The sequence below is a fragment of the Squalius cephalus genome (assembly GCF_949319135.1).
Source record: "Squalius cephalus genome assembly, chromosome: 25".
Classification (NCBI taxonomy): domain Eukaryota; kingdom Metazoa; phylum Chordata; class Actinopteri; order Cypriniformes; family Leuciscidae; genus Squalius; species Squalius cephalus.
The window spans coordinates 12240169-12384347 of NC_137146.1; the positions used below are offsets into that span (position 1 = coordinate 12240169).

At 36.6% G+C, this 144179-nt stretch overlaps 6 protein-coding genes across 8 annotated transcripts in view; 3 read left to right on the top strand and 3 right to left on the bottom strand.

Annotated features, from left to right (window-relative positions):
* Positions 1–683: 683 nt before the first annotated feature.
* On the top strand, positions 684–69645 carry vipr1b (vasoactive intestinal peptide receptor 1b). Its single transcript, XM_079862899.1, has 13 exons — positions 684–1062; positions 18581–18671; positions 26129–26239; positions 43478–43578; positions 45428–45525; positions 51047–51182; positions 59341–59494; positions 59631–59691; positions 59806–59878; positions 61182–61273; positions 62336–62465; positions 63545–63586; positions 67493–69645. The coding sequence occupies exons 1-13, from the start codon at positions 1006–1008 to the stop codon at positions 67685–67687; spliced, it is 1341 nt and encodes a 446-aa protein (XP_079719025.1). The 5' UTR covers positions 684–1005; the 3' UTR covers positions 67688–69645.
* Positions 69646–88135: 18490 nt separating this feature from the next.
* Positions 88136–95064, bottom strand: sec22c (SEC22 homolog C, vesicle trafficking protein). The gene is made up of 7 exons (XM_079862884.1): positions 94877–95064; positions 93711–93922; positions 91188–91351; positions 90862–91041; positions 90643–90761; positions 89605–89670; positions 88136–89508 (listed from the first exon to the last, which is right to left on the bottom strand). Exons 2-7 carry the CDS (start codon positions 93890–93892, stop codon positions 89308–89310), a joined length of 912 nt encoding a protein of 303 aa, XP_079719010.1. The 5' UTR covers positions 93893–93922; positions 94877–95064; the 3' UTR covers positions 88136–89307.
* A 635-nt stretch (positions 95065–95699) lies between these two features.
* Positions 95700–108599, top strand: nktr (natural killer cell triggering receptor). 2 transcript variants are annotated; one of them, XM_079862886.1, is made up of 17 exons: positions 95700–95765; positions 97327–97403; positions 98265–98339; positions 99024–99131; positions 99237–99281; positions 100598–100685; positions 101940–101969; positions 102184–102329; positions 102821–103031; positions 103114–103272; positions 103553–103640; positions 103886–104034; positions 104612–107353; positions 107444–107527; positions 107642–107698; positions 107790–107882; positions 107984–108599. In XM_079862886.1, the coding sequence occupies exons 2-17, from the start codon at positions 97346–97348 to the stop codon at positions 108051–108053; spliced, it is 4203 nt and encodes a 1400-aa protein (XP_079719012.1). In that variant the 5' UTR covers positions 95700–95765; positions 97327–97345; the 3' UTR covers positions 108054–108599. The 2 variants fall into 2 exon arrangements, with proteins under 2 accessions (XP_079719012.1, XP_079719013.1); XM_079862887.1 differs by lacking the exons at positions 95700–95765; positions 97327–97403; positions 98265–98339; positions 99024–99131 and adding an exon at positions 99575–99602.
* A 959-nt stretch (positions 108600–109558) lies between these two features.
* On the top strand, positions 109559–130995 carry zbtb47b (zinc finger and BTB domain containing 47b). Its single transcript, XM_079862895.1, has 7 exons — positions 109559–109759; positions 113499–113601; positions 124345–125619; positions 126812–126959; positions 129227–129342; positions 130137–130281; positions 130448–130995. Exons 3-7 carry the CDS (start codon positions 124414–124416, stop codon positions 130849–130851), a joined length of 2019 nt encoding a protein of 672 aa, XP_079719021.1. The 5' UTR covers positions 109559–109759; positions 113499–113601; positions 124345–124413; the 3' UTR covers positions 130852–130995.
* Positions 130996–134674: 3679 nt separating this feature from the next.
* klhl40b (kelch-like family member 40b) lies at positions 134675–140171 on the bottom strand. Its single transcript, XM_079862896.1, has 6 exons — positions 138946–140171; positions 138226–138386; positions 138004–138111; positions 137467–137652; positions 137189–137338; positions 134675–136244 (listed from the first exon to the last, which is right to left on the bottom strand). Exons 1-6 carry the CDS (start codon positions 140074–140076, stop codon positions 136109–136111), a joined length of 1872 nt encoding a protein of 623 aa, XP_079719022.1. The 5' UTR covers positions 140077–140171; the 3' UTR covers positions 134675–136108.
* A 1840-nt stretch (positions 140172–142011) lies between these two features.
* Positions 142012–144179, bottom strand: part of hhatlb (hedgehog acyltransferase like, b) — a 6988-nt gene continuing 4820 nt past the window's right edge. For both annotated transcript variants that reach the window (XM_079863903.1, XM_079863902.1), the window contains exons 10-12: positions 143603–143804; positions 143243–143384; positions 142012–143160 (exon numbers count right to left, since the gene is read on the bottom strand). In XM_079863903.1, coding sequence (XP_079720029.1) covers positions 142940–143160; positions 143243–143384; positions 143603–143804 — 565 coding nt within the window. In that variant the 3' untranslated portion in view covers positions 142012–142939. The remainder of the gene's footprint in view (positions 143161–143242; positions 143385–143602; positions 143805–144179) is intronic.

Here is a 144179-nt window from a genome sequence, read left to right on the forward strand (position 1 = left end):
CTTCAAAAGGGTTCTAATATGTACCATTTAGGTACTAATATGTACACGTTTGGTACCAATATGTATCTTTAAGGGACTTAAATGCACTCTTTAGGTACAAAGGTGTACCTTTTGAAAAGGTACCGCCACAGTGACAGCTTTTGTACCTTTTTTTCTGAGAGTGCAGGACCTCATACATGGGCAAAACACAGCGCAAACCATAAGATAACAGCTAATTTTGGAATTGTCTTAGGCCTAGTTTTTTTAACCTAAAAATATATATTTTCTCCGTAGCCTACACAGTATTTGCTCCTTTAAAGTTGTGCGTCAGGCCTGCGCCTGTTATATTGTTGTGAAAATAAACAATTTCATTACATGACATCCTGCATGTAGAAGATAATCCCTGACATAACAGAACGTTGCTGTCCAGCAAAATATGGAAAACAGCAGCAAAAGGAACTGTGCAGTGATATTCTGAACAGGTTTCATCGACCAATCGACGTTTCCACAGTTCAGGCAACACGCAGTTCAATTTTTTAGTGTATTTTTTTTAAGCGTATTTAAAAGCAACCAAACAAGCGCACACATGAATCATTTTCTGCAGCCAGGTGTTCACAAAGAGCATAGACCTTGACATTTCATCTATTGCTTTCGCACTAACGCAACAAAGACAGTCGTAAGCTGATGACGAACAAGAGTGATGCAGTCTTGAGTGTGTTGTCAATAGATCTCGCATGTGAAGCTGTGGAGCTCCTCTCGTGCTCTGATTGTGATTCCCTCATTGGTCGCTGAACTGTCAGCAGCTCGTGCGGCGAAATGAGCCACTCACCCGGAGGACTGCTCACTCAGGGCACTTATGATGATGTCCCCTCAAATGAACTTATGCTTTACTCATCTGCCAACACCGTGTCCGATGTGATAGCGTTTGATTTACTTTATTTTTAAAAGCAGGATAAACTTTACGGATTCAAGTTTTTGTTTTCAATTCACGGTAATCGAACATTCACAGAAGAAAAAGCATCTGCGATGGACTCCTCAAAGTTGGTTTTATTGGCTTTAAAGCTGAGCTGCGTGTTTTCTTCGGTAAGTATTTGTTTTTGTGCTTTTGTTGTATTTTAAATAGCATACAGTTGGTTGTTTCATTACAGTCAGTATACCGTTGGCATGTTAACATATTTTTTTAAATGATTTTAAATCCATTAGGTATAACGTTATGTAGGCTACCTCGCATATTTAATAAAAACCATGATACATCTGACAGCCACCGAGAAGTTGGATCCTTGATTAAAAAGACTGCAGTAGCGCTGTGGGACGAGTGAAGGAGACGTGTATCTTTTACTTTATAAAGGCATGATAATGTTGACTTAAGCAAATATGTAGCCGTCTATAGCATGTCAGATGCACGTGCTGATTTGTTTTTGTTTTTAAGACAATGCATCTTAAAATAGCCTAGCCTAGGCTACTACTTTTCTTTTCGTTGTTTTTTTTTTTTTTTTTTTTTTACCTCGAAGAAGGGGTGAACGCACCTGTCCAGAAAGCGAGGAATCAACCAGAAAATTACTTATTAAAATCATTATGGCTTTAATCATGAACATTTTTGAGGCACGCGAGCCGAGGTCATGGTTTTAGTTTCCCACCTTGTAGGCTACTCGTCTATTTTATTGGTTTTTACGCATTCACTAACACCAATCTCCATAATCTCTGCGAATACTTGCACATCGTCTGTATAAAATGTCCCCTTTTTACTGTGAATCTTAATTGGAAATAGCTTTAATTGTGTTAATTAGTTTATTATTGTTCTCGCTATAGCTATAATAGGCTATAGGATTCTATAGAAGTAGGATCTATCTATCTATCTATCTATCTATCTATCTATCTATCTATCTATCTATCTATCTATCTATCTATTTCCATATTAAGGGAAAAATTAGGCACTTAGCAAAACCAGGGGGAAAACAAAATGAAAAATGAAAATGTGCAAAACCAAAATGTTGCACAGTTTTGGTTCATCTATGATACACATGTCAATTGTAACCGGAGCATTCACTAACAGTGTAAATCATACACTTCAGTGTTCATAAAAGCCTCTTACCGGCACTTTTAGCACACTTCACCCTCTTGAATCTCTGATAAAGGCAGTGGTCTCTGCCGCTCTCACCATGTCAGACGTTGAATGAAAAGACATTTTGGTACTGACTCTGGAATAAAATGTACCAAACATCAGCTAAAAGCATCCTTTAGAAGACATTCCTGCTGCTATTTCTTTCAGCAAACATGGGAATTCAGGTTGACTTGCATGTTGGTGGATGTTTCACAGTTGATGGAAAGCAGCTGGTTGCAATGGAAAAGATGTGTTAGTTGTTTAAGTGTTGTTTTAAATGTATTTGTTTCACTTGAGTCACATTATCAGCATGTAATTGAGCTGTATAAGAAGCTGTGGATTTTCTGATCCAAGTTTAAACATATTGTTACCTTTTGGAGGACTGTGATAGATTCAGCTTTGTTGCTGGCATGCTATTTGTTTTATCTTGGATAGATAGTTGGCATCACCTCAGCTTCCTGCTCTTATCAGCTGTTTCCCAAATGATGTATGTAACATCTTTAACATTTGAACTGAAACTTCACTTCTAAAAATGAAGGTTCCTAAAGAGGGTTTTCACAGCGATGCCTTAGAAGAACCATTTTTGGTTCCCCAAAGAACCTTTCAGTGAACAGTTAAAAAAATTATCTTTTTTTTTTCTAAGTGTGAAGAACATTTTAATAATGTAAAGATCCTTTTCCCACTTTAAAAGTATTTTTGTGCAATGGAAATCATGTAATCATGTCAATGAAAAACCGTGTTAGTAAGTTGTATTTGTGGATGGTGGCTACATACACCGCCTTCTTCACTAATTTACTTTATTCTAAGGTCAACAAGCTTTCAACTGAGCTGGTTTTCAAACTGATATACTCTTGACACTTCAGGGAAGACAAATTAATGTGTGCTTTACACTTACTGTGAATTCTAATGATCCTGAGGGAAACTTTTAAAGACAAATAAATGAATCATTATGTAAAACAATTTATTTAGATATCTGCAGCAATACAATTTGAGTCCCGTAAATACAGTTCAACAAAGTTTGATTGTTTCATTTTATTTCCATTATTCCATAAGTTTTTTACTGTACATTTTATTCTCGCAGGATAATCTATGAAGTTAAGTCATTCAAAGAGTAAGGCTTAAAGAACATATCATTAAAATTGTGCCTAGGAACACATTATAACACAATTAATTTGAAGTACAAAACAAATTGTTATGACTTTCAATTGTTTTTGCTCATCTGTGTCAAGAAAAGAGTCTTTAGGAAACAAATGAGGTGTTTCACAGCTGGAGATGTGTATGAATCATGATAATGAGGTTTTGTTGCAGCACACAAGATTCCTGATGCAAAACTATGCCTTCAGTAAAAGGCTTGTTTACTGCAAAAAAAAAAGAAGAAGAATATTTTGGTTCCTTTGTTTCTTATGCATTGTCTCTTGGAGCTGTTTTGATATAATCAAAAGAACTAGATTTATATTTCGATAAAAGTATTCTCTTAAGTTTTTCTCTTTAAGTTCGCTTTTTTTTGCACTTGAATTCAGGCATTCCTTCACAATTCTAACCGCAGGAAACGAACGCTTAAGGCAGCAGACTGTGTGCGTGGAGAAAGTTTTCCAGACAGATGATAAGAGCTACTCACTCTGTGAAGAGCTAGTGCTAGAACTGGAGAGAAATTAGCTTTAGATTTCCTCAAGTCTTCTGACTGCATCATCAATGCAAGAACACTCCCACCCGACACCCAAACCTCATAATGCTCTTCTGTCCGGTCTGTCTGCCCACCTCACTTACTCATGAAGAATAGATGTGAGACACCTATTGCTTAAGCACCATGACAACGTCCTTCGTCTGTACTCTATACCAACTATATTTATAGCACTGTTCAGGTGTGAAATAAGAAAGCTCAGTGCTTTTCACTCACTTAGAGTTCCGTCTTTCTCAGGTTGTCCTCTTGCTCTATCTATCTGGGAGACCCATATGTGCCACGCAATAATCATTTGATAAATGAACTGAGAAATCGATAAATCAGATGAGAAAATGGTAGATCAAGTGAGCAATCAATTACAAGTGGATAAATAGAAGAATCAAGAATTTGATAATCAAATTTTTTTTTTACAAAAACATAAACAATATTTATCATATATTTAAAAAACGATATTCAGTTTATAGCAATAAGTAATGTACAGTAGATGTTTTGATGAAAAATGAATGAAATATTATGTGATTACATTTTATATTAATTGATTACTTTTTGATTATCCAATGATTAATTTCACAGGTTTGTAAATTGTAATTGATTGATTGCTCAAATATCTATCTATCTATCTATCTATCTATCTATCTATCTATCTATCTATCTATCTATCTGGCTGTCTGTCTATCCATTTACCATCCATCCATCCCCGTCTCTATCTATCTATCTATCTATCTATCTATCTATCTATCTATCTATCTATCTGGCTGTCTGTCTATCTATCTATTTACCATCCATCCATCCATCCATCCCCATCTCTATCTATCTATCTATCTATCTATCTATCTATCTATCTATCTATCTATCTATCTATCTATCTATCTATCTATCTATCTATCTATCTGTCTTTCTATCTGGCTGTCTGTCTATCTATTTACCATCCATCCATCCATCCATCCATCCATCCATCCATCCCCGTCTCTATCTATCTATCTATCTATCTATCTATCTATCTATCTATCTATCTATCTATCTATCTATCTATCTATCTATCTATCTATCTATCTATCTATCCAACCGTTGTTCATTCATTCATTCGTCATTTGTTTGTTCACTCATTCATTCGTTTGTTTTTACATTTGTTGGTTTATTAATTTATTCCTATGTGATTCTGCCAGTCAGTCTCATCTAGGCTGCTTTGTTGACATATTTTCTTTGACTATAAAGGTTTTGTTGGTGTGAAATCGTTTTAACAGCTGCTGGAAACTCCCCCGAACATTGGTGTCATGCTTCAGTCGTATACAAAAGTTTTATAATAACAAAAACTGACATGTTTTAGTGAACGAGGGTCCTCAGTTTTATTGAGCGGCAGAAAAATCCCTAAAATCTTCTCTTATCTAAATTCTTGGTGTGACACAGAGCAGATGTGTTTGCAGGAAGTTTATGGTTGTCTCTGGGGTGGTCATTTATGACTCTGCTCTGCATAGTCTGCTGAGTGATTAACTTGGGGTTTTCACTTACAGCAGTAGTGTGAGTGTGCAACAGATGTATTTCCTTTTTATTCAGGTTTATATTGCTTTTCCTCTTCTCCTTTTTGCTCATAAATAGTACAGTTCTGAACTTCTTGACAGCAACGATATTTTTGTTGCATGACACACTAGCAGCACTTGCTTGAGTTTAAACTCATGAAGACCCTAACAGAGGGAATCTCAGCATGGAGCGAGTGTGCAGAATTAGGAAAACTGCAGTGGTTTAGGTTGGCTTTTGAATTTTTTTTTTATGCTGTGACCACTTACAAGATGGGCTAATCAGTGTTTCATCCACTGATGTGTGTGTACCAGTGATTGATTGTAGGCCTACCTGTTGATTTCATTGTGCTGGTTCATTGTGTTGGTCTTGTTGGCTTCCCTTGTGGCTTTTGAGTTATGGTGACATCATCTGACGAGATTTATAAGGATCATTCCGGTTAATCATTCAGCATAAATCAAGTGCTGTTTTAGACAAAATGTACATTTGGCAGATCATCTAAGAAATTAAAGGAAAAAACATGAACTATAATGATCTCAAGGATCGGTTTCGGGCCGATTTTTTAACTGATCGATATCGGCTATCCTAAACCCTATCCATTATTTTATGTCACGCAGGTGTCGTGCAGTAGGTGGCGATATGCACCTTCAAGCAGGTTCGCCATTAAAAGGAAAAGAAGTAGCTTAAATGTGTGTGTGATGATCGAGAACCAATGATGTCTGAACGCGTCACATACGGACGTTCAAGTTTCCGTGATTAGCGTATTTGATGCACACTTTTGTAAGGAATCACGGTACTATACGGTTATCTGTACCACATGTGATGACCTACCCCAACCCCGCCCCTAAACCTACCCGTCACTGGGGTTACGACCAACCAAGAGCGGTTGTGGTCATGTGTGGTCAGGTGTGGTCCGGATAACCGTATAGTACCGGAATCACTCAAAAGAAATTTTTTTTGCTGTTTATTTTTTATCTTCTGTCAAACTATCTGAGACATTGTTGCCTTAACGCATTGCTATGAGTTGCATCTTGCTTCGGACTTGACTGACAGACTGGCATTCTTATACCTTGAGCTTTATGCTTTCTAACCTTATCTTATTTTTGTAGCAATTATTCTGTTTACTGTACACATCATATAAGAGAAGTTTATATCAGTAGTCCCATATTCATAATTGTGACCACACAGTCTGTTAAACATATCTACCATTGTAACAGATGTTTACATTTACCAATGTCTTCATGTATTGGAATTACTCCATTGTGATAGAAAGATACTCCTTTTTTTTACATTTGAGCCCCTGACCCTGCACAAAAAAAAAACCTGACTGGGACATCCCTATTTCAGGCTTCTTTAAGATTTTGAAACTATCATAAAGAATATCACAGCTTTTTCATTACTTCATTACAATGATCTGGACAATGAAAAAGTTCATCCTGTAAACTAATAAGAACTAAGAGGAAGTAGTCTTATATGAAAAACAATATGTGAGAAGAATTTTCCAAACCTGTTGCGTACCTTACTGATCAATAATGCAGTCATCTACTTTTACTGACACCTAGTGGTGTGGATGCAGATTTATTATTATTATTATTAAAGTTATAAAACAGTTACAGATTTTCATCTGTTGTTCATTGTTAATCATACATTTATGGAGCCGTTTCCTGCGGATTATGTTCTGACTAATAGAGACTGTAAAATGAATTGTAGGTAAGAAGACCCTTCGTATTTGACTTTAGGAATATTTGACACCTCATTTTTTGCAATTTGTTTAATGGCTACTGAGAATGCTTTGCCAAAAAGTTTTAAATGATCTTGACAACAAATTATTTTCATGTAGTTTCTATATACACACAATATTTATTTCAACATAACAGTTTTTCCTCAAAGGATTTGACACATTTCTCCAAACTAAGATTACTGCTCTCAATTAACACAGTGATCTGAACACTTTGTAATTGTCCTAAACAGATTGTGCATTTTCATTCATTTTATACAGACTACAAATCATATGCACAATCTTCTCATAACATTGTGTACAAAATTCTCAAATGTGTTCACAACAGTTCACACGGCCAACTAAAATGTGAATATATCAGTAAAAACATTTGCAGCTCTTTTACAGTTTTTCTCAATTGCTAAAACACAATTTCTAAAACCTTGCTCTATTTTCTGAAAACATTAAACACAAAACCTCATCTTCAAGCACTATTCACAAAACCTCTGACTCCTCTTGCAAAAATGAAATTTTCGCCTCAAAACAGTTTTACCTGTGTTCAAAATCAAACACTGCTCTCAAATCATAAACAAAGTGATCAAAATGATATACACTATCAAGCAGTCACTAAACAATACACCAAAAAACAGAAAACACATTGTTCGAAACATATAGTTCTCGAAAGATATCTATGGACTGCTATTCTGTTTAGACTTACAGGTGCACCTTACTGTACCATCAAAAAGTTCAAGGAGAAGTACATTTTTTAATCTCAAAACAAATTTCATATGTTTCCGTCATTGTCTTTTGATGAGCGAAAACATTCTATCATAGTTGCTCAAAACTGATCTGAAATTACTACTCTGCTTTGCTCTTTGCAATTTTTTTGTGTTCTTCCTCCTCCTTGTACCCCTATTTTTACAGTACTGTACCCTGCATCTCACAAACTTGTCCTTTGTCTCTGTGATACTGTAATAGGGTATATGTCGAACGTCGCATTACGAAACCGGAAAACAGAACGCATCGCTTCCGGTTCAGGTCTTTTGTATGTGCTTCTTGCATTTTTTTACTGTTTTACTCAAGATAACTTAAAAGGAGCGAGCAAAGATGATCATAATCAATGTCCCTCGCATGTGAAGATCGATATTTAAAAGTAAAAAAAAAAAAAAATCTTCACACTAACGTTTAGATATTTAAATAGAATAAAACGCTAATAACAAAGTGAGATAGGTAGGTTAGCTGATTACCTTAAAATTCCATAGATATCGGCGTCAGTTCATACGGCTGTTAACACTTTCTATGACAAGCGGATGCAATGAGACCAGGTTTCCGGTTTCGTCATGCGACGTTCGACATATACCCTATTCTTGTTCTTTGTTGATATGAACCTGCAACCAGTCAAAATCTATTGAGCAGTCAGTGCTGCTACAGTTTTTCTCGATTGCTTACAGTTTTTTACAATCGCTATGACAGTTTTTTCAATACATTTAACAAATTTCCTAAACTCTTAACGCACCAACACACCTAAAACACACAATTGGCAAAACGGTTAATTTCATGCTCAAAATCACACATTGTAAACTAAACTCCAAAACTAATTTTCAAAATACAATAATACACTAACACAATACACTATGTCCAACAAAACACTGCAAACATGTTTCAAAATCAAATAATTATTCAAAACACTAACACATGTTCTCTTCCAACAGGAACATTTAGTCAATCATAACACAATGAGAAAAAAAAACACTAACATCAGATGGAATTACAGAAACTACATTATTTTATATGTGTCAGGTAGGCCCTTATACAGACAGTATATTGTATTGATCATAGATTTTGTTTTGCACTGCAGGTTTTTTTTGTTTTTTTTTTGAAGTCTCTCTACATTTTTGTTTTGTTTGTAATGTAAATGCATGCATTTTGTTGTTGTTTTTTTGTTTTTTGCAGCAGCAGAAATTCAATACAACAAAATAAATGACCCTTCTTAGAGTAGCTTTATAGAATGTATGGTTTATGAAAAAAGAAGACAGAGACAGAATTGCTGCAGTAACGGCTTTATTTGCAACAGGACATTTCTGCAAGATAACAAAAATATGCATATAGCTGCCATTTACAGTATTACTGTATGTGAAAATACAAAATATACAAACAGAAAAAGCCATCTTCTAATCTGCCCGGTCTTCTGCATTTGTCCACGTTCTCATCCACATCACACCTGATATCTTCCCTGGCAAGGCATCTTGGGAAGAATCTTTTGGCTTGCCTTACTGTATCCTGGCAGTGTTCAGCTGTGATGTCTTGGTATGCAGCATCTTTTGCATACAGGAGGGACATTTGGTCCTGTGGACTATGGTCAAAAACCTTTCATCTCCAGGCTGAGAAAACTCCTCAATGGGGTTGAGGAAAGGGAAGTAAGGGGCAAGGAAAATGGACATTATCCTCTGATGGGCGTCAAACCAGGCTGTGACTAGACGGGAATGGTGGAATGCCACATTGTCCCATATTTGCATAACTTTATCAGCTGTTTCTCACTAGCAATGGAATAATGTGAAAATACAAAATATACGAACAGAAAAAGCACCAGAAGAATAAAAAAAGAAATAAAAAAATAGTCATCTTCTAATTATTTGCATAATTCAATCAGCTGTTTCTCAGTAAGAATAGAATAAAATACAGGGGATATATTTGTGTTTCAGTTCACAATATAAACAGCTGTTTACCTTGACTTTACTGTAAGGTTAGGTTTAGAACATGGTGTTATCTGTTCTGACATACAGTGTTAAAGCATTGGTAAATTTGGCAGTAAAAATCCATTGTTTTGGTCTTGTTTGAGCTTGTGTGTAAAAGAAGTTCAAGCATTTTAAATTTGTGTTAACTGTATGCATTTTGTGTTAAAGCAACAAGAAATGTGTTAATAGTATAGCTTACACAGACGGATGTAGTGCTAACTGTGTTAAGAGTTTTGGAAAATTGTTAAATGTATTGAAAAATCTGTCATAGCAATCGTAAAAAACTGTAAACACATTTCTTGAAACTATGCCTCGTATTCTCAAAACTGTAAACACAAATCCATAACGTCTCACCCAATTTCCCAAACATCCTATTTTCAGGTCAAAATGAAGCTCTACACTCAAAACCATTCACTCTTGCTGAAAAACCAAACTTTGCCCTCAGGGGCTTTGCCTGGGGGTCCCGGGGGGTCCCAGGAATCCATTGTTCAAAACAGATCATCTGACCTTTGACCTATTTTGGCCTATACTACAGTAAAGCAGTGATTGGTTAGTGATCAGTTAAGCAATTAGTGTTTGCACATGTGAGGAGTGTGTCTGTGTAGCCTGGTGAATAAGTGTAGCATTTTGATTGGTTGTGTTTGGAAAAGGAAAGCAAGTCACTTCCTGATAGATCTTTGTGTTTTAGGTAGAGGATTGTGTGTAGTGTTTTGCAAAAAGTGTTTTATGCAATTGAAAACTGAGTCAAAGGCTGAGAAATAGCTTATGGTTTTGAAGATTTGGCATGTAGTTTTGCACTTTGAGTGAGAGGTTTCAAAAATCGTGTGACATGAAAAGATTTTGTGTGTAAGCAGTTGGTAAAAACTGTATTCCTCCTCGATCTCTTCCTTCATGTCTTTATGGATCCATTGTTCCAAAACTCAATAAACTGATTTGGGCCCTTTTATCTATCTATCGAAGGATCTGATTGATGTGTGTTCAATTTTGACTCTTAGTGTTTCCACCTGGGTAATTGTGTGCTAACTGAGCTGAAGCTGTGCTGACTTGAGTGAACAATATTGAATGCTAGTGCTTTCTAAATGACAACATGGTCTAGTCAATGAGAAATGAAGGGATTTGTGTGTAGAGTTTTGCAGTGACAGTTCAACAAATCTGACTCATGTGTCAAAACAGGGAATAGTGTTTAGGCCTATAGTTTAGTGAAATGGGTGTGCTTTTTGATAAATGGCATTATGGTTTTGAAATTTTAGTTCAAAAGCCTGGTTATAGTGTTTAAGCAATCGAGAAAAACTGTAACAAATGGAAAGCACAATGTTCAAGTGAGATCTGCAAATTGTGTTTTACCATGTGAAATGGTTAAAGGTATATTGACAACAGACAGCACAATTAGCTAAATGAGTTCAGGCAACTGAGAAATTTGTTCAGCCAATAGGTTTTAGTGTTTTAGCAATTGAGAAAAACTGTAATTGATTTTACAAAAATATTATTTACCATTTTTCCAAACACAACAAACAAAACTCAATTTTTCTAATTGTTTACACAGCTATCACAAATGCATGAACTATTACATCTATTTTCAAAAGTAACAAACATTGTTATACAAAAAAGAGAGAGTTAAGGAATGGGTGTAATGAGAGGAAGAGAAAGAGAAAGAGTGGATCAAGTAGAAAGAGGTGAGGGGAGAGGAGGAGGGGGATTAAGAGAAGGAGAGGGCATATGAAGAGTAGACTATAGGGATAAAGGTGAAGGAGAAGAGATGGGAAAATGTGATGTAGGTGTTGATGTGGTGGAAAGAATAAGAGGAGAAATTGTAATAAGACATGAACAGAAAGAAAGGGGACAGCAGGATAATAGAGGAGTGAAGAGACGTAGAAGGTACAGACTTTCAAATGAAAGTGGAATCACCCTAAGTGACCATGTAATAATAACTCGTGGCCTCTCCTTGAGCGAAGCTAGGAAACAGAACCAGAGTGTTACTATGGCATTCAACTTCTATATTTTTGAGTATTGAGTATTTATGAACTTTATTATGATTGCTGATGTACATTTGAGTTTTGAGACAGCCTCAGACTCAGGATGACCAAGTTTGTTTTCAACGGAATAAGAGCATGTCATTGTTAAACAATGAACCAAACACAATGGAAGAGGCCTGTGGAGATGTTATGGCAGAAGTACCATTTTTTTCCCCCATGATGCCTGATAAGAATATAATCTGTGATGTTGATGAATTGCTCTGGCCTGATGTGAATTAGAGGCGTGATCAATAAAGTTCAGTGATTGCAGAACTGTACAAGAGTACATTTGCTGCATGTTTGTGTTTGTAATTGGGGAAAAAACGTATATAACAAAACTCCTCATTGAATAACTTAACCGTAACCGTAAATAACCGTATTGTTTTTGTGTGTTGCTGAATCTGTTATAAAATCAATATAGAACACACCTGTTTTGATGATAGTAATAAATGCATTTCCAGTAAAAATTCAGTTATTTATTTTGCAGTAAAGTTGAACTGTTTGGCTAAGGTAAGAGTGTTTTATTTGGCTGTGTTCATTGTTTTGAGAGCAGGGACCTGAGTTTGGAGAAATATGTCAAATTGATTGAGAAAAACTGCACCACTGTACCAGGCCAGTTACCACTTATACTTGATATTGCTCAAAAATTAAAACACAATTCGAGCAAATAAATGTACGACCATCGCTGTTGACAAAATCAGTGTTCATCGAAATGTAGAAAATATAAGAAAAGAGATTGGACAGTAAAATTACATGCTATGACAACTGTCCAACTGCACTTAGCTTGAAAGGCAATGAAACAAAAGTGCATGTCCCAATGTTACCTGATACTTCTGTTCTCATGGTAATACAAATAAATAGTTCACTGACAGCACATTATAACTGCCAAAATACTGTTAAGCATTCCCAAATAGTCATGATTTTGAAATAACACAGTGTGCCGTGGCTTCTATGCCGTAAGCAAAGTGATAAACTGAATTGTCAGTGAATGCATAAAACTGGAGTTTATAAATACTGCAGATCACCCATATGGATGGCATATGGCCTGTTTGTACTTGAGCTCACCAAAAGTGAAGCATCAATCCAGACAGTATATTCAAAACAATTACACACATCACCTTTAAATTTGCAAAAGAATCTGTGTTCCTCAGCCAGCTCTGTAACACTACAATAGACGGTTTTACAGAACATCTGCTCGCCAAGTTGTCGTTTGTTACTTCCTCACTCTGTGCAAAATCTGCTGCTGTCTGCATTTACACTAACAGGCTTGAGCAGAGCGGCACTATTATCTGTCTCAGGAACGAGTGTAGCAGGTTCATCCCAGAGGTCAGCAGATGTTCTGATAAGTCATCTGAGGCACAGGACTTCATTATTCAGCTCAGCTGTGTGTGTGTGTGTGTGTAACAACCCTGCATGCTGTGTTTAGTGGTATTAGTTGCGGATTTGAGCTGGATCGTATTATGTTGATACGACAAACTAAACCGTTAATATGTAAGGGATAACGTGCATCCAGCTGAAATAAACTGATCAGGTCTTGTACCAGCCTGAAGGGGGTTATTTTGCAATAATGACCTGCTGATCTTTTATCTTGCTTATTTTTCATCTACTTTCTAGATAAATGAAGAAATGGGCATGTTAATATGAGATTCATTATTTTATTATGCGATAAGAAATAAATGATGACAGAATGATACGAGAGGCATGAAACTACACAGCTATGATGAAAATTCGTCAGTTATGCTGTTTAGTTATCATTATATTAAACCGCAGAATGCCACGTTTGAACAATCAGAACTTTTTTAATTGCTAAAACTAATGTAATGATGACTGATTAGTGATTACATAATTAATGAACTAAAAAGTACTATCTAAAAAAATAATTAAATAAACTTTTTTAATTGTAAACGTACATATTTTCCATTAAAACAGCATGTAATTTCTTATATTAAATCAACCTTACTTTGTGAAATTAATAGAATTGAATGCATATAGACAGTCCTGTGACCATCCATTCAGTCATGTATGTATAGTATGTATGTATGTATGTATGTTTATTTATTTACAACAAAGAAATAATACATAAATGGAAAATAAATACTTAAGATTAGTACTATAGGTCACAAATCAAACTTCATACGTCATACAAATATTAACCAGATCATCCTGACATACAGTACATTTCCTACATTAAAGGGGTGGTTGATTATGATTTCACTTTTTTAACTTTAGTTAGTGTGTAATGTTGCTGTTTGAGCATAAACAACATCTGCAAAGTTACAACAAGACATTCCTCCCGGTTTAATGACATTACTAACCCTAGAATTTACATAAACCCCTCCCCCGGGAACGCGATTTATAGATCATCATGACAGAATATGCTAATCAATGACTAGAAGATAACTACACATAAGCTACATAAATTCATCAACTAACCATTCAGAAATGTCCTGTTGCATTCTACATGTTGCCACTTCTTCTTGAGTCTGTCCATCATTGTCTGACTCCAGTTTGAACATAAAAGGCTAAACGTTTTTGAAATTTTCAGTGCATGTCTGTGTGAGGTAAAAGGACACGAGCTGTTGTACACTCTCAGAAAAAAAGGTACAAAAGCTGTCACTGTGGCGGTACCTTTTCAAAAGGTACACCTTTGTACCTAAATAGTGCATATTAGTCCCTCAAAGGTACATATTGGTACCAAAAGTGTACATATTAGTACCTAAATGGTACATATTAGAACCCTTTTGAAAGGTACTGTCCCAGTGACAGCTTTTGTACCTTTTTTTCTGAGAGTATAGCTCCGCCCTCTGTGCTGGGAACAGTAGCTCATTTGCATTTAAAGGGATAGACACAAAAACGGTGTGTTTTTGCTCACCCTCAAAAACTGACAATTTTAACATGCTATATAAAATATCTGTCGGGTATTTTGAGCTAAAACTTCACATACACATTATGAGGACATCAAATACTTATTTGACATCTTGTGAAAAGGGCGTTATACCACCCCTTTAAATATCTTGTTAACTTTACTTTGTAAAACGAATAAAATATTTTATTTGCAGGGATTTAATGCATATAGACAGACCTGAGACCATTAAAGGAATTTTATAGGGTATATTTGGAGAAGAACGATTCTGTACTACAGGCCACATATCAAACTATTGACTTTTGGACCCCTTGGTACATGTGAACCATCGTTTGTTTAAAAAATCCAATGCAAATTGTTTGAGCGATAAGACAATCTAATCTCATATAATGCAACACTATTTTTCTGGTGAGCTTCTCATTTGGCGTGTCATTGAGAAGCTCTGTGGTTGATGTACTGTTGCCAAGGTCTTGGTCTGAGTCATTGCATGGTCATTGTTTAGGGGACAATCCCCTGGCCTTCTGTCCCTTTCTCTCAAATGCCACTGAAAAGGAAGGCTGGCATTAAGCAAATAGATCAATACTGCCCTTAAAGACTGTTTAAAGGAAGAATATACTCTTTTAACTACTCATCGTGGTTTTCTGGTCTCCAAAGATGGTTTTGTTTGCTGGTTTTACAGGGCTTTTGGTCTCTGCCCAAAAAACTATAGCTGAATGCTTGTTTGGCCAGGCTGGGAGACCAGCTAGATCATCTTTAACCAGCATGGTTTAAAGGTTATTTTTTTTAGCAGGATCCTAGACTTATTCAGTGAGAGATGGATTATGTGCTGATATTTTTGGAAATGAGCTGTTTGAGGAAAAAAAGATGTGTAAAAACACAAGGCATGGACCAGCTAATAACCAGCTTAGACCTGCTATCATGTTCCAAAACACAGCAATCCAGCCTAAGCTGGATTTTCCAGCAGGGAATCCACTTACATAGCTGAACTCTCGCAAATAATTTGAGCATAAACACAAATATATGAGCTGAGTGTGTGCGGTTCGCCAGGAATGCATCAGAGATCGGCCCGATGCCTGACCCTCCGCTTTATTGGGTCGCTTTCACACGCAATGGACCCTGCACCTGATGAATGCGCCAACGCATAAGGAAGAATGCGCATCCGTTATCTGATGTAACTCTGAGAGGAAATATTTGAGGGAATCTGGGAGATTTATTATCAGACGAATAGCAGACTGTTATTGTAATTTAGGCAAATCACTGTAAACAACCTCTAAATGGCTCCTTTGTCCTCAGTTTTATGGAGAAGCAAATAATCGGCTCCATAGTAACTTCTCTAATCCAAACCTGCAGTTTATTATTTGTTTCCATGAAGCAAATGATGTTACCAACCTTGACTAGCACACAGGATACAACCTTTTATACTTCAGACTGAGAAGGCAATTATTAACTGAAGATAGCTGCATTTTCAGTGTTTTTTCAAGGTTTTTTTTTTTTTGTGTACTCTTCCCTTCCACTTCTACTTTTACAGTGTCTTAAGAGCTACACAAGGTCAGATGATGCAATAAAAAGTATGATGGAATCTTCTGCTGGTGGGGATTATAGGTGCACGCATGGCTGATGATGGCAGTGAAGCAGCCTCTCACTTGAGCTGACCCTATTATCCATGCACCAAAGTACCGGAGAGTGACAGCTGAAACCCAGCAAAAATAGCACCTATATTTTCAGCATCATTTCTGCTGCTCTCCTTCTAAACATTTATCTCGAAATGCAGATCCATCATTTAGATGTTATTGGCAGTGTCATAGAGCAGGTAAACTTCATTACAGGGCTCCTCTTCAAGATATTTTGAAACAGCTGTGTGCTTCTCGATGATTTTCACTTTTTCTGTTTGTAGTATGGTCAGTTGAGTTCTCAACTCTGGCCCTCGAGGTTCACTTTCCTTCAGATTTTAACTCCAACCTTGTACTCACCTGCCTGTAACTTTCTAATCCTGAAGATCTATATTGGCTTGTTCAAGTTTTTCATTAGGGTTGGAGCGAAACTGGACCTCGAGGGCCAAAGATGAGAATCCATGAGCTTAAAGACTCGACTTGTTTTTTCCCTTTCCTTTCAGTTTTTTTCTTAAAGATTTTTGTTGGACTTTCACCATGACTTCATTTACTTTTGCTACTTTTCAAATGCCTTTTATGTAGAGATTTTTTTTGTTTTGTTTTATCCTTGTCACTGACCCAGGCTATGAAAACCCTTGTAAACTATGAAAATCAATTACACAAATATGAAAATATTAGAAAAAGAATGTGTGAAATATACAATATGTATTTTTTATAATTATATAAGTGATTTATTTAGTTGCAATATTTATTGCGTGAAATGTATTTGTTACGACTGTCCTACAGAATCTTTTATTTGATTGTGTATTTAGGATACATAAAGAATGAAATTTGCTTCTGCAAGATGAAGGATCTGGCCCATTTATTCCAAAAATGTCATTTCCATCACTGTCATTTTTGTATCTGATTGCTGTTAAAAACAATAAATCATTTAAGATATGGTGAAAATGACAGCAGTGAAATTTTTCACGACATTTAAAAAGAATTGTATACTTGTATACAGAATTCTGTTATACAGAAAGAAAATAATACTTTTATTCAGCATGGATACCTTTAATTGATTAGAAGTGACAGTAGAGGCATTTATTAATCAGCACAACTGCTTTCAACATTAATAATAATAATAAATGTTACTTAAGCACCAAATCAGCATATTAGAATGATTTCTGGAAGATCATGTGACACTGAAGACTGGAGTAATGATGCTGAAAATGTAGCTTTGCCATCACAAGAATACATTTTAAAGCATATTATAGTAGAAAACAGTTATTATAAATGGTAATAATATTTCACAATATTACTGTTTTACTGTATTTTTGACCTTGGTGAGCATAAGAGACTAAGAAAAAAATCTTATCTACACCTTTTCCCAACCATCAATTGTTTATAAAGGCAGTGGATGAGATTTACTGTAGATGTTTTCAATGCTTATGTCCTTGGTTAAGTGTGATTTGGCACAAAGAGGTCCATAATACATTGAGAATCTATCGTTAGCAAAGCAGACTTAAAATCGAACTTTTTTCATTTCCCAGTAACCTTATCTTGTTCTAGATCACGGATCTCTAGACTATGCCCACTCTCACATTGAAATGCACAGACACACCTGTACCCACCATACACACACACTCAAATGCAGGCCCACGCACACATAATACCAAAATAGAAGCACGCATAGATGCTAACTCAAGACAATACGCAAAGCATCACAAACACCCACACACATATACGATTATTATCACTATTGGGATTCAGTCCTCCCTGTCCATTACACCCCTCTTCCCCGGCACCGTGTCTTCATTGACCTTCTCAAGCTGTTCGTTGGACTTTCACGTTCTTATTGACCGCAGGCTGTCTGCCACTGACTGTCAGCATGAATTTGTCATCAGCAGTGGACATCAGTGAGCAATCTGACTATTACTCACTGGCCCCACGCGCCTTTTCTCCCTTACAGGCATGATATCATCTCCACAGTGCAACGGCGCTCTTTTGTCTGTGTGCCGCTAGCGTACGGGCGAGCAACGGTCTGTCATTTTGTCAGTAGGAATGGTGTATGGCAAACTGTATGGTGTAATGACAAAAAAGGAGTTTTTAAGATTGTGGATTTTTCAAGCAGTGGAATCTAATTCCTAGTTGGCATTTGCTGTAAATATTTAGCCACAATAATCCCCCATGAGACTTCACAGCAATCCATAAATATGCATATAAAATGAAAGCCTTACAAGATGAAAGCTGACACCTTAAAGTAATAGACTATCCTGAGAAGAATGTTGTGGTGAATCACTGAATTACTTTGAAGGCTGTGATGTGGTTAAACAACTGAAATGTTCTCTCTCTCTCTCTCTCTCTCTCTCACTGTCTCTTTTGCAGGTTTGTGCTGTTCAGATGTGTGACGTGGTAAATGAGATTGACCTGGCAAGAGCGAGGTGCGAGAATAAAACAGCAGGAAACGTCACATCAGGTGATATTTACAGTATAATGTCACCTTTTTGCCATTTTCACAGTCAATAAACAATTGATGAGGGAAAATAGGTGTAACAGGAGATCACAGAGATATAATGTTTGGTGCTGAAATAGAACAAAAACAAAATAATTTACAATCTATTCTGTAAAAAAATTATTTTCATGATTTATCACAACTTTTTATCTTTTGTCAAATCAACTTAGATAATTAATGTGGTTCAGAGAACATAATATTTAGAGGTTCTGTTTATTAAACCAATCTCCTTCATTGTGTTAACTGAAAATTTTAATTTCAGTGAACTCAAATTTTAAGGCAAACAGGTAACTTACTTTTTTAAGTTAATCCAACAATAATATTTTACAGTTTAGAACTGATATTTAGAATCTATTCAATTGGAAAATATAACAAAAAGTAAATAAGAAATAAGAATTATATATATATATATATATATATATATATATATATATATATATATATATATATATATATATACACACACACACATTCTTTTAAGCCTTTTAAAGGGATAGTTCACTTTGAAATTAAATTTTGGTATGTTTTAGCTTACCTCAAGGGCATCCAAGATGTAGGTGTCTTTTTTTCCGCAGTAGTTTCAATTTTGATATTTTTAGGTCAAACCTTGTCTGACAGTCATATCATGCAGGTCTATGGTCACCCCCTCAAAGAGCATGCACAGAGTCCAAATTAAAACAATTACCCATCGTCCAAATTAAACAATTCCCCATCGTAAGTACACATTGATGGCCTAAGACACGAAACGAGCGGTTTGTGTGAGAAAACGAACAGTATTTATATCGTTTTTACCTTTTGTAGACAGCCACGTCCGAGTGATCTGAAGGCGCGGGCGCTTCCTATTGTGTGACGTGTGCGCAGACTGGTGCATAGATATATACAATAGACCCTTTTACAGTTGGTAAACATGGTGACGTATTTGTGTGGGCGGGGCTTAGCTGGAGGCAGAAAGATCCCTCTGGCCGCTTCACTAACGCTAGTTTGCCAGTTTGTTAGCTTGTTTTTTTAACAATGACTGGAGAAAATCCAGTTTTATCTTAATGTGCAAGGTCACTCACTGTCCAGGACCGCGATTGTTATTTGCAAAAGTTAATTTTAACGGAAGGAACCAGACTGGCCGACCCGTACACGTTCAGTCAATGGATGGACGATCTGACAGGATTAACGTTAACGCTACCAACAGTTGAGTGGCCTGACTTCTACACCTGCCCGATAGAGATACTGAGGACATATAAATCTTTAGATGCCTATAACTATGTGCTGAATGGTCATGTAAAGATTTGTGTGTACGATCCGCAGTTCTGCCTAACCAGCGCCAAGAAGACGACAATGTAAAGAGTGACATATTACGGTGCAATTTTAAAGATGTGGATATTTTCTAGAAATAAAAATTCCAGATACAGCATACTCATTTTTCATCGATTCTTGCACCCAATAACACAACAAGATGACATTTAATAATAAAAATAATAATTTAAGCTCCTTATTATGTAGCCGAATCTGTGCTGGTTTGTATTGGCCGCCTCCAGTTTTCCGTTTGTTTTGCCTCCAGCTAGCGCCGTGACTAACTGTGACGTCGGCGCAAAAGGGGTCTATAGATGCCGCCTTGGCTACGGCAGTTCATTGGAACGAGGCGACATCTAGTGTATATATATCTATGCACCAGTCTTAGGCCATCAATGTGTACTTACGATGGGGAATTGTTTAATTTGGACGATGGGGAATTGTTTTAATTTGGACTCTGTGCATGCTCTTTGAGACCGTGACCATAGACCTGCATGATATGACTGTCAGACAAGAACGGTTTGACCTAAAAATATCAAAATTGAAACTACTGCGGAAAAAAAGACACCTACATCTTGGATGCCCTTGAGGTAAGCTAAAACATACCAAAATTTAATTTCAAAGTGAACTATCCCTTTAAGGAAACTGAGATGCTAATTAGCTTGTTGTGTGATGCTTGTTTTTGTACTGGTCCTATTGACCTTATGTAGCCCCGCCCCTTTTCAGCACTGCACTTGTTGTGTTTTGTCTACTGGTTTGCATTTCCACAGCATGACAGTAAGATCTTATGGATTTGTGAATGAACCACTAATTTTAAAATCTTCCTGACATTTGGTATGACATCCGTTTCAAACATTACAATGCTCGTGATAACTCACGCTAACTCTACAATAAGTAAATCGACTTCACCAGCTAATTACTCTTCAACAGTGATGCCATAGAAATATACAGAGCAACCGCAAAAACGGAAGTTCAAACACAAAATTCTAAAATTCTGTGCACTTGTTTCTCTGACAAATAAGGTCTGTGTAATTAAACTCTTTAATACATTTACAAGCAGATTTATTATGGAAAATAAATAAATAAATAAAACCAACAATGCAAAATGCTTCATCCAGTAGAAGTACAGTTTGAAAAGTCAAAAAATGAACTGTTGTCAAAGGCTGATTACCAACATCCTCATCTATGAGATGCATCATGCCACCAGCGTTCTGACAAAATACTGGTTCAGTATTTCATATTCAGCAAAAGGTCCGGGGACCAGTGCTTCGCACATAGATATCACAATTATACGGAAGCTCCTTTGAGGTACGAAGTGGCTTATCCTCCACTGACTCATTTTTAGGTTGACGAGATGAACTGGCAATCAGGCATGAAAGACAATTTTTTTTGAAGTGGAAGAAAAGTCAGACCCCCATCATGGATAGAAAGTGGAATGAATGAAAGGATCTGTTGTGCCCAAAAGCATTTCATGTAACTGTTTGAAGTGAAAGCCCTGTAGTGTGTATTGTGCATTGTTCTAAGATAGACTTGAGGGTTGGAGATTTATATTTTTTTCTCAGATAAAGATCATTTCAGCATTACCAGCTAATTGATTGATTGATTGATTGATTGGGTTCTTTAGGTTCAAGGATGATCAGCTTGGTAGCTAATGTTATCTTGAGGGAATTTCTAAACAATCCATGTAAATCTTTAAAGGTCTGCGGTGACGTTTGGTAGTTATTATTGTGGTTAGATATGGATTCTCAGATATAGATGTGCAGTTTTGAATAACATGAAAGTAACAATGACATGAATTAATTTGGTGTAATGCGGGTGTGCTTGACATGGTACAAAAAATACTATTGATTTGCATCAGAAGTTTCATCTAAAGCTTGTACATTGTGATCTCTGGAAAACTGGAATTTATAGTAGGTGTCATTCAGTAACCACTTATTTGCAAAGCAAAGAGACATACTGTAAACTGGTACAAGATCTACACCTGAATGAGTTTATGAGTTGATCCATCTGTAGATAACTGTAACACACTAATAGATGAGCTATAGTGATATTGGCAGCCGTCTTTTGGTAGACATTAAGTGTGATGATTCTTCTGTTGGGTTGTATATTAGTCACATCCTATAGGTTAGCGGTTCCCAAACGTTTTAGAGTGTCGTACCCCCTGAGGCCTTTTCCATTAAAGGAGAACTCCGGTCAATTTGAACATTGAGCTCATTTTTTTGTACATTTGGAGTGCTGTCAATACAGAGAACAACGACAAAAATCGGTGTTGCCTACACCGTGTTATCCTCTTTTTAAAATTTGTTTAAAAAAAATGTTTATTCAGCCAGCGCACATACCTGTATTTACATCCTGTTTTCGGTCGAAGTCCATAGTAATCGATTGTCGAGTTCACGCGCATGATCATAGGTACTAAACCAATGCGCGTGAACTCGACAATCGATTACTATGGACTTTGACAGAAAACAGGATGTAAATACAGGTATGTGCGCTGGCTAAATAAATATCATTTTTATTCATATCTTTCACATCTACTGCAATCAGATTGACCCGCGTTCACTCTGAAGGAATCACTCACATGACCTGTGCACTTGTAATGACACATCAAGGATGTTAAGAGGCTAAAAGCAGGTTTAAAACTTGCCCCACTGAAGTCAACAGGGTGCAAATTTTAAAAAGAGGATAACACAGTGTAGGCAACACCGATTTTTGTCGTTGTTCTCTGTATTGACAGCACTCCAAATGTACAAAAAAATTAGCTCAATGTTAAAATTGACCGGAGTTCTCCTTTAAGGGACAATTTTTGGCCCCTTAAATTGATTTTCCAGTACATTTTTTTTTTTTTTACTTTATAAATACCTTCATAAAATAAGTAATGTTTTAAATAAAAAAACATGTCAATAGAGAAATATGTAATGATGGTAATAATGAATTGATACTTTTAAATATTAAACTAAAACCTTCAGTAGTTGGTGGTAAGTTACTGTCTTAATGAGTGAGTCATTCATTCATTCATTCATTCATTCATTCATTCATTCATTCATTCATTCATTCATTCATTCATTCATCCAGTAGCGAAGCAAGTGGCTATATTTATGAATGAGTCATTGAATCATTGACTCTCACGATTCGTTCAAAGCCGCTGTGTGCTGCAGTTCTGCTGTGGCTTATGTTGGAACTATTATTTCGCTGGAAAATAGAACAAACATTACTGTGTTTAAAATGAACATCACTTAATATTACCCTTTTGTTTGTTGAACTGTTGTATAAAATTAATGTCACATTTGCAGTCGTGTGGACATTTGGGAAAAATTGCATTCTTGCTCCTATAATATATGATCAACATTAAAAACAAGAACTCATACTGGGTATGTTTTTGTATGGAAGAGAGTTTGAGTCTTAAATTGATCTCTATGAACAGTCCGTGTCTACGTATTGGCTATTTGTTCATCATGCTAGTAAGTGCTAAATCCTCATTTTAACAAAGGTACATTGTCAAGAATGGCAGTAATGTAGCACGATTTGCTAAGGCTGCACGTAACCTATCATATGCACACTGACTATTACTGCATTTTGCTTGCCCTGTTAGAAATACATGCTCGATTTTTAATGTTATTTTAAGGTGGGATAGAATTTTTGAATTAATGAATGAATAAATGAATGGCAAAACTCAGCATTTTGTTCGCGTATCCCCTCTGTCACCTCACGTACCCCCAGTTTAGGAACAACTGCTATAGTGCAAACACTGTTCCCTCCCCCCAAATTTTAGGTGAAAATGCCTCCATACATTCTGTTGAACACATCCAAGATTGGTTTCATGAACATCAGGATGCAATCACATGCCTTCCATGAAATTCACCTATCACTTGATCTAAACACTAGGGATGTCCCGATCCGATCATGTGATCGGAAATCGGGCCCGATCACGTGGTTTCAGACTCGATCGGAATCGGACGTTACCTCCCGATCAGGACTCGGATATATATGTATATATTATATATTCTCATTATTTTTTAACACATACGCCGGTTTCACACTGCACGCGTTAGCAGAGCGTAAGCAGCGCAGGAGCAGTGCGTATGGTGAGCAGGAGCAGGACACGCGCGTTTTTCTTTCACACTGGCAGCGTTTATCACGCGCGGCTGAACCGCGGGTTGTGTACAGACAGAGTACTCTATAATGGATAAGTTTGGCATTGCTTTATTTCTTTTTCAAATACATTTAAGAGAAAAGACTTGTCAAGAAGCTTATTTTATTAATAATTTCATTTATATAACTTTTGGTTTATCTTTGTTTTTATTGTAAACACTGTGGCACTTTTTTATTTTATTTGTTTACATGCCTGCTGGGTATTTTAAGTTGAGGTGCTATTTGTTTATATATTAGACTTTTTTTATATTTACTGTTGCACTAAGTCCAAAAGTGAAGAATTTATGTTATTTATTACTTGATTGTTCAAGCTACCTCACAGAAGTGCTCTGTTTGTTTACAGAGTTGTTGAATGTTAAAATAAGGTGAATTAAATAAAAAATAAGGAACATCCTGGATCTGTTTTTCGCTCTTCTTTATTCTTTTTTTATGTATTATAGAAGTATCGGATCGGGACTCGGTATCGGTAGATACTCAAAATCAAATGACTCGGACTCGAGGGCAAAAAAACCTGATCGGGACATCCCTACTAAACACTGAGTTTTTGTGATGATTTTTTTTTTTACAAGAGGTTTATTCAACAACAGTATCTGAAATTGAGCTAAACCTATAGAGCTAACAATTTTTTTTGTATTAGTGGTCAAAGCATCTACTTTTTCCTTTCAAAGTTATCTAGTCTGTGTGTTTAACCATATTACTTTGGATAGATTCACACATTTATCAGATTTCAATTTAAACTGAAATCCTGAGAGGATTGCATTTACATGTCTACAATCTGACCCGCCTGCACATCCATATACCTAGTGCCTGAATGAGGTGGATTTTTAAACAGGCCGCTTGACTCTGGAACATTCCGCTGTAGCTTGGAGAGGATGAATAAGATAAACTAGCTGTCAGTTTTCCACATTTACAGTCACGAACCAACTCACCTCGCCTCATGAATCAAAAGGATGCATTCTGGGGGCATGAGGAACATCGTAAATATTCAAAATATTACGGGTAAAGCAATAAGCTGATACCATATCTCAGTTTATTGTGCTCACAGGTGTCCAACTGAGGGATTAGGGAAGTGTGAGTTTAAGAGTCTTCATGTTACTTTTAAATAAATGGTTTATTCTGCATTTATTCTCTTTAGCATTCAGTATTGCACTTAGTTCCCTGATCATTCCAATTCAATTTCAGCAAGTGAAGAACAAATTTATACACAAATTATGTCGCCTATTATGCATGTTGTATTATGCCGCTCAGGCTGCCATTTTTTCCCACTACTCGGAAAGTGATGAAATGGTAAAAAAAATCTAGTACCGTGGATTTTTCAGGAAATTTGTGTACTCCCTGGACCTCTGCTTCTCGTAAATACTACCGTGTATTGTGCACGTTATTTTTTGACAGACATGATATTCGTGATATTCGGGAATTTGTAAACAGATGTATCGAAAGATACTGTAATAATTATTTCTTTCTTAGCCGGCAAGTATTCAGTGAAGTGACTAATGCCCATGAATGTGTTATGTTGATGATTTTAGTTCTAATATTGATAGCCAGCCTAACTTTTTGACGGACGTGATAACTTGCGTAAATGGTGAACTATGTTTGATTTTTGAGTAATTTGGGTAAAATTTTTGGGTAAAACGATACATACAACATGCCTTTTGCGTAATTCGTTATACTTATTTTACGGATTGAAGTTTATTTCGTGGCTTAAATAATTGCATTACTCAGAGACTTTTGTTCTCCGCCATTAACGCTTTCTGGGAGAAATGCTGTGTGTCTATGCACAGAGACACGCGTAGTAATACAAACGGTGAACAGTCCCCATGCTGATACTGGTGAAATATCAGCACTTCTGGAAGGCGTCTCAGCCAATCAGATTGAAGGACCAAAACGAACTTACGTATATAAGATATAAACTTAAAACCTAATTGTGTTTTTTGCCTTTATACAACAGGGTTATACTGAGTTAATGCTGTACTTTATTCTTTTGCCAGGCTGCAAAGGAATGTGGGATATTATTGCTTGCTGGCCATCAGCCAAAGTTGGGGAACACGTGGTTATTCCTTGTCCAAATTACTTCAGACACTTCTCTGATCATCATGAGGGTAAGTTGAAATCATCATCAAAACCTTTGATGAACTTCAAGGCATTAAGTAACAGTAACTCCTAAAGAAAAGTGTAAAGTGTCTTTTGTTATCTTGTCAGTCGCTGTCATGGGCTGTCATATCGCTGTAAAAGTTAAAGGCACTTCAGTTCAGTACTCCCACACACTAACTGGAGTAGTTTCTTTGATATCAGACTTCTCAAGGAAAACTGGTGTGCTTGGGAAAATGGTAACTCTAAAACGATCACTTCCTTGTCACAACGTAAAAAAACAACCCCAAAACAAAAACAAAAACTCTAGCAAACAGGATTTTAGTGGTATGTTGTCATGAATGTAAGTGGTTGACAATTAATAGCAAGTTTGTAGAATTCATAGAATTATGAAAAGAATTTTGTTATTTCAGACATTAAACTATTTATAGACAATGGAATCTGTATACTATGTAAATGCAGATATTACAACTGGAGGTTACATTTTACATGCAGAACCGCTGCTTTGAGTGGATGCAATGGGTAATTCATTAGGAGGCAAATCAGACCCATTGATTGAGTAGTACTGCCATTAGGTCACGCTTGTTTATCTGATAATTCTGTCTCAACCACATCTCACCAGAAATGATTCATTAAACTCATTAAAAGAATACTAAGTTCAACAGACTCACACAACACCCTTTTATTGCAGTGCATTTTATCATACATGCTAAACAAAGGATGTCTTAGTGCAAAGTTCTATACATTTATATTTATTTATTTTTTAGAATCGTTCATTTCTTTACAAATAATCCTTTAAGTTTTACATACCATATTATTTGTGTTACACTTGTCTGAGGTCACTGGTGAAAATCTGGGTTTCAGAAATTAATCAGAAAGCTGTAGGATTTTGTAAAAAGAAACATAAAAACACTCAATTTATTATTATGGTATGATCATTTGTAAAGGCAAAATAAATGTTGTTTATACCGGTAGTCTGCGAATTTTAAATCCCACTGTAAATTGCTCTATTGTAGATTAACTGTTGAATACACTAGTTAACATTCATTAAAATCTGCAATGATGTAGATATGTTTAGGTTTGAAAAAATGTCAGTGTGTAATGCAGAATGTGCATCAGTCTATAAGGAAACCGATGTCGATTCCATATAGTGGAATTACAGCCTCTGTGTTAGAGGATGTAAAGTGTTTCTGCAATGATGAAAGAGGGCTGAAAAAGGGCTGAAAAAGGAGATCACATCTCCTTTGAGGAGTTTCAGGCACTTATTTTGTACACTGAACACTTTAGGAATTGCCTAGGAGGAGTATGCAAGTAAGATTCTGCAGTTCTCATTTTATTTTTTGTTCATTCATGCAGTAGCTATGAAGTGGTTTATGTAGAAAATGGGCACCATAAATGTAAGGATTTGGTCTATATGGGCACCTAATAATATTGTGAGTATAAAGTACTTACAAATCATTTGCAAACTATTAGTTTATAGTTAATTAATAGTTAATATATTGTAGTCTCTATATTGGTAATATATTACAAATAGTGAGTTCTTCATTCATTGTCACTGTAGTTAACAAATTATTATTGTTTAATTAGCTCATATGTAAAGAGTTGGATAATGTTTTTATGCTTTGTTAACAACTTATTGACCATAAATAGTTCTCACTTCAGAATAGGTCACAGAAAATGGGAAAAGGTAATTAATTAAGTGATTTAAACCAACCTTTATTAGACATTAACTGCATTAGTATTTTAAATGAAATATGTATATAATATATATACTATACATTACGCCTATGGAGAGTCCTTGTAAACCACATATGCCAACATGTGTGTGTGCTTCATGTATTTGTAAACATTTTAAGGAACACTGAATATGAATGCCATCAATGTCCAATAAAGGTTTGTTTAAAGCTCTTAATTAATGGCATTTCTTTAAAAGAACTATTTACTCCTAATAACCAATGAACAATTCCTTTACTACGAGTTAATTAAACAATAATAATTGTGTTAATTACAGTGAAAATGAATGGAGAACTCACTATTTGTATTTAGCCTGTTAATATATTAACAATGTAGAGACTGCAATATATAAACTATGAATAAACTATAATTTTTTAATAATTTGTAAGTAGTTTATTACTGTATACTTATTATAAAGTGTTACCATTGTTTGTTATTAACTAGCATCCGTTATATTACTTCTAATGTAAATTAGAAAATCATACTGACTTCTTCCACAAGTTGTGCTGGGTTACAATCCAGTGGGAAAAGGAGAATCTGTTTCAACAGCCTAGAACACAAATCTCTGTGGGATACTGATCTCTTGCAGCACCAAAAGGGGTCCTAAAATCGGGAACATGCAGATGAGGCCCTGAAGTAGGTGCAGAAGGTCCTTAATAATCTGGAACACACAGCCGAAGGTACCTTGAAATGAAGGTCTGCTCTCCTGAGCTTAACCATGTTGTAAATGTCTTTTGCCTCTCTGGACCAGAGACTTAGTCAATCCACTTTTGTCTCTCTGGTATGGAGACTCGGGACATGTTGTAATCGTTACCCTCTCGCTGGACGAAGACTCTGAACGTACGTTTGATAATGTCTCTTTCCTCACAGATTGGAGGTTCATGGTCGTATCTTTTTGAAGATTTCCAAACATAGTTATGAATGGATTGGATGGATCATTGTGGCATACTTTCGTTTCAGCCACTGCTCTTGCATCCATCCAATGAATGAATGAATGACTCTTGCATCCTAACAAGTTTTTATGGCGGTTGGTATAAACCTTTAGGGCAGAAACTGCATGTGGACCAATGAGAAGTCTTGTCTTTCCTGTGCTTGAGGTGTCAGTTGTCCTAGCGTCCTTATCTGATGGTTTTGGACATTTGTATGTGCTAGTCCAGATTCGATCCAATCTAAAGGTAGCAAACATTTCTCCACCGTTGCAGTGAGAGAGGGGCCCTGCCATAAAACTGAGCCCTGGAATATGCTGTTCCCTACATAAATTTATATGATTCTTGTCATAGTATTTCCAAGCTAGCTAGTCTGGATAGAAGATGCAGCCCCTTCGTTTAGGAGAGAGGTTAATAATCACTGCTGTGAGAGAGTTTTCTTGCCAGTGACATTTCTAGGCTAAAGGAACATTGGAGAAATGAGTGATTGAAAGTCTTAAAAAGAGCCTACGCTGATGACTCACAGTAAATCGTTGTTACCAACAAAGAGACAGATTTTTCTTTTCAGAGACTTTGATCTTTTTGCAAGATGATCACTTTAATGAAGGTCACTTTATATTTTAAAATTTTTCCAAATGCCTTTTATTTATAGATATTGTTTTTAGCATTTTCCCAAATACAATCTTAAAATGTGAAAATCCACCATAAAAAGTACTTGTTTGAAAATTATGATGAAATATGTGTAATGTGTGAAGAAATAATATCACTGTAAAGAGTATATTCAGTTTTGTTTTTTATTTTTACTGTGTTCTGTTTTCCCTGTTCAGGGGTGCATTTCCCAAACCCAACTATGGTCGCGATTTCTGTCGTTACCAATTGAGTTCAAAGGAACTTGCGACCATAGTTGGCTAACGATGCTTTTTGGAAATGCACCCCTAGTTTGCCTGTGTTCCCTAATTAGTCTCCTTGGTTTTGCATGATTAGTCTCCTTGACACCTGTTCTGTTTTATCTAGATTACTCTGTCTGTGTATTTAAGTTCTCAGTTTCCTTGGTTCTGTGTTCCATGTTGTTAATGTTTGGTTGTAGTTATAGGTACCCTGGTATTCTCTTGCGTGTTCCCTTCTTGGATTTATGATTAAATACTTTAATTTTTTTGTAAATTCTTTGTTATCGCATGCTTCTTTATAGCAACCATTCATGACAATGATGCATGCACAAGTTTTTTAATTATTATGGTGCAGTTTTTTATATGATTTTTATGTCATTACAGGTTTTAATATAATTTTTGCATGGCTTAAATTTTCTTTAAAGGTGCAGTAAGGGATTCATGAGAAACGCTGTTGAAAATTTAAATCAACACCTAAACAAACAACTTAATGAATATTTGCTAGATGTCTGTTCTGAGTATGTATGCTGAAAAAGAATTGTGTTTGTACATAGTCCTGGCCATGTAAATAGGAGAAAAAACAAAGTGGATCGGACCAATCGGATTTGTAGAAAGACTGTAGACAGAGAGATAGATGAGATATAACCAAAGAGAAAAAGGTCAGAGGAATATAATTTGAAGAAGAAGGGTCAGGCAAGAGCTAGGATGCGCATTAATATTGAAAAAGCTTTCCAGCGCTGGAGAGACATTAGAGAGCTGTTAGTGTGTTGCATAGCTTGTTAATGTTTTGGAGGGCGGAGCAATAAAGGGAGGGATGTGTTTGTTTGGTTGTCAATTTCAAATATCAACAGTGTTTCTCAGAAATTGCTTACTGCACCTTTAAAGGGGGGGGGTGAAATGCTCATTTTCACTCAATCTCCTGTTAATCTTGAGTACCTATAGAGTAGTATTGCATCCTTCATATCTCCAAAAAGTCTTTAGTTTTATTAAATTTATTAAAGAAAGATAGGCTGTACCGAGTCTTTCCGGAAAAAAACGAGCGTCTGGAGGCGGGCCGTGTGGGCGAAGCCAGAGCATCCGTCGATCTGGGCTTTGTTTATAAAACATTCATCGTCGAAATGCAGGGAACAAACAGTCTACACAACTCGTTTCTGCATCCACTGTTCCTAACGCTGGGTTCTTTGGTAAGTTTTCCCTCACATCCAAAAACACACTTTGGAGACACTATGCAGCGCTGCCGATGATTTCCTGTTGAAGCGCGTTGATGTGCGCGGTCTCGCTCTCCTCTGGTCGACGTGTGCGCGGCCGCGCTTTTCCGGGAGAAATGCTCATATAAGGAGTTCCACTCTGGTCTACGTCATTAGATCCACGGTCGAAAAAAAACCAGCCGAAACTTGTACCAACCCGGAAGTAAGATTTTCGGCACAGAAATTCTCCGTTATTCGTCCAAAATATAAAAAAAAAACTTTGGCCATGTTTAGCATGAGAATCCATCTCTTTAACACTGTAAACAACTCTGAATACATGAAACACCATTGTACCCCCCCTTTAAGTTTATAAATATATTGAACTCAGTGTTGCCAGATTGGAAATGTCCAAGTATCGTACCAGAAGCTCAAAATTATCGTATTTGGAAGAAAATTATCGTACACGAGTCAACGACATGAAAATGACAGACTTCCCAACCTGAACAAAGTCATTTCTGGGTGTCAAGAAATCTCCAACGGGGGGGGGGGAGGGGGGAAGGGGGGGGGGGGGCTTACAATTGATTGGTTGGGTCCTTAAATGCGCTTCGTGAGGCACACTAGCACACACACGCAAGGTCTCTCTATTACAACGACCATCATTTGAAGTGTCACACAGTTCTGAAATTATCGTACATTATAGGATTTTTTCCATTATTGATCGTACATCGTACAGAGGTCAAAATTATCGTACAAATACGATAATTATCGTACATCTGGCAACACTGATTGAACTGTTCTTACTTATTACCTGATCACCTGTTTTTCTCACACAAGAATAAACAAGTACAGCCAGTTTGTTTCTGTATGAAGGTGTATTGCTGAGGTATTCATGGATGTGCTCAGCCTCAATATTTAATTAAGCAAGGCTTTAGCTAGTTTTACTCTTGTTATGTCATTTAGTCCTCTCAGGAGTGCTTAATTAATGATTGTTTGATTAATGATGCATAGTATGCCACTGGATTTTTCTTAGTGCCCATATTTATATTGCTAATCATTAGTTCATTCAATCATCTAACGGAAATGCTTGTTTCATATGCAGCAGAGGGTGAAGGGGGCCACGTTTGAGTGCTGAATATAAATAAAAACACATTTATTGATCTTTCTCCAAAAGGGATCAGTCATGCATTTCGTAACTTATATGACTCCCCACAGCCAGGTAAAGCTCTTCTGGTGCTTCCTTGTCGTCGGATGAGGTTATTTTTAGCAACAGAGTTCAATTAAATGAAAAAGAACAGAGTTGCCATCTGAGCCCTGGTTTGCAGACATATAGATGTGATGTTCTGAGCAGTGTATAAACCCTCACCTCACTGGCTCCTAGTAGATGGATACTGCAGCTGCGCTCCGATGAACAGGGTCCCTATGCAGTGTTCACTGCTCCCTAAAAAATCAAACTTAAGGCAGATTAAGCTGTATCATTCTCAGTCTTATTTTGACATAAAATACTTAAATTTAAATAAATAACTATTAAATACATAGCACAATATAAGTATAATTATAGATTGTAGTATATAATATATACTTTATAAAAACAATGTATATATATATATATATATATATATATATATTTATATATATAAACACTACATATACAGTATATAGAGTACATTGAGACAAATTTCACAATTCAAATCAATTCCGATTCACAGTCTTGCACAGGCCCGATTTTGATTCAGTCTAATTCATTATTGATTAAAATATATATATACTGTATATAGTTAAAGTAGGTGTCAATTTTTCTCAAGGAAAAAATCTCTAAAATATCTATATATCTATATACATATAAATATATGTGTGTGTGTGTGTGTGTGTTAATTCATATAATTTGTCATACTTAAAGACTCTAAGGGCCCTATCTTGCACCCAGCGCAATATACTTTGTACTCTGACGCATGTATCATTCCTATTTTGAACCTGACGCAAGGCGGACTTTTCCCTCCACAGACGCACGTCGGTAAATTTGGTAAACGTTGGTAAAAACAGCGAAAAGAGGAGGCGTGTTCCGGCGCAAACCTTCCCTGGTGCTATTTTGCTGTTTCAGAAAACAATTCCGCCACAGACCAGGAAAAACCTAGTCTAAAGTCAGTGGCGCGTTATTCAGATGCTATTTTAAGGGCGCATGCTTGACCATAATGCGTATATGCCATAAATTGCTTCTCTCATCTACACAGACGCAGGCAGCAGTTGCCATTTTTGCAAACCATAAATAATTACAAGGAAAAATATTACCACACAAGGGAAGTCATTGTGGTGTCCATGAAGATGTGAATAAATAGGCACAAATCTAGCTTACACATTTACCCAAATTATTATACGCATGTTTAAAGGTACAATATGCAAGATTTTTTGCAACGAAAAATCATGTTCATGGATGAGGTAAAGTTCTGTTTTTATAAATGTTGCGTTTAATGACATGCTTTTTGTGGCCAGAGGGGCGTGGTTCAGCGCAGTCTGTAATGGGAGAGAGAAGAGACGAGCAAGTAGGTCAAGTGCAAATGACGAACACCTGTGTCTTATTGCAGTGATCGGCGTGGAGAGACCGCTTATAAGCCGCGCTGGAACGAGAGAGAGACTGGAGAGAAAATTGGACGCAGAGAAAGAAAACCGGTGGATCCGAGCTCTCGTTTTTTAACTGTTTTGTGCCGTCGCGGTTGCCACGGTGAATGCGCGTTGTGCACAACTTTTGTTTGTTTTGTTTTGTTTTATTTTAATAAAGTATGAGTCCCAGTCACGCCGACCCCTGTCTTCTTCCTTCCTGACTCTTGAACCTCATCACACTTTTATTTCATTAAAATGAATTAACCGCAAGAAAAGTAAGGTTTAATACTATATTGGTTATCATAGATGTTACTGTATGTCGAATTCATTGTTGTGATAACGCGGCGCAGTTTTACGTGTTCTAAACAATTGTTGTAAAAGTACATTCGAACATACCCACATCATTTGCCAAAACACTGATTAATCTTTATGTATAACACATGCTATATTTATTTACATTGCCATAAACACCAGATAAAGAATGTCAATAAACTAACGTTAAACACAAATCTAAAGCAATAATACTTTCCTTACATAAATATAACTATTACTGAATGCTACATGTGGAAAATATAAAATTAAGCATGCTTTGTCGACAGAACCAGCTGCAATCGGTAAAGAATAATTGTGTTCCATAACGACTGCACGAAACAAGCTAACGTTTGTTGCTTGATAGACGCTACAACTACAACTTCCGCATTTGTCCAGGACTCCACGCAGTACGAGCGGAAACCGAGGGTAACGCGGATATGACGCAATTGACTGGCGACTCCCAGCTCCCCCCTGCTCTAACGCCCCGTTTCCTTGGTTAAAATCGCAATTTTCTCACGATTTAAAAATAGTTGGAAACATTTGGGATATTGTAAGTAATCAACTTAAAATATATAAGACTGGCCTTGAGATTTTGGGATATTTAAATGCAAAATTCGTACATATTGTACCTTTAACCGAAGCTAATTTGGGTGGGTTTCTCCATCCCCATACAATGTCACTTCTCTGTCTTTTACGGCCCTGACGAGAACGTTGGTCTCCTTGGCTGTGAACCACTCCTGGTGTGCGCCTGGCAAATTCGCCGTTATAATAGCAATCCGCCATGGAACAAGCGCGCCTGCTTTTAAAGGGAATGTGAGATGATGCTCTGATTGGTTTATTTCACGTTACGCCCAAACCACACCTATGAGTAATGTAGCTACTTCAGACCAACCCATTTTAGATTTGCATCGGGTGCAAGAGTCATTTATCCCGCCGGTATAATAGCAACAGCGCCTGAGATCTGCCCACAAAGTCACTTGCGTTTCGCGTTTGATACTTGCGTTTCAGATCGTTAAAATAGGGCCCTAAAAGTGATCTTGTTCATTTACAGCATGAATGTTTTTCCCATTTTGTGTAACTGTTGCATCTTGTAACACCACCACGTCCAAGTGATCTGAGGGCGCGAGCGCATCCTGGTGTGTGTCGTGTGCGCAGACTGGTGCATAGATACACTAGATGTCGCCTTGGCTACGGCAGTTCATTGGAACGAATGTCTTTAATGCGACATCTAGTGTATATATCTATGCACCAGTCTGCGCACACGTCACACAGCAGGAAGCGCCCGCGCCCTCAGATCACTTTGACGTGGGTGTGTTATAAGAGGTAAAAACGATATAAATACTGTTTGTTTTCTCACACAAACCGCTCGTTTCGTGTCTTAGGCCATCAATGTGTACTTACGATGGGAAATTGTTTAATTTGGACGATGGGGAATTGTTTTAATTTGGACTCTGTGCATGCTCTTTGAGACAGTGCCCATAGACCTGCATGATATGACTGTCAGACAAGAACGGTTTGACCTAAAAATATCAAAATTGAAACTACTGCGGAAAAAAAGACACCTACATCTTGCCCTTGAGGTAAGCTAAAACATACCAAAATTTAATTTCAAAGTGAACTATCCCTTTAATTTCCACTTCCTGTGAAGTGATGTATTGTTTCCTGCTCTTTGAACTGAAAATGTACTCTCCTTATGATGTGGAAGCTCAAAATATTTGAATATCCTGCACATGGAACACTGGTGCTATACTGCTGAAGTACTATTCAGGAGCAACATCTTTCACACATCTCACAAGTCCCACACATTTCTAATGGATTTTAATTTAAAGCATACGCAGTATAATGCTCTCTCTGAATGGGAAAGGACAGATTAAGCTTTGCAGAATGATAAAAGTCTGTCCGTAGTTCAATACCGAGGATTAATGTGACATTCTGGATTTGCTTCATGGGATCTCTGTGGCTTATGACAAAGCCGGAGGTCCACTGGAATAATGTGTGAGGATGGATATATTGCGTGTGGGTGTTTGCACACGTTGATAAATGTGAGAGGGTTGGCGTCAACCTTACATGACAAACAAAGCTTATACACTAAAAGCCAAGAGTAAACATCCCCTTCAATAATATTACACAAGCTTTCAGGTGCTGGTAACGTGTTTGTATAAATTCAATGTATTAAAATTAGCAGATTTTAATCCATGTCTCTTGGTTAATCTCAACAATATGCATATCAGATAAACCAGGGACTAGCATCAGGTAAAAGATGGATTAATTTATAGCAAGTGAAAAAGAATCTTAATTCTACATGTTAAGCATGATGCTTCTTAATGCATTCATTTATTTAAATCAATGCAAAAAAATTGACTGATAATTACGGAAAGTGTCTCCGATGATTCAGATGTTGTGTGGTGTGCTGTTGGATTATGGGAATGAGATTTTGCATCTAAAAATTTTCAATGAATGTAAAAAAATAAATAACCTAGTAATTGAAAGTCAGCTGAATTTCAAGTAGGTGACAGTGTTCAAATTGTTTTAGATGGGATCGTTCAACATTTTATTATGATGTCAGGATTATCTGAAGCTCTTCACACCCCATGCAGACAATATTTTGCAATAGAAAATGTAATCCTTATTCTATCGTCTTTTCTGATAATGTTTTGAATATTCTGACTGCTGGTCTCGTGATTGTTTGCATGTTTGCCTGTGAGATTTTAAAAGAAAAAATTTCTTAAAATTATTGCTGTCAAATCGATTAATTGTTAATATTAATCGCATCTAACATATAAGTTTGTGTAAAAAAAAAAAATAAAAAAAAATATATGTAAGGGATACATATATATATATGTATCCCTATATATATATATGTATCCCTTTAAAAGCGTCGGGGTCCTGATCAGCCTGTCGGGGTTGTATTCGCTATAACAACCGCCTCGCTCTACATTATCCCGCTTATTACATGGCTACCTACCAAATAAATCAATAATTTGACACAAAATATTGATTTAAAAAGGAGTTTATTGATTTAAAAACGATTGTATTGCTTCCGCTAAAGTAAATAGTCCGTTCCGTCTCTACGGTTTGAATCCTGTGTCCATAGCAACACTCTGTTTTTCATGGCAACGGTGTGTTATAGGCTACTTAGCAGCGGTCTGTTATCAAGAAATAATGTGTGTGTGTGTGTGTGTGTGTGTGTGTGTGTGTGTGTGTGTGTGTGTGTGTGTGTGTGTGTGTGTGTGTGTGTCTGTGTGTGTGTGTGTGTGTGTGTGTATTGTATGTATGTATGTATGTATATGTATGTATGTATGTATATGTATGTATGTGTGTGTTTGTGGTTTTTTTTTTACTTTTTAACTTTAATTTTTTAAAATTTGATTTCAGCTAGTTGCCAAGCCAACATTTCTCATTTTAATTTAGTTAACTTGATGTACCAAAATAAATAAAACTGAAATAAAAATGTATTTACTAAAACTTAAACTAACATTAAAATAAAAAAATAAAAAAATATATATATATATATTACAGTTTTTCTCGATTGCTTAAACACTATAACCAGGCTTTTGAATTAAAATTTCAAAACCATAATGCCATTTATCAAAAAGCACACCCATTTCACTAAACTATAAACACTATTCCCTGTTTTGACACATGAGTCAGATTTGTTGAACTGTCACTGCAAAACTCTACACACAAATCCCTTCATTTCTCATTGCTTAGACCATGTTGTCATTTAGAAAGCACTAGCATTCAATATTGTTCACTCAAGTCAGCACAGCTTCAGCTCAGTTAGCACACAATTACCCAGGTGGAAACACTAGGAGTCAAAATTTAACACACATCAATCAGAACCTTCAATAGATATATAAAAGGGCCCAAATCAGTTTATTGCGTTGTGGAACAATGGATCCAGAAAGACATGAAGGAAGAGGGATAAGAATGAGGAGGAGGAAGGGCAAGGACAAGAAGACAAGCAGTCTCAGATGAAATTCAAGCCACTCTAGTTGCCCATGTCTTTGTCAATGGTATGACTATGAGGGAGGCTGGGCTACGAGTAAGGCCAAATTTGAGTCGCTTTACCGTCGCCTCGAGAACCTTCAGGGAGGTGTGGTGGCAAACAAAATTCTATCACTGAATAAGAGACAAACATTTCCAATAGTCTTTGATGAGGTGTATTTTCTTGCAAGAAAAGGCCAGCAGTCGTACAGTCAGACAGTGTGGCTGCAGAGTGTGACAGTGAAGGCATCCTTTCTCCTTTATAGTTTTGACTCCCAGAATGTTATCTTTCTAGGCAAATGATGGTATTAAAACCATATGTGGAACATTCTTAGACGTGTCCATCATATTGTATCCTTGAGTGGAGGCCCTCCTGTCACGTCCCAACACTCTTTACCATTCCAATACAATTCCATATTAGAATAAGGTTTGTGTGTGCTCTTTTACTGTCATATGTTGGTCACACACATCTTACTGTAAGTAAATATAAAAAAAAAATTAGAGGAGAGAGTAAAAAAAAGAGTAAAACAGGAAAAAAAAAAATGTTTTTGTGTGTGTGTTTTCTGTGTATAAATAAAAATGTGCCAATGTATCCACTGGTTGTGTCTTTTGTGTTCATCATGTGAAAAGGTTTGTGATGGGGGAACCACAAACAACATAACTTACCAGTTTTGGAAATGTTGTTTTGAATTTATTGCACCAGTGTCTTAGACTACAGTATGTTGTAGTGTGTGTGATTTTGAGGGCTTGTGTGTCCTGTTTGAGGGCAAAGTTTGGTTTTTCAGCAAGAGTGAATGGTTTTGAGTGTAGAGCTTCATTTTGACCTGAAAATAGGATGTTTGGGGAATTGGGTGAGACGTTATGGATTTGTGTTTATAGTTTTGAGAATACGAGGCATAGTTTCAAGAAATGTGTTTAAGCAATCGAGAAAAACTGTAATAAACTATCAGGTAACTATAATATAGTATCTCAATGATACGGTTGTAGTGTGATGACATAGTATACTTAAATAAATAATAATAATGTATAAATAATATAACATATTCTTTTTTCTTTTTTTTCTGTAAATGAACTTCCCAAATCTGTTAGAATTATCTACAGGTTTAAGTAGTCTACAAATTACTTTTATTTATAATATTTTATAAAAGCTTCACTTTTACTTATCCATAATTTTGTCAGACTGCTGTTTTATTACTTTTGCCTAATATAGTGGACCGTATAATTATCAGTAACAGAAACACTTTAATTGATGTTAATCACAAGTTAATATTGAACCATATTAATCACTGCAGAGTTGATTAATCTGTTGATTCATTTAATATTGGTGCTTTTCCGTCAATTCATTTATTGAGGTCTGTTTATTTTAATGAGCCAATTAGCCAATCAACTTGCTTACACAGAAACCTTCAAGTTCAACCTGCTTTTGCAGCCTTGACATTCTGAAGCTGTGTTTAGTATTTACCATTATTGACTTTTTATGGTGCATCTTCCAAATGACAAATAAACAGATCAATACATATTAAAGGAACAATAAAACTCTCAGCAGGTTATTAGAGAAACATAAGCCTATTGACAAAAACAAATGTCACAATGTCTTCTTTGGTTAATTAAAAGAGATAAAACATAATTTTCTTAATATTTGTATCTAGAGTTAGAGTTATCTGGTTTATTTAAATTTTCACACAGGCGGTGAATGGAGAAGAGGGGGAAAGATAACGATTTATTTATTTTGACATGTACATGTAATGATGTACAGATTTATGTTTTTTACCCAATGTTTCCCAGGGTGAGTCAGTGGGCCAAATCTAAACATAACAATGGCCAATTAATGGCCAAATAGACCTTATTATCATTTCCCTTATTTAACCTTCTTCAAATTTAATCCAGTGTATGGTTTGCCACTTGCATTAAGTTTTTGGTGGGGAAAAAGTAAAAAATTCCATTAATTGAGTCTTTCCAACAGTTGGAAAACGCGTCATACTGTACTTGTGAGTATGATTAATTCAGAAGTAGACATCATTGTTATGTCTAGATGGAGGTCACTTCTTTTCGGGGCAGGCATAGGTGGTCTTTGTGCCTAGGTTTGATGCATTTAAGCTGTTTCTGCTGGCATTTGTTCCTTTTGGAAAGTAATTTTTTTTTTTTTTTTTTTTTTGAAGTGTGTTTCCATTTGAGTCCTCTATTGTATGCCTCTATTCTATTTTAATTTTGCTATGTTAAAGGGGTCATTGGATGCACTTCACTTTTATATGGTGTTTGCATATAAATGTGTCTTTGTAGTGTGCTGTGTAAAAAATAAAATAAAATTGTATCCTCAAAAAGCCTAAACACTCTCAATAATCAAGCCGTTTGGATATTCTGAGCAATATAATGTCATATTCTGAGCAATATGATGTCATGCTCCGCCCACGACCACTGATGGACTGTCCCGTATTAGCATATTTCTGCCCTCAGCCATTTGTATACTGTCCGCCAAGGCAGCACTTTATGTGTCTTGTGTCGACACCCCCCATAGAAGAGAGGGGTGGGGTGAGCAGTTGCTCATTATCATTTAAAGAGACATGCACCGAAATGGGTCACTGTGAACGGAGCTGTTTTTGAGGAGGTAAAAAGGGTGTTGTTTTACACAACCATTGAGGAATTTTAACCATGTTACAAACTTTACATGAAGACCCTACAGATTCATACCAACTTGTGGAAAATGGGCATCCGATGACCCCTTTAAGAAACCTCATTGCTTTTTTTTCATTTATTCAGTGTTCACATAATAAGCGCATTGAAATAAAAAGACACAGGAACTTGTGCACCTGAAGTCATTTTTAATTCAAGCCTGAGTAAAAATGGATGGCTTGTTGTTTTGGATCAATATGTGACATTGTAACACAGGATCTGCTATGAATTCACTGAGGAGGAATAAAGTGGCCTTCCTCCTGAAGTATACATCATATTTTTCAAAGTCTGTGGACCATGAGACAATTCTCTCTCTAAATGCATTATTGTAGTGGTATACCCACATCTAGTCATTGAATGCCCCCCTTATTCTTATATAAAATGCTCTTAATTTTGTTATTGATTATGGTATATAATCCAAGGTAAATTCTCTCATAATCAATTGAACGCTAGTCTTAACTACATTTTCAATAGTGTAATAGCAGTTCAACTTTTTTTAAAGTACTACAGTATTTTCCAGTAACAAGCTTTTTTGTGTGTGCAATATGTACTGTAGCATTGGTAAGTCTGATTAATTTATGTGGCCAAGTGTAAATGGAACCGTCTTAATCAAATAGCTATCCAATCAGTAGAAACATGAAGTGATCAGTTGTAAAAAGGCCCATATATAAATATATAAAAGGCCCAGTTTTGTGAATTGGTTCATCTTAAACTGTTCTCTCTCTCATATGTTGCATTGGAAAGCCTGACTCATTCTTGTGAATTGGTCGTGTTGAATGATTCATGTAAATTAACAGATTTAAAAAATAATTCACAAATTTAAATACCTATAATACTATGTACTGTTTTTTAATTGGTTGTGTAAATTAGGATGTTTTTGTTGTATTTAGTAAAAATTCCCCAAGTATAAGTTTTAATCTGTCAAACTGTCAGGGTAATTTTTGTGAGAGCAAAAAGATGGCTCTGATGAAATTACAAAAAAATATTTGAATTTTTTAATGGTGGCTGTGGTAATGAAGTGCACGCCGTTGGAAATACTATAACAACCAGTCTTTAATATCACACTTAGGAAATTACAGGAGAACTCAGGAGAATCAGCTAACCCAACCACTTATCTCAAAGACAAAAGAAATGAGGAGAAATCATGGCTTAAATGGTAATCGAAATCATTCAACACCCATTGCAAATCACGTTTATTGGCAAAATTTACAGACTTTGAGCTGTTTGCAGTGAACAAATCAAACAAAAGTAATTGAAAAAGCTCAACATAAATGTTTTAAGTAGTTTCTCCAAATTTTACTTAAAATGCAACTTTTAATGACTTCTGCAGTCTCAAAATTATTCATGGCGAGCATCTTTAGTGCTTAGTAGAACACCCTTTTGCTGTTATGATCTGCTACAAACGAGATGTATAACCAGACACCAGCTTCTGGCAGCGCTTCTAAAGAATCTTAGCTCTAAAGAAAAGTTACAGTTTTGCTTCATTGCTTCACAGAACAGAATCCCAAAACTTCTGTGGCTTATTTATATGATTTTGAGCAAATTGGAGCCGACTTTTCTTGTGCTTTTGGATCAGTAGTGGTGTACATCTTGGAGTTCTAGCATGGAAACCACATGCGTTCAGTACACGCCTTACTATGCGAGCTGAAACCTCAGTGCCTGTTGCCAGCGAGTCTTGCTGTAGGTCTTTTGCAGTCACTCAAGGGTTTTTCTGAACCTGCCTTCTCAGAAATCTGGTTGATAGCTTCCTTTTTCTGACCCATCCAGGTAGTGTAACCACTGTTCTATTAACTTTGGACTTGCGAACCATGCCTCCAACGGTGTCTCTAGGAACATTTTGTGCCTTCACTGTCTTTTTGTATCCTGTTCCTTGTTTGTAAATGGCGATGAAACTTACTTTTGAAACTCTTTACTTTTTGAACCATTCTTTTGACTTCACCATATTTCTAACATACAGTCAAACGTAACACTCAACAAACCTAGCCAGTTCAGATATTTCATGTGTTCAATGAAGCTCTTGATTAATTGCATCAGGTATGCTTGAGACAACACCTGCTTTGCAGATTTGTGCTGTTGTGAGGGATTCTATTTAGGGGGTTGAATAATTTTGAGACTCCAGAAGTCATTAAAGTTTTCAGTTGAATTTGGGAAAACCAATTGAAACAATTGTTGTGCTGAGCTATTTCAATTACTTTTGCTTGATTTTTTTTCATTGCAAACAGCTGAAAGTCTGTAAATTTGGCAAATAAACCTGATTTGAAATTGGGGTTGAATACTTTTGATTACAACTGTACATGGGGAGTAATGAGGGAACTGAACAGAATGATTAACTAATGAGTTACCAAGGAAACAAACTACGAACTCAGGCAGGCTTAAACAGAACATACACGTTACATTTCATTTATAAATTTCCCTTAAGTAACTTCAATGTAATTTGCAAATTTTGTTCATAACTTATAATGTAGCTAACTATCGTTAAAAACAGTATTTTGACTGTAGTTTAACTACTTAAAAAAGTGATTACAAAGTAGCTTTCCCAACGCTGCATAAATCTTATGACCTAAAAAATGTTGTTTTTCTTTCCCAAGCATCTCAATAATTCATTGTTCAAATTTGTATACAGCATAGATCAAAACAATACGCTCACTGAATCACAGTGCTCAGTTGGGTCTCATTGCGTATTGATCTGATACAGAGTTTTGCATTCAGTGGGCCACTGTGCAGTGAGAAGTGCCAAGAAACACCTCAGCGATAGGGGTGACGTGGCCCCGCATTTCTCTGCTTTATTCCAGAAAGCCATTTAACTTTGTGTGGACTCACTCCAGGGCGCCAGCTCTCAGGGCTCACTTTGTTTCAGTTAAAATCAAAAGAGTAATAAACAGATGCAACTTCTAAATAGAGAAGCCAGCATGTGTATCTTGAGGTTAATGACTTTTACATTTCTCACACAGGTAACCTCTCAAAGACTTGCACTGCTGATGGCTGGACTGAAATGGACCCGATGGAAATCGCAGTGTATTGTGGCTATAATCTGAATGGCAGTGTTGACGATGTGAGTACAAGTTGTTTCTCTGTTCGACGAGTAATTGTTTGTCACAGGGATGTAAGATCATTTTAACATTTACAGTACAGGGGCTTGTCAGTGATTTTTATTGCCGTCCAAGTTTTTTTCTCCAACCATCTCCGTAAAAATTCCTGGCCGAATTACCTTCTGTTTTTCTGAATTTAAATGCCATCCAAACTCTGAATCCACATTTCTGAGTTTACAAGAAAGGATCAATTCAAAAGTCATTGTCTAAATCCTTTTTGACCTCTGCAAAGCGGGGTAACCGTTGCGCTTCACATTTTAAATATGGACACTTTTATTTCTGAAATACTGGAAAATGTTTACAAGAATTATATTACTACACCACTACAGTGAATGGGAGCTGTTAAGAAGACAAAGAAATAAGAGAACAAAATCATGTGATCTTTTGAGACTATTTCTAACTATCTCTAAACTAAGTACAGTATATCTGCTAATTTCCACATTTTTAAAATGACATCCATCAGTTTGAGAGATAAAATGCTAGACAGAAAACTATTTAAACCATAGCACGTTCCTATTTTTAAGCAGGATATTTAATAATAAGATATTATTTTTCTGTTGTTAAATTAAATATGAATTTATTAATTGTCCAAGCAATGGCGATTACATGACTGACCACTTAAGCAGCACGTAGTATCACAGAACTTTCTCCCCCACTGTGAATAAATCGACATCTTTACATGCAAAGGTACATGCATAGGTACATGCAAATGTATTTTTAGAAGTTCCAATGAGAAACAATTATCATCCAAATAGGGCTAAATTAGTTTACTATCACTTAAGGTAAATGGGAGACTTTAGAGAGAAGCATACGTACATGCAAAATATCTTAGAGCATTTATGTCAAACTAGTGTTTTCAACTCCACTGGCATTATACAACACTGAAATGCTCAGACTCTTGACGTTTTGGACTTTTAGCCCACACAAAACGATCATTCTCATGTCAAATTGAGTGTCCCTCACCCACAAAACCCAAGCTTTAACGTTCACCTTTTTTCAGTCAACCTCTTAGCCTCCTTTTCCAGCCTGCCTTTTATTGCCTAGTGCAAACTAAGTCCAAACATAATAGTTCCTTTAGCGATGCAGTGTCAACCCTTGGAGGCATTTGTAAACATACAAATAAGCCATCGCTGAAGTTATTATATAACATGAAAAGCATTGATGTTTTGAGCAGAGTATAGTTAAGTGAAGAGCAAATGACCTTTGCCCTTTGATGAAAGCTTTCCCAGCATGTTTTCGCATCAACAGGATGGGTAATCAGCACGTTCGGTCTTCATATGTGGGCATGGGACTTAAAAGGAATTTTGTGTTCTTGTTGATGAGCGTCTGATGCTCCTTGTTGCTATGTTCAGGTTTTTATATTCAACTTTGATCAAAAGCAATAGAGGGGGTTATTTAAAATATGCAGGTGTATTAGAGAGACAGCACCAGGGGCGGTTTCTTCATTAGGGTGATTGGGCGACACACCACCAAAGTGTGAAAGGGACTTTTTCAATCACATTCGCATTCAACCACAGAGTTACGCTAGCCGTCACAGTTGTTCTGCCTCTGGATACAGTCCAAACAGCGTTTTGTGAAAAAAACATAAATAGAGTACTTTGCTGAATAGAACGTTTTAAATAGAATGTTTTTGTAACATTATAAAAGTCTTTACTTGGATCAATTTAATGCATACTTGCTAAATATAAATATTAATTTCCTTTAAAAAAAAATTTTGACCGGTAGTGTAATTTGAAAATTCGAGCAGACATGGCTGTTTAAAGTGAGTACAGTGCTGTTTAGTGAACACACATTCTTTCTTTTCTTTTGCAGGATAGTTTCTTCAGGTCAATAAAGATTGGCTACACCATTGGACACAGTGTTTCTCTCATTTCTCTCACTACTGCCATTGTAATACTTTGTATATTCAGGTAAGAATTTCTACATTTGTCGAAACTATGCTAACATGTAGGTCTAGGGGTGGGTTATGTTTAGCCGATTATGTTCGTCTGCCAAAACGATGTGGTTACACTTTATTTTAAGTTGTCCTTGTTACAGTGAAATTATACTTTTAAGTACTAAGTAATATCAATGAACTACATGTACTTACTATAGGGTTAGGAATAGGGTTTTGGTTTAGGGTTAGTACCAAATGTAAGTAGTATCATGTATCAATTTTGATTAAGCTAACAGGCTTTAAACACAGAAAACAGTGTTTCATGCATGGTTAAAGCCAACCCTGAATGCACCATGAGGTGTCATGGAGCGAGTGACTGAATCACTGAAGCTGTCGAGGATTAAACAGCGAGCAACATGCTTCCGTTGTGAGACTACAGTGATTGATCTGGCTCACTAGAGACAGAACGCCCTGCTAATGACAGAGATAAGAGCTTTCTTACATGTATTTTCCAAAACACATTTCATCTAGGCCAAAGAAGACTCTTCACCATCAGAGAATCATTTCAGTGCAGCGTTCATAAATAAACCCAGCAGTGATACTTTGAACCACAAAACTCAAATTAATTTAAAACCATTTAAGCGGCACCAAGTTAGCGTTCAAATCACTTTACATCACATTATTTGTGTATGAATTAAACATTACATTTGTAGTGGATTAGAATAATAATGATGCTGTTTGGATGATGGATGATTCATTTTTGACATGGCAAATTACTGTGACATGCTCATTACAGTGACTGCTATGGATGTATCTTGTTCATAATAAGGTGACCAGATTTCTGAAATGGAAACCAGGGACATTTCCTAGTTCAGTTGTCAAAATACTATCACTGAATTATCAGTTCTATGAATTAACTCCCCGGAGCGCACATATTCTAAACGCATTTTTTTTTCACTCAAAGTCCTTTGCATAAAAATCAGTCTACAGGCTTTCTACAGACAAGTCGTGGAATGTCTCATTTTTTATGTTTTGTTAGAAGCTGTTCACACACTGGGAATAAAAAAACGATTAATACATGAAAATTAATATACTGTATATAGCCGCTTTAAAATATTCACTACTGTTAGGCAACCAACAGGCTATGTTGGTAAGGCTTATTTACACTGTATATGCAGGGTGTTTAGAACTTGCTATAAAATGGGGACATTTTTGGGGACAGGACTCATAAAACCAGGACTCCGTCTAGTCCGCGTCTGATAAACCTAGTAAGAAGCTGACCTATAAAAATGCACAAGTCCTGCTGTAAACAGTCATAAACGGATATTTTCAGCAACTCACAGCACAGTTATTACAGCGGCAATCCTCCTTGGAGCATCCTGGGGTTAAGTGCTTTGCTCAAGGGCACAAATATGATTCGTTCTTCTTCTGATTACCAACCCGATGTTTAACCACCACAACCCACCCTTAATGCTGTCATTCCCATCAGTAATAAGGTTCATGTGTATCACAAGCATGGCAGAGCAGTAAAGCTGCTCATGTTCAGCTCTGGAGCAAAGTAATCAGTCCTAATCCCATCTCTTAACACTATCTGCACTCGAGCTGCAGGCTTTAGCAGTCTTAACTGAGACTATATCAGTCTGGTGTGGGATTTCAGGGACTGACAGGGGCTGAAGACCTGATCACACCTCAGGTTATTATTGCCGGTTTGAACACTTGCTCCCACTCCATTGAGTGACTCAGGTCACAAGTTGTCATTGGTTGGTGGAAACACAGTCTGTGGTCTAATTAAATTGTTCCTTTACCAAGAAACACTTGGTAAAAAAAAGTTTTGTAGGGTCTAAACCTGTCAGTTGTATAATGCAAGGTTATCCTGCAGATGGCCACACACTAGAGACACAACATAGACCCATGTGTCTGTAAAATCGTGCTGATAGTGTCAGATCACAGCATGTGAAATGAGCAAACCAGAGACATCATGCCTGCGTGTGAGTGCTAGGTTAAAGGAAACACACTGATTTGACCTTTAACTCAAATGAATGTAAAGTTATAGTCAGTTAGGGAGAACTGCAATGTTATGCAATGAAATACTGCATAAAAACCAACGCTTCATCACTGGTTCACATGCGTTTTTGAATCTTTATTTTAATGTTATTGTCCATACACTGTAAAAAAATATTTTTTTATTTTACTAAACTAAACATAAGTTATCCAATTGATTAGTCCAATGTATTTGGACTAAACTTTTGGGCAAAACTCAAAAAAAGCCCATGAAATAAAGAGATTTTTACAATGTAGGAAAAATATCCAAACCTGGGACTGGATACTGTAGTGACCACAAAAGCGAGATTCATTGATTTCGACCTGCTGCAATGTATAATATGTTTGGCCCATCTCAGCAGGCTTTTGCCACAGGAACAAAACAATTGGATTTCATGGAGTAATCAATAGTAACTTTTCCACACATTATTTAGAATTCATCTTACTGGACACATAATTGTAACAAATTGAAGTAAGACATCACCAATGACAAATTAAAATCCAATAGCACAAGTCACAAACCAGACAAAAGACAAATTCAAGGAATTTCAATATAAAAAGACTCTTCAATGATGAAGTTGGTTGACAAAAGAAAGACTGGTAACACTTTACGATAAGGTTTCATAAACTACTGTTTTACTGTTTAACTCATTCACTGACTACATATTAGTTAACATGAACTAACAATACTTCTACTACATTTAATCTTAATCTATTTATCAATCTTGGTTAATCTCAGGATTTATTTATTAATACTAGTTAAAAGGTTATATCTGTTAAGGTTGAAGTTAATGCTCTGAACTAACATGAACTTTAACATTTGCATTAACTAACATTAAAGATGCATTCTGTAACTTTTTTGGGTTAAAAATGATCCAAAATAGATTTTTGAGCAAGTACATAACCAGCCAATGTTCAAAACTATCTGCTTGCCTTAGCTTGATTAAAAATGGTAAGCTTGTAATAATGTTTTTAATTCCAGTGGTACTGGTGGATTTCCGTGGGACATTCAAGCATGTCTTTGCGTCATTACGTCACATCTGTACACATAAAGAAGGATTCTCGGCTAGTAGGCTATATTGCGTGTGAGGATGTTGGAGGTGGAGATTTATAGCCTTTTCTCACAGCACTTGATATAAACTTATCAATTTGATGGCGGATCCAGAAAGGTTCAAATGACAATCACCAGTGACAACTGGAGATTCACCCGTTGTAAAATGAAAAACACTTCGGACTTTGGGCTGGCTACAGAAAAAAAGAGACTGCTGATGTTGTTAACATTAACAATTTGAGAACAAAATATAATTTGCACGGTTTGACGTGATATGATAAGCGATCGTTGGATTTAATCAGCGAGGTTTACTTCAATGCGTTTTTTTCCCTTAGTTGGTCAGAACAAAAGTGGATGTTATATTTTCCGGTGAAAATTCTTATGTTGGTCATACTTCCAAAAAGTAGAATCTGTGATTACCGCACTCTGCCGTGCCGAGGCACAACCTACATAAAGTTGATAACTCCGCAAATCACTGCAATTGCAGATTTCGAACAGAGATGACGACAAAGAGAAAAAAACTACAGACTGCAGCTTTAAGAAATGCAGTAAATACATATTGTGCATGGTTAGTTCATGTTAACAAATGAGACCTTAAAGTGTTACCGAAAGACTTGAGCCAATAAGCTTAATATTAATAAGCTATTGAAAAACATGTTTACTCTAAGACTACTTGTGGTGAGATAATGACATTCAATAATTATGTGACAATAGTTTATGGAAATTTTTAAAGGGGTGGTATAATGCCCTTTTCACGTAAAATAAGTCTTTGATGTTTCAAAAGTGTATATGTGAATTTTTAGCTCAAAATACCCCATAGATATTTTTATATAGCATGTTAAAATTGTCACTTTTTGAGGGTGAGCCAAAACGCACCGTTTTGTGTCTGTTCCTTTAAATGCAAATGAGCTGCTGCTCCCGGCACAGAGGGCGGAGCTACAACAGCTTGTGTCCTTTTACCTCACACAAACATGCACTGAAAATTTCAAAAACGTTTAGCCTTTTATGTTCAAACCAAAGTCAGACAAAGATGGAGAGACTCAAGAAGAAGTGGCAACATGTACTGTAGAATGCAACAGGACATTTCTGAATGGTTAGTTGATGAATTTATGTATCTTATTGTTTAGCATATTCTGTCATGATAATCTATAAATCGCGTTCCTGGGGGAGGGGTTTATGTAAATTCTAGAGTTGGTGATGTCACTAACCCGGGAGGAATGTTGTGTAGTCCCTGGGATAATATTTGCATGTAGAGACAAAAATCTTGAATCTGCATTGTGTTGTGTATTTAACTTTGTGAGAAGTACATTACTCTTGAAAGTTTGAGGTCAGTTCGATTTTTTTCTTTTAACAGAAATTACTACTTCAGCAAGTATGCTTTAAATTGATCAAAAGTGACAAAAGTCGTTACAAAACTTACTGTTTTAAATATATTTTGTTCTGTTGAACTTTCTATTCATCAAAGAATCCTGAAGAAAATGCGTTGTTTATTAAGCAGCACAAATGTTTTCAACATTGGCAATAAGAAGAAATGTTTCTTGAGCACCAAATCAGCATATAATGATTTCTGAAGGATCATGTGACTGAAGACTGGAAATTTTAATAATATCCCACAATATTATCGTTTTTTTATCAAATACATATTATTTCTTTCATACTCATGAGTGACAATGGGATTTAGATTATTCTGATAGGAAACCCAGCAAATTATTTTGCAAATTGATCAAGTAATGCAAAAATTGAATTCTACCAACATCAAATGTATTGTTATAAGCTAACAGTATTTACAGCATGACAGCTTTGTAGATGTGTCAGTATTTGAGAGTACGAGTGTAACATACTATAAAATATTAATCTTTTCTTTGCACCAGAGGCAGAAAAAACCCAGTGTTTAAACAAAGTGTCAGCTATTTTACAAGTGTGAGGTGTGGACAATATAAACAAACAACAACAAAAAAATGTTCAGGGTGTTCTGGGATATTAGATTGCATGTCTATGCAGGTCTTAATGTACTCTTAAAAGAATAGCTCCCCCATAAAATCATTTCTCACTCTTGTATTCCTCCAAACCCATATGACTTACTTTATTCCATATTGTAGATGCATTGTGGTTAGTATTTTGACTGCGCGCCATAGCTTGATAATATTAAATGAGCATGTTGGACATTAAATGAGCAGCTATAACCTTGAATTTTAAATCAGATTTTGTGAATTCCCATGTTTACGGTAAGTAGAAATGTGTGTGAAATGGACAACACAATGCAACAAATTACCTGTTTAACAAACCCCTTTCAAGGACCAGAAAGCTCAATTAGGATTTAATTTGTAGTGTAATTAGCTGTCATTTTTTTCCGATATTAGTTCCAAGGACGGGATGTAATTAGGGGGCGGGGGACTTCTCAATCAGGCTTAACATATTTTAGATTCAATAAGTGTGGCTGATTGCATTCCTTGTATTCCCTCAGGAAACTCCACTGCACGCGTAACTACATCCACATGCATCTGTTCGTGTCCTTCATTTTGAAAGCCGTTGCTGTCTTCGTCAAAGATGCGGTGCTGTATGATGTTGTTCAAGAGTCTGACAACTGCTCCACTGGCTCTGTAAGTTCATTATTGCACAGTCTGTATATTTATTTTCTCATGGATCCCTCAGCAGTCTGTAATAGTTTCTATTAGCAAACTGTGTGAGATCCACACGCAGCAAACCAAGTATTCATCTAGCATTGTTAGTAATCAGAGTAAATATAGTCTATCCCAGCTGATCTAGAGCTGTAATCGGGCCTTAAAAGTTCGGCCCGAAAAGGCCCGAGCCCGACAGAGTTTGGCCCGAGCCCGACAAGTACATTTTGATTGACAGCTTTTTAAAAGCCCGAACCCGTTTACAGCCCGACTGTCCAAAAGGCTGTCTATCAGCAGTGATAAGAGTGTCGGAGAATAGCGCGGACACGCGCTTCACACCGCGAGCTGGCACACGCACCACTCGGCGGAAAAGGGAGAGAAAGAAAAAAAGAGACTGCGCCGCACGCACACGTGAGCACCTTTGTCTTTCGTAAAAAAGGAGTAATTTATACATTTTTTAACATCATTTATTCATGACTAACGGATGCTAGACGCCACTTGGAAGTTGGAACAAAGAAATAAAATAAGTCCTCCAGAGACCAGCCTCCGTTTCACCTCCTCAAGATCCATTTTCACGCTAATCTAAACACATCACCTGACCGCTCATTTACCACGCAACCCGAAGCGCGAGCCCGAGCCCGGCCCGAGCCCGTGTAAAATAATAGAAATTAAGACCGAACCCGACCAAACCCATCGGGTCCCGTCGGGTCCCGTCGGGTTCGGGCAAAGATCTTCAGCTCTAAGCTGATCACGTTTACATTTTTTTATACTCTTGGGTCTCGTGGTGTGTTAACAGAAGTGTCTTGGGCCTCTCGACTGTTATGTCTGCTACTAAACATCCGTGGGCATAACTTCACACTCGCTGCTGAATTTATTGCTGTTGGTGACCTCTGTTTGAACCAGCTTGCCAAAATGCTTGTTCTAGTCATTCTGGATGGCGTATACTCCCACTGTTATTGTTGTAGCCCCTCAAGCCAATTCAATTTCACAGATTTTCCTTTCAAAACTGCAAAATAACAAGATGTGATGTGAAGTTTGGCTTATTTTTTACACTGACACCATAGGGTATTTCTTGTGTGCTAGTTTTATACTGTGCTGACACGCCTATGTTAACTGGTTTGCTAGTGTCCCACTAAGCTTCTTGTCTAGTTTAACCAGTAACATTTCCAGAAGCTCCACCAGGACCAAAGCTAGTTGACTAACCTCACCAGCTAGGTTTAGCTTAAACCAACAACCAACAGAAATTTGTGAAAACAGATAAAAGAGGGGCAGTGACAAAATGAAATAATAATAAATAAAATAAAAAAACATGTAAAAGAACAGTAACAAAATTAAAATCAGATCATCCTAGTAAAAATAGTAAACAGCAGGTAAAAGAGTGACAGTGACTAAATTAACATTAGACCATGCAAGTAAAACAGCAAAAGTAGTAAAAAATCTGGTAAAAGAGGAACAGTGTCAAAATTAAATAGACCAGTCAAGTAAAAATTAGACCATGCAAGAAAAACAGCAAAAGTAGTAAAAAAGCAGATACAAGAGTGTCAAAATTAAAATTAGACCATGCCAGTAAAATAGTAAAAAGCATGTAAAAGAGTGTAAAAAAAAAAAAAAAAAAAAAACTTGTAAAATAGTAAAAAGCAGGTAAAAGAGTGACAGTGACTAAATTAACATTAGACCATGCAAGTAAAACAGCAAAAGTAGTAAAAATAGTAAAAAGCAGGTAAAAGAGTGTCCGTGACCAAATTAAAATTGGACCATGCAAGGAAAACAGCAAAAGTAGTAAAAAATCAGGTAAAAGAGGAACAGTGTCAAAATTAAATAGACCAATCAAGTAAAAATAGTAAAAAGCAGGTAAAAGAGTGACAGTGACTAAATTAACATTAGACCATGCAAGTAAAACAGCAAAAGTAGTAAAAATAGTAAAAAGCAGGCAAAAGAGTGTCCGTGACCAAATTAAAATTGAACCATGCAAGGAAAACAGCAAAAGTAGTAAAAAATCAGGTAAAAGAGGAACAGTGTCAAAATTAAATAGACCAGTCAAGTAAAAAGCAGGTAAAAGAGTGTACGTTACTAAATAAAAATAAAAAAACTAAATAAAAACCTAGTAAAAATAGTAAAAAGCAGGTAAAAGAGTGACAGTGTCAAAATTAAAATTAGACCATGGCAGTAAAAATAGTAAAAAGCATGTAAAAGAGTGTCAGTGCCCAAATTAAAAATAGACCGTAAGTAAAACAGCAAAATTAGTAAAAATAGTAAAAAGCAGGTAAAAGAGTGTCCGTGACCAAATTAAAATTGGACCATGCAAGGAAAACAGCAAAAGTACAAAAAAAAGTAAAACAGCAAAACTGGTCAAATAAATGTTGCCTATTTCCACCTAGACCTGCACCAGACCAGCCTTAACCAATCTGGAGCAATTCATGCTGGTTTTAGCTGTTTAGTTGAATAATCTAAAAAAATGAGTTGAATCAGTTTTACAATATTTAGCATTGACGTGGCAATCAGTATCGCCTGACTGCTAGTAATAGCGAAGGACGTTTTCTGAGATCACTCAGCTGTTGAGTTGACTATCGATTGAACTTGACAAAGGAGCATAAACCTCTCAATGAAAATGTGGCTCCTTATCACAGTGTGTGGAGTGAGTTTGCTTCTAAAGTGATGTGTCCTGCACTGGACACGTGTCCAGTTTTCAGATCTGGTGTCTTTCAACGTCTGCAGTTTGAGCAGAAATTTACAATAGATCAAGGCCGTTTGTGAAATCTTCAGAAGTTTAATGCTCTTTCAAACTGAGGATTTGACTCCTCAGATTTTTAAGGCAAGTGGATTTTAAATGCAAATTCCAAAAATATTATTTGCATCTTTAAAAATACTTTTTTGTAAGTTTAGAAAAAAGGTCTGAAATGGTCTGAAACACTGTGGCAGAAAGGATGCACATGTTTAAATGTGGACAGCCCAAATCGAGTCGCTCTTTTCACAGGTCGCTCCAGGCTTATATGACTTTTTTCTGTGGAACAAAATGTCAAATGCAAATGTCTATGATAACTATTTCTACCTCAGAATTTACATAAAAAAAGTCACAAAACGTCTACCATATTATTAATTTAGGACCAAAAAAAGCCATCTCTTGATATAAACTGGAAAAGCCACAGTTTACATATGTATGTACGTAAATTCATAGTGATCACTGGCTTTCATCTCTCTCTTTTAAAGCCTTTCTGCACACAAAATAACTAATCTACTGTGGAATCAGTGAATATTCACAGCTAGGTTATGTGTCAAGCTGGTTTATTAACGTTATTCTCACCTTTAAATAACAGTAGGCCCATGGGGAATGGCAGAATGACTGATTGCCAGAAAACAGTGTTATGAAAAGTATTAGTCGCAGTGGTTTTATGCATGATACATAATAAATGCATTATAAAAGGCAGTTGAGAGGTTCAGCTCAGCAGACGGTGTTTGTTAGCTATTTGTGTGGTTGAGCCTGCGGCGAAAGCTTTCTATCTATTTCAGGGAGCGCGTGCCCTGAGCAAGAGGTTGCGGCTCTCATAGTAATTTGGGATGATATGTGTGCATTAGAACTATGAGCTGGATCCATTCATCCTGCGCTGCCTCATTTTGCAAGCCCAAAAGGAGAAAGCATCATTCAGAGCCTTCTGCTGTCTAAACTGTCGATTGCTTCATCCACCCAATTTTTTTCTTCTGCCTGTAAGGCATGCACTCTCATTTTGAGAGTGTTGCAGAGAGGAACAGAGTTTAAAATGTGTGAATCTTTCTATGATCTCAGATCACAGAGCTCAAAGACTTATTTTTAGAAAGACTGAGAGTTTTATTGTTATGTATAAAACTACATATTTTCAAAATCAAGGTGGGTGTCTGAACCAAACCTGTTAATCTTTTGGACCTGTTTTATTTTTGGTTTCCAAAAATAAATAATTAAAATATATACTGGAGAATATTTAGTTTGTAGGAAGTTCACTTTTTAACTAACTAACAAACACGCTGCCCAGAACACCTTGGATAGAAAACACCAATACAAATAAAATTATTTTTCTTGAACACACTACTGTTAAGGTTTGAGGTTGGTAAGATTGAAAGAAGTCTACATTTATTTGATCAAAAATACAGTAAAACAGTAATATTGTGAAATATTATTACCATTTCAAATGTAATTTATTCCTGTGATGTCAAAGCTGAATTTTCCACATCATTACCTCAGTATTCAGTGTCACATGATCTTTCAGAAATCATTCTAATATGTTAATTTGGTGCTTAAGAAACATTTCTTATTCTTATTAGCAATGTTGAAAACAGTTTTGTTGCTTAATATTTTTGTGGAAACGGTGATACTTTTTTCAGGATTCTTTGATCAATAAAGATGAAAAGAACAGCATTTATTTGAAATAGATATCTTTTGTAACATTATAAATGACTTTACTGTCACTTTTGATAAATTTAATGCATCCTTGCTGAATGTTGTCTTTAAAAATATACATCTTACCCCAAACTTTTGAACAATAGTGTATGTACATTGCAAGGAAAGAAAAATTAATGAAATGAAATTTCTTACTTTGAAATTCTTTCCTTCACTCATCCTTTTCGACTCCAATTTGAAACTCACCCAAACTAACCATCTTGCACATCCTTAGTTTATTGTAGTTTCATTGATATGAACACCACAGTTCATTAACTGTGTTCAAACTGTTGTGTAGCACCACATCTAGATGTCAGGGTTCTGTCACTTCAGTTTATTTAGTTTTGGTTTGGTGACAGAGCTCTGACACTCCTATTGTCTTGTCATTGTGAGTGTGCAAATTTGAGTTCATACGCTCTTTTGTCCCGCTGATATGTTGTATGTGCGGAGCATGGTGTTCAGATCCCAGCACTTCTGTCTAGTTCGGTTTTGGTTCAGTGTTTGGGTTTGGACATTCATGCTCCATGTTTAGTCTCTTCTTGTAAGGTTTATTCACCCCTCTTGCGCTCTTGTCTTGTGTGTTTTTGTAGAATGCCTGGTTTATATTTCAATTGGCCTGGGGTTCTTGTGTTGTCGTGTTCTGTATAGCATGCGGCTTGTGTTTTTCATCGGCTTTCATGCTGTCATGTTTTGTGCAGGCAGTGAGTGCTCTCATTGGCTGCATATTCGTGTCATGTTTTGTTTGAGCACATGGCTTGTGATTGTTTTCACTGTTTTCACTGGCTCTTGTTTTTGTCATATTTTGTGTGAGTACCTGGCTTGCCATGTTTGTTTCTGTGTACCATGTGTTCTCCTGTCTTCTCTTACCCTTTCCCGCATAAGTTTAAAACATTTAGAACTTTCCCCCTTAATGTTTCCATGGCGACGCGTCACGCTTGTCACGTGATACTCTGCAGCCACAATAACACGGTATGATAGATGTATCGCTTTTATATTATTTTTCCTTTTTTATTCAAAATATTCACAAACTTGCTTACCATTTCAACAACTATCTGATATTCCGATTCTCAAATACGTGTAAGTGAGTGTGTTTTGTCATTTAAAAACCTTTACAAATAATCTTGATCTTGATCTATAACGTGAGATGGGCGCCGCCATGTTTGTTTGAGAGTCCTGTCAGTTGGATAACAGCATGAAAATTCATCAGTTTCTCCCAAAATACATGTAAGAAAGTGGCCGGTGAACTGGGAAAAGAATAGAGTAAACTTTGTAGTACTTACACCACGTGTATCTGATATGAATAACACACGTCGGCAAATTATATTTGAATAGATTGTTATTGCTGCTTCCATAGACATCAGTGTGTATTTTAAAAACTCCAAATGTATTGATTTACTAGTGATTATGTGTATTTAAATGCTTGAAACATAAATTAAACATTATGTGTTACACTGCAAACAGTTGTGATATATGACAAGTGCTGAGCGCGTCCGTCTCTGGCTCAGCGCCAGCCAACGCGCGAAAGCACAGTTTGAATCTGGCAGTTTCGTCACTGTTCATTCTAAATCCCATATGTGGGACCGTACTCTCAGGGGCACAGAAATAAGAATCCCATATATGGGACCGTACCGCTCAAAAGGTTAACCCCTGCCCTTGTTACCTGATTATTGGTTTATTTGCCCCACCTGCTCTCCCTCATTACCCTCCTCATTTCCTCTCCTATTTATTCTCCTTGGCTGCATCCGAAATCGCATTCTTCCCTTCTATGTAGTAGGTGAAAAACAGTTCCCAGATGACCTACTACTTCCAGCGAGATTCTGAAGTGTGCATACGATGGCAGTGAAGCGACACTGATAGGTCATTTGATAATGACAACATGGCGAATGTAGTACGTCCAGATTACATTCATACTATATAGAACATACTTTTTTAGCGTTCGTGAAGTAATTACGTATTCAAAATAAGTACCTACTCGAGAGAGCATGTGATTTCGGATACAGCCATTTGCAGTCCTGAGCCAGTTCGTTGTCAATAATCAAAGCATTCATGTGGTGTCCTGCTCCCTGCCTTTATCCTTCTGCTCTGCCCTGCTGGTTTTGTTGATAATGAGGACTCGGAAGTTAGGAGGCCTTATTAATTAATTCTGATCTTGAGCTTGAGGACATGACATTTTCAGCATGATGCTGTATCTTTGCTTTTTTCTTTTTGCCTTCAACCACTTACACTCTCCTGTCTGATTTCATTCCATTGTGTTTGTCTCACAGTTATTTGTTTATAGTCTTCCTGCAGTCTGCCTGCCATGTCTCGCTGTCCTCATGCAACAAACTCCTCTCTACCTCCCACCGGTTCTGCCCAAACAGAACCACTGCTTTCATGAAAGCCTATTAGCAGCACTTCAATTTCTCTGGAAGTGAGAGGAACCCAAAAAAGGGGAGCACTATCTAGGAAATACATGACATAAATAATTACCTACATCGATTAGGGTTTGTGAGAAATTACAAATGTATATATTTTTTCCCCTGTGCAAATTTTGACTAACTTATCAAAAACTTCCTTTACTTTGAACTTCTTAAATGTGCATAAAATATTTAAACGTATATTAATATACTTAAATATGCCAATTGTTGTAAATAATTTGCTTTTTATTTTGACATGCATTCATGCTTCAAATCAGATAAACAGATGTAATCTCATTTTGTATCTATATTTATAGGAGGAAAATAATCAAAGTGGATGTTTAAATTAGATTAGTTACGAGAGTAACTTGTTCTTGTTTTGGGGGGGTCGTTATCTTTATGAGAAAAAAAATACAATTGCAAAAGAACATTTGAAATAAAATAAAAAAATCCTTTCATTTGAATATCAGCCAGTTGCATGTCTCCATTCCTCTTTATAATACAAACTGGGTTTCTACACTTAATTAAATTTTTTTTCTACTCTGAATTGAACTTTCACTGTCAATGCTTTTCTTTGTAAATAAATATAAATGTAAATTGTTCTTGTTACATTCTTTTTAAATTTTTCCATTATGCTTACAATTGCATTGGCCTTGTCGAGCTCAATAAGTTTCCAAAACTCTGTTTTGTGCAAAATTAAGTGCATCCATTTCTTAGTATTATAATACTGCTATTGGAATATTGATAAATACAGTAGTGTGGTGTAATAATATTTGCTAATTAAGGCTATCAGACATTTATACACTTACATGCTTCAACCATGAAATGTTTAACTCTGTAAACAGTCAGAAATTGTCCATTAAAATGTCCTTTTTACATACTGTATTGCAAATAATAAACCAACAATCAGATGTTGTTTCCATTCCACAAAAGGTTTTTTTTAGTGAAGAAAGGTTAAAAAGAAAGGTTAGATTTTTAAAATATTCTTCACACACACACACACACACACATTCTGTGGCAACGCTGTGAAAACCCCATTTTGGATCCTTTTTTTTAAGAGCATATCTGCTTTGTTTCAATTTATTTTAATTTGCCAGTAAAGTTTATCACTCAGTGGTAGTACTTTATGTATGATTTGGAAGCTATTGAATGAAGAGTGGATTTCTTTATAACGAGATATCTGAAATGATCATTGTGACATATGCATATTCAGTAGTTGCACTGCAGCACGGACGCTTTACAATTTGTTGTAAAAGATGGTCTAAAAGATGAGCACTCAAGGGTGTGAATGACTTCTTCAAAGCCATTTTCATTTTTTTTTTGGTCTGATTTTCAGGTTGGCTGCAAAGCTGTGATTGTCTTTTTCCAGTATTGCATTATGGCAAGCTTCTTCTGGCTCCTAGTGGAAGGTCTGTATCTTCATGCTCTGTTGGCCGTCTCCTTCTTCTCAGAGAGGAAGTACTTCTGGTGGTACATTCTGATTGGTTGGGGTAGGTGTCATAGTATTTATGTGCATTTTTATTAACCTTTTTACTCACCCTTTTGTTAACCTTTGACATACTGATCATGTCAGAAAGCCATTTAAAGCGACTGAATGAATTTACACTCTATTTTATCTCGCTGCAGGAGGCCCAGCGATTTTCATCACGGCTTGGAGCTTTGCCAAGGCTTACTTCAAAGATGAGGGGTAAGATAAACACATCAGTCAAAGGCTTAAATGATTTTATTTAAAAATCAAGATAAAATAATGCAAGCAAAAATGTACATGACATTTGTATGCCATTTTTTTTTTTTTTTCCAGATGCTGGGATATAATCGAAACTTCCGACCCATTCTGGTGGATTATCAAAACCCCGATATTAGCTTCAATTCTGGTGAGATGCCCTTTCTATAAATATATTATATATTATATAAAAATTCATTAGTATTTTATATTTTTGTAATTTTTATATATTTGAAATATTAGCTATTTCTAGTTTGCTTTCTCTTTTGCATATTTGTACTTTTTAATCACTTTTATTTTTCATTTTCATTCTATTTACTATTATGTATTTTAGAGTGTTCTTTTTACTTTATTTTTAATCTTTAATGCTTTTACATTTTTTATATTTTCATTCTATTTGTAGTTTTAATGCTTTCTCTTTTCTATCATTTTATTTTTAATGCTTTTTTATATTTTTATATTTTCTATATATTTTCAGTCTTTCATATGTTATATAGTACTGTCTCTTTTTATATTATTTTTAATTATTTTAAAAAAAATTTTTTGGTGTATATTTTGTACGTTTTTTCTTTCTCCTAAAAGAAAAGGCACCTTTCCATGATCTTTATTAGGGCCCTACAAATCCATGGTTCAACCTGGCTCCACATAATTAATATAATTTCCTGTGTAATAATTATTGAAAGCTCTCAGATAACAAAAAATATTAGATACGCATACATCTGTGAGCAAGCTTCTAATAATTATTGTGAAAACTTCATAGCAGTCAATCTCTCATGGGTTTTACTTTGTGTTTTGGCTTTTTTACAGTTTTTTCCCCCCTTGCTTGTTTATAACCTTACAATATAATGATTTGCCTTAGTGCTGAGTGTTAAGATTTAAGTAACACACAAAACCTGTTGACCAATGTGCCAGGCAATGTTTCCCTCCAGGGATTTACATTATACATGAAATATCAATAAGGTGCTGAAAGGTGTGAAAAACGCTCTTAAAAGCCCCTCTTGGCTTTTCTTTTAAGAGATTTAAAGGAAAGAGAGAAGCGCTTGAGAGAGAGAGAGATCTGTCAATCAAATCGAATGTTTATGGCGATTTATTTATAGTGTTTGGGATTTGCTATTTTAGGCTGGAAAACAGGCACTTCTTGTCTTCCTCCACTCAGACATGCCTATTGCACAGTTATTGCGTGTTTTTGCTAGTCAGAAAGTAAAAATTCTTAATACAGGCCATCTTGTCTACTTAGAGTTAATGTCTCGCTGCCATCTTAAGAAGGTAGTTTTGTTCTGTACCTTTGCTAATGCACTTTGTTCCCTGCTTTCTTTGAGACAGTAATAATAAACACTGTGCTTCGGGACCATTTATGACCCCTCAGTGGTTTCAGCAATCTTTGCTGAATCATGACATGAAGCAAAAATAACGACACTCACTATTTTGTTGTTTTGTTTTTCCACCAACAACAGATGAACTTTATCCTGTTCATTTGTATCATCCGGATACTGCGGCAGAAGATCAACTGTCCTGACATTGGGAGAAATGAATCAAACCAATATTCGTAAGTATTTCGGACTCCATTCAAACAGGTTTTTGCTTTAAAATAAAAGTCATTCTGTTCTTTGTTCTCTTTTATCTCCTCACCCTGCTGAGAAGACCAGCTTGAAATTTAAAGGGGATAAAAAGGGATAGTTCACATCAAAATGAAAATTCTGTCGTCATTTACTCACCCTCACATCATTCCAAACCAATTTGACTTACTTTCTTCTGTGAGACTGTGAGACATCTTGAAAAAATGTGAATAAGATTCAAGAACTGCAGCAAAGGTGAAGATAGCGACTTAAATTTAAAGACTTAAAGTCTTTTCCTCACAGGTAGTATAACTTTGGAATATAACAAATGAGTCATATGACTACTTTCACTTTATGTTTATGGTGTTTTTGCATCCCTTTTGAAGCTTGAAAATGAATAAATGATGACCGAATATTCATTTTTGGGTTAACTATCCCTTTAAATGCTGGCCAAGATTGGTTAAAGTGGATAAGTGCTGGTCTAGCTTTTAGACCAGCCTGAGGCTGACCAGCAAGACCATCAGAAAACAAAAGCCGATTGGCCACAAGAGTCTTGTTGGTTAAGATAGTTATGAAGTCTGATGGGGACATCAGCATCTAAAGCACACTTCTGCTGTAGATCAGCTATTCTGGTCTTTTCAGACGGGTGAGGATGGGAGGTACATGAGAAGCATTTTAGTTTATGTAATTTTTACATGGGCATAAAATATGGGGATATTTTAGCTGGTCTCTCCAGCAGCGAGTGAGAACCGACTGCACTGCAATCTCATCATCTAAAATGTCAGTGGCTCTCTCTGCCATTGTTCGGATGATTTAATGTCCTTTGTCCTTGAGTAACTCAGCACTGTGCAGTTCGCAGAAAACAAGATGCAGTTCTTAAGCACCTGCAATTTTCTACCCAGCATCACTAATGTTGTTATTCCAGTAATATGCTTTTCGATATAACCTGGTAATAATATCATTCTCAGACCCGTGCTGAGTGCAGGTTATGAATGACAACAAAGTATCGCATAATGCTTTTTGTTTTGTTTCTCCCCCTTTCTTTTCTATAGGAGGCTGGCAAAATCCACACTTTTGTTGATTCCACTCTTTGGGATAAACTTCATCATATTCGCTTTCATTCCAGAGAACATAAAAACTGAACTAAGGCTTGTGTTTGACCTCATTCTTGGGTCATTTCAGGTACGTCTGAGGATTTAATCACTCAAACTATCTTTGAAAAAAAGAAAAAGAAAAAAAAAAGCAGAGCCCAAATATCAATATATAGTCCCAAGTGGCAGGAAATGCTCTCAGGCTAATGGTTTGGACTGTTGTTCAAATAGCAGAATAGTTTAATGATGTCTGGTAGAACTGCTCAGGGGTCCTCAAACAGTCTCCGAAGAGCATCTCTGTCTCACACACTTTAGCTATTGGCTGTTGTTTTTTTAATGGCATAATTGGGTGTTTGGCTTTTGTACCCTGTGGATGTTTAGAAAATAAACTCTCCTAAAAACACTTTTCACACTCTCATTAATTTATTCATTTTAATTTAAGATCATGGACATTTCCTCCACATCTCAAATGATGTATTGCGTTTAATGGCATTCTGTTTTGGAAATTATGGTGGTGAAAAATATTCATTTTTATACACTAAATATTAAAATTATTTATGCTTATTTTACTTTTTGATAAGATAATCATAGATTTAAACAAATAAAAAAAATTTATAAAAAAAATATGTATATAAAAATATATATATATATATATATATATACACTGCAGTGCAGTCGGTATATATATATATATATATATATATATATATATATATATAAATTCTCACGTATAATAAAATCTATGTTCAAAAACATTTGGCAAACTAAACTAAACTAAAAAAAATGATAAAGGCATGGTAAAAAGTTTCCAAGACAGTTTTAAATGTGACCTTCATATACAAAAAAAGCTGTTAGTTTTAATAAAAATAAGCTCTGGGGACAAAAGAAGTGCCCCAATTTTAAGTTTCTTAGGCAGAGCCACCAGAATGACTGGCATGAATTCAAGAAGGATCTGCCCCCCTTAATATATAAATATGCTTTTGTCTGCTTCAGGACTCACCAACCTATATTTTTAGGCCACAGTCATTTACAGTCTGGTGGGAAATGGGATTCTCTAGACATGTAGCACATTGTCATTCCTGTGTGTAATGCTTTGAATGAATGGCCTTGCAATGCTTACACTGTACCTACAGTGACGTACTAGTAAGTTGTTTTCATTTGTTTTAACAGGGTTTTGTGGTTGCTGTACTCTACTGTTTTCTGAATGGAGAGGTAAGACAGATGGATGGATATATGGATGGATGGAAATGTTTAGGTGCATTAATTAACAACTGATAAGAAGCCACTTCCTACAGTATATTAAAGTTTTATTTAATTTCTCTAAAGCTAAAAGCTCAAACCCTGGAAGCCTGTAATTGGCTTGTATTATGTTTGCTCACACAGGCTGTAAATAGCTCTAGATGTACCAGCAGAGGTGGCCTATTACTTTGATTTATGCATTGATGTTCATAGCGTCTTGGGGCTTCTAGCTTGTACAGATTAATAAAAAGGTCACAGGTGCAGGCTCTAGCGCCAGGTAAGTTGAATTTGGGGAAACCACGTTTGTTTCATTTGTTCATTGCAAACAGCTGAAAGTCTATACATTTCGATTACAACTGTATGTGACTGCTACATTTCTAGAAAACCTATCAGGGTACTTTTCGCCACACTTTTCAGGTGAAATAAACATTAGAGGCAGTAAAACATCAACTCATTTTTTTCCCTTTTCACACAAATTATTATTATGATTACAGGGCAGTATCAGTTAGGTTGGAGTAGGGTTTAGTGTAGGTGGTATGAATTTTCAAACATGACAGAGCATCAAACTTTTAGAGCCATTCACCGGACATTTCATTTCCGAAATGCTGTGCTTAAAGCTACAATATGTAATTTTTCTCCTGTCCGATTAGGGGAAAATCGGGTCCATCGGAGACATCCAATAGATTTCTTAGGCGCGCCAAAAGAACACCACAGACACAGTGTAATCACCATGGGAAAATCTCAGAGTAAAACTGGGAGTTAAAAATATGATACACCGGTGTTCCCCTTCGTCAGTCACTACTACGTAAGTCAAGACTGACGAATGGGGATCGCTTGCGAGCCTATCTACTTCGAGTGAAACTAAACGAGCCAATGTACATTGGCATGCGATGCTTCGTATCTTTGTCTTTCGCTTCGGAGCCAGATGGTGTACTGTATGCTGTTCCTGTCTCCTGCAAAGATCTACTTCTTCGAGTCTCTGCTGAGAAGAATCTCTGATTCCTGGTGTTGGTGTGACGGCGCGTACAGCGAGGGTCGTGATCTCTCCGCGTCTTTCTTCAAAGAGCATAAACAGCTGTTTTCACAGCTTTGTTGGTTCGGTGGGTGTGAAGTTGAGAGTGAGTGCTCACACTAGGTTGCATTCCTGGTGTGTAGCCGCAGCTATCTCGCTGTGCGTTTCAGCACCTCAGAGCACTTCTGAAAGAGCTAACACGGTCTGTCTGCGTCTTTTTCAAGATGTCATTCAGATCGTGTGTTTCTGGATGCGGCCAATGTTTGACTCCGGCTGACGAGCATGATCGCTGTATCACGTGCTTGGGCTATAGGCACGCTGAAATGGCGCTCATGGATGACTCATGTTCCCATTGCGAGAACATGACCATAGTGATGTTACGGTCGAGACTCCGTTACCTCGAAAGAGGTGGAGCCCCTTTGCTTATTCCCCGATCTAGCGCTTCTTCTGCCCAGCAGAAGAGGCCTACTTCGGATAATAGCCTTGGTGACCTGAGGATCACAGTGAGAGGTAACCCGTCGAGCCAGTCTCCTCGGGCCCCTCACTCCTCTATAACGCTACCCGCGGAGCCTCCAAGAGTACTGAACGCACTGCAGAGACCTCCCTTTGAACCACTGCAGTCAGCTGAGTTAAAGATCCTGTCACTAAAGACAGTGCTCCTGACTGCTCTGGCTTCCATCAAGAGGGTAGGGGACCTGCAAGCATTTTTGGTCAACGAATCGTGCCTAGAATTCGGGCCGGCCAACTCTCACGTTGTCCTGAAACCCCGGCCTGGATACGTGCCCAAGGTTCCTACCACTCCCTTCAAGGACCAGGTAATGAACCTGCAAGCGCTGCCTTCGGAGGAGGCAGACCTAGCCCTAGCTTTTCTCTGTCCCGTCCACTCTTTGCAGTTATATACGTGGACAGAACGCAAAGCTTCAGGACCTCAGATCAGCTCTTCGTCTGTTACAGAGGTCAGCAGAAGGGAAAGGCTGTGTCCAAGCAGAGGATGGCCCACTTGCCCGTTCGGATTGCGAGCACACTCAACTAGAAGTGTTGCTTCCTCCTGGTCGCTGGCTCAAGGTGACTCGCTGACAGATATATGTAGAGCTGCGGGCCGGTCGACACCTAACACGTTCGCTAGATTCTATAGCCTCCGTGTAGAGCTGGTATCTTCCCGTACACTCCCCCCCCAGTGGCCAGTAGCGCGAAGGACCCGTTCTTAGTGTCGGCTTGCAACGCCACTCCTGCCCCCATGGGCTGGATACGTGCGTCTATTTGCTCCAGTAGTGTGCCCCAGAAATGGCTAACCCTGTGAGTTCCTCTGTCACCCCTGCGGCAGTCAGATGTTGCGGAGCATCTGATGCCAGGCCTACACTCGTATGCATTGTGGAACCTGTGATAGGCTGGGTGTCCATATGTACCGGTCCCTGCGGCGACCCCTTATGTGTATTCCTCCACGATCAGCTCCTCTGCGGACGAGCCCGTGTCTTTCCCTCGACAGAGCCCGCTCTGTTGTCTCTGCTGGTGTTATTTTCCCCCTATAATTAGGCTGGAACCACCCCTGAGACTGCCATATGTTGTACTACCCTGCTTGGCTAGTCCATATGTGTAACCGTCATAGTGCCTCCCTCCGGGGTAGGATGTGGCTTCTGCAGCGTTCCCTTCCCCAAGGGCACGCTTTCTCAGCGTTATCCAATAAGTCACACTGAGTGGGTCTTGCGGATCAGCAGTGACTGACCTTCTCTGCTTAGAGCTCCTACTTTATGCCCAACACGCTGGAAGGGCCAGCAGCCGTGGCGTTTTGGTAGATATCTCCATTTGTCAGTCTTGACTTATGTAGTAGTGACTGACATAGAGGAACGTCTCGGTTACATATGGTAACCCTCGTTCCCCGAGGAGGGAATGGAGACGTAAATCCCCTCACCACAGTTGCTGAACTTTCGTTGTATGGCCGAGTCACAGGTCCGCCTCCTCAGCGGAAAAACAAGGATGCGACACACAGCAGCTGGTGCAATTATCGCAGATAATGTAGATAGGCTCGCAAGCGATCCCCATTCGTCAGTCTTGACTTACATCTCCGATCCCTCCTCGGGGAGTGAGGGTTACCATACGTAACCGAGACATTTTACCAGATGAGAAGTTTACTATGTATCATCTTTTTACTCTTTTAATTAATTTTATAACTGTATCATATATCTCTTTTAATTTTTTTTATAACTGTTTTAATTTTCCTTGCTTTTATTTTGTGATTATTTGAATTCCTTTCTGTAAAGCACTTTGAATTGCCACAGTGTATGAAATGTGCTATATAAATAAACTTGCCTTGCTTTGCCTATATGAGACTAGCAGTAAGCTAGATCAACATTAGAATAACATACTGATCATATTCTAACATTTCATCATGTTGAGCTATAAAACATTGATTTGTTTTATGTACATTTGCTCACCTGTCTAATAAAGTACATGCAAGAGCGTCCCTGTCAAGTCGTGACTCATGAAGCTTTGTCAAGTCCAAGTTAGTCGCGGACGTGGAGCTCTTGGCATCTCGAAAACACCACGCTGATATTGATCCTCGTTTAAGTTCTCCTTTTTTCCCAAAGTTTGCTTGCACTACGCAGTTGTTCACGTCTGTCTCCATGGTTACTATGGCAGTACAAGCGGAATTCGCTTACAACGCCTCTTGTGTCAGCTGAAAAACAACAACAACGTATTTCAGTTTTTGCAGGAATGTTGCCAGAGTCACATACTTCCAGTGAGCCTATGTTGCAAAAAACAGCATTTTCAACTCAATTTACTATGTGGCTTTTTAATGTAAAACTGTAGAGCATGACTGCAACTTATCCATCACCAATTGATTGGATTGGATCTTGTCTGCCTCTCAGGTCCAAGGTGAGATCAAGAGGAAATGGAGACGATGGCACCTTGAAAGATTCCTGGGTCCCGACACCAAATACCAGCACCCATCCATGGGCAGCAACGGCAACAACTTCAGCACGCAGATCTCCATGCTGACCCGCTGCAGCCCTAAGACTCGCCGTGCCTCTGCGTGTCAGGACGAAACCTCCATCACAGTCTAACCTAGCATCTACAATGATGTGGTATCGTCACACCAGAATGAGACTTGTGAGAGGCCATGACGATGTTCTACTGAAATAGTTCTGAATTTCAGACTTAGTTCCTACATATAATTCTTTGGAGGTATGAGCTACTAAACCTTACATTTTTGCTGAATATAGCGCAATTTGATGCCATAGAAGTCATAACAAGATTCTTGTGAGAACAACTCAATATCGGATCACCTTCTGCAACACATAAATCCTGTAAATAAAGCCGCGGTGATCTTCTGGAGAGCAGAGATATTGTAGTTCTAGACCTTTTCCGTCATTTTGTGCCGACTCGGCTCTGCAGGGACACAGATGCAACAGCATCATCAAGAATGAATGATGATACGCTGTAGGAAAACGAGGTTAGGGATTCTCTACCCGGGCTGCTCTTATATATTTTTGCTTGTGAGGAAAGTTAAAAAATGAAAAAAAGAAACAAAAAGGCAACCAAAAGTGGATTGTTGAATATCCAATATATGGAGATACACTGTAGAGACCAAATGTCATGTTTCTTCGAAACATGTTGTTCATTTTTTTTTAACAATGTTTTCAGATCTGTGTGCGTGTAGGTACGTTTGGAAGCCCTTCTCTGCACTATCATTCCAGATCAGTCATCCCAGCAGTGTCAACATTCAGTGTGCATGCTTATTTTACTGTCAATGTGCCATGTGACATGACGACTTTATGATCTAATGTCAAATCCTTTTGTGCAAAGAACAAACTATCCATTGTGACATCAATGTTCCCACAAGAACGGCCCTGTTGGAGCTTGATAAAACTGTCACAGACTTTGACATTGCTTATTATTAATCTTAAGAAATAATACACATCGACCAATTCATGCTAACAATGGAAGTGGTATTTAAGTGTTTGCACTATTGCTATTGATGTGGCATCTGTAAACTTACCATCTCCATTGTACTGTGGCACAAAATAGATTTTCAGGTCCTTTGGTTTCAGTAGCAACTTGCAATGCTTGTTCAACTAGAAGAATGTTGGTGTTTGTGAAAAAGCTAAAGGGAAATGAAAAAAGCAGGACGTCCTGTCACACCAATGCTCTTGTCTCACAGTTTTACTCATTGGGATGGACTTGCAGCCAGATCAAGGCCCGTGAAGTCTCGGAAAAGCGACTCAAACTGGGTCAGTGCCACATCAAGGTAGTTCAGTGTGGATTGGTTTTCACATGTTTTTGTTTCCAGTGGAGTGTAAAATAATTATGTACAGTCACATCTGATAATATATAAAGGGAATGTACAGTAAATTAATTTTAATGCTACAGATGGGATGTCTCGCAAAGGTTATAGTAAAATATATATGTTTAAGCCTCACTGCCCAGCATTGTCTGATTACTTTTTTATTTTTTTTTATTTTAAGTGTGTGATTAGCCAGATTACCTCTCATCTTTCACAATAAAGAATGTATATTCTTATAAAAATATGTTCAAGTTGAATAAAATGTCATTTTTCAATGTATAAAAGAACAAATATCACTAAGTTAGCTGATTTTGTGAATTTTGTGAAGTGCATATAGGAAAAGGTGCCTATTTTATTCAGTTGCGCTGTACAGGCTGTGTCTGGTTTTGGAATGATACACTGTTTGTTGTATTAAATTGGTGAAGCTTAATATGTCAGCGCAAAGCAGAATAACTGGATGTTGTGTATATTAACTGTGTATATGTGCTGTGAAAGTGAGTAATATCTGTCCATACCGCATGCTACACAGGCAACATAAGGTACATTTCAAAAGATAAATTTACAAGCAGCATGACCCAAATTCTTTACAGTCATGTGTAACACATAATGAATATTTTTGTATCCACATTTAAACAAGCTTGATGTTATATGTATTTTTTTTAACATTTGGGACCATTTTCCATTGTTGTCTGTTCACAATCAACAATTTTAAATAAACAAACTGTACATTTACATTGCAATTTTGTGACAGCATACATTTCTATTATATTTAAACGGCATTAAAACAAAATTGACCCTATTTACTTTACACACACATTATTAATCTTGTGGTTAACAAATAATCTGTGGAAGATAATCCACAGAAAAAAAAAATAGCTTTTTAAATTTTTTGGTGTTAACATTCAATGCTCACCAGAAGGCAAAAGCAGAACGGTTCTTCAATGTGTCTGGGGTTTGACAGACACTAAGGCTCAGAGGGGACGCTGTGTATTTTAGTAGAGTGAAATTTACACAGCAAATAAATAATTTACCTGAATCTCTCTCGGGGAAAAAAGGACTGTGACACAGGGCATAATCTTAGTTTTCTTAAAAGCAGATGGAAAATGGAAAAGATTTGAGATGGCATGTAACCCAACCAACAATCGTAATCGTAACATTTTTTTTCAAATTAGTTTCATTAAGTATGTAATTTCAGTGCCACCAACATCACGAAGCGTAACTGCAAAAAACTTGCTTGTTTTGCTGCAACATTAGGTGGACCAGACAAAAAAAACAAAAAAAAAACCCATAACAAAAATTATAATTTGACTCAAACCCAGAAAGCAAAACTCAAATTTGTATTCAATTGTTCTGGTATTCATTCTGAAATGATCACATCAGATGTAAAAATGTCATCTCTTTAATGTCATTTTATGCTTTCTGTTACCTTGAATGAATCCAATTATAGTCACACCATAATGTGGCTACATTATGATATTCAATTACATCAGCAGGGGTCGGACATGAAAGAACCATTTCCAATCGCTCATCATACACAAGCTGAGAACATTATAATAGCCAAAGTAAAACACTCAAAAACACAAATTTATGTCAGCAATGTCAGTATGGTTTCTCCCCTTTTCCCTTCAATATCTCTCTTAAACGCCACTCTCCAAGGTCTCTGCTTGAGTGTAGGCATAAATGCAGTGACAACACCTCATTGCTAATGTTACAGTCTCTGTAATCATATAGATTTAAGCTTCAAATGCTGTGAAAATAGCAGAAAATGTTTTGTATATATGTCATTCATTTATGTTAAATTTTATAGAAATAAGCCTAAAAACTAGCATGGTAACACTACAATAAGGTTAATTAATTAACATTAGTTAATGTATTATTAACATGAACTAACAATGAGCAATACATTTGTTACAGTATTTATTAATCTTTGTTAATGTTAGTTAATAAAAATCCAGCTGTTCATTGTTTGTTCATGTTAGTTCACAGTGCATTAACTAATGTTAACAAATACAACCTTTGATTTTAATAACGTATTAGTAAATGTTGAAATTAATATTAACTCAGATTAATTAATGCTGTATTGTTCATTCTTGGTTCATGGTAAATAATGTTAAATAATGAACCTTATTGTAAAGTGTTTCCACTAGCACCTTCTTCACTGAATTCAATAAAATGTAAAAAGAGCAGTATTTTCATTTATGATGTTTATTTTCTTTTCTTTTTTCTGTTCCATCCTAGCAGTTTAGTATACTTATCTGTGTTTTTGTTTGGAAGGGTTCACTGCTTCAGTCAGGGATCATCCATCTGCCGAGGTCAGATTGTGCTGATAACAAAATACATGAAAAATAAAGCTTTCAGAATGCTCAAGAGACAAATATATTTCATCCGTCCCAGCTTCCCTTCAGCGTGATTCAATACAAGTTTCTCAGATATATACACTGTGAACAGTGGAAACCTGCAATGGAGCTATTTCTGCCAGATCTAACTCTTTAAAATTTGTTTTATTATAACAGAATGGATTTTGTCGATCTGTTGGTGCTGTTAACATGTGCCTATATCCACAGGCCATTTCAGTATTCATGTTGCTAGCAGTGCCCATGGACAGTCAGCACAACCACTGTTTCAAAGCTTTGAGCTGGATCAAACCTTCTTTAAAAATATGCCAGATCTGTGATATCGTGGATCACACTGTCATTTAAAGAAATGTTCCTCCTTGTGAAATCTAAGCAGATAACCGATCAGTCGTTGCCTTGCCAGACAGCAAAAGCATGACATTGTATAAGAACTTAATGTGATTTCAGTAGAAATGGGAGATGATCTGGTAATTTGCTATCCTTTCATTTCTGAGCCACTGATTTCACCCTCGCAGTCATGATTGGTACCACAACTGGAGCTCGACCTGTCAGACAGTATCCAATCAGAGAAAGCTTGACTTGCCTCAGGCTTCGTGTTGATGAGACGCATTTGAGTCCCACACACACCTGAAACACAACAATCCCCAGGCTCCTAATAGATAGTAACCGGAAGATTAAACTTTAAGGGTGATTTAAGTTTCGTGCTTCAGAACTTCCATTCGTCTCAATCAACTCCCTAGTTCAGTAGTCAGGAAAATGACGTCACGCGGATGGCCGAAGTATAGCGTGCGCGGACCGTCGCGGAAAGTGGATGACCGAAGTAGGCTATACATATGTTTAAGGCTCTGTTTACACCTGGTATAAAAATGCGCTTTGGTCGATCGGATCACTAGTAGGATAGATGAGGGAGACACATTCCCATGTTACACCTGGTGTTTTAAAGCCAGGGTTAGTTCACCCAAAAATGAAAATTCTGTCAGTAATTACTCACCCTCATGTTGTTCCAACCCCGTAAGACTTTCGTTCTTCTTCGGAACACAAATTAAGGGTGCTTTCACACTTGGATGCCTGTTCCGAACCCGAGTTCGATTGCGCCCCCTGCCCCCTGTTAAAACCGTTCCAAAGACAGCGGGATGTCCGCCGAAGACAATTTTTGTGAAGGCAAGCAGAAATCACACACACGCACGCACGCAGGCACGCACCACATTATACGTCATCAATAGCGGTTCACTTCCGCGATTTGGTACGATTGCGTTCATATCAGCAGCGAATCGTACCCGAGTTCACATGAACCGTACCCCAGACTCGAGTACGGTTCGCGGGTGCGCACCCGAGTTCGGAAAACAGCATCCAAACGAACCGAATTCTGACGTCATTCGAACCCGGGTGCGCACCAAAAGTGCTAGTGTGAAAGCGCCCAGATATTTTTTGATGAAATCTGATAGCTGTCTCACTCCTCCATTGGCTGGCTTATGTTATTGTTATATGTTATTTGGGTTTTTTTGCGCACAAAAAGTATTCTCGTCGCTTGATAAACTTATGGTTGAGCCACTGTAGTCACTTGGACTATATTTACTATAACTTTTCTGGGCCGGCAAGTTTCAATAACATAGAAGCCTAGTATGGAGAAGTGAGACAGCTCTCAGATTTCATCAAAAATATCTTAATTTAAGTCTTACAGGGTTGGAACAACATGAGGGTGAGTAATTACTGACAGAATTTTTATTTTTGGGTAAACTAGCCTAACCCTTTATTCCATCTCCTTTACACTTTCAACCACTTCTGTCCTGATTTCTTCGAGGGGAGGGTGTGTAAATGTATGGGCTTTATCAGATCTTTTGATCTAATGGACGAAATGAAATTGTGCAATTTACATATGAACGCGAAAGGAGCCGACGGAAAAACATGAAGAGCAGTGACTTTCGTTTCGCTCTGAAAGCCACAAGACCACGCTGAACTATGTGAGCGTGTGTTAGTAATCAGGAATGGCAAGAGAACATTGTGTTTGGTACGTTTTTTCATCTTCAAACCAAACAAGGGTCTTCAGCGACAAATTTGAAACCCCGTCTGGCTGGCACAATTCCCATAAGGCATTAGGTCAGACTCAGTAGGCGTAGAGTAGGCCGTCTTTTGTGGCTCTCCGAACACATCTTCTGCTTTCTGCTGTGTTCTACTTTAATTGTTTTATATGTAAACATGAGCTAGATAGATGTATTTGACTGTTGTGCCACGTCTAGCTTTTTCAGCATCTCTGGCAAGGTCATCCATGTGTGTTTTTACAATATAACAGAATTGTTTTCTTTTTCGTTCCTCATTCTTTGAGACTATACTTGATTCTTGCATGAGACCTGTAATATTTTCCTCATATGTTTGACTCTGCTGCTTTACTCCTATTTGTCTTGGTTGTAAATTGTGTGCTGGACCAATTATATGCTTCAAAGCTTTCTTTCATAGCTAAGAGACTATTGCACAGTGGGAGGTTGTGTATATTATGAGTCAAGAAAATATTTGATTCATTAATGTTATGCTGCCACTGTCATTTATTCACAAGGCTTTTTGGGATTGCACATGCATTTTTGTTCTTTTGCTATTCAACGCCAAGGTTGTGATACCACACACATTTGAAATGTGAAATTTAATTGAAGTGAATTCATGCTGTGTGGGTGAATAGAAAGGTGAGTCATAAAGATGTGCATTATATTTGCAGGAATCTTAACCACAACCATCATGTCACATATTGTCCAGTCCAGACTCTCTATTCCTAATTAGTAAACATTTATTTGTACATGTTGGCAGATGTGTAGCCTAAATTTAATTATTATAATTGTGTGTGAGGCTTTGTTTGTCATCACCAGATGCTTGCCAGCTCTTTCCTGTGTCTCCAATACAGACCCACCAAACTGCACCAATGCATGCTATTATCCTCATTACTATTGTGTTTGGTGCCAAAATGTACTTTTTCCAGGTCTAGAAGTCACATTTTTAAAATTAGGCTCTCTCACATAACCAGGTTTTCAATGTGGTTCTTCAACAGATGATGAGGAGGTGAATAAAAATACGAAATATCTTGATTTGCAGTCATTTCAACTTATTTTAATGTTTAACGTTCATCTTGAGGTCACTTGGAAGTGGACTATCCCATTTAGATTTGATTTAAGCCCAATCCAAAAGAGCAAGTCATTATGAGATGAGTGAATGAGCGAACAGAATCAAGCTAAGTGCCAGCTGTGAAATAATTTATGTTTTTTCATAATTTTTTTCTACTTTAAAGATGGCTTGACATTTCCTCCCAAATTCCAAGGGAGATGCGCTCTCAGTGGAGCGGACTCACCCTGTGGCAACTCGCACAAGTTTTAATGGGTTTATGTGTTTGATTTTTCCAGAGGTGGAGAATTTCACACATGAATGGAGCAGACCTCTAACATCAAACACAGACTGGTGCCTATACCATGCTCTGAGGAAGACTAGGAAGCAAAACATATAGGCTTATTCGCATCTCCTTCTAAATTAGGATGAAAACGTGGCTGTTCTGAACCGCTAGCAAAGCCAATGCTGCAATATCTATGCAAATGTCAATGGCACTCTCACAAAAAATTCGGGATCTTTTTCACAGGCTTTGATATCAGTTATCATTATTTAAACAAAGCTAATCTGTTAGTGAGTGCATATTGTTATTCTACGCACGAGCTAGTCATGGTGTGCTTAAAAAATAAACTGCAAGGAGCTGCAAAGCTTAAGATAACCAGCAAGAACTCTACTGTGATTAAACCGAGTAGGATTCATCAACGTCTGAAGTCTTTGATAAAAATCGCACAGCTTAATTTCCATTTCTAATTACAAACAGCGTTCCTTTGTTCAGTATGACTGCATCAGGCCAATGACTTCAAATTCCTATAAAAATGAGAGTTAACTCCTGTGCTTAAAAGTTTGCTTTTAAGTGTTCATTTCAGATTCAGGAGGTAAGCACTACAAAGCAAAGCTCTCTCAACAGGACTTCTCTGTTCATTTTTTGTTTGTTCTTTAATGAAGGGTTTGATATTGCGGTACTGATAGGAAAACTCAATGAAATGAAAAGCTTTCACAACAACATGAAGACATGAAATTTTAAAAGATATGGTCTCATTTCAAAAATAGACTTGATCCTTTTAACCTGTGGTAAAAAATAAAAATAAAAATCATCAGTATTACATACATTAAGTCCCTGAAATGTCCCTGTATGGAGTATTTATTTCAAGCTTAAATCCAGACACTGTAACTTATTTAGCTGCAGTGGGGGTAAATAATTAAGTGTTATTCATATCTTAATATTATATAGTCATTTTAATATATTTCTAATATCTATATTTTAATATGAATTTCTCAAAAGGCTTATGTAACTACAATCTTATTTGAGGAAGTTTCTGGTATAATATGTATCCACCAGATAAATTAGTCAGTAGTGTCTATAAATCAGGCTCCACAGCTTTTATCATATGTCATATGTGGGTGTATAACTTATATTTAAGACTCGTTTAGTGGCATTTAAATTATTTTAAAAGCATAATTCAAAGTTAAACATAAAATAGAATATTAGTCATTGACTTTTCATCATTTCTCAGAAAACTATACATCAAGAATGCATGCTGTAAAAACTGGAATTCTAAGGATCTGGAGTTTCATAATGAATTTCAAATGTAAGACTCTTCTAATGCTAAATACAGAGGGTGACCAAAAGTCTGAGGCCACTATGAAAAGATTTCAGATTTTCTTAGTATTTGGTTTGTCCCTTTTTTGATTTAATGAACTCCACAAGTTTGTGTAAAACCTGATGATAAGCTTGAGCTTGGAAAGCAAGAACATCTGACCTTTTGTGCAAAGGAGTCACATGATAAATGTCATAATTGGCTTATTTGAATAGTGAGAAAGAGTGCATACTATTCATTTAATGCCATAACATGTCTTTGTTTTACATTTTTCTTGTTCAAAAGTACGATATTTCAATTATTTTGAAAGAAGTATCTTATATATGTTCACCAAAACTGCATTTATTTGATCAAAAATCTAGTAAAAAAGTAATGAGTAATATTTGAAATATTACTACAATTTAAAACAACTGCTTTCTAATTTAACCCGTCTTCACATTATCTTTCTAATTTGCTGCTCAAGAAACCTTTATTATTACTATCAATGTTGAAAACAGTTGAGCTGCTTCATATTTTTGTGGAAACTGTGATACATTTTTTTCAGGATTCTTTGATGAATAGAAAGTCCAAAAGAACAGCATTTATTTGAAATAGAATTGCCATTTTTGATTAATTTAATGCATCCTTTCTAAAAAATATATTAATTTCTTTCCACAAAAAATATTGTTGGTTTAACTTAAAGTAAGTAACCTGGTTGCCTTAAAGGCACAATATGTAACTTTTTTGCTTTAAAAATAGCAAAAATCACTATATCTATGTTATTTTATTTTTTTTGTTGTGTACTTATATTATCCCGACTGTTTCCAACAACTTTCAAACCAGGAGAAATTTTTATTTAATTCGAAGACACGGCACGTTTCTTTATTTCCGTTTTGTCGCAGTCAATGGCGTCATATCCGCGTTGTCCCTGGTTTCCGCTCGTACTGCCATAGTAACCAGAGCCCTCTGATAGTAACCAAGGCGACAGACGTGGACAATGTAGTTCGCAATGTCTATTTGCACTCTGTTGTTGTTTCGTTAAAACATTATGGACCATGGCAAGCAGACTTTGGATAAAAAAGGAGAACTAAAACGAGAATCAATTCAGCGCGGTGTTTTCGAGATGCCTAGAGCTCCCATAGACAGTATATAAACGAGAGCTCCATGCACGTCCGAGACTTCGACCGCTCCTACATGTACTTTATTAAACAGGTGAGCACATTTACATAAAACTAAACAGGTGAGCACATTTACATAAAACTAATCAATGTTATATAGTTCAACAATGATAAAATGTTATATTATGATCTGTATGTTATTCTAATGTTGATCTAGCTTACTGCTAGTCTCATACAGACAAACTAACACATAAATGTCAACACATTCAAATGCAGTTTAGTGTGATAGTGTAATGTTAGACCAAGTGAAACAGCGCTGCGTTACCTCACAAGTTTAATTTGTCTTATAAACTGACCTGTGAGTTGTAATTCTGCACTTGCGTGTAGTTCGGTAGAATGAAATGTCCATATTCCTTTTATATCCGCGGGACTCGCGTCGCATGTGGAGCTGATAGCTGTCTCTTAGCAATCCCGACCTGCTTCATATCACAGTCATGATAAAAACATCAATGTATTCAGTCATCCATAAACATTATTAGATCGGTCGGCTTGACGTTGACGACAAGATCCATAATTCTTAGCAAATGTTGCGTCATCAAACTACGCCTTTGTTATTGTAAGAGGTTAGCGACCCCTAGCGGCGAAAAAAATTACATAGTGTACGTTTAAAATTTTAAGTGCATTGAAATTGTAAGCCCGTCTAGATCGGCCTAATATCGATATCCGATAGAATGGGGTGAAGGTCTCTGCACGTTACTGTCTTTCCGCGTGGCAAAGTAATTTAATTCCATTTAAGCTTTTATCTGACTCCATTTTATATCTGACTCCATTTTATCATGACCTTGTATTTAAGTTAGATTGCCAATTGGTTATTGGTCAATTATATAATAGTTTAGCAATACATTTGATTGTTCTATTTAACTCTTATATTTTACCCGTTCATATTAGGAAGCTATGTCGCTCAGAGGTCCTCACGCCTTGTTTAACGTGGGTCTCACGATCACAAGCTCGTCAGCTTCGGTCACCAAACAGAGGTAATTGCTATATACCTGAGATCGGTCGCATTCACGCTTGCACAGTCAAAGATACTTTGGTATAGGCCCCGTGATTGCATACACTTCAGTAAAGGTATGGCCACTATACTACAGATATAAGTCAACCAACTTTACTTGTCTTATAATAGCTTTGGATTGGCCATGCCGTGGTTTCCCACGTACACTTATCTAAAGTAACATTAAATTAAAACAGAGGTAAGACACACCCAGATTTAGGTGCGTCAAGCAGCACTTTTGCTGCCCTTAACATAAATTCACTTCTTGTCTTTGCAAAACACGTACACTTTAATTATTAGTCATCACTAATCTGACGCAAAACTTGCGGTAACATACGAATCCGTTTAATCTACTTGGAAAAACAAATTCAGAGTCAGTCGGAATAAAATCAAATGTAACAATTTATTATGTCAGGTAAATGTATCATGGCAATTTCATAATCAGTTCAAAGATAATAAATACAAAACATCAAATGCTCTGGAATAAAGAGAGAATATGCAAACCTGACATTATAAAATACATGATGCGGAGTGAATTACAAATTCCCGTCCCAGACTTATGGGGACAAGGGTTGGTTTACATGGGGGCACACACACAGCAGTTAACAAGATATCTCTAAACTCTCCACACCTTATTACCTTTTTGGTTTACTTCTGTGGGAATGAGACCTTTGTACCAGTCGCACTGAGACATTTCAAATGATACCAAACATGTACAGTATAATACTGTATGATAATTGTTCATATTAACCCATATAGATTTGTGGCTGAATTCAGGTAGGGATGGGTGAAGGGAATGATGTGTAAATTGGGAGGTGATCAACTCAAGTGTGATCGTGTCTCGAATGGGGATGGTAATATAGCAAGAGAGTTCAAATGTTAATTTCCTTTGTTTTTTTCAGAGAGTAGCCCTCTCTTCCAGTTCTTCCAGTATCTCCAGTCTTATGAAATAGAAAAATGTTTAGTTAATACAATGGAGTTTGGTTTAATCAACATAAACTCAAAATGTTAAGTTATCTCAACCACATAAATTATTTAAGTAGATTTGACAAAAGAAAACCTGTTGTGATAAATCATGAAAAGATTTTTTTTTATAGTGCAAAAAAAAAAGTTTTATTTTTGAAAAGTAGTGTAGATTTAGAATCTCAGATCTTCAATGTGGTCTTGGCAACCTCTAAATAGACCGAAACTGTAGGGCAGAATACAACGTCCCAGAAGAATACTTTGTATGTGAGGTATAAAATATTCATGGGACGTTAGGGTCACACTGATGTTTGTGGAGCATCATTTTTAAAACTCACATAATCAAGTCTGCAAAATGCCATAAATATATAAAACATTAAAGAGATATTTACTCACTTCATGCTGTTCAAAGAAATGTTATTAGACATAATGGCAGTATAACTATTCACTCCCATTGCATGGAAAAAAGTGCAATGAAAGTGACTAGGCACTGAAACATCTTTTGTACAGTAAAAGAAAGTCATATAGTCTTGGTCCATCTTGACCAGGTATCTCTGATAGAAGAGATATTGTATCTAAATGGGTATAAACCTTCATTTTGTGCCAAACTATCTATTTAATGTTATGTTTAAAATGATTAATATTCAGTAAATCACTGTCTTTCAAACAGAACTAGGCCATGCAAGACCATGTAAACTGACTTTATTAAATCTCTATACATTCATGATATCAATGCAAAAACATTGTTTAAATCAGATATTCACAATGCTGCCAAAGAACTGCCTCAATTAGTGTTTCCGTCTCGTGTTTGAAACAGAACAAAAGGTCTCTGCAGTGTCTCATTTTCACTGAAAGCACAATGATTTATCAGGACAAAGATTATTGTAAAAAAAGATGGAGATGGTACAGTACCGGACATGGTTCTTGTGGCTCTTTTGTGTGCTGTGCAGGATCCCTTCCCCTGGTCCTATCATGAGGCTGAGAATAACAGCAATTGACACTCGGTCACCAAGCATTGTGGGAATCGCATTATTAGAAGCTTATTTGGTGAAGATGATAATTTCAACACTAGTCCAGAGTCCAGCTGAGAGCCGTGTCAAGTGCGTTTCCAGTACAAATGCATTTCACATGGACCAGTCAAGTGTGGAAACTGTTTTGACAGTCTTGGACACACATGTTTACCTATGAAAAATCCATTTCCTTTTTCTGATTGGTGCATGTGTGCATGAATGAACTTACAATCACAAGTTGGAATGCAATACGTATGTCACAGGGGGAGAAAGAGGTAACAAATAATTCCCTAAAATTCTGAATTTGAATAGCAAACACTTGATGGCAATGTTCAAACAAAAGAAGTTCAAACAAAATGTTTTTCTCATATTGAATAAAACATCAGATATGGGTGAAGCACAAAGAAATTTACAGTAGGCCTATGTGATGTGAGTAGAGCAAGGCAAGCTAAAAAAAATCAACTATCTCACCAAACCATTAATCCTCAGATTAATGATTCATGTCACTATGTCTTTCTCTGAGGACATCCGCGTTTATCATTCAGAAAGAATGTTAACGTGTTGTTAATCACCCTTTTGTTAAGATAGTGCGAAGGGTCTAAGTAAACGTTTAACTTTGAGGAGGAAAAAGTGAGGCACAACTTCAGTAAGACTAACTTCCTTCACAATTTCTGAGAAAAACAATGAAGGCATCTTTCCTTATTAAACAATACGGGCCGTTCACACTGGGGACTGTAACGACAACTAACTATAGTTTTAATAACCATTCTAAGGCTTGTTTGCACCAAGGATGATAACTACAATGATAATGATGACGATAAATATGAAAGAACAGCAGAGTCCACACCACAACTGTAACAATAATGGCACAGAGAAATAACATCGTTTAAATCACTTTGTGAACGATTTTTTTCCAGCTGATGAATGACAAAAAGCAATATATATTGTTGGTATCACTTTCAGAAAGTTTTATACATTGACAGCCAATCAGAATCCATCATGCAGCAACAACCTGCACCAGGGCCCCGGATACCATAGCTATGGTCCTGGTGGAAGCTAATTTAGTTATCGTTTTTAATGCGAACGGACCTTCACTTCTGGTCCTCAAATCTAATTGGCCAAGTGGTGAGAGGTGGCTTACTGCAGAGCCAATGGGAGGAGCTTGAAGGTTGAAATTAAAATGTACGTTACTCAATATCCAACGCATTCTCATCCATTCTTATTTTATTCTTTTTTAAATGTATTATTATTATTTTTATTCACATGCCCTCATAATCTTTAAAACAAAATAAGTTCCCATCCCTCTTCTCTGATGATGTTTACTGGCACGAGGGCGGGACAAATTGTCACTCACATGACATCACAGCAATAGCAAGCAACAACCATCCAATCAAATCCTGATGGACAAAATCAAATCCCACCCTACATTTTTTCATTTGAGAAGCAGTTTCACTCAGATTTACGTCTCAATAGGGAAGAAAAGACTACCGCAGCTTAAGTTTCGTGCTGATTTTATCTGAAGCAGTGTCACATTGGCAACTGTGATCTTGTTCCGAAGGTGCTCTGAATAGGCATCTTAAACTTCTCCGGAAGTAAAAGAGATGTTAGTTTCTCTATGACTACGCCCTCAAACCAGACCTGTGAGCGCCAACAGCAGAATCAGAACACCGGGACTGATCCTCTCATGCTTGTTTAACACAGAAATGAAATGGATCAGTGCAGTAGAGAGTGATCTGGGTCAAACCAAACATCTGCACTAATCTGTTGGACTGAAGGTGAGTGAATATTGCCAAGCTTTCAGTGCACCATTGCCAGGCAAGAGACAGCAACACTTGGAAGTGTAATGCCTGCACTGTTTTTCTTGTCCAGCATTACTCAGTGACCTACACCATTTTCCTTGGTCAGTATTGCCACTCTAAAAGGCAGCATTACTCGCAAAACTTTCCTAATCTCCGTAAATAAAGATCATAGCCTAAGAGGATGGACCAACAGAAGTGGTCATAAAGTTGAAATTACACTCATACAAGTCCAAGATCTCAGCTTAAAGGTGCTCCAAGCGATGTCACGTGTTTTTTAGGCCAAACAGCAAACATCTTCTCACTATCTGCTAGCTGCCTGTCCCCTGAACACACTGTAAAAAAACGCGATCTCTGTAGACAGCCCAGGCTCCACAAACGGCAAAACAAACTGGCCCAGCCTGGACCATGAAACACAACAAACAGTGTTCCAGCCAATAACCGATAAGAATGATTCGGGGGTGGGGGGTTAGTGCGTGTGCACATGAAGGGGGGTGTGGGCAGTGGAGGAGAGAGAAGCATGAAGAGGGAAGTTAGCTAGAGGAGAGATGTTCTAACAACGACTAACGTTAAAATGGTATATTCTTGAGAATTTTGATATGGCCGACACACGACCAAAGAGACGACGTTCCGATGAACAAATAACAAAGAAGAGGGAAAAGGAGAAGGAATGTGCAAAGTCCCGAATTTACATCGGAAAAGCATTCAAAAGGTAGCCTGACTACGTCAGACTTCTTACTTCCGCTCAATTTCATTTCGCTTCTGTACTCAGTCTGAGAGCGTAATAGCTTTCCGTTTTCCTCCGGCCTGAAAACAGCCGGGCCAATCAACGAACAGAGGGCAGGCTGAGAGCCGTGACGTAGACACTGATTGTACCGTGGATGCGTAGATTTTTACTTCACATAATCTGCAAAAGTCGCGCACAGCCATGTTCACTCCGGTATTTCGCTCGATGGTTTTGTTTTCGCATCATGTGTTTACAGTGGAAGTTAGATGGGCTGAGCATGCGCATAACACACGCCATAACCAAACGTTATGTGATTGGCTTACGGGTAACCAATGATTTTAAACTTCAGACAAGCGCCCCCCGTGAGAGAGAAAACACTTCTCTATTATGCCATTCCAGATTCTGTCTATGAAGCAAAGCGAAGTAGCAGAGTTTGGTATTACCAGGCTATTCAAAAGGTGCATGGCGAGAACTCCGCCGGCAGAAGGGCTTCCAATCCGAAATTCAGGTGGCTCTGTTTTTGCTGGACAGGTGGGAAAATCCAGTTTGGTTTCTCTAAATTCATGTTCATGACTGTTTCAGGAAGCACGGAAGGGAGGGGGAGGGGACGGGATGAGGAGGAGGGAGGGTCGAGCTAGCCTTTTGTTTGACAATACTTTGAACGTCAACAAGAAGTGACGTCACCCAACATTGCTTAGAGCACCTTTAAGTTTTAACAGTAAACCTCATTATCATATAAAGTCAACAGCAGTTTTTTTTATTTATTTACACACAACAGGTCATATGTTCAGTTCAAAAGAATCAAAAGAGAGGATATGAAACCTACATAGTAATACTAGCTGAACCCAAAGACATCTGACCTTTTTGTCTTTTATCTTTACCAAATCTTTACTTTTACCTTATATTAAACACATAAAGGTTTTTGAAAAGTAAACTAAACATTTTTAATCCATGTTCATTGTTGACAATCATCTGAGCCTATAAAACGTACACAGCTCCCTCAGCCTATAAGACACTATAGTTTTATACTGCCACCCAATGTTCTGATACATATATTACAACCCTACAAACACCATCTGATATGAATGTTTATAGTCACATGAATTATTACAAGAAAAATGTCTGCTCAAAGGCGATTAAAAAAATTCAAAACAATACAATTAAACTTTTATGGTCATAAGAAATTCTGAATGTGAATCTGAGACATTCTAAAACATATAGTTTGTTTGGAAACATATAGGCCTGGGGCCTGTACCATGATGGTAGTTGAACAAACTCAGGGTTACAGGATTAGTTTCGAGTTGAAACCAAACCAATCCAGCCAGGCTTTGTTGGTACCATGATGCTGATCACTCAGGCTTTGATCCTGAGTTTAGAAGTTTAGGTGTGACATCAGTAACAAACAGCCAATCACGTGCTGAGAAAGAGTGAAACTGCAGTTCATTTCTCACGAGAGAAGCGGCGCAATTCACTTCTCTCTTCTGCAGAATATTACGAGATTGAAAAATATTAAGAATTTAAACAAATTTACACAGCAAGAAGAAAATAGCTGTCTATGAAAGAGGACAACTAAAAGAAAAAGCCTTGCTATATCAGTGCAAGTAAAAGTTGTGAAGTTAATTTATACAGTTGATAAAGGTATAGAGAGAATTGAACATTTAAGCTCACATAGTAATTTTATAGCTTTATCTATTGATTCTAAAGCATATTTATATTTCCTTTATACATTTATTCATTTAAACTGCATAATAATGATTTATAAACTAAAATTGTACATGTGTGATTGATTAGGGGTATAAATAATATCTATATCATACAAAATTAATATTCTAAATAAGCATTAGGCTACTAAAAGCCAGTCTTTAAAAATAATTTGCTGTAGTGACCTTTAATTTGGAGTAGAAACAGGTGGAGTGACCATCGCATCAGACATGTGTCACTTTGCTCACAGCTGATTGATCCAAGTTCGGTTTGCAACCTCTTACCTGGAACATAACCTGCCCCGGACCAGGTTAGCCATGGAGTTACTATGGCGATGAACACCGCTAAAAGCCAAACCACTTTCATGGTGCCTAAAACCCAGGGTTGGCGCAAATTAAACTGAAACATATCAGGCTAGCCACCTAAACCGGCTTCATGCCCCTGGTTTCACAGACAGGTCTTAGATTAAGCCAGGATTAGGCCTTAGTTAAATTAAGACAATTAAGTAGCTTTTATAAATGTGCCTTAGAAAAAAAAACAATGGCACTGACATATTTTAAGATATGTCAGTTGAGTTGCTTTCAGTCAAGAGCCCAACTAAAGTAAACACTGACCTCCATAATGGTGACCTAAAAATGGCGATTCTTTCCTTCATTGATTCTGATTGTTAATATCAGATGTCTTCACTAAGGGTCAATCATCATGCAATTAATCACTTATCTCATTAACTTTAACACTGCTTCAGTGTTCATTTTAACACTCTGGACTCAAACTCTGAGGAGAGTCAATTTAACACTCTTTTTTTTGTGAACCTGCAGTGTCAACATGAATGTTTCTGAAACATCCCAGGATATTTAAAGGGGTGGTTCAGGATTTTCGACATCGGACCTCATTTTCAAGTGAGCCTGGTTGTTATTCATCAGTGGAGACAGTTTCCAAAAAAAATCATCCAGTCCTTACTTTTGGATAGTTCGCCTATGCTAGGCTAGCGCGAGTCAACGGTGCACATTAGCCTGCCATTAAAACAGTTTTACCCACTCCACAGTACACCAAAAGCAAATAAATTATAACGCCAGACTATCGATGTAAATGTCTGTTGAGAGAATAATGTTAGAAATCAAACTACCCTTTCATCACATTGTCAGCGGCAGGTAATACACTTGCGTGATTGTTATGTGGACCGGCTCTCTCGGTTTCCTAGGTAACCAAATATAACTCCGCCGCTGCTGTAGACTGCTTATAAATACAGGGAACAAATTATAACTAATGCAATGTGATGAAAGGATAAAGTTTGATTTCTAACATTATTCTCTCAACAGACATTTACATCGATAGTCTGGCGTTATAATTTATTTGCTTTTGGTGTACTGTGGAGTGGGTAAAACTGTTTTAATGGCAGGCTAACGTGCACCGTTGACTCGCGCTAGCCTAGCATAGGCGAACTATCCAAAAGTAAGGACTGGATAAATTTTTTTTGAAAACTGTCTCCACTGATGAATAACAACCAGGCTCACTTGAAAATGAGGTCCGATGTCGAAAATCCTGAACCACCCCTTTAAGCTAATTATCAAAATAACTTTTTTTTGAGTCAGCTATAAGTCGTCTAGGCCTAATTCAAAAAATTAACATACTACATAGCTTCAACCAGTAAAAATGCTCAAGCAAATCTTTTTGCCCAACAGCAAAATAACACAAACACACAGTGTACTAATAATGTTCAGCTGCTGATTTATATGAAATTTCTGAATCTGTTTTAGCAACAAACAAGTTCCAACATGTGAATAGTGCACACAAATCTGCTCACATTTTAGAGGACCTTAGGGTACGTTTACATGACAACGATGCACTAAAAACGGAAAGTTTTTCTTTGAACAGACGACAACGGATCCATGAAAACGACTAAAAATGCATGCCAGACAAGTAGTTGGCAGAGCACTCGCGCCAAACGCGCATGCCTATAGATTAAACACGTAATAAGCATTCACAGATTCACATTTTCATAGATGATAACGATATTGTTTTCAAAAACGTGCATTTTGAAACCGTTTTCAAAAGTTTGCGTTTTCAGGCCACCAAAACACCGTTGTCGTGTAAATGAATGGCCAAAACGCATAAAAAGTTTTCCGTTTTTAGTTGAAAACAGTGTCGTGTAAACGGCCCCTTAGTTGGTTGCTGGAGGTTCATGTTGGAAGAAGTTAAAAGAGCAGTTTTCCAGTGAAACAAAACCAATTCAAATGTCTATCTAAAAGTGTTTGTCCATTAAGCAGAATATAAGACGACAAAATTGCCATAGTCCTTGATAAAAGAAAAAGTTTTAAATGTATGCATCATCTGAATCAAATGTAGGATGTAAGACAATATTGGATACTATCGTAAGTGTTTAAGTAATAACCTCCAGCACCAATTACAGTTCACTGACAAAGAGGATTTATAAAAACATGGGTCACATATGCATGATATACAATTAATCTAAATACTGGTTTTCTCTTTTGTGCAACTAAACAATTAATCTACAACATGAAAAACTATTATTATAAAAATACATATCTCATAGATTCAACAAACACAGTACTTTGTGTATTATATGAGGAGTGAGTAAATATGTATCCATTAAAAAGGCTGAGAGCTGTGATCTCAGTAACTTTCAATCAAAAGCTCATTTTAAATGTAAAAATGTATCAAGAACCCATGATTGCAAATGGAACGTCACTTTACTTTTTCATGCTATCCTGAAAAGAAAACCTAGAAATCAGTCAATAGAAACAGAGCCCTTGCAGCACTATTATTACAATTAGCTTTAAATTGTTTAGATTGACACTTTAAAATGATCATACATACATTCTCATTCCACATTCCATTTTGATAGCTGTAATTCTATAATGTAATAAGGCATTGACAGATGAAAATACTGTAGCATACCACAGCACTAAATGTTATCCTCGACAAAAACTTTACATGCAAGCTGCTGCTACTACACAGCAAAATGACAACTTTGCACCAACCGTTAGAAGCACAGCTTGCTTGTAAAATTTTTGGAGTTTGACTATCGTTCAGATAATTATATCTACACTTATTACTTGCCTGCAAACTACTTCCGATGAACTTAAATTTTTCATGTGGATTGCTTGAGGAATAATAGCAAGTGCATGACATTAGCAATAAACAGAAATGCAGTGTACAATCTAGTGCTGTCAAATCAATTAATCGTGATAAATCACATCTACCATAAAAGTTTTGGTTTACATAATATATGTGTGTGTATATATATTATATATATGTGCGTGCGTGTGCTTATCTCTTGTCTGTGTATTTATACATGTATAAATAAAGTATATAAAAGTAGACGTGTGTGTGTATATACAGTATATATACACACACACACACACACACACACACTCTCATACCTGTGTGTGTGTGTGTGTGTGTGTATATGTGTATATATTAGGGCTGTCAAACGATTAATCGCGATTAATCGCATCCAAAATAAAAGTTTGTTTTTACATAATATATGTGTGTGTATGGTGTATAATTATTTTCTATATATAAATACACACACATGTATGTATATATTTAAGAAATATTTGCATGTATATACTGTGTATACATATTTATATTACATATAATTTATATTATATATACATATTGTATATATAAAAAACAAATTATTCTTAAATATATACATGCATGTGTGTGTATTTATATATAGAAAATAATTATACACCATACACACACATATATTATGCAAAAACAAACTTTTATTTTGGATGCGATTAATTGTTTGACAGCCCTAGTGTATATATATATATGTATATATATATATATATATATATATATATATATATATATATATATACACACACACACATAAACAAAAACTATTATGTTAGATGTGATTAATCGCGATTAATTGATTTGACAGTACAAGTACAAACTTAATATTCTGCGTCAGTGTAAAATGATATGACATCCTTATTAAGTGATAAAATATAAACTCAATAATAAGTTATCATCAAATTAATATGATCAAATTATAATACTGCCTGCTGCAAAATAAACAAACAAATGCTCTAGTGGTTTTTGTCCATGATTTGTATTTCATGAAGAATAATAGTGCAAATAAATAATTACATATGTAAACTAGGCTCTTTAAATAAACACTAAAATCTATACTAAATCTGTTTTTGTTAAGACTTGTAAGCTCCTGCAACTTTTTAAGCACCTGTTCTTCTTCTCTACATCTTGCCAACTTAATGAATGAATGCAGTATTATGATAATTTGTTGAAATGATTCCAGATTTATAGTCTTTGGACTGAGTATTATAGAAAGGCTACACAAAATTGTCTTGTGTAGAAAATGGCATAAGACCAACATGAATGTGCTTTGTATACAAATTATAGTGCTAATATAATACAAAGAAAATGAAGGTATTGTGGAGTATAGCCATAACTAAACGACACTGTCCAAAATAAAAAAAACAAAAGATCATGTTTAAGCTTAAAAAGATTGAAATAGCTAATGGCTAAATTTCCTTAATTTTTTCCTTCTAAATTACCCGATACTGATTCACTACCATGCCCACTTTAGGTAAATTACACGAAATTTTTGTGATTTTATAGTTTTATAACAATTAACCTGGCAACCCTTCCTACAAAAAAAAATTTAGTTTAAATTAGCTTAAACAATGGTAAGTATTCTTATTTTGCAGCAAATAAATAAAATAAAATTAAATAAAATTAACTTAACAGAAACAACAAACTGCTTGCTTCATGTCTGTTCATCAATTCCTCCATATTACACTCACAATATGTCATTAAAAACTTGATTTTTCATCAATGTATTTGAAGACCCCTGTAAAAAACGTCATTGCACTCACCATCCATGTAATACAAAATAAACATCATACCATTAGATCAAAGCAAGAGCTAAAGCGAAAATCAATGTCAGTTTACGTGAGCCACCAGTCCATGAGTAAAAAGTCTCCTCCATTCTGCTAGTATCTCACCCTATTGCTGAAGTCCTCATACTCCACAGTCCATGTTCCTGTCCAGCAGTTTGCGGTGGAGGGTTAGCAGCGTGGAGAGGCAGGCCACGGACATGTGGAAGACCAGCTGCCAGATGTTCCTCGGGCCAAAGAGAAAAGCATTGCATAAGATGATGAGAGTCAGGAGAGTGAAGGCTTTCAATTTCTTCTGGCAGGTATGGAACAAGTACAGGTGACACTGTGTAGGGAAGGAGACACAAATTTGAGTTAGGCAGCTTCGTGTGCGTTTACAGGTGTTATAAAATGCCACATGAAGAGTAGTAATGCAATTTACCTGGCAAACACAGCAGAGAAATGCCAAAAGAAAAGCCACCACATTCCACAAACCATCATAATCATCCTGTAAAAAATGGTGTCATGTCATAAATAAAAACTTAATCACTTAATTAATTATAATGAATCAATTGAATTATTAATTAATTACATATCAGGAGTTATATAGGGATTTTGTACCAGTGTTATTTTATTATTATTTATAGACTTAAATAATTATCTTGAATTAGCTTTTATTTTTACATTTTCATGTTGTTTTCATTTTAATTTTAGTTTACGTTTTAGTACTTTGCTATTGTCTTTTTTATTACTTTTAAAAAAAATCTATTTTTACTTTAACTTATTTTATATTATTTATATTATTAACATATATTTTTTTCAGCTTTATTTCCAATAATGAAAACAACTTATAAACGTTTTAGTTTAACAATAACAAAACAAATGGGATATGAATCAAGATATGAATCTCCTCCATCCCAAAAAAAAAGCATTACCCAAGATGCCACCCTTTTGTGGTATTCCTACATACATATGTCTGTTAGGCAAAAAAAAAGTGTACAAATATAATGACTTTATGTTGTGCCCACCTATACAGCTCTTAATAAACCAAGGATATCTGCTACTGCATGACAAGATTATTCAGTACCATATAATAGATGTTTTTTAATCAGTATTGGCCGATACTGGATATTTAATTGCATGCCTAATTTTATATTTAGATAACCTTTGAGCCATCTAACAATTGCTTAAAGATAACCTTTAAAAACAGTAATAATTTTATAACTGTTAAATATAAACTTAAGCAAAATGAATATATATATATATATTTTACATAATATACATTATAATGCCTAAATTCACTTGAACCATTTAAATAATCTGATTTTAGTTTTTAGTGTTTAATTTTTAATTTAGACAAAATAGTGTATATATTTACTTTATTTAGACAGAAGAGTATAAAATTTTGATATTGGCTATGTATTAGTTATCAGCCATAACATCTCTTAAATGAACACCTACATTAACAACACAGTGTTACCTGAAAGGTGTATTCAATAAGGTGAACACCACGTATAAGGTTGAGGGCAGCACACATGATGTTAAGAACCAGTGAGAGGATCCCTGGTGCTGAGATTGGTTCCAATCTCTGATTTTGACCTTTAAAATCAACAGAGATCAATAATCAGTCCAAACATATATGCCCAACTTAAGCTGCTGCAGCCCTTATGAAATAACTGCAATCGTCACTATAGCAAACCTGACGCAGCTGCTTGTTCTACATGCCCATTGGCTGCTCCATTGGTGAGTGCCACGTCCTCCATGGTGAGAACCTGAGGGGGGCTGGTCCTGAGGTCTTCCTGCACCTCGGCCAGGGTCACCTCCAGAGATGGACCCCCTTTCTGGTTATAATGCTGCTGGAGTTTTTGAATGGCACTATCTGAAATTAAACCATCAGACAAACATGAGCAGCTTATTAGTGCAATTGTTAATGTAATATCTTAAACTCAAGCTCTGTTTCATATCCATGGTTTAAATACACTTAATGAATCAAATCTATTCCTATGCATTTTTCTGTCACCTTACCAAACTCCAGAAATGGGTACGGCCTGCTTGCCAGGGTCACTGCAGAGTTGTCGAAGCATGCTGTGAATTCCCAGCGCAAGTCTTCCAAGAAGCAGAAGGCCGTGGCAGCGGGAAGACTCCATGCACATACGGTCATGTACGACACACCCTCGGATGAGAGGAAGCTACAACACACAGAGAGACCACTTAGTTAACAAATGAATTCACAGGACGGCCACCAATTTCCTTGGCTTATCCCAGACTCTGGAATGCAGGTACACAAGGCCAAACATTCTTATAGTTCCTGTATCTGATTTGGCAACACTTAGAGGTGTAACAGTACACTCATGTCACAAAATTCGGTTTGATACACGATGCTGATGAAAGACATATGATAAACTGTTCATTAAAATGCTAAATTTGGCATTACATCAGGAATGGACTTGAATAGGCTTGTATGTTGTCCTTCTCCCCCATTAACAGGGCAATGGTGACAGCAGAATAGAATTATTCATGATTCAGTTTACCTAAAAATTAGAGGTGGGCATAGATTAATTTTTTTAATCTAGATTAATCTAGATTAATTTTGAAATTAATCTAGATTAATCTAGATTAAAATGGCTCATTTGAATTCTGCCGAAGGCATTCAGAGTATGTGTGCTACCCAAATAATGACTATAAAAGTAAGTCTTTGAGAACGGGTTTCTCAAGCCAGGTGGTGCATTAGACCAGGGGCTCATCTCCTGTTTCCAAAATGCATCACAAACTGCTTGAGAAAGCTGTTCTACTCATAGACTGTAAAAGGTTACTACTGTACTGTTACCGTCCGTAGGCAACATTAGGTAGGCCTATGTTATTATCAACTACTATAGGCTATCAATTAGGGATGGGCGATATGGCCTAAAATCCATATTGTGATATACACTGCAGCCTCTTGCGATAACGATATTATAGGCTAATAAAACCATTTCAGAACAGGTTACACAGACCCTGCTAAACAACTGCTAAATGTTTTTTTTTTTTTTTTTTTTTGAAATGGTGTATGTAGTTTTGAGAACATATATTGTGCAAAACTGTAAGTATACAACATAATTTTGCAGATAAATAAAATTTAAGTACACTAGCTGCAGAGACTTAAGTAGGTCTAATGTTTATTATGGCTTGGAGCTTATGAAACCCCAAATTTAAAATTAGAATATTGTCTAACTGATGTCTTTTCAGTTAAAAAGAAACACAACAACGATTCTTAAAATCGGGCGCTTTTAATAAAAAGAGATTATGTGCTACACCACTCACTAAGATAGTAAGTTATTGGGAATAATACGCGCGCGCTGGTAGGCTATTCAGTGATATGTTTCGTTTTGAATTTGAGGTGGTAGAACGGATTAGTCGTGTGTTAACTTACCGAACTGTTACACCACACAGTCTACGTCGGACGGCTTAAATACAAACCAAGTCCAAATAATGGATGTTGCACGGATCTTTTACACCAGCTTTCACTTTCAGCCGTGTTTACTTAAGATGACGACGAATATGATGCGTTGCAGCCGGGTGTTCCTCGCGGCCGCGGGTAGATTGCGTCATCATAGCTTGTGTAGCTTGAGCCAGCTCCCAACGCTCCCAACCCAACTTGGAGAATAGATTAACGGCGATATTTTTTTTATCGCGCGATAAGAGTCTCGCGTTAACGCAGCGCGTTAACGCCGATAACGGCCCACCACTACTAAAAATACAAGATTATGACAGATATGCTTGTACTGGGTCCCTGATTACATACATTTAAAACATTTTTTAAATATTGTATTGTTTAAATTATGCATTTAATTTTTTGGTTACATTTTACAATAAGGTTTTTATAAGATAACATAATTTAACTACATTAGTTAACATAAACTAAGAATGAACAATACTTCTACAGCATTTATTAATCTTAGTTAATGTTAATTTCAACATTTACTAATACATTATTAAAATCTAAAGTTGTATTTTTTAACATTAGTTAGTGCACTGTGAACTAACATGAACAGCTGGATTTTTATTAAAACTAACTTCAACAAAGATTAACAAAAACAGTAACGAATGTATTGTTTATGGTTAGTTCTTGTTAGTTAATACACTAATACCTTATCGTAAAGTGTTACCAATTTTTCATTTATTCATAATAATACATTTTTATTATTTTCTTTTTTTAAAAGAGACCATGCACAATTTTTAACATAAATGTTAAATGTGCAATGTACCGGATTTAGACAGAGGCTAATTTACATCCACAGTACCTTTAAGTGACAAACTAACAAGACAAATTGATGGATGGTCAAATGTGAAACTCTCTGGGTTTACCCTATTTGATGCTAAATTAACTCTGTGTAAACTTTTATTTTTGGTGAACTGTGCACAACATTATTGCCGCTTTACTTATTCACTATTCACTGCTCATGAGCACAACTCTTCCTGGGTCACACATTGTGGGTTTGAAGCTGAAGCCTTTTGGTTTCCATGACCACTAAAAGACACAGAGTTGTCCACAAACAAGAGTGCACTTACTGAATGTTGAGTTCATGGCCCCTGACTGTCCCTCTCTCTGGTAATAAACATAGGGATTTTGAGATCACTTTCAGCTGTTGCTTTCTCTCCTGAAGTTCCTTGTTATGCAGGAAATCAGTGGAAGCGGAGAGAGGGAGTCCATCCCTGACCCGGACCACAAAGGCAAACAGGATCAGTGACATGCTCCTCGGAGGCTTCTATGAGAACACATCCTGAACACAAAGCAGATGGAAGATACAGATAATTATTAAAAATAACAACTACAAGCACATGTCTGTTGAGAAGAATCTTTCAAATGTATAGCCGCAACTGTGGATGTAAACTAAACTAGCAGTAAAAATGTAGGCTAGACATATCTACTCATGCTTTAATATTCATATTTTCACTTTATTATTGCTTATTTTGTAACACTTTACAATAAGGTTCCATTTGTTAACATTAGAGTGAACTAACACTGAAAAATACGTTTTAAGCATCGTATGTTAATTTCAACATACAAATTCATTATTAAAATCAAAAGTTGTCTCTAAATTTTATTTAATGGACATGGGCTAACATGAACCGTTGTATTTCAGGAAGTAATGGTAAGTAGATTAATAAATATTGTAACATAAATACTGGCTATTGTTAGTTAGTGCATTGAACAAAATCAGATTAAATTCATACAAAGGCACAATGTATATGTCTAAAAAACTAAGTTCAAGCATTTTAGCAAGAGTCTTTTGATCAAAACATTTATAAGATAATGAGAAATATATATTTAGTGAAGTGTATACAAACGTTTTACTGGTAGTGTATGTCTGCACTCTAAAGACCTAACGTACATTATTACTACTATCTGCTACTTATTTTACATGATATGCATATTATAACAAAATATTACATTACAGTTTAACATGGTTGATATTAAATGAATTTGAACGAAAGGTACATTAATTTTTTACAGTTTTAATAGTGAAAAGGAATCCACCACTGGTTTGTGACTGTACGATAGCGTAACCATTGGTTCCAACTTAACTGGACCACATTTGCAAAGTTTGGATATAAATTCCCATGGTGAATCATTAAATGTGGACTGGATTTTTAATTAAAATACAGTAGTTCAAATACACAGTCATTCTACAAGGCACTGCTAGCAGGTGCAGATGCGTTTTACCATCCCTTACCTTACGACAGCTCAATACATTTACACTGATTATGTCAAACAGTGAATTAAAAAAGCTCAGGTGTATAACAACTGTGTTTTAAAAATGTCTCAAAATAATGATTACATAGTTATTTATGACTTAATGATATAAAGACGCGACCAAGGGCTTTTTGTTTGTCTCTCTGAATTATGGGAAACAGGGAAGCCACCGGAAGCCGTTATTTCAAAATAAAAGTCCTTACATTACTGAAGATCAATTTCAAAATGTCAAATGCTGGTTTATGTGAATGTGTTCTATTTACAGAGAGCACAGATACAAAGTAAATAAATATGAAAATAGTAAATATATTTAATATTTTAAATATATTTAATATTAAAATAAATATGTAATATAAAACATTCTTTAAACAAATATATTTTCAATTTTCAACAAATATAACATAAATAATATAAACGGATATAAATCATTATCGATATTTTCAATGAGGAAGAAGAACAATTTGCAATTGCTGTGGTGGGTTTCCGTCGATAGTCGGCGGCTGTGCAGAATCTCAGTGTAAAAAAGCAAAATAGAAAGTAGAAAAGCGGTGTTGCCATGTCAACTTTTTATAAGCGCCTTTGGGATTTTTTCATACAGCGACCTATAAATATGCAGGTTTTAGGGGGATTATTTACAGAATACAGTTCCGTAGAGGAGGGAGGATATGTGGTGGTGGATATGGAAATTAATAAATTCTTCATAATTCATACACAAGTAGCCAGCCACGAGCCACCCCTTAACCACACCTCTCTAGCAAAAACGCCCGAATCTCCTGAGATATCTGGCAACACAGTAGGAGCTACAGCGATCAGCCGATCGAGCGGGTTTAGTTAGTTAAAAGCTTTTTGCCCTTTAACTATCTATACAGGTAAGTGCAAAAATATATGTTTGTGTCAGTACATGAATAATACTATATCTGAGTCGTACATGTTTTTATGTAATAATTTAACACTGAAGATGCCGTTTATAGGTTCTTATAAAGCGTCGTTCGCTTTTGGTAAACAATGCTAACGTTAGCCAGCTAGCAATCAAACGACTTTTGGCCAAAACTTAAACATGTATTATTTACAGTTATGCTTTTTTTAAATAATAATTGTAAGTAGAAATTGTTTTAGTTTGACCTCAGTCATGAGGTGGTGTTTTAGCTACCCGTGCTAATGTCTTTAGCAATTGGCTAATATTTTCAACGAACGGGCACCTCATTTTAGTTTCTCCGAAACACTGTGGTTCATTTTGAGTTAATTAATTGATATCATAATCATACTTATTGTAATCTTTCATACGTGCATATTTTTTGAACGGGCGTTTTCCTTAGTCAAGGTTTAGCACATTTATTTGAACCCCTAGCTGCTACATGACTGCTACTGCCATACTATAGTAAATACACGTGTTATAATATTATGAAGTGCAATAGGAGATTGGAAGTGTGCCTGATCTACATTATGTAAGATGTCTGAGAATGGATTAAGCCTGCATTATTGTTTGTAGGTGTTGCAATAAGTGCTCTAACACCGCGGAAGTCTATTGAACAACAAGTCTATGCTTATTAAAAAAATACACCTTTGTTTTAATCTATCTTAATTTAAAAGAAGTGATCGAGCGTGTGTTTATTGTATAATGACTTAAGTGGAACTGGGGTGTATTTCTTGTGTTTTAAAGTGTTTTCCAGGTCTAACACGTGAAACTGTCCTCCTTTTCCCCCTGTGACATTCACTCTGACATTTGCCATTTCACCAGGCAGCAGTTAGAGGACTGATAAACTGAGTTGTTTTGATATGGGAAAGCAGCTGGCATGACATTTTCTGTAGCTGTAATATAATATGTGCCCTAAGGAAGTTCAATAACTTCATTCCCTTCTTGTAATTTGAGATGTTGTGTTAATCTGTTGGCAAGTCATTCCTCTGTTCAGCTAAAAGACTTTATTGTCTGCGATTCGAGGGAAAGTAAGTCAGTGCTGTGTGACAGGATAAAGGTGTTAATATTTCCCATCAATTTTTACCTACGTGCCTCGTTCTTGTTTTAGTCTGTTTGGCCCACTAAACTATATTTGGAGCTCCACCCTATAGAGAAGTTTCTAGCTGAAAGATAGCACACATCTGGTTTAACCAGGGTTCCTAATTCAGGATGACAGCACACATCACAGCAACAATGTCTCATTCATCACCCGGTGACAGATAGAGCAGTTCTCAAAAAAGGGGGTGGAAGGAAGTTGAGGTTGGAGGGGCATGCATGGAGATTTGCATCTCATTGGATAACCGAAACACTTCCCCAATCTCAGTGTCTGACTTTCTGTTCACTTACACATCAGGATCCACCTGAAACTGGAGAGAAACAATATCCTGGAAGATATCTGACAAATGTATTTCTTTGTATTTCGGTGATAAGGAATACAGCATTTAACTGAATTTTGCTGTGATTTTACACTACAGGAAGCCCACTCTTTCCAAAATGGGGGTAAAAGATCGCCCTCAGTGCTATTTTGATGTGGAAATCAACAGAGAACCAGGTAAGATGTGACAATCATTGCTGTTTGGCTGTTCTGAATGATGTTGTGTGAAGGTCAAATAGTTAAAAGTACAAGTTTTGATAGATAAATGCTTAAAATGTTTGCTTTTAGGTTATTATTTACATCTGTTAGGCATTGTATTTCAAAATCAACTACAGAAACTATCTTTAGCAGTCAACATTAGTGTTTTTGATCAAATGTTGTAAATAGTTACATTTAAAAGGGGCTTAGAGTAGTTATCTTTAACTTCAAGCATTTTTGACCTGAAATTTTTAAGTTATGGAGCTTGTACAAAGGATGAAGATTTAAACCAGCTAATAATAAATGCCTAATAAAGAAAGCGAAGTATTATATGTGCATGTTTTATAAGTACTTGGCTAATGGCAGTTAATATTCACGTGCCAGTGAGTGAGAAGCTGTTGTGGTAGTCCACACCCTGACCTGCAGGGCTGTTTTAATGAACCACAGAGTAGTGTGTACTAAAAAAGTCTGGATTTCACCTCAGTCTACAACTAATTATGTGTTATAAGAGAGACGTCTGCTTCATAAAGCCAAAACCTCTTTTTTAGCGATTTTACACCCATTATTTTACAAAGCAAATGTTTTAACACCCTGTTTATATTAATTTTATCACATATAAATTAATTGGATAGGCCTTGTATTGTAATACAAAATTGTATTTGAATATGAATGAGGTGTTGCCGTTTGCCTCACTGAAATCAACCTAAAATGATAGCTATAAATTGTATTGCAGTTATAGTCACATTAATCTAACTAATCTTTTCTTTTTTTTTATCAGCAAACTTAAAACTTTTACATTTCTGATCCACGAGTATAACGTTTCCTTCTGCTTTCTTCTAGTTGGACGAATTGTCTTTCAACTGTTCTCAGACGTTTGTCCCAAGACAAGCAAAAACTTTCTTTGGCTGTGCACTGGTACGTTTACTTGACAGAAATTGCTTAACATGCTACAGCAAGTTGTTTTACCTAGACTGGGTCTTTAAACGCGTAAAGAGCTCCGATACAATTCGTGTCCATGTACACAAGCATAAGCTTATAGGGATATAGCACAAAAATAAACCTTTATAAGGTGACTAAATCCTGGTTGTATATCAACCAAAGCTGTATTTACAGCCTGTTCCTAGAAGACAGAAGCTGCGTTAGTCTGCGTTGAGATGGTTTGGTCATAAATTAAAGTTGGTAGTGCTTTGGGTCAGTGCAGGGATCTTTTTTTCTCACCAGCTGAGATTGAAATGAGAGACTCATGCCTTCAGCTGACTGTTTTGTTGCATAAACCAATCCCCATGTCACCCACACCCTCACCCACCCGTATTCATTTCGGTTTTATCGGAATCTCTTCCATGCTGATCTGATTGGATTAACCTTTTGCTGTCTATGTAATTGTATACTTTAGAACAGATTCCAGTTTTTCAATTCAGAGTACAGTACTTTACAGTATTAGTATTAATTTAAGTATGTCCACGTTTTTAAAAGCTTAGTCTGTGGCCTTTGCTTTGATTTATGTGAATTTCTGTACACAAGCTCATTTCTGAGCTGCACATACCAGGTTTGTTATATAAAAGTAATCAGAAATGATGTAATTCTTTGGTTTGCTTGCAGGCGAGAAAGGCAGTGGCAAAACTACAGGAAAAAAATTATGCTATAAAGGCTCAACTTTCCATCGAGTTGTAAAGAACTTCATGATCCAGGGGGGTGATTTCACGGAGGGTATGTGCAGCCATACTCATAACTGACTCAGATATATGGAGATGGTTGGTTAATTATACTCAATTGTCTGTGTGCTTATAAATGAATGTGCGTTTCTTTGCTTAGGCAATGGAAGAGGAGGAGAATCTATATATGGTGGTTTCTTTGAAGGTAAGCCATCTTCAGATCGATCTGTTCTTTATCAAGCACTCAGTAACCTTAGCAAGGTTCCTTAATTTGATTGTTTTAACATCTTTTGCATGACTTTTGAATGGGCATCCCAGTTCTGTGCATGAATTACCAGCCATTGTTTTATTTTTTTATCTCGCTGTTGCTGAGAATCTTGTCTCTGTGATCTTAAAATGATCTTCTTTTTTGAGTCAGCATGGAGATTAAGGGCTATTTATTAATTTAAAGGTCCAGTCTTCTTGCCTAAAATTTTCAACATATTCTTTTATTTATAGAGATTGTGGTCTTTTGCAAAATGAGAAGGTAAGAGATGTACACAGTGCAGTAACACAATGCAGACTAAACATTCCCTATTCCCAATCCCATATGTGAACCATGACAAAAACGTCCACACTGCACAGTGTGCTCATGGATAAGTGGACCTTGAAATTGATTTGGTTGACTGACTTTTCTTTTTTTGTTGTTTTATTTTGTTTCTTTCTTAATTGTTCCAGGATGGCTTGTCATGCAATACAATACTCTTGAAAAGTATTAGTTCACCCAAATATTGTCATTTATTCATCTCTCATGTCATTCCAGATATACATGACTTTATATTCAGTGAAATAGAACGAGAAAATTTTAATAATGTGCAGGTCAATCTTTTCTATGCAATTGCAATAAACTTTTACAATACTTTTTAAGTGCTGTCAAATCGATTAATCGATTCGAGTTTGTGTTTATATATTATATTTTTATATATTGTATATGTAATATGTATGTGTGCATGTCTGTGTGTGTGCACTACACACGCACATACACATTATATATAAACAAAATTGTATGTTAGAATTGATTAATTGCGATTAATCGGTTTGACAGCACTATTTTTTTAATAAAACCTTTGTGGAGCTTTTGCATCTTTTTTGAAGCTTAAAAGCTCCAGAAGTTGCATTGAATATTTTTTTCTGTTCATGGTCTCTATAGAAGGAAGTAAATCACCTGGTTTGGAATGTCATGAGAATGTGTAAAAAAATAATGTTCAGTTTTGTGTGAACTATCCATTTTAGAAATAATTTGGCATAAACAGTTTTAATGTAAACTGTAGTTGTTTTAGTGGCCCTCAGAACAGAAAATCTCTGCTTTTACACAAGGGAGCATAAGAAACACTCAGAGTTCAGAAGCAGGATAGAAGCATCACTGATGACAGGTGTTCATGAACATCTCTTTTCCTGCTGCAGTCCTTCTCCTTAACACGACTTTTTGAAGCAGTCGACAAGCACTCAGTGTCTCTCTTTGTCCGTATCTCTCTTCAACAGACGAGAACTTTACTCTCAAACATGACAGAGCCTTCCTCTTGTCGATGGCCAACCGTGGTAAAGACACAAATGGGTCCCAGTTTTTCATGTAAGTAGTATTTATTCTGGTATAAGACTCACAGAGGGTGTATGTGTGTAAAGAATCAACCATTTATCACCAGACCTTTTGCTTACCATTTAATATGACTGATTGGTCACTATTAAATGACACATGCAATATGTATAGATTATGTATTCCCCTAGTGTTCAAGATCATTTCTACAGAGCTCAGTCATAGCCTTTGCACTGTGGCGCAACTTAAATTAATGTGCATTTGAAAGCCTGTATCTGTTTTAAGAGCTTGCCCAAAAACACAATGAGCATCTGGGCTTCTAATTTTGGCTCAAGTGTAATTCTCTCATACTTATGTTGTTCCAAATTTATTGACAAGACATCTCAATAGAATTTTTAAAGGCCACTAGTTATGTACCTTTTGCTATTCACGCTCACACTGTCTAACTTTCCCAGACCTCTTCAATCTCTTTACCATATATAAATACACACACACACACACACATATATATATATATACATATTCTGACTCTTTTTATTTTGGAGATTCTACATAGCGTACATGTTCATGTGGGATGCAGGTGCATTTTCATCTCCCTTTTCCCTTGTCAATGTGCATTTAGAAATATTTTTACATCAGAAAGAAATTCCTTTTTTGCCTACAAATGTATTACAATTTTTCTCTTGCCGTTTTTGTGTAAAATTTGCAGAAACTCTAGCATCCTGCTCTACCAAGGTAAAGTGTCTCTCCAAGGCTGTGCTTCTCTCTCCTGACTGTGTATTTCTGGTTGCTTTTAGCTAGCACTGGCTTTTGCTTATCTTTAAATAATGTTTTTATCTCATTAAATACCTGTTCTCCCATTACAGAGAACCTGATGTCTTTCAATTATTGATGTATTTCAAGTTTAGCATTACAGGATGTATTTTCCTACCATGGACACACTGATTTCTAATTGAAGTTGTCCCTATGATATTTTTGAACAGGTTTAATTGGTTTTGTCAGCATAATGTTGGCAGATGTTGGACCTGTCCCTGTTCATCATTAGTATTTATTCATCCAGCCTATGTTATTGTGCAAGCACTGCTGGTTTTAAATTACTCTGAATTTTGAATTTTGTTTGAATAGATACACTCAAATTTCTTCTTGATGAAAGACTGAATGTGTGTGTGTGTGTGTGTGTGTGTATGTGTGTGTGTGTTTTTTGGACTAAATTTTCTTCCGTTTATTTTTTTCACCCACATGTACCTGTTGGATGACCTGGACTCCATTATGTAATTTGCCTCATAACAGAACTACAAAGACAGCACCTCACCTAGATGGGTACGTTCATAAGTGGCCTTCATTTAACTGTCGTAGTTCAAGCCATACTGTAGGAAATTGCTTGAACTACAAGAAAGTAATTTTAAAATACTCATTTAGAGTTTAGAAATAATTTATTTATTCTAACTTATATTTATTATTACTTGATTTGTATGCAAGATTTTCTCTTAAATCCCAAAATTTCATGCAACTAAGGATTGTTGGTCTAATTTAGAGTGCATGTGGTCTTTGGGCTGGTCATCTCGGGCTTTGAGGTCATAAAGAAAATCGAGGGGCTGAAGACCGACTCAGCCAGCAGACCCTATGCTGACGTCAGAGTGATTGACTGTGGACAGCTGATTACAAAGTCTGCTAATGATGGTAAGCTTGTTCCTGTGAGTGAGAGACCAACTAGGAATTTTGGCTGCAGACCTGCCTCCTGTCACTATGCTGTCTGAACTTGTCTGTATCTGATGGAGAATATTTTTTTTATCTCCACATAAACTGCATTGTGCAGTTAAATATGGTATTTAAAAATAGAACGGGTGCTTTGAAATACTGCTGACTTTAATACACTCACACTGTGTCCTAGCCAGGCATGACATGACAAAGCATCAAGTAACAAATCACTTCTCCATGTTGAGTTTTACCCCTAACCAACCATGGCAGGTGATGTGATATAATCCAGTCGCTATGGATATGTTGTTTATTTCATGCCATGTGCAGAAAGCTCCGTTCAAAATAAACTAATAAAATCACATGTTCTGCGCTCTGATAATGTAAACAGAGATAAAGAGAATGAATAATTTACATTCTGTGTAATTACAGCTGTTCAGGACATTTTCTGACTAAGTTTGATGTATTTTCTGTAGTTCTTCAAGGCAAAAGGAGGAAAACGTTCCATTCTGAGGATGACTCGCAGAGTTCCTCAGAGACTTCATCTCAGTATTCCTCCTCTGAAGGAGAGTCTGACAAGAAGTGTGCATCTCTAAAGAGGAAAAGAAACTCAAAGAGTAAGCACTCAAAGAGAAAAAGAAAAGAGATGAAGGAGGGAGACGCAGTTAAAACAGCAGTACATGGAAGGTAAATTACTGTAACCAGTGTAACCATGGTTGACCTTTATTTAGGTTGTATAATATAAATATATGTTTTTCCTGATTCACAGTCATGGTGAGGGAGAGATGGCAGAGGAAGATGATGGTGAGGCTGAGCAAAATGTGAAAAGGGAGAAGCCTGTGGTTCGACCAGAAGAGATCCCACCCGTGCCAGAAAACCGTTTCCTGCTCCGCAGAGACATGCCTTCCCAGGTGGAGACCATTAAAACGTTAGTGTCTTTTCTACAATTCAACAAACAGATGTTCCTCTTTTCATTCAAACATCACAAGAATTTGTCCTCCCCATCCCCAGTTATTAGATAATGTCTGAAATTCTCTGGGTCAATTTTTAAAGTGTTACAAGCAAACCATAGTGATTAATATTTTAGTTTTCTTGCTTAATGATTCATCCCTGAAATCCATGGGTCAGTTTTGATGCTATATTTTAAACCAATAGAGGTAGAGTCTTGAAACTGATACTTCTCTCACCACCTCCCCACCCCACAATAGGGTTGTACAGGACATGGTCGTGGCAGCAAATGACACCAAACCAGCTGTCACAAAATCTGGACGCAAGATCAAAGGACGCGGAACTATGGTATGACAGTCGTGAATTACATTTATACCACATACAGAAAAAAACTATGACACAGAATGATATTGTACAAAGGACAACGAACAAAAAGCATGTAAAAAAAAAAAAAAAAAACTATATCAGTTGGTTGAATTCTAATTATCTAATTCTAATGATTTGACATTGACTCTTAAAAAAAGTGCTTGATGAGAATGTTGGTCTGTTTGATAGACCATCCATTAAGTGTTGTTTTTTTATTCCCCCTGCAGAGGTACCATACACCCCCTCGGTCAAAGTCCAGATCAGAGTCAGAAGGGGAACGGGGGAGCAGTGAGACTCCCCCACACTGGAAAGAGGAAATGCAGAGGACCAAGGCTTACCAGCCCCCCAGCGTGGAGAGATGGAGTAAAGGAGAAAGGTATGTTATGTAATGTTATGCATGAAAGTATGAATCTACTGTATTTTTCATCAGAATTATTTATACGTGGCAAGCTAATATTAGGAGTTTATTTCTGGTTTATCCGAGTTCATATTCTTTTGATATGCTTTTTTATGAAAAATATGGTTGGAACTAGGGCTGGGCTATAAAACGATAACAGTAATTTTTGCGATATAATTTTTTTTGATGAAATTATAACAAAAGTTTAATAAATTTTCGATGTAATGTTTATGCAATTTGCAAAAAATGCTGCGCTTGCGTGTTGCAGACCGTTACACTGATGCCAGTACCAATTTGCCTAACTTATAAGCGCTGCCATTTCTGCTGTGTATGAGATACATTAAGCGGCAAACAAAACAGAGCTGCTCGTTTACTTGCTGGCCATCTCGATCACGCAAAAATCTGCCTTTACATTTTTAAGAAATAAAGATTTGACATAATTACAGATATCAACAGAATTTTTTTTTATCATGATAATTTTTTGGCCATATTGTCCGGTCCTTGTTGGAACAAAGATTTGTACTTCCTGTAATTTTTGTAACTATTGTTTAAACAGATGGGATGACAGAAGTGACACCCCAAGGTCTAGGTCCAGATCAGAAGAGCATTCTTTAAGTGAGGCCTCTGTAAACTCCAGTCGGTATCAATCCAGAAAAGAAAAAAAGAAAACCAAACGCAAGAAGAAAAATAAGAAACGTAAGCACTCAAAGAAACATAAAAAGAACAAGACTAAAGAGACCTCTCTGTCTGAGGGTGAGATGAATGGGTCCTCAGGTAAAAGGTCAAAACTCTCAGGTCCTACTGAAAGGAGACATTCTCGATCACGCTCTCGTTCTTACTCTCGTTCAACCTCGCGTCACTCCCACAGATCGTATCGATCTGAGTCAGAAAGGAGACGTTACCAATCAAGCTCTTCTAAAGATTCACGATCTTATTCGAAGTCCAGGAGCAGATCCTATTCCAGAAGTCGCTCAAGGTCTGAGAGGCGGGGCCGGTCATCCATGAGGTCAAGTCGTAGTCGATCAGGGCGGTCTGTTACACATTCTAGGTCACGTTCTCGATCTAGATACAGGACAAGGTCAAGAACAAGATCAAAATCTAGGTATAGTTCAGAAACCCCACCACATTCCAGGAAAAGAAAGGAGTTGAGATCCCCTCGAAAGTCAAAGTCTACAGAGGGTGGTATTTCCAAATTAGACAAGCCTGTCCCTAGATTGGTTCAAGGTGAAGAACCCAAAGCACCAGCAGCATCATCTTCAGAGAGTGTCTCTGTTTTGCCTTTGAGTGACAGTCCACCTCCCTCTCGATGGAAACCAGGCCAGAAACCCTGGAAACCCTCTTACGTCCGCATCCAAGAGATTAATGTAAAATCAGCCCCAGCTTCTAATGCACTAATCAGCCCATCATCAAATGTACCTCTGGAAAAAATGTCCTCTTCAAAGCCAGACACGGCTGTTAGTCACAAAGGCCTCAGCAGCAGTAACAATAATGTTCCTGATAGGCTCCTGCAAAGCAGTTTGTCCAGAAGCAGGTCACGTAGTCAATCAAGAAGCAGCAGCAAATCACTGAGTCAGTACGGCAGCCGATCTTCCTCCTGCACTAGGTCAGAATCATGTGGTTCAAACAAAGAAGGATCCACTGAAAAAAAGAGAAAACATTGTAGTTCTCACAAAAATGGCCAAAATCGGGACAAGCATGCAAATCATGGTAGTGGCCACAAATATACATCTCCCTCCTCAGAGGATTTATCTGATAGTCCATACAGTCCTCTCCACGGACAAAATGATTCCTTGGTACAGAGAAACACACTTGATTGTCTGTCAGATCTACAGGCAGTGGCAATGAAAAGCAAGAACCCCATTCAAAGGAAAGCAAAACAAAACAACAACAATGCATCAGGATGGGAAAGTGAAGGAGAGAACTCAAGTAAGAACACTGCTGCAGAACACAACCAAATCCCTGTTAAGGAGGAAGGACTTTCTGAAACAAAAAAGAGGCAGATTTTGGCTCGTTGCTGGGAGTCTGAGAGTGACTCTGAAATGCCAAACAAAATGGTAGGTGGTGATGCCAAGCATGTGTCTGAAAAAGAGGAAGGAGAGGCTAGTTCAGAATCAGAGGATGATGACCCTTTATGGTCAAACCATGGGGCAGAAATGCTCAAGCTATTAAAAAGTAATGAGGAACAGTCTGCAGACAAAAAAAATTCCAAACACAAGAAGAAAGCCAAGCGTAAGCACAAGCACAAAAGGAAGAACACTTCCAGGTCAGGATCTCGCAGAACCAAGGCAAAGAAATCCAAGAAGCACCAGAAACCAAAAGAGACATTTCACTGGCAGCCTCCACTGGAGTTTGGTGATGAAGGTGAAGAGGATGATTCAGTCACTCAATCAAAACAATTATACGTAGCAAATCCTGATTCTGTCAGTGATGCAGCAAAAAGGCATGCAAAATCTGGAAAGATCAAGCCCAAAGTCTCAGAGAATAAGGATCAGGATAAAGAGATTATCGAAGACAAGTTTTCAGTAGAGTCTTCTAAAAGTATTGATGAGAATGGGAAGATAACTAATCGCAATAAGCTAAATCGCAATACTGCAATTTCAGCTCAAAGACATCCACAGATTCCAAAGCCAACCACAGATCTAGAGACCAATCTTTCAGACACTAACTTGGCAAGAGTCAAATCAAGAGACCCAAATAAAGTTGAGAGATGTTCTCCAGAGCGCATCCCAGAGGCTCAGCAACCAGGTCCCAAAGCGATTGGCTTGTCCCCACTGAAAAATATTCTGAATAGTAGTAGTGTGCTTGTTCCACCTCAAATAGAAAAAGGAAACTCTAATACTATTGGACCTACTTTATCTCATGGCAGTCAGCCAGAGGAAACTGTACCCGGTGACAGTCCTGTTACAGCAGTTGAAAATAAATGGAAACCTTTGAAAGACATGAATGTTATGCAGGCCATCAGTACAAAGACTTTCATTATGAAAATAAACAAACAGCAAGATCAACTGGATGGAAAGGCTCAGGGTCTCAAAATTGAGATCAAGAGCAAGAGTAGAGTCCGTCCAGGATCCCTCTTTGACGAGGTACGAAAGACGGCTCGGTTAAATCAGAGACCCAGAAATCCAGACAGCTCAAGTGAAGAAGACTCTCTTCCAGCAACAGGAGAAAGAGCTGGATCCCTTAATCACTCTCAGAACAAGTCACGGTCTGTGTCCAGTCACAGGTCCACACGCAGAAGTAGGTCCCATTCATATAGCCACTCCAGGAGCAGGTCCAGAAGCTACACCTACACTTCCAGGTTGGTTACAACAGGCATTGTTTTCCTGTCTACATATGTCCAATCTTTCAGGTCAAGTCAATTTTGTATGTGTTTTAATTTTTCACACAGGAGCTACAGTAGAAGTAGAAGCAGGAGTAGATACAGTAGAGGGCACTCTCGTTCTCGAAGTAGCACCTACCGAAGTTATCGTAGGTAAGATATTTATCTCTGCTTCAGTCTAATATATTTTTTTTTAAAACCCATTGGTGTGTATGTGCAATGTCTAATGTTCCTTAATAATTAAGATGGCACGTGATCTTGTTTTAGTCACACAGACAGTAGGAGCCGTTCTAGAAGTCGGTATAGAGGTCGCCACACATCAAGGTGAGCATTGAGTCAAAATTATTAATGCACTTTGTAACTTGGTGTTATTTAATTATTCTTTGCATTATGCGTTTTATTCCTGGAAATACAGGTCTGAGTCTTACGATAGTTATTCTAGCCGCAGCCGCAGTCGTAGCAGGAGAAGAGGGCGTCGGAGAAGCGAGAGCTCTGATCGCAGGTCCAGGTACATCATAAATAAATCCTCGTATTACCACAACTGTCTTGTGTGAATTTGATAATGTGCCTCACTGAAGCTAATTCTTTGATATCTGTTTTCACGTTCAGGTCATATCGCTCCTACAGTCGCAGTTCGTCCAGGCAACGAAGTCATAGCCAAAGCAGTCGATACAGCTGAGTTGAATTTAAAAGAAGTAGCAATAAGCTGACTTATCCTCCTTCAAAGGCTTTTTTGAACGATAGACTCAGTTTAAGTTTTGTGAAGTATGTATTTTGATGTCAACTGTATCATCATGTAATGTGTAATTTGAATATGTTCTACTGTATTTTTCCACATGAGTCTATGTATGAATGTCACTGCTTTATTGTGGTAAATTTTTCTATTATTCCTAAGAAAATGTGCACAGAAACTCTTTAATTGTAAAGCTAAGGTTATATATAAACAGCCTCTTACCTCAGTCTTTTGAAGATGAGAACTTGTGAAATGTAAGTCATGTTTGGAAGGATTTTAACATGCAGTCAGTGGTAAACATGGATGGGAATTTTTTTTGTTTTGGCCAAATTAATGTTTTGTTTAAAAGGTTGGCCGTCTGTGCATTTTTTTATTTGTACATAAAAACAAAAAGTCTTTGCTGAATGTATCTAGTGCTGCTTATTGATGCACCATTTAAATATAAGAAACTAAACTTGCCAATTGTAAATAAAACTACATTTGTTTGTGAAATCCTATAATGTGTATTCTGTGAGATGACGCTTACTTAATGTTTCATTGACTCCTGCAAATGTACACAAAGTTGACTATGATGCATTAGGATATAGTCATTGCAAATACATGTTATTTTAAGTCTGTTTCAGGCTTGTTTGTTAATATTGACCTACAGTGGCTCTACAAGTATGTTTGCTTTTTGATTTAGTCCTGCACTACAGTGGCTTTGATTAATTGATTAAAACAAGTGTGTCAAATAGGTGAGAGATCCCAAATTGCTGGTGTACACCAGGACCAGGATTGATAACCACTGCACTGACATTACTGCGTCCAAATTCATGTACTTTCAGAGTATGAACTGAATTCTCTGATTAAGAATTCATTTATTGACTGTTGATAAATTGATATTTAGGTGTGTACATATACTGTATTTCTAGGCATACTACTCATACTATTAAAGAACTGTTTAACCATAAAGGGCAACAAATCTTGGTACTTAAAGCATTTACACATAAAAGAAGCTGCTCAAATCACAGTTCTCCACTTTTTCTTTTTTCTTTTTTTACTTTTCAAACTCGACCATTCCTTAGCTCCTGTAGCCTCAGTCTACTGGTTGCTCATAATGTCGGAAGGTGCAGTATGTCGTCTGGATATTGTTTGCCTATTGTTTCATAAAAAAAACCCCTGCATATTCGGACATCCTATTCACTATTTAGCAGAAAAGTGTGTATATTTGGACACAAGGAATATGGATTTCAGGACTCAGCATGTTGTGCACAAGGCAAGGTGATGTACAAGGTCATGAGCACCTGGGTGACAATGCTCCATCTCACCATAAGGACAGTTCGTCATGATCAGTCATTTTTTTAGCTGTAAGATAAAAAAGGGAAAAAAAAAGAAAAAAAATCTAGTGCAATGGCCCTTTAAAACTTCTGACAAAAGCCCATATGATCCCCGAGCTCCAATCACCAATTCCTACTGCAAAAGCAGCCTCTGCATTTTTGTCTGTCTGAATGCTGCTAGCAAGGCGGAAAAAAAAGAAGAAGAAAAAAACAGTGAAGGGAAGGATAACTGAAGAAATGTGAAAATCCAACGTACTGTTACATGGCGAGCGGAAGTCCTGGGCAAATGGAGGTTTTCGCGGACTCCTTCGATGCTAGAGACCTCGGATCAAAATGGTACAGTAGACAACGACATTTTGTATCCATATTTTATCTTTAGTAATTTTGAAAGACTTAGCTAGGCCGATAAAACTTGCAATAGTTTGTCCTGGGATGTGTCTGACTTTTTGAATGTGTTAAATAACGTGATGTTGCCAATAAATTTGACCGCGCAATGAAGTTTGCAACTTATACGGAACGCCGACAGTAACAGAAATTGGAAGGATAACAAGAATGCAATGGCCACAATAGCTACATTGTTGCATTTAAATAGTTAAATTCTCTCGTATCAGTGTGGACAGGAATCACGTCGTGACTGGTGCATTTTGTGGACATTGATGCATCAAAAATTAAAAGCGAAACATTTTTATTCCAAATATACTTTTGAAATGATAGACTTTGTTGTGCAGGAAGAGACAGAATGCATGTCACAACACTGTTAACTTAGACATGACCTTAAATTTGTGGATCTTTTATCCATAGAGTTTAGAAATACAGGAGCTTAGGAACTTTAATACTTTAAATACCATTTAAATTAATTTGTGATTAGATTAATCATTTTCGAAATGTTATTACTTCGAAATACAATTAGAATTTGCCCAAAACAAATGAGCTTGAGATTTCATAAATTACATCAGTATTAATTGCCACGATTATTGTTAGTAATGTTGTAGTCTAATGATTACTTTTTTATCAAAGTAGAAACAAAACCATACTTAGTTCTGCATATTAGTTATAAAAGTTAAACACATATCTAAATTGTAATATAATTAAAATACTTAAATTTCTACCAAAACAAACAAACAATAGCAACAACCAAAATATTTTAAAGGGTTCACATGGGCATAGAAAACCTAGAAGTATCAAATAATTTACAAATTAAATTGTGATTTTCACATCTGGAAAAGTGTGTGTGGGGTAGGGGGTGTTAAAAAAATTATGGAATATAATAAATATTATTTCATTGTCTAGAAGTTGCTCTTTATGTGTGTACCTTTATAAAACAAATACAAAATTATTCACCAATCACAAATGATTAATAAAAAGGTCTGGTTTTAGTAGCAGAGAAGTTAATCATACCCATAAGAATAAAATGGGAAGAGAACTGGAAAAGATATGTCTTACAACCAGTTATTTTCATTATCGGCACTCTTATTGTTTTAGTATATTAATATTTTATATTCGTAGCAAACCGAGGGAGAGAATCAGAGAGGTTGCAGGATGACAGCAGAGTTGATTTTAGGAGCTGTCATTAAAAAATAAAGGCATGCATTAAAGTACAGTGAGGCCCCTTCACATCTGGAAGCTGGGTTTATACAGTATCTGGGTCAGGTCACTACTTTATTGCCATGACCCTGTCCTCTTGACCTCCAGTTGCTCGCTTGACTTTTTTCACATGACCCTTAAAAAGTGATGCTATCTTTTTTATTATTATTCATACAGTGCATATACAATGCAGTGTTTAAATATGCATTGCCTGATGATGGCTGGCATGTGAAATGAGTCAGAACCCAAAGGACTCCATTACGCCCCCATTAATGCATTCGGTTATGAGGATACAATCAATTTTAGACAATCACCAGAATATCACTTGATGATGCCATTAAACAGTTTAATTTCTAAAACTCGAATAACAGAAAAGGAGCTGCACTTGGTGACTGGTTAAGCATTGGTGCTAAAAGCTGCAAGGTCATCATGGGATTGATTAATAGGGAACACTCGTACTTAAGACGTTTCAGATAAAAGCATCAGACAAATGAAGAAATGCATCGAATGCACTGATGACTTCCTAACATGAACCTACATGAATCGCCCCTTTGTTAACTGTTCCTCTTGAAATCGCTATGAAAGTTTGTACTTTAGAAAGAACTGAAACAGAACAACTCTTGCTAAACTCTGCAGTCTTGTCCTTTAGTGCTGCAGCCTGGAAAAAAGCATCATGCTGAGGGTTTTTATGTAACCGTCTATTCAGGACATTCCTGCCCACCCTTGACTTTGAGGCTTCGTTGTCTCTCAGTGCTTCTGTTGTTGGGGACACTTAAATCCATGTGACAAGTGCTCCTCCAATGCCTCCCAGCATTCAACTCCAGCAGAACTGTTCTTATTATTATCGATGTTGAAAACTGTATAAAAAAAAAAAAAAAAAAAATTAAAGATACGGTAAAAGAAAAATAGAAAAGAATCTATTTAAATCAAATAGAAATGTAATAACAATTTAAAATAACTATTTTCCCTTTGAATATATTTTAAAACATGTGATGTCAAAGCTGAATTTTCAGCATCGTTACTCCAGTCTTCAGTGTCACATGATCCTTCAGAAATCATTCATGCTGATTTTCTGTTCAAGAAACATTTCTGATTATTATCAATGTTGACAACAGTTGTGCCGCTTAATATTTTTTGTGGAAATGGTGATACATTTTGTTACAGGGTTCTTTGATGAATAGAAAGTTCAAATCTTTTGTAACATTATAAATGTCTTTACTGTCCTTTTTGATCAATTAAATGCGTCCTCGCTGAAAAAAAGATGAATTCTTACTAATCCCACATTTTTGCAATATTATAAAATCAGCATAAATTAAAGGCAGTACAACAAATATTTACATACTACTATGTAAATATGATGCATGTATATCTATGCATCATTTGAAGGATCTATTCGCTGAATCTTAATGATTTCCTTCTTTTTGGTCATGGGAAAGAGAAGACATTTCCCACACCAGTGTCCGTGTTGTTTCCTAACATTGCTGCACACTTAGGTCAGAGTCTGTACATGGAGAAGAGTTGGCCTCTGAGCAGAGTTAGCAGATCTGTGGCAGAGACATGCCAGCTCCACAGGCTCTTCTCTTGGCCAGGAATCCTGACTCAGTTCTTCTGGTAGTCCTTGCTCTGGAGATCACATGCAGCTTTTATTATTTACTTCCTGCATCCGATACGTTTAAAGTGCCCCATTATGCTATTTTTAAAAGGTCCTTATTTTGTTTTGGAAGTCTCTTTTAATAGGTTTACATGTATCCAATGTCAAACACACTTTCTCATTAAATACATTGCAGTTTCACCTCTTTTCTCACAGTACTCACACTCTGCTCTGATTGGTCAGATGGCCCAGTCTGTTGCCTGACCTCAGCATCTGTATATCAATTCGATTCAGAGCCATGGGAAAATGTTTCTATTGTTCTATTGTTTCTATTTGCAATATAGATTAGGCTTCTGAGATTATAGTATTTTGCAAAGTTGATTGCAAAAATACATTTTCAATTTTCTGTTGAAACCGTCACAGTGACACAGCTTTGTTTGTGTCGCCAAATGGTTCTTACGGTGGATATACTGTGTCTTTTTACGAGAACCTGATTTCTCTCACCTTGTCAAGTGCATCTTTTATTATTAAACGCAGCAGACGCACGAGAGGTAAAATCCTTTGTTTGTTTGTCTGGCTCAATTTCATGCCCCGCTTGGCACATAATATTTCAAACTGTGATTCTTTTGCTCTTGGCTGCATTAACATATAGATGGAAATGGGAAGTCTTCTAAATATATCTGTCTCAGCCGGCACAGGAAAAGTGCAATGAGTCGTAGACATTCCCATGAGGTTTTGTAATCAAACAAATGTTGTACGACGATTCAAGTATCCAAAGGTTATGAGAGATACTTAATGCCTTATTTTTGCCATAATGACTTTCATTTAAACTAACATAGTCCCAGTGTAGTCTTTCAATTTCCAGATATAGTGATTGATTTTTTTTTTTTTATCCCGCAGCCGATGCCCGCGAGGACTTCCCTGAGCAGAACTTGCTGGACATACAGAAACTCTGCAGTAAACACCGGCTGTCCTCCCTTGCTCTGCTAAAACCATTGGAAAGGTGAGTGTGTCTGGGTTTCTTTCCTCCTCAGAAAAGAGCTTTCATTGGCTTTCAATCTGTTATGCTGTTAATTAGCTGAACCTGAAAACAACTGACAGGGGAGCACCATCCTAATCATATATTCTGATTGAACTTGGTAATTAGATGAAGGGATGGAATGGATGACAGCCTCTTTCAACAATTTCTAACCTAAGGGAAATATCTATCTTTATATAATTAATTTGTGCAAGGGTTAGTTTTCCACTAAATTTTCACTATTTTTATTTATCGTTTTGCATTTTGGTCAACTTTCAGTTTAGTTTTTGTTATTTTTGTTCTTTTTTTTTGTTTTTATCCCATCATTTTATTAGGCATTATTTTTTATTATTAGGTTTATGTTAAAGTGAACTTTATATATTCAGTTTTTTTTCCCGCTATAGTCTGTTTTATTTATTTTAAATAATTACCTAAATAATTACTTAATTGCATTAAGTAAAATTAATTCATTCACTGATTTAAATGTTACTTGCTGTAAGTTTAGTACTTTAAAATAAAATTTTATTACACATTTTCTGTGGCTATTAGTTTCTCTGACTATACTGTGTACACTACCGTTGAAAAATGAATACTTCTATTTTGAAAGAATGCATTGAATTTTACTTTTACATTGTTACAAAAAATGTATATGTCATATAAATGAGCCTTTGAGCTTTCTATTAATCAAAGAATTAAAAAATATTAAACAGCACAACAGTTTTCAACATCTATATAATAGTAAGAAGCTTTTCTTGAGCGGCAAATCAGCATATTAGAATGATTTCTGAAGGAATGAATCACTGGAATGAATTATATTTTAAATATTTTAAATTATAATAATATTTCAAAATATGACTGTTTTTAATGCATTTTAAACTTTTTTGAAAAACATAAAAAAATCTTATTGACCACAAACTTTTGAACAGAACTGTATCTGTCCGATAAAACAACAAATACATTTGATTTAAAAAAAAATATGTAATTGAGTAACAACGCATGCCTAGACAAATAGCAATTATGCCTATTTTACAGTTAAGCTTCTTTTTTGCTTCAATTATTATTCTTTTTTAAATACATCTCACTCTTCAATATGAAATGTCTCAAATTGGTGAACTCCGGAGGAAACCCTAAAACAAATGTGATAGATGCAAACAGATGTGAATTATATGTTTCTCTCGTGGAGGTGTTCTGCCTGTGCCTAAAGCTCACATTATTCAGCACTAGTCAGACAGCTGATCCGAGGAGCAGCAAACAGCCCTGTTCAGTGAACTGGCATGTGTAATAGCAGGTGTTACAGTTCAGGAGGTTTGCTCAGTGAAAGTGATGCTGTGGTTTGTGGCAGCTCTCTGACAGTGTGTAATTATCAACTGGGTGAGAAGACTCTAATGCATGTATCTGTATCTAAGAGTTAGTTCAACCTAAAATGAACATTATGTCATCATTTACTCAACCTCATGTCATTCCAAACCTCTATTACTGTCTTTATGGAAAAGAGCAGCTCGGACATCCTTGCTTGTTGTGTGTTTCACAGGCAAAAGCAAATAATACAGATGATTGAGTAAATTATGACAATATTTTCATTTTGTGATGAATTTTTACCTTAATAAAGAAAATGAAGGTGAGATGGCACCGGTTTTAGGCTTTTGTCATTCATTTTCTTATTAACATGTAATAACATCTCACTTACCCTAAACATTTGAACAGTAAATGGAAGTGTGCTTCCATCTGTTTCCTCATCTCATGTTACTATACTCAACACAGAATTTATTGCTCACTTTTACCTGCTCATAACTGAAACATGTCTTGCTAATTTACAGCGCGTGCGCACACACACACAGTGGCTGTAAGTCATTTGTGTGTCTCTGCGAGGGCTATAAGTGTTTGTCTGTCTAGCTCAAGGTCAGGACTGAACGTGCGTTCTGATTGGATCGGGGAGGGTGTAGGCATCGAGCAATACCACACGCTTTCGCAGACACCCTGGGCATCTATTTCTCTGTCTCATTTCTCGGTCCTCTGAGGACAGATCCATCACCTTGGAAAGTGGCTCGTCTCAGAGGGCGATCAGTACACTGCGGCTTCAGAAGTAGAAAATCTGCTCCGGAGTGGAAAGCAACACTGAATCTTCTACGTCTGGCCCACTGAGACTCTTTCCTTCTCACAAATACGTATGGTTTCTTTGTCCTCAGGGAAATATACACTAACAGATTGATTCAAACGAAAAGTGAGAGACCAAAGTCTGTCTATCTATTTATCTATCTATCTATCTATCTATCTATCTATCTATCTATCTATCTATCTATCTATCTATCTATCTATCTATCTATCTATCTTTGTCTGCCTGTCTGTCTGTCTATGTCTGTCTGTCTGTCTGTCTGTCTGTTATTGTTGTTGTTGTTCCTTGGACCCATTTCTCAATTCTTAAGTTACCTTTTAAAAACTCTTCACACAGTTCTCCTAACCAACTTTCAGCTTGGTACTTAATTTCACTTCAAAAATGCGCTAAAACTACTAAGTGTTTAAAACTACAAACTACTAAAACAATTGATGCATGTCTCAAATCAACTCATCTCCATAACACTAGCAAAGGTTGTCACCAAACAATCACACTTTGTCACTCATAAAACAATGATCTAAAAAACACTATAACAACAGGTAGCATTACAATAATATATATTCCTGATATATATCAGGGGTGTTTCCTCCAAGGGGGCAAGGGAGGCGGTGCCTCCTCAAAAATTAGATGAGAAAATAACCCATATTACAAAAAATAAAACAATGCAAGTATTACACAGTGTGACATTAAAAAGCGTATAAATCACACATTTTTCTAAAGTAACACTCTCTTACAGGGACACCAGCAGGTAAAGTTACAGCGGGAATCTTGTGCCTCCCCTGAGCCCCATTGATTTTTAACAGAGACTCTAAAGCATGAGGTGTGTTTAGTGGGGAGTAATTGAGAATGAATGGGGGAAAGTCACGTGAGAGTTAGCAGTGTCTCCATCGTGGTATGATTGGTTTTGATTGGCCATGATAGATTCACACAATAAATCCCAGCTCGTTTTCATGTGTGTTCCGAGTTCGCGAATCAATCTGAATGAACAAAATGATGATGTTAATGGGAAGGATAATTAAAAACAGCTCAGTAAACAGCTCAGCCACTTAGATATTTTATGTCACGTCAAAATCAAACTTGAAATGGCCTTAAAACATGATGGCTGTGAGTTTTTTTAGTGTGCAATCATCTTAGTGAAATTAAAGATACTCTTCTATTGAAATGCAGGTCATTTCTAATTGTGCGTATTGTCTTGGGCAGAGAGACTCCAGATGCAGAGTCGTTACTTGGCATCTGTGTGTGATTGATAAGGAAACAGGGCCAGACAGAAGCGCCTCTGCACTTTACAGCACTGTGAAACTTCCCTTCAGGCTGGCAGCACAGGAAGTGGAGGAATCCAGAGGGCAGGAGGACAGCGATTAATCTCTCGTCTCTTTAATAGCGGCCTGATTAGATTCTCATGATAATGCTTGTTTTCCATTAATACAGAGTGGGCAGCAGTCTCGAAGTTTAGTCGAAGGTCAGAAGAGTCACTATTCTGTGTCGTGGATGCACTACACTTGCTAAAGTTGTGATCTGGTTACAGTAATACCTAAAAATTAAAATGGCTATATATCTGTCACAATCATTTATCATTGTGGTGTCACAAAAGGAGATGTTTTGAAAAATGTTCACGCTGCACTTTTCCATAAAACATAAGAATAATGTGTCCAAAAGTAGCACTAATCTCATTCATGTTTGCATATATTCAAATTTGGCACATCAACATTAGTGTATTATAACTTTTGAATAATTTTGAATATGCAGAAGTATGAAACTTGAGAACTGGGCGAAAGATTTTTAGTGAACAACGACTTAATATTGGTCTGCTCCTCACACAAAGCTGTGGTATGACTTCCTATCTAAATCATATCAAGCACTTTTATAGTGCTGTTTTTGTTTTGTTTTCTGTACTGGTGAGGCTGAGTAAACCAATCAGTTATTTTCTATTGTGTTAAGTCAGTCTGGTTGGTGACTGATGGCTTTTTCCAGTACGTGTAAACTCTCATTCCAGATAATAAACCAAAATTCTTCCTAGTTCAGATAGGATCCCATATTCACAACCCTTTCCAACTGCCTCTCTCAATCACTCTCAGTTTATTTTCCATAAAGTCTGTTGTAGTTTTATGCTGACTCAGGTTTTAGTGAGTGTCTGCTCAGATCAGTGTTGAACAACCGTGCTGAAGCTCCATCCTAGCTCTGTCTCTGGCCAGTCTGAGGGAGATTCAGGCTGGCATGATGCCCACTCTTGTTCTTGAGGGTGTCACTCAAGCCTCCCAACCCTGAGCTCTTGTTAGGACAATGCTGAAGGGGAGAAAGGATTGCTGAGTTTGCATTTCCATCGTTCCGTCTTCTGCCTGACAGCCAGAGCCTCCCCCTCCTTGTGCTCTGAGGTCTGTGGTACTGTAACAGCAGAAAGAAAATGTAGCTGTATTAGCCTGGGTCAAGTTACCAGTCTTTTCCAACACAGAGATGCTATTTTGGTCAAAAATGTCTTTTTTTATTTGAAGGCATTACTATCAACTTGCATTAAAATATTGATATTACTGTGTGTTTTCACTTTTATGCTTTCCTAAAATAAAGATAAAACGAGTTGTTTTTTATGTCGTTCACAGTTTTATAAAATTCCTGTGGCTTGTCGCTGTGGTTTGTTGAGTTTGTTTTGCAGAATGACTTCCTATACGGTTTCTGAAATTGTGAGCAATTCATGAAAAGTTGCTGAGAGGTTGGTCAGTGGTCTTCACAGTGGCTGCATTGTTATAGTGCTCCGTGACAGATGATCTACTCATCACTCTCAGTCCGTTTAAAGGGATAGTTCACCCAAAAATGAAAATTCTGTCATCATTTACTCAGCCTCAACCCTGTATGAATTTCTTTCTTCTGCTGAACACAAAAGAAGATATTTTGAAGAATGTTGATAAGCAAACAGTTGATGGGCCCCATTGACTTTCATACTATGGAGGAAAAAAAATACTATGTATGAAATTCATACAGGTTTGGAATGACTTTTATTTGAAGATTTCCCTTAAATTCTGCCATTGTGCTACTAATTAATTGGCAGTTTGGTGCATGATGGATATAATTTGTCAACTGCTAGAGATTCTGCTGCATCATTTATAATAGACAGATTTGGTTCAGAGAAAACAGTGTGAAATTTTATATAAAATCAACTGTTGTAATGTTCTTTTGGTTTTGTTGTTTTCATATAGAAAAAATAAAATAATTTAATAACGTAATATAATTACTAAACCCATAAGCCTTTCGTTCATCTTCAGAACACAAATGAAGATCATTTTGATGAAATCTGGGAAAATCTGTCCCTCCATTGGCAGCTATGCAACTAACACTGTTTCAAACACAACTAACTGTTTCAAAGAGTTCATAAAGAGATTGTAAAACTAATCCATATGTATTGTAGCCTGGCTAACGTCAGACCTCTTCTCATTGAGACGTGGTCTGGGAACCACATGTTCATTTTCTCGTATTTGAGGCGTGGTTTACGAATGCCCAGAGCCGTTTATTGGGCGCTACGAATGTCTATCAAATGCGCCTGTACGTAGCTCATAGCCAATCGTTTCAATTATACCAGATGACGTATGTAGAGCGACAGAAATTCGACGAGGAAGAAGATGAAATAAACTTGCGTTCTAAACTACGAACACTATCTAAAGCTGCATCGAAAGGTAACTTCGCATCTGATGCCATGTTGGACCCATAGATATAAACAAACTGCTTCGGTGTGTCGCATTGACGTCGTCATCGTCTTGCTGCTCCCTCCCCGTTCTGTGATTGGTTCCCTTTTTGAGGGGAAAATCTGGTCCATGGTGTCCAGGCTGCCTAGGAGCGTGAATAAAATCGCACTGCGCGCAAGGCAGCATGGGGAAACCCAGGCTATATGTATTGAGTGGTTTAGTAAAAATTTTCTGAAGAGACACGATTGCTTTATATGATGAACAGAATTTAGGCTTTTATTCACATTAAAACATTGACCAGCAGACAGAAACAGAAGCTCAACCAAACCCGCTTGACGTTTGAGAAAAAAACCCTCATTGGTTCTTTCTGAAGCTCAAACGTGCTGCGTAACACGAGAATGAACCTCTTGCAGTCAAGTGAACATGCTTGAGCTTCGGTTTACCACAACTGATGTGTGATATATACATACATCTCTTATGAGAATAAAAGCCTAAATTCAATTTGCAATAATAGATTGCTTTGCATGCGTTTGTTATAAAAAAAATATATATCTTATGCGCTGGTTGAAGTTCATAGAAATAATTAAATAATTTTAACCAAATGAAATGAGTACATTTTATTTGTAAAGAAATTAAATCCAATATATTATTAAATTAAGCAATATATACAGTACTGTTAAAAAGTTTGGGTATTAATAGTATTCCTGTGATGGCAAAGCTGAATTTTCGGCATTATTACTCCAGTCTTCATTGTCACATGATCCTTCAGAAATCAAATGCTGATTTTGGTGCTCAAGAAACATTTTGTTGGTAAAGGTTGTGCTGCTTCATATTTTTTGTAGAACATGGGATACATTTATTTTTCAGAATAGAATTGTCTTTCTTGCTCTCCATCTAACCATTTTTGAAAGTAAAGGGGTATTTAAAATCTCTACGAAGACATATCAGCAGAAAAGGTAGCCTTCATTTGGGAGCTGTGGTAAACAGTGCAGGAAAGACTGCAGAAGTGAAAGTCAACTGAGGGTTGATCTCGTTCCCCCACCGCTCTGCTCTCTGCTAGCTGGCACTGTGGTGATCGTCCTCAGCCAACTGCATACCAGCGGGCCTGGCCAGCAGCCCTGACTCTTACTGCGTGAAGGCAGTACAGGTTTCTGCACTGCAATGAGCTCAGCTTTATGAACCACATTGAAAAGCGTTATACAACCCATGTTGCTGGTAATGACAGGTCTGTTTAACCAGGTTTGGTCAAGGTCTTGTTGCAGGAGTATTAGTGAGCTGGCAAACTACGGTGTCGGATGAGTGACATAGTAGCCGACCCAAAATTCAGACTTGTGTGTGATGAGAGGTCGGTCACACTTTATATGACTTTATCCATATGTATAGGTATCAGTCGATATCGATATAACACTAATTATAGTGCATTAAAGTTAGATGTTGAGCAAATCTCAAAATTAATGACAATTTTTCATACTATACATTATAATCTTGTGATGCAAAGACATTAAAGATTAGGGTCATTACGATTTTTTTTATACTTTTATTCAGCAAAGATGCATACAATTTATCAAAAGGGATGATAAAGACATTTATAATGTTATACAAAAGAGTAATGTTTCAAATAAATGCTGTTCTTTTGAACGTTCTTTTAATCAAAGAATATCTCATGGTTTCCACAATAAGCAGCACAAATGTTTAACAATAAAAAATGTTTTTCTTGAGCACCAAATCAGCATATTATAATGATTTCTAAAGGATCATGTGATGATGAAGTAATGATGATGAAAATTCAGCTTTGCTATCACAGGAATAAATTGCATTTTAAAATATATTAAAACAAAATATATATATATATTACAATTTTATATTTTACAATTGTTTTTACTGAATTTTTTTTATTAAATAAATGATGCCTTGGTGAGCTTAAGATACTTTTTTAAAAAACAATAATTGAGTTTAGTTTTTACATTATTTTTTATTTTATTTTTTATTTTGACTAAATACATGGAATTGTAACTTATCAGTTATCAGCCATAATGGGAAAATAATTATCAGTTTATCCATTTTGAAAAAATATTGTTTAAATCTTTGAATTCCTACATCTAAGATATTTGTTTGCACTCTTGTTTAAGTCAGTGAACATGATTTAATGTTGACATATACTACATTTTTAAACTTCCAGTATAATTTTGCATAAATTGCTCTAAAACTATACTGAAAGATAATATTTTGTTATTTATATATGTTCACATCAGTTTATAATTGTGGATTTTGACTCTTTTTATTCCAGATGTAGTAGAGAGTGACAGGAAATTCTTGAGGAGAGAGAGAGAGCGAGAGAGAGAGGAAGATAAGCACTATGTGAACACTCAATAACCACTGTGCAATGGCTCAGACTAATTTAATGTCTTTCAGAGATGTTTCATGTTGCCAGTTTTGAATTTGATACAGCTGACTTGATATTGTTTTGGAATAACAAACCCTTATCTATTTCAATTATTCCTGGTGGCGCTAACAAATTTTATTTATCCAAATGAACAGCATGAATGCTTCTGAACTAGGTTTCTTGACTTGTGTTTTCTGTTTAGCTACCTGTAGTGTTTTATTCCATCCCAGTGATCATCCACCTTAAATATACAAAGATTCAGAAAATATTCCAGAGAAAAGAATAGTGCATATGGAATTACATTTGAACTTTTTAGTCAGTCAGTCATATCTTCCTCATTATCGAATCACATCATATTTCCACTTGTTCTTGACTATAAAATGTGTTGTTCCACAACTTCCACAATAGAGTGCAACAGTGCCAGCCCACATTTTCAGCGGCGTTGATTCCATTCATTTCTCCCATACGGATTTCAAAAAAGTATTTGTTAAAGCATTGTAAGCCAAGTCAACCAGCTATGAGGTGAATCACAACATTACAAACTTTGATTTTAAGTAAAAAAGTTACAAATGTAACAAAAATACAAAGGTACAAAACTGTATGAAGCATTGCGATCAACGATGGAGAAATATAAAACTAATAATTTAAAAAAGTTGATATACATATATACTGTGTATATTGTGAAATATCTTTTTTTGCTTGTTTTGACTCTGATTGGTGGGATTTTCTGTACAGAATCATGGGTAAATTCTGCTGTTAAACACGATTCTTTTAAATTAAGTTGAAATTATGCAGACTAATGGCTTCAACCAAAGCAAATACTATTGCAACCTCAGCTCACAGTAAGCCTGTCTTTAAAGGTTTATAAGTTAGCGTTAAAAATCAATTTCCCTGTCAAGAAAAATGTTTTTACTTCCTGAACCAGACTGTTGCTCTAGACCAGGCTAATACGTCAGTTTGGTGCAGCCAGCTGTTTCCAGAATGATTTTAGACATTAGTTTACGTGTAATGGTTTGGTCACAGTGAGCACATATGAGGATAAATATTGTTGTATTTTAAATAAGAGTTTATGCTGTCAATTGGGTGTATTTGTGGGTGACATTTAACAAGATTGATTGGACTTAATGGCCTCCTGAAAAGAAACTAATCCTGTTTACGGAGATAAAAAGTAACACTCTTAATTCCACTTGTTGTTAGTCACATAAAAGTCAGCATAATCCATCTGTATAATTGTTTGGAGAGTTTGATATTTACTCTCCCTGCTCTCTTTAATTGTTTACTGGCCAGAGTTTTGTCTTGTGCATAATGATAACTCTAGCTAATGGTTAGCGCACATCTCTGAATATCAATGTGCTTTTTACATACTTCTAATTCTCTCCACTCAGTTGGTTTGCCCTTTTCTCTTTTTGCTTGCTGCCTCTCCCTTTGTCCCTTTCTTTTCCCTCTGTGGAGTTTTTAAAGAGATGCTGTCCGGATCGAAACCTCGTCCTTCCTGATCTAAAATAAACCAACCTTGGGAGCAGAAGGGGAGGGCATAGCTGCAAGCTCCAGTAGATCCTGCCTTTCTCACTCTCAGATGGACTTTGTTTGATAATGTTTTCAAGCCTGCTGTGAATGAAATCAGTTCTGTGCAAAAATGTATTTTTACATGTCCTGACCTGATGTTTTTGGTCAACCTTTATACAGTGTTACTTTAATAATAGTTATTGACATTATACATAAAATATATTTTCACTTTTTAGACTGTTCACACCAATATCTTGTTCTGAAACGTCATTATACAGTCAGAGGAAACAATTTCAACCAAACCAACTTTTTTTGACAAGTAGATAGCAAGTACAAACAAAATGAATTCAATAATAAAATACAGAAAACAATCTAGTTAACAATAACCAAGCATGATTTTCTAAAAATTAGTTTTTTAATAAATAACACAAGGAACTACATTTAGTCATTTTCACTTACATGCACCAATATAACCAGACATAGTAATAAACAGCAATATTTCCCTATATTTTTAATAGATCATTTAATTATGTAAACCTTTAAAGTTTTATAATGTTTACTGTTTGTTAACTAAAACTATTAAAAAATGTTTTTGGTAATAAAAAAAAAAGCTTAAATAAAATGTAAACATTTGATGAAAAATTAAATGAAAATTAGAAACTTTGCTGAAATAAAAATGAATTTAAATAAAAATATATATATATAAAAAAAAAACTACTTAAATTGACAAAAGCACATATCTTAAACAAATTTTTAAATGAAAACTGAAAAGATGAAAAAAAAATCTTATTTAATATATTAATAAATAGCCTACTATAAAAGTATATAAATAATAATAAAATAATACTGACATTAAGAGTTTTGTAATGGTAACAAATATGTATTTTTACTGCATTGGTACTTTGCTCTAGAAATGCAAATCTAGATTTAAAATGTTTATTCTTGTTCTGTTTTCCAAGTGGATATAATGGTGCTGTTCATGATCTTATTATTTGTAAATAATTTGCTAAGGAATTGTAAGATTAAAACACATGTTCTCCTGTCTTATCTCACAGTGGACTGCTGACTTCCCCTCTGCTGAGTTCTTTCTGCTGGAGGATGCAGTGCTGCACTTTACTTGTTTAATGGACAGGTTGAACGAACGGCATCTCTACCAGCCTCCCCTGTGCGACGTGGACCTTGTACTGGTGTCCCGCTGTACATTTTCCGCCCACAAGTGCGTCCTGGATGAACATAGACCCAACTTCCAGACCCTCCTCCCCCAGAGTCAACCGCTGCACCACATAAACCTGGCCTTTGAGGTGTTGAGCATCCAGATCCTCAACTTCATCTATATCTCCATCTTTAAAGTGTTACAAGTGGCCATTGTGCTGCAGATGAGTGATTCCTGCCACAAACTACTTGGCTCCAATGAGATGGCTGACACAGACGGGCAGGGCAATGCCTCGTCCAATCAGATGTACAAGATGAAGGAGATTGAGAAGATGTACACACAGCAAGGAAATGGTACTTTCTCATTGCTTGTAGAGGATAGTGGGGTCAGTAGGGAAATTACCCAGACACATTCATCTAGCATCCACTCCAGCCCTCAGGCCAAACACTTCTACAAAAATGATGACAGCAGAGGGGGAGTGGCTAGTGGAGGAGGGCGGGGCTTGTGCAAAATGGAGGGAGGGGCCTGTTTCAATGAAGCGGGAGCCCAGGATGGTTCTGCCTCTTTTAACAGAGAGCAGATTATTGTGGAGGTCAATCTCAATAACCAGACATTGAATGTTTCTAAAGGGTCAGACGGAAAGGGCATCACCTCAAGTACCTCATCCCTCCTCGTTCACCGTCGCACTAGTCTTCCCGATGCGGAGGAGGGGAAGGAACAGTCTGATAACGAAGATGCTGACGAGGACAAAGAAGAATATGAACAAGGAAAGGAAGAGATGGAAAACTGCAGTGATGATGAGGAAGATGAGGATGAGGAAGAGAACAACCTCAACATTCCAGAAACAGGACACACCAGCATGGGAAGACGCCGTGCCACAAGAATACTAACTGGCACAGATGCCGCCATGAGACAGACACTAATGGACTCCACACTAGGGGAGGGGAGGAAGAGGAGAAAAGAGCAGGAGAGTCTGGGGCAGAAGGTGAAGCTCGAAGAGAAGCAGCACTTTTCCTGCAAGAAATGCCCTCGTATTTTTAACAACCGCTGGTACTTGGAGAAGCACATGAACGTCACACACAACCGCATGCAGATCTGCAATAAATGTGGCAAACGCTTTTTACTGGAGAGCGAGTTGCTGCTACACCATCAGACAAACTGTGAGAAAAACATACAGGTACACACACACCTGTCTGCATGCACACATTAACAAGGTTGATCTATGAGGCCAATTTCACACAAGCAATTGCACCAAATGCTTGTGTGAAATCTGCCTAATAGATCAACATTGTAAAAATAATAATACATTAGTAACACGAAATCTGTTCCCACAGAACTGGGACACTCATTATCATAATTAAATGAACCAATTTGATTATATATTTTAATGCCGATATACACCACCGTTCAAAAGTTTGATTTTTATTTTTAATTGTAATAATATTTCACAATATTGCTGTTTTTACCATATTTTGTATCAAATAAATTCAGCCTTGATGAGTATAAGAGACAAAAAAACTTACTGACTCAAAACTTTTCAATGGTAGTACATGTATATTATATTATACTATCCATGCTTATTTCCTAAATGTATTTTTAGATGTAGATCACCTTCATATAATGCTCACTTCAAGTGAATCATTTAAAACACTTTTTAATAACACTGTTAAATGCAATTTTTAGCAATAATCAAAATTAATATGAATCTTTTGTTCTGTAAATTATAATGCTGCGATGCCAATTGTTGAGTTATTACTGATTATTTAATTTAATTTAGAAAAAAATAGTGTAGAATTTTAAAATCAACCATTTATTTATTGGTTATTGGTCATAACATGAAAATAATGATCAATTTGTTAGTTTATCAGTGTACACCTAGTTTCTACCCACCAAAAATAGTATAGATATAAACACATTTTATCATGTTTAAAGGTGGATTATGTGCATTCTCTTCTGTACTCTGCTATGAGTGCATAATGCAGAGCAGAATGATAAACCAGAGAGTTGGGATGATATATAGGCACGGACTGTATTAGGGTGCGGAGAGCAGCTGTTTTCTGCCATTAAAGCAGGTCTGCCAGGCCATTTCCGCCTCAAACTGGGTCTAAAACATCCAGCACTCATTTGTCTCTGCTATATTAAGCACTTACGGGGAATTCAGTGTAATTAAGGAAATTGTGCTGTTGTGTTTAATTTGGTATAAATGAATTTAAGGTAGAGGTGCCCTTTGCAATATTCATTCTTTATTTAGCTTGTGCAGTTCTTGGTTCTCTCTCAGAATAGTAAAATCCTGTTGTGTTTTCCATCAACCCCTAAGGGAAAGCTGTTTAGTCTAATGCCGTTCATTTGGATCCTCTGATCTTTTGTAGTGCGTGACTTGTGGAAAAGCCTTTAAAAAGCTGTGGTCTTTACACGAACACAACAAGATTGTCCATGGATATGCCGAGAAAAAGTTCTCTTGTGAAATCTGTGAAAAGAAATTCTACACCATGGCACATGTCCGGAAACACATGGTTGGTGAGTACTGGGTCAATTACTGGGTCATTCTATCATTATTTAGTCACTTTCATGTTGTTCCAAACCCATATGAATTTTTATTTCTCCTAGTTAAACAAAAAGTGATTTTTTAAAGAATATCCTGGACACTGTTTTTCAGTGTCATCAAAGTGATTAAGGACTGAAGCTATGCTTACTTTCTTTACATTGTAAAAAAAAATATTTTTCGAATTTTTAAATAAAACAAAGATTTTAAATTGGAGTATGGGGTAACAGTTTACAATAAAGTTCTATTAGTCCCATTAATGCATTAACTAACACTAAACAACGCATTTGTTACAATATTTTTGAATCTTTGACTTTGATATGGTCCTTTTACATTTACCTGGTTTAAATTAATATTGCCCATCGTGCACAGTTGCCCTAAAGCCACCAGGGTGACGCTGGCACCAGGGCTTGGGCCCGTCATCAATGCTTGCAGCTATATTTAATCTTTGTTCACCGTAATTAATAAACTATTTACTTTTAATTCATGTTAGTTCAGGTCGATTAAATTATAATAACTGATACAACTTTTGATTTTAATAATGTGTTAGTAAATGTTTTAATTAATATTAAGGGTACGTTTACACGACAACGATATGCTTAAAACGGACAAGTTTGACACCATTGTCAAAACGATCCCCATTCACACGGATCTGCGAAAACGGCTAAAAACTTTCTATTCTGCTGCCAGGCCATTAGATGGCGATGAGACACTATAGACTGAACACTTATATGCGTGTGCATGATGTCATCGCATTTTTGTTGTTTACACAGAGACCGTTTTCAAAAACGTGCACTTTTCAAAAGTTTGCGTTTTCAGGCCCCCAAAACGCAGTTGTCGTGTAAACGAATGGCCTAAACGCATAAAAAGTTTTACGTTTATAGTTGAAAACGGTGTTGTGTAAACAGCCCCTCTGATTAATAAATGCTTTAGAAGTTTAGTAATTTTACTTTTAATTCAGTGTTGTACAGTATTTGTCAATTATACAAACATTTTTTTTTTCAGTGTAGCTGTTTCAAAGCTGCTTTGAAACAATTCATATTGTTAAAAGTGCTATATAAATGAAGGTGACTTGACTTGACTGTCCTGAAAGATGTAGTTATGTACGATTTGTGAATGAATCACTCTGTTGAGTCACTCTTTTTGAATCAGTTATCTAGTTCACAAAACTCTTCTAAAGGATTCAACCTCAAACTGTCTCTCAATTCAAGACCCTCCTTTTCAGGCACAAGGCCACATCTTGATACTTTATCCTCATTTTAACATCAAACAATACCACCTGCCACAGCTAGGTGGCAGTCAAGATGCTGCTTAATACAGCAGCCCTGTCTAATGCACAAAGACATATTGTGGTGTAAATTAACCTTCAGGCAGAGGTAATACAGCCCACCCTGGCCTTCATACTGTACGGTACTTTCATCTTCTGAAGCTTGATCTTCCCAGAGCTTGGTCCAACACAATAGTGAAATACCCAGCTCTGTTTTGAGCAGGGGAAAGAGCCGCTGTGACCTTGCTTTACCATCCAGAACAGACTGAGCCCAGGACAGAGGCTGTATTGTTTAATCTGCCCTGACAGCAGAGAGGAAATATCTTATCTAGAAGAACTTCCTTCTACCAGAATCCACTCAATTGTCCACAGGGTAACAAGTTACACTTGCTCATCTAACACTGACAACTGAGTAAATGCAGTAATAATGCAGTCTTATTATACACAAAAACATGCCACAATCTCACTCTAACCTTAAAAACTAACACTCTGATGTGTTTAAGATGAAATTAAGCTTTAATTTTTTTTTTTTATCAGTTAAATATCTAGTTCAGTCATGAAACTCTACAGGGCGCAGGCTGATTGGCCTCTGCTGATCCTGCAGCCAATGAGATCGCTCTGGTTCATTTTTCCTTTAAGCTATTCCTGCAGCGCGCTATCAGGTATCTTCTGAAACCCTCCACCTCCCCCAGCTCCACCTGCCTAGATCTGCTACGGGGTTTATGTATGTCTATTTATGCAGCAACAGCAGCATATCTTACATGCTCACAGCAGTGTGTCTGTGTATTTATTAGCAGTAACTAGTCCATACTTGCTCTGCAGCAGCAGCGAAGCAGATCTAGGCCGCAAAGACCAAATACATTAACATTGACATTCAATAACATGCTAAAACTATTCCAAGATTTGTCATGATTGAACTGTTACTATGAAAGCAAAACAAGAAAGCATTTCTTGAATTTTGGTTGTTCATTGCAGCTCACACTAAGGACATGCCGTTCACTTGTGAGACGTGTGGGAAGTCCTTCAAACGCAGCATGTCTCTTAAAGTGCACTCTCTCCAGCACTCTGGAGAAAAGCCCTTCAAGTGTGAGGTGAGTTCACTTATGTGGATTATCAGTTGTAGGCCAGAGAGATGAAGGTATTTCATTTTTGTCTTTTTCACAGAACAAACAAACTTTCGTTTTGCAAACAAACTCAATCTGCTTTGCAAAGGAAAACTTGACTCGCAAACAAACAGAAAGCAGTGTGCAAGTACAAGGGTCATTTTGAGCGAAAATGCATCTATCTTAGCGCCATCTACTGTTTTAGAAGAGGAAGTTGCTCAACTGCACTTGTGAGAAAATCTGCCTGGACACATTTGTGAGAAAATCGAGCCGAGAGATCTCATAAAAAGCCAAGTGTCTCATAATCATAACAGACAGATATGCATTTGTATGCACTAGATTTGGTATTTGTTCAAAGGTTACATGCAATATGTAGGATGGTTTGTATTTATTTGTGAAATATGAGCTAGGCTCATTTATTTCTATTTGCAAAACACAATGCATATTTGTTATTCCACTGCATTTTCGCTCAAATTGACCTTTGTACTTGCACATTGCTTTCTGTTTGCAAAGCAAAGCAGATCGAGTTTGTTTGCAAAATGCTGGATTTGTTTGTTTAATTATGGCACAAATGTAACTCCATACACTTGACAACCAGAAAGTGTCAAAATACTTCTTAATTTTGAACAGCGTGCAGTATTTATTGTTTTATCATTTAAAAATATTTTTTTTATGTTTTGGTTGAAATATGTGTTTGTGATATGTCTTAAAATAACTATAAGCAGAGGAACATAGATGTAAATTATAATCTACTGTATCTGATGCCGTTACTCCTGTTGTAGAACTGCAGTGAAAGATTCCAGTACAAATACCAGCTGAGGTCACATATGAGCATCCATATCGGACACAAGCAGTTCATGTGCCAGTGGTGTGGGAAAGACTTCAACATGAAGCAGTACTTTGATGAACACATGAAGACCCACACTGGTAGGAACCACCACTTTAGCACCTGTCATAAACACAGTCAACACAAATCTTGATTAGATATTATTATTGATATTTAATATTAGTACATTTTTATATATATATACTGTATATATAAACTGTAAGTGTGAATGCACACTAAGTAATTTATTCCTTTTATCCTTTCCAGGAGAGAAACCATACATCTGTGAGGTCTGTGGAAAGAGCTTCACGAGCCGGCCCAATATGAAAAGGCACCGCCGCACTCACACTGGCGAGAAGCCGTACCCCTGTGACGTCTGCGGACAGCGTTTCCGTTTCTCCAACATGCTCAAAGCCCACAAGGAGAAGTGCTTCCAGGTCAGCAACCCCATGGTATCTGATACCACCAACCTTCTGGGACTGGACCCCACGTCAACTGATATGGACACACCAGCCAATCAGTTACCCAGTCACCCCATGACCCCTCCTGGAGAGGCATCCAGTCTCCACCAGGTCAAGTCGCTCTCGCTTCCCTTCGTTCACTCTATCGTAGGTCTTCCCTCTCCCCCGACCCTGTTTTCCACTGAAAGGGTTAACTCCGGTAACAACTAGTTTTTTTAAGGTTCCTTTGATTGTTTATTGTCTGAAACCCAAAGCTTGCAGTAGCTCCCCGTGAGCTTTTTGATTCACATCTGATGTGAATCACTCTCATATGGGTTTACAAACATGCTGAGCGAGGTCTAAGACTTCCGGCAGGTGTTTGAACAGTGTGCGACACTGAATATTCTTTTTAAACTGTGCAAATTTTCACTTATCTTATTCTCATAGAGATATTTTATATACTGTGCAAATAAGCTTCTCGTATTACAGAAAGAAAACAAATGTTCTCATTATTTTTGTTGATGTTCGATGCGTTTTTTTGTGAGCTACAGGATTAGCAGTTAACACTGCATTTCTTCACATGCTCTCTGCTATAGTCGTTCATGCTTTGTCCGTTGAGATTCCCATTAGCTGCATTACAAAATACAAATGCGTATTGAACCCACAGCAGAGGGCGCTGTGGGACGTGAGCATTGCGAAGTTTCGGAACAGCTCTTTAGCCAATTAAAATGTAGCATAAATATGTCCCCCTGCCATAACCAAATCCAGATGTATCGCAGTAACCAAATCCTGTTAGCATATGTTATAACTGAATATGAAATGTATAATCACTCCAGCACCTTATTTTTAATCGTAGATGTATTTATATTGTCCTGTCTTCTTCGTATTCTGAAAGTTTAACGTTTTGCCACATGAGGTCCTCTGATATTTGCAGAGGTTTGTTTTGTGAAGCGTCTGTGCAGGGCACAGATTGGACGGTTGGTTTGTATCAAAGGTTATATGTAGCAAAGGCACTTGAGAAGACCTTTATTATTTTTAAAAATCCCAAAGAAGGATGCTTCGCAATTCTTTTTCTCTCTATAATATTTTACAATTTTCAGAGCACTTTACTCTCAGTGTTGGCCATATGTGTAATGGCAAAATCTGAAACGCCTAAACCACTTATGAGTGTGAAATGGAGTGTGTTTTATTTGCATGGAGGCAATATCAAACCTGGATGAGCGCCAGGGTATGTTTGGTTCAAAAATATTTCTGTTGAATGTCTGAAATGCTTTATGGTACACAGAACAGGTTTATCCGCTATTTTTTTACAGTGATTTATCAGTCATCATTAATGCTTTCACTTATTTTTTTCACTTCACACTATTTTTATGCTAGTTTAAAATGACAGCGGGCCTGAATAACTTGTAGAAAGTGAAGGCTTCAGTTTTCAAATGATGGAAATCATGTTGTTGTTTTTTGCCCTAAAAATTTAGCAAACTATTAGACCTGTCTTCTGGGACTCATGTACGCTGTAAGATGGTCCTGTTGAGAGGCCACATAGAATGAAAAATTATAAAATTATAGAAAGTTTGTCACAATTTCCTTACCCACTGTCAGAGAGGATTTTTATAGACAAAATATAGTTGAAGAAAACACTCTAACAACTCTAGGAGCAGTAAAATGTTGTAGCTATAATAGGTATTATCCTATATAAATATTTAAATATATATAAATATACACACACACACATTTACGATATATATAAACATACATAGTCTGTAAATAAACTCTGTCAGTTTCTGTTTTCTTTGTTTACATTCTTTGTAGAGTCAAATGAATGTGGTGAGATGTGGAGGTCAGCACTCATGAAAGAACTTGCGAGATGGAAATAAGTTTTTATATTGGGAATAAACTCTAGAATTTTACCTTCTTACCATCTTAAATATTACCGTACCTTGTTCACAGTACATCAGTCATGTTTCTGGGTTAAGAAAACGCAGCTTAATGCAAGTAATGGCAAGTGGTTTTAAATGGTATGTGTTTCTTTAAGAAGTTTCTGAAAGTCCCGGCAGAATGGTCAGTTAAATATGGAAGCTTGTTTCTGCCATGGAATAAAAAAATAGGTAATAATGTCTTTTTATCTCACCATTCCAAGAAAAAAAAAGTCAGAATTGCGAGTTTACTGTATCTCTCAATTCTGAGGGGGAAAAAGTCCGTTTATATCTCAGAATTGCTACTTTATCTCACAATTCAGAATTGTGAGATGAAAAAAAAATCGCAAAAGCGAGTTATAAAGTGGGAATTGTGACATATAAACTTGCAATTGCGAGAAAAAAAAGTCACATTTACCTTTTTTTATTCTGTGGCGGTTAACAAGCTTGCATAGTTAAAGGAACGGTTCATCCAAAAATGTATATTCTGTTATTGTTATGACTTTATCCCTTTACAAAAGGGGTTATTAATAGCAGAATGCATGAGGGTGAGTAAATGATAACAGCAATTTAATTCAGTCTAAACTATACCTTTAAGTTTGGAATGGAATTGTAGAAATTCTGGAATTAATAATAATAATAATAATAAACAGAGCATAACATGCTAGGTGTACACTGTAAAAAATATATATGATCAGTTATAAGAGGCACTATAACAAACTTGTCTTAAGTGTGTAATGGAATAGAGTTGCCATGATCATTGTGGAAGATAATGGTGATCTGAGCAGAGACCATGACCAGGGGGTCTTTTAAAAAGGACTTTTTTTTATTTAGCAGAAATCTAAATGTTGTGCCAGATGATTATTGTTTAAGCCTTTTTATGGTTAAGCCACGGATATGTTGTTAGTGTTCTTTACATGTTTTTCAGTGTCATATTGCACCTTATACCCAACTAACTTTATTACAGTGTCCTCAACCTTCGGGATCTCAATACATTGAGGATGTTTATATTTTTAAAGTCCCTTTTAATACATTTAAAAAAAATATTTCATCTCATGTTCCTTTAACGATATTATTGAAATATTAAAAACTTCCCCAGAAAGTTTTCTGATGCACATAGCACTTGCTTTATGTCTTATAACAAGGTGAATCCCTTTTTTTGTGTGCACTTTATTTGGATATTAATGTTATGGTACAAGGTTTTGGATAACATGTTTTGTTAAAAAGTTTAAAAGAAACTGCTGAAGGCTTTCTGTTATGATCATATTTTTTCCCCTTAATTTCTCTCTCTCTCTCTCTCTCTCTCTCTCTAAAGTCTTATTATTTTACATGCAGTGAAATTGCACAGAAGTAAATCTCTATCTTTTGAGATATTGTAGTACGAAAAAGGCCATTGAAGAGCTAAATTTTGAATTGATTTTGTGCATCTGAAAGAAAATATTTCTCTTACAGGTTGTGATGTAGAATAAAAGGTGGAAGTCAAGTCTTTACTTTTTTATGTTCTGCATAATTTACTAGTGTGTATTATTCCTAGTTTGCTGCTTATTAAGAAAGACTTCGGATGCTTGTGGCCTTTTTTTCCGTTCTTTTTTTAAAGTATGTGATTTTGGAAAAAGAGAAAGATTTCTATTAAGAAGGATTTGTCTGTTATTTTAGTTTGTTCTGTTGTGTGCTATACTTTGTAATAAATTATAAGTGATAGCAAGAGGCGATTTGCACTTCAGAACTTGAGTAGTTTTTCTTCTTTTTGTCCGTTTAATTTTCAAAGAAACCACTCACCATAGTTATATTGGAAAGACATTATAAAACCAAATTCAAGAAATATATTAACTTTTTTTCCTAAACTAGCACTCAACATGCAATACTTAAACGTACCCATACTTTCAATGTATTAAAACAATCATGAGTGTGACTGTTCTATACGCTAGTATGTCTTAGTTAACTTTGTGTACATGCAGTTGTGCTGGTTCTGTCAGCAGAATACTAAACAATACAAAGTCTAGCGGTGCTAATAAAATGAAGCTGTATTTTGTCATTTATTGTATTGGTTAGTATTTATTGTCTGTAACAAAATAAAATTATCATTTCAATAGTAAACTAAATGAAACATCACACCAAGCATTTTTGTGTTTCGTTTTTTTGCTTTACTTTGAAAGGCAAATATTTCTCTCATACAGAACACAACAGAAATGTCACGTGAACAATACAATAGAAAACAATAAAATTACCAATTAAACAACATGACACAAGAAGCTCTGACCATAATAATAGTGTTCAGAACAATAGTGTTCAGAATAATAGTGTTCAGAAACAGTATTTCCACGGCATTATTTTCAAAATATCTGTGGTTGCAACATAGGCTTACTGGAAAAACGTGCCCACATTTTTGCAAAACTCGAAAAACAGGCAATATAAACACAATTCACTGCAGTTTCCACCTGAAATGAACACTACCCAGACAGCAACATAGTGTCGGCCCAGATCCGGCCCACATCTGGACCGTGTGAAATCCACATGAACCAGATTTGGCCTGATACTATGTTGCTGTCTGGGTAGTGGCAGTAAACACCAACACATCTTCTTCCCTTTTAAACAAATTATAATTACAGGTGCAGATTATCCATTAATAAAGACTTATGGCTTTTCTGATGTAGTAAACTTGCTTGGTAGCTCACCTGGTACAGCATTGCACTTGTGGGGCCTCGTTTATAAAACATGCACATACACAGATTTGAACTAAGTGCGTAGGCTACGCCAAAAATCCACGTCTACGTTTATATTTATAAAAACTGGCTTTAACTTGGAAAAGAGAGTCTACTGTAGCCTACCATTTGGAAAGCAATTCTTTCCGCTCACCATTCTCAAGTAAAGAATTTGTACTCTGACTAGTGCTCCCTTAATATGTTAATGACACGTTGTTGTTGTTTTGTGCGTACGTTGGTTCTCTGAGTCTGAATCGTAGGCCTTCGCACATTTGAGAAATTATCGTAAGATCAATATAGGACTGTTTTCTACGCAATATTTCACGGTGTCGTAAAACTTGAGTCAATAATAACAGACTTGTAGAATCAAGTTGAAATGGTATTGCTCAGCAAATGTTGTTGTTTTTTTTTTCTTCTTCCCAGACTGTAAGGTTATTTTCAAACGCTTACGGACATTTCATTTCGGAATTGCCGCCATATGAACAACCTACACACAAAACAAAAAACATCGCCAGATTCACGTTCATCTGTTTCAGATTTAGTCAAACTAAACGTGCTTTTATCGCCACTCACTGGACATTTCACTTTGAAAGTGTAAGTGACTTTCGCGAAATGTGCAAGAAGCGACATAATATCATTTTGCAGAAATGTCGCCAAAGGTAAGTTTTTCCAATAAGCCTGGGTTGGATGGCTTTTCCTTTTTGTTCCAAATGATAAATTATCTGTAAAGTGTGTTTGAATGTTGAATATCAGATGATCACTTTCATGGAATCGATGTTCTGTCCTCTTGTGGTTCGTGCTGGTTAGTCTTCCGTTTGTCCAATAGCTGATTTTAAATCAGTTTATACCGTCTTTCCTTTCTGGTGCACAGACTCAATGGACCGCACTGGCGTAGTCTCTCATTTTTGTGAGTTGAAGACTGTTGAGACGAACTCCCAGAACTGTTGATCCAGATGCATATTGAATCTCCCTCAGTATGCCGTTCCATTTCCTCTCGCCCTCATCATACCTGAAGAAACATGAACCTTTTTATTTTAACATATAAAAAAAAATACAAAAAATACCTGTAGGGCCTATATTAGTAGAGATGCATAGTATATCAGTACCTTATTAAAGATTGGCTGATGTTGATTTATTGATATTGAATTTTTAATTGTGCATGCTCATTTCAAAGTTCACTTGTAGCATTTAAACAAATTAATTTTAGTGGTTTTAATTTATTTCAACAAAATAGTATAGAATTGTAATATTGCATCCCTTTTTACACTATTATTCAAAAGACTGGGTTAAATATGATTTTTTAAATGAAATTATTAATACTTATATATATATATATATATATATATATATATATATGTACACAAACTGTTAGAAAAAAAATTAGGATACTTTGATGAATAGCACTAAAAAAGCAATTTAATGCATCCTTGCTATATACATTAATATATAGGCCTATATTATAATTAATGTATATAGCAAGGATGCATTAAATTGATCAAAAGTGACAGTAAAGACAATAGTACAAAATATTTCTGTTTCAAATAAATGCTGTTCTTTTGAGTGCTATTCATCAAAGTATTCAGATTTTTTTTTAACAGTTTGCACAAAAATATTAATCAACACAACTGTTCTGTTCATCATTTGTAATGATAATACATTTTCTTAAGCAGCAAATCAACATAAGAATGATTTCTGAAGGATTATGTGACACTGCAGACTAATGCTGAAAATTCAGCTTTGCATCAGGAATAAATTAGTCTACATTTTGAAATATATTAATAAAAATTATAAAAATTATAAAAAATTATAAAATTATAAAAATATTTGATTACTGTTTTTATTGTATTTTTGATCAAATTAATGCAGCCTTCTTTCAAAAAACAAAAAATCTCACCAACTTAAATCAGCTCCCTTTACTTAAAGACTGATTGGTGAAGTGAACGAGTGCCTCACCTCCAGATGTCGTTCATCTCCTCCGGCATGAGATCATCGCTGTCCTCTTTGGGGAACATGGCAAAACCACCCACAGCATAGAGGACACCACCCACAGTGACCAGGCTAAGAGAACTACGTTCCTGGGGAAACTCCACAAACTCGGACCACCTGTAAGATAGAGAGGGCTGTGGTTAAATATTAAGTTTAATGCAAGCTAATTGATGAGTTTGTCCCACAAGTCAATGCGTATCATAAAACTATTATAATGCAACAGGTTTTTAATGGGCCACGCTTACTTGTTGGTTTTGATGTCATAGACCTCAGCGCTGCCTGTAAGGCCAGTGTCCGTAACACCAGCTGCCACGTAGATCTTGTTTTTGTGGATGGTAACCCCAAAAAGTGAGCGTGCAGTATTTAATGGAGCCAGATCCATCCACTGATGCTTTTTAGTGTCATACGCACACACTCTATTCAAACACTCTCTACAAAATAAGACCAAAATGTTAAGCAGCAAAAACTGTTTTCAACATAATAATAAGAAATGTTTCTTGAGCAGCAAATTAGCATATTAGAATGATTTCTGAAAGATCATGTGACACTGAAGGCTAGAGTAATGATGCTTTTGACATCACATGAATAAGTTGTTTAAAATTGTAATAATATTTGACAATGTTAATGTTTTTACAGTATTTTTGATGAAATACATCCTTGGTAAACATAAGAGACTACTTTGTTTTGTTTTTTTACGCAATTATTCCAAAAAAATTGACCGTAAGTGTATCATGTTAAATGCATATTTCAAAACAGAAGCCAGAAATAGCTTATCAACTTACTTGTTCTCTCCCTTTCCTCCGATTACATAGATCATTTCATTATGGGACACTACTCCATGGCCATATACTGAGTAGGGAAGAGGATCCGACTCAGCCCATTTAAGATACCTTTAAAAAAACAGGGATACTTGAAGTATCTGTTTGGAAGATGCATGATTCAATAAACACAAAAGACAAAGGTACAGCTGTTCTTCAAATAAAGAACGTGGCATCAGTACTTACTGTCTGTCATAAACCATAACTGTTTCCAGAATGTGTTCTGCTTCTTTCATTTCTTTCCCTCCAGTCACAAAGATGAAGTTATCAGCCTCACCCATCCCGAACAGGAAGCGGGGGGAGGGCATGGGAGGCATACCCATCCAGTCAGATGTTGCAGGGTCAAACTGTATAATATATCAATTATAAAATTAGAATTTTGTGGCTTTTAGTGCATGTTTGTTAGCTGTGAAGTCATTCTAAACGTTGACAAAATAAACTTAAAATGACAAATTAAACATTAAAAAAATAGTCTTTGTCCTACGGGAAAAATACATACCGCCAATCCTAACTGTATGCTAATTGTCAGTCGTATTTGACGATAGTGGTCCTGACAGAATAACAACTTATCCACAATGTTGTTAATGGTTAGGTTTCAATGTTCTTCAAATTGTGATGACTCCTGCACTTGACTATGACTACTATATCCTGTCTTAAATTTCATAGAAAATATGTTATCAACACAGGGAAGCAAACCAACCAACCAACCAACCACTTATATCCAAATGGATTGGTAAACATAGCTGGGAAAGATGCAAGAATACGCTGATCTGTTTACTAATGTTGTCAAAGATTTTTGTAGACCACATAAACTTTACAGTGTGTAGAATGAATGATTCTGAGAAAAGAATGAATGAAAACTAGACTGCACTAAAGCAGTAATGAGAATGGAAACTAGTCTTTTACCTGCAAAAAGTATGAATAGATCTGTTCGTCTTTGCTTTGCTCATCAAAAAAGAGTCCACCTGCCACAAATATCTGGTTTTCCTTTGTGACCAGACTGCAGTGGTTTTTAGGGATTTGGTTTGAGAGTGCCGCCACATAACAATCATTTCCCGTTGGGTCATAAGCCACCGATGCAGTGTCATTGATCATGAAGATCAAGTCTCTCAGGAACATCCCGAACCGCAGATTGTCATTCAATATGCCTGGAAGCAGCTCCTCCTGCTCCTCTTCCTCCTCTTCATCTCCCTCCTTCTGTCCTTCCTCACCAGCACTCTTTTTGCTTTTGATCTTCTTGACTTCTGGAAGCTTCCCTGCATGGGCGTCTTTGACCAGTTGCAGTTTCTTCATGATCTCTGGGTTCGAGCTCAGCCATTCATGTTCCTCCACATTTTTGGTGAAGTAGTCCTGAGGAACCAGACGTAATCTGATGCAGTCCAGCAGACTCGGTAGGTCCTCCAGCCTCTTTTCTTGGTCATGTCCAACCCACTTGATCAAAGCCTCAAAAACATCTTGCTCCGTTTCTACGTTCAAAGTGTCAGATGCAATAATGGCCGCCAATTCGCTTGGAGTCAGTTGCAGGAATTCTTCATCCCGAGCAATGAACTGGAAGCGCTCGCAAGCGAAGTTCCTCCCAGATATGGCCAGACGAGGACAATCCAGCATCAGTCCTAGTCGAAAAATCGCCAAACAGTTGCTCAAACTCAATCGCTTTTGCAGGAACGAGACACATACAGTGAAAATCGAGGGGATCTGAAGCATGTTGGCCAAAGCGAAGATGTCCTGCACGTTTTGCTCTGTCACGTGGATGTTCGAGGTGTAGAGGTACTTTAAGATCATCCCCATGACGCCAGGCTCCACATCCTCCAGTACGATCTCCTTCTTTTTACTCTCCTCCATACCTGACTTGAAGAAAGCTCTGAAGTACGAGCTGCAAGCAGCCAGGACCAAACGGTGGCATGGAAACTCTTTGTCTTTTATCTTCAACACGCAGTCAACCATCATATCGCTCTCCAGAAGATCGTATAGACCATCTTGCAGCAGGGTTTGCTGGTACATGCGTGGCTCCTCCATGGGATCTATAGGTATAGCCATATTGATCGCGTACTATCCCCAATGATCACAATGAAGTCAATGGCTAGTCCAGCGCTCTCTGTTCCGCACTTGTTAGTGGTTGAGAAAGAAGAGGCAGGGTTGAAACAGTTCCGCTTTGCTGTCAGGAATTCAGGCTTCATCAGCTGTCCCAATGCTTCAACCAAACTCCAACTGGGGGCTATTTATAGATGCTTCACAAAGATGTGGAATCCATACTTGTACATGTGAAACACAACCCCCTGTCCTGTGCAACAGCTGACACACTTCCCCATGGGAAAGACAGCAGTCAGAAGAAGCACTGGCCTTCTGGGTGAGATCACAGGCCACTAGATAGGACCTTTATGTGATCATGAATCACCCTCTTGATTTATATATTATTGATAATGGGGTATTTTATTACAATAATTATTGCTTAAAATACTACACTTTCCATACATTTGGTATCAAATATCCCACCCTGGAAAATGGCCCAAAATTATAAATCGGTAAAAATTTATTTTAAGGTGGCATAGTTACACGTTACATGTACTTACTATAGTAATTACAGTAAATTATGCATAATTACAAGCAAATAACTCAGTTGTTAATTACTCAGTACTTATTTGTGTAAACAACGTCACCTTAAAATGAAGTGTAACCAAAAAATCTTATTACATTTTCTAAAGCCTTTGTGCTAATTGACCTCTATAAGTTATTGTATAAGTTAAGTTGATATTTTTATAAATTGGCTGAGCTGTATCTGCATTTTCTTTCATAACAAAAGTTAAAATCAACTTACAATCATATATTATATTTAATCATTTAGCGACCCAGATCTATATCTAACATCTCTGCCTGTCACGATAATATAAAACTCTCCTGATATTAGAGTAAAAATTACAGATAAATAAAATAAAGCATTTTTATTTTTATTTTTTTGGAGCTTGGAAGGGTTCAGTTTGAGCAGATGTTTTATACCATCATCACTGTCCTCATCAGAGCTCATTTCCCAGTACATTCAACATCATTCGGCTCATATTCACGATCTCAAACATTCTCAAAACTATAATTTTCAACATCTTCAAAATCAATATTTTAATCGCTGACAGTGACACTAATATTTGATTGCGTTCAGTACTTGCTCTACAGTAAATCTGAGTAATTGCTGATGATACTTCCTATTCTTTTGTTTTCTGCATGCGCGGTAACTGAGTGAGACGTCACTTCATCATTGTGTATCAGACATTGCCACTTTGTGGAATAAAGGTGAACTGTACTTATTCAGTCATCAAAGATTAAATTATTGTTGTGCAGAAAAAATATACTTACACTATTACACACCTCGGGTCATTAGCGACCCCCTATACAATTTTTTACAAAAAATGAATGGGAAAACAGGCATTCTTTTATCATTTTTTTCCTTGTAATATTGTTTATAATGAATTGATTGAGAAATACTAAAAAGGTTGATGTCTAACTTTAAAAAATGAATGAGGAGGAGGCTAGTGAATGACATCCTGGGTCACTAAAGACCTGAGGTATGCGCTTAAGTGTTAAAAAAGTAACACAAAAATATGAAGACAAAATATCTGGTTAATATCAGCTGTTCCCCAAATTTTATTCATACGGAGTCACTGATGAGAATATCAATAGTTCTCACGTGGTCATTGGTTACCTCAACGGTTGAACAAATAGAGCTTATGCCAGTTAATATAAATATCCTAGAGTGAAAAGGGTTTCATGACATCAAAGATCTTGAATGTTCTCAACGGCTTTTGTGAAGAGTCACTGTTTAATTTAAGCAACCATGTCCTCTGTGATCTCTGAGAGACTCTGTGATCGATCTCTGTCAATAAGAACTTTACCATTTCCTTTTACAGTAATTTGAAACATGAATGGAAGTTCCAAAAAAGTTTAGAAAAGAACTAGCAAGCTGACAAAGAGACATACACAAGGTCATTATTGAAGATTATTTTAATATATATTACAACTTCATAAACTAATCTTGGTGATCTTCAGTCCATTATTTTAATTTGAAGGGTTAGTTCACCCAAAAATAAAAATTCTGTCATCAATCCATGTGACTCCAGTGGTTTAACCGCATTTTTATGAAGTGACGTAAATTCTTTGTTTGCATAAAAAAACACAATTTACCCCTTTTTTACAAAGTAACTTGTACGTCAACACAGCACGCATGCGCCGTGGTGCCCTTGTGAACGCACATTTGAGATTCATTTTTTGTAAATAAAGTGGAAAATTATGTTATTTTGCGCAAAGCACTTACGTAGCTTTATGAAATTGAGGTAAAACCACTGGATTCACATGGATTACTTTTATGATGTCTTTACCTTTGCCACACTACCTTTCTGGGGCTTGAAAGTGGTAGTTGCATAGGCTATCAATGGAGGGACAGAAAGCTCTCAGAGTTCATTAATAAGTGTTCCGAAGATGAATAAAAGTCTTACGGGTTTGGAACGACATGAGGGTGAGTAATTTCGGATAGAATTTTCATTTTTGGGTGAACTAACCCTTTAAGCACATATTTTCAACCTCAGGCAGTAATAACTTCTTGTATGAACACTGTGTATTTGTATTTCATTTAAATTAAAACTTGGTTATAAAATTAGTAGTAATAAAATCCATCCTCTATGTTTTTAACTACAAAGCACTTATTTGAAAATCCTATTACATATGTAAAACTGTGACTAATTTAAAGAGTCTGTAATGTTGAGAAATTATGTAAAAATGTAAATAGTGGTTTCGATTGCAGCATCTTACCTTACAGTCCTGTTATTAAACATTCTTTCTCTCTATTTCTAGACTATAGTTGACACTGAATGAGTAAGAAAACCATTCAGGTTTTTAAGGTTCTCATGTGTAATCTCTACTCTGCCTTTTGCTTGTTTGGGTCCACAGGCTGGGTGGCAGCAGCATCCAGCAGGGTGGTGCTGGGGTCTGTGGAAGTGGATGCAAGAACAGGGGCTGGAGGGGGGATTGGGATTGGGTCTGGATCGTCAATCAAAGCCTGTCTTCTTTCCTTTTCCTTGATCAGCTGAATCAAGCAGTAGGTAACGAACATCGCAGTGATGGTGGTGAAGGGGAATCCTGGCCAAAAAACATACAGGTTGATAAACATAAAATCTTTTGGTTTTTAAAATGCATTTAAATTGCTCAAGTAGTACTTTACCTTTAAGTAACAATCTATTTGCAACCAGTTTGGCAAATTCAAGACTGTTCAGGGCCAGGACATTGTAAAGGACAATTGTCCAGAAGTTGAAGGTATTAAACACAGCCCTGATCCTGCGTGACATAGAATCTGATATCGCCATCTGTTGGTGGAAGGAAACATTTGTAGATTTGTTTATATTACCAGTAATTTAACATTTAACCACCAGATGGAGCATTATAGGACCTTTTTAGCACCAAACATTTAACATTTAACCACTAGAGGGAGCCCTGACGCACTAGAATTATCATTAGCACTTTGAATTGAGTAACTGACTACAACATCCAGCAAATTATTACTGGTCATATTTCTTTAACTTACCTCAATTGAAATAAAAGGTTCCATGGAGAAGAGTTTTGCGGTCCACAATTCAAAATTAAGGCCAAAGCAGTTTAAGAAAGACCAGATGAAAACCACCCAGCTTGGTCCCAGCCAGAGGGCCGTGATGCCAAACGTGCACAGAGAGGCTATCAGCTCATCCAAAACGTTCTCATGTTTTCCGCCTAGATAGTTATAAACATACCTGTGGAGATGACGGCATTCTCTGTTAAAATACTGATGCTTGAAAGCATTGTGTTGCTTAAAGGGATAGTTCACCCATAAAATAATATTCTTTCAGCATTTACTCAACCTCAAGTTGTTCCAAACCTGTATGAGTTTCTTTCATGAGTTTGTTGAACACAAAAGAAGATATTTTAAAGAATGTTGGTAATCAAACATTTGACGGTACTCCGTAGTCATTGACTTCCATAGGAGAAAAAATACTATGGAAGTCAATGGCTACAGTCAACTGTCTGGTTACTGACATTCTTTAAAATATCTTCTTTTGTGTTCAACAGAAGAAAGAATTTCATACAGGTTTGGAACAACTTGAGGGCGAGTAAATGATGAAAGAATT

What these genes read in the sequence shown, in the direction of transcription:
- vipr1b (XM_079862899.1), top strand. Translation starts at nt 1,006, where the DNA reads ATGGACTCCTCAAAGTTGGTTTTATTGGCTTTAAAGCTGAGCTGCGTG. An exon ending in GTAATACTTTGTATATTCAG is followed by an intron (nt 45,526 to 51,046) that starts GTAAGAATTTCT and finishes GTATTCCCTCAG; the next exon opens with GAAACTCCACTGCACGCGTA. An exon ending in TCATTCTTGGGTCATTTCAG is followed by an intron (nt 62,466 to 63,544) that starts GTACGTCTGAGG and finishes TTGTTTTAACAG; the next exon opens with GGTTTTGTGGTTGCTGTACT.
- sec22c (XM_079862884.1), bottom strand. Translation starts at nt 93,892, where the DNA reads ATGTCACTGATCCTGTTTGCCTTTGTGGTCCGGGTCAGGGATGGACTC. An exon ending in GGCCATGAACTCAACATTCA is followed by an intron (nt 91,352 to 93,710) that starts GTAAGTGCACTC and finishes TGTGTGTTGTAG; the next exon opens with CTTCCTCTCATCCGAGGGTG. An exon ending in AGAACAAGCAGCTGCGTCAG is followed by an intron (nt 90,762 to 90,861) that starts GTTTGCTATAGT and finishes TTGATTTTAAAG; the next exon opens with GTCAAAATCAGAGATTGGAA.
- nktr (XM_079862886.1), top strand. Translation starts at nt 97,346, where the DNA reads ATGGGGGTAAAAGATCGCCCTCAGTGCTATTTTGATGTGGAAATCAAC. An exon ending in AATGGGTCCCAGTTTTTCAT is followed by an intron (nt 100,686 to 101,939) that starts GTAAGTAGTATT and finishes GCCTCATAACAG; the next exon opens with AACTACAAAGACAGCACCTC. An exon ending in AGCTCTGATCGCAGGTCCAG is followed by an intron (nt 107,883 to 107,983) that starts GTACATCATAAA and finishes TTTCACGTTCAG; the next exon opens with GTCATATCGCTCCTACAGTC.
- zbtb47b (XM_079862895.1), top strand. Translation starts at nt 124,414, where the DNA reads ATGGACAGGTTGAACGAACGGCATCTCTACCAGCCTCCCCTGTGCGAC. An exon ending in TGTCCGGAAACACATGGTTG is followed by an intron (nt 126,960 to 129,226) that starts GTGAGTACTGGG and finishes TGTTCATTGCAG; the next exon opens with CTCACACTAAGGACATGCCG. An exon ending in AAAAGCCCTTCAAGTGTGAG is followed by an intron (nt 129,343 to 130,136) that starts GTGAGTTCACTT and finishes CTCCTGTTGTAG; the next exon opens with AACTGCAGTGAAAGATTCCA.
- klhl40b (XM_079862896.1), bottom strand. Translation starts at nt 140,076, where the DNA reads ATGGCTATACCTATAGATCCCATGGAGGAGCCACGCATGTACCAGCAA. An exon ending in TCTATTCATACTTTTTGCAG is followed by an intron (nt 138,387 to 138,945) that starts GTAAAAGACTAG and finishes TATATTATACAG; the next exon opens with TTTGACCCTGCAACATCTGA. An exon ending in GTTATGGTTTATGACAGACA is followed by an intron (nt 138,112 to 138,225) that starts GTAAGTACTGAT and finishes GTTTTTTTAAAG; the next exon opens with GTATCTTAAATGGGCTGAGT.